General features: G+C 44.8%; 7 protein-coding genes and 1 long non-coding RNA gene across 13 annotated transcripts in view; 5 read left to right on the plus strand and 3 right to left on the minus strand.

Annotated features, from left to right (window-relative positions):
* The first annotated feature begins 10,218 nt into the window (after window positions 1–10,218).
* On the plus strand, window positions 10,219–28,030 carry nckap1l (NCK associated protein 1 like). Its single transcript, XM_049022848.1, has 31 exons — window positions 10,219–10,427; window positions 11,397–11,507; window positions 11,982–12,074; window positions 12,204–12,260; window positions 12,492–12,634; window positions 13,850–13,940; window positions 14,067–14,204; window positions 14,896–14,944; window positions 15,205–15,361; window positions 16,614–16,670; window positions 16,973–17,069; window positions 17,213–17,322; window positions 17,538–17,670; window positions 18,428–18,509; window positions 18,751–18,809; window positions 18,910–19,055; window positions 19,427–19,559; window positions 19,757–19,876; window positions 20,628–20,767; window positions 21,086–21,217; window positions 21,870–22,088; window positions 22,287–22,417; window positions 23,010–23,107; window positions 23,211–23,304; window positions 23,419–23,501; window positions 24,099–24,179; window positions 24,711–24,804; window positions 24,895–25,011; window positions 25,892–26,001; window positions 26,186–26,275; window positions 27,029–28,030. Exons 1-31 carry the CDS (start codon window positions 10,338–10,340, stop codon window positions 27,143–27,145), a joined length of 3,372 nt encoding a protein of 1,123 aa, XP_048878805.1. The 5' UTR covers window positions 10,219–10,337; the 3' UTR covers window positions 27,146–28,030.
* A 3,255-nt stretch (window positions 28,031–31,285) lies between these two features.
* On the plus strand, window positions 31,286–47,199 carry LOC125748185 (dual specificity calcium/calmodulin-dependent 3',5'-cyclic nucleotide phosphodiesterase 1B-like). Of its 2 annotated transcripts, none has more exons than XM_049024092.1 (14): window positions 31,286–31,499; window positions 33,864–33,977; window positions 34,789–34,974; window positions 35,108–35,174; window positions 35,279–35,395; window positions 36,172–36,312; window positions 37,092–37,192; window positions 38,879–39,004; window positions 41,219–41,320; window positions 41,414–41,534; window positions 43,633–43,714; window positions 43,956–44,073; window positions 44,750–44,886; window positions 45,334–47,199. In XM_049024092.1, the coding sequence occupies exons 1-14, from the start codon at window positions 31,447–31,449 to the stop codon at window positions 45,420–45,422; spliced, it is 1,554 nt and encodes a 517-aa protein (XP_048880049.1). In that variant the 5' UTR covers window positions 31,286–31,446; the 3' UTR covers window positions 45,423–47,199. The 2 variants fall into 2 exon arrangements, with proteins under 2 accessions (XP_048880049.1, XP_048880051.1); XM_049024094.1 differs by having other exon boundaries at window positions 31,287–31,499; window positions 34,792–34,974.
* Window positions 47,200–48,207: 1,008 nt separating this feature from the next.
* LOC125748188 (protein phosphatase 1 regulatory subunit 1A-like) lies at window positions 48,208–66,614 on the minus strand. The gene is made up of 7 exons (XM_049024097.1): window positions 66,172–66,614; window positions 57,422–57,482; window positions 53,071–53,108; window positions 52,714–52,777; window positions 52,157–52,366; window positions 50,525–50,635; window positions 48,208–49,789 (listed from the first exon to the last, which is right to left on the minus strand). Exons 1-7 carry the CDS (start codon window positions 66,250–66,252, stop codon window positions 49,725–49,727), a joined length of 630 nt encoding a protein of 209 aa, XP_048880054.1. The 5' UTR covers window positions 66,253–66,614; the 3' UTR covers window positions 48,208–49,724.
* Window positions 66,615–77,463: 10,849 nt separating this feature from the next.
* Window positions 77,464–80,045, minus strand: npffl (neuropeptide FF-amide peptide precursor like). 2 transcript variants are annotated; one of them, XM_049024099.1, is made up of 3 exons: window positions 79,772–80,045; window positions 78,445–78,566; window positions 77,464–78,082 (listed from the first exon to the last, which is right to left on the minus strand). In XM_049024099.1, the coding sequence occupies exons 1-3, from the start codon at window positions 79,919–79,921 to the stop codon at window positions 77,962–77,964; spliced, it is 393 nt and encodes a 130-aa protein (XP_048880056.1). In that variant the 5' UTR covers window positions 79,922–80,045; the 3' UTR covers window positions 77,464–77,961. The 2 variants fall into 2 exon arrangements, with proteins under 2 accessions (XP_048880056.1, XP_048880055.1); XM_049024098.1 differs by having other exon boundaries at window positions 79,682–80,045.
* A 3,638-nt stretch (window positions 80,046–83,683) lies between these two features.
* itga7 (integrin, alpha 7) lies at window positions 83,684–120,519 on the minus strand. Of its 3 annotated transcripts, XR_007399484.1 has the most exons (26): window positions 119,975–120,519; window positions 104,552–104,679; window positions 104,311–104,390; window positions 103,737–103,992; window positions 102,810–102,941; window positions 99,537–99,744; window positions 98,571–98,764; window positions 97,350–97,438; window positions 97,130–97,257; window positions 96,948–97,043; window positions 95,374–95,435; window positions 94,882–95,051; window positions 94,403–94,552; window positions 94,204–94,319; window positions 93,889–94,072; window positions 93,427–93,501; window positions 93,084–93,163; window positions 92,839–92,916; window positions 91,768–91,870; window positions 91,195–91,422; window positions 89,929–90,105; window positions 89,317–89,430; window positions 88,726–88,824; window positions 87,949–88,074; window positions 86,954–87,120; window positions 85,259–85,398 (listed from the first exon to the last, which is right to left on the minus strand). XR_007399484.1 is itself a non-coding variant. In XM_049024087.1 (25 exons), the coding sequence occupies exons 1-25, from the start codon at window positions 120,190–120,192 to the stop codon at window positions 85,243–85,245; spliced, it is 3,423 nt and encodes a 1,140-aa protein (XP_048880044.1). In that variant the 5' UTR covers window positions 120,193–120,519; the 3' UTR covers window positions 83,684–85,242. The 3 variants fall into 3 exon arrangements, 2 of the variants coding, with proteins under 2 accessions (XP_048880044.1, XP_048880043.1); XM_049024087.1 differs by lacking the exons at window positions 86,954–87,120; window positions 102,810–102,941 and adding an exon at window positions 102,233–102,340 and having other exon boundaries at window positions 83,684–85,398; XM_049024086.1 differs by lacking the exon at window positions 86,954–87,120 and having other exon boundaries at window positions 83,684–85,398; window positions 119,975–120,518.
* On the plus strand, window positions 100,229–101,504 carry LOC125748191 (uncharacterized). The gene is made up of 2 exons (XR_007399485.1): window positions 100,229–100,431; window positions 101,176–101,504. It is a non-coding gene; the product is annotated as an uncharacterized LOC125748191 (long non-coding RNA).
* Window positions 120,520–127,182: 6,663 nt separating the features above from the next.
* bloc1s1 (biogenesis of lysosomal organelles complex-1, subunit 1) lies at window positions 127,183–134,193 on the plus strand. 2 transcript variants are annotated; one of them, XM_049024102.1, is made up of 5 exons: window positions 127,183–127,394; window positions 128,376–128,448; window positions 130,788–130,920; window positions 133,732–133,802; window positions 133,932–134,193. In XM_049024102.1, the coding sequence occupies exons 1-5, from the start codon at window positions 127,334–127,336 to the stop codon at window positions 133,969–133,971; spliced, it is 378 nt and encodes a 125-aa protein (XP_048880059.1). In that variant the 5' UTR covers window positions 127,183–127,333; the 3' UTR covers window positions 133,972–134,193. The 2 variants fall into 2 exon arrangements, with proteins under 2 accessions (XP_048880059.1, XP_048880057.1); XM_049024100.1 differs by having other exon boundaries at window positions 127,188–127,394; window positions 133,732–134,193.
* Window positions 134,194–137,011: 2,818 nt separating this feature from the next.
* Window positions 137,012–142,401, plus strand: part of rdh5 (retinol dehydrogenase 5 (11-cis/9-cis)) — a 9,086-nt gene continuing 3,696 nt past the window's right edge. Inside the window, exons 1-2 of the mRNA XM_049024095.1 lie at window positions 137,012–137,129; window positions 141,486–141,822. Of these exons, the coding sequence (XP_048880052.1) occupies window positions 141,498–141,822 (325 nt within the window). The 5' untranslated portion in view covers window positions 137,012–137,129; window positions 141,486–141,497. The remainder of the gene's footprint in view (window positions 137,130–141,485; window positions 141,823–142,401) is intronic.

Genomic DNA, 142,401 nt, shown 5'->3' on the forward strand with positions numbered 1-142,401 from the left:
GGCATCTTCCCTTCCCAGGACTGTCACTGCCTTGACGAAAATGCTTCTTTACACTTCACACTGTGTTAATTAATCGACACTGGAGGCAGTGTGTGCTGCGGTGTGTTAGGATGCAGTGTTTCTTATCAGAAGGTTGCTGGTTCAGATCCTGCGGTCAGCAGAGTGATTTCATGGTTGGGCCCTTGAGCAAAACCCTTAACCCCCAATTGTTCCAGGGATTGACCCTAATTTTGCAAAACTTTGAAGCCTCAAGGTAGGAATAGTCCATTACAACTGGAAGGGGGGGGGGACAACTTTGCCTATCTTGAAAACTGTCTCTAAAACTGCAAATAACAGGTGTGTTAGCTATTATATAAGTGATTGTATTATCTTATATCCTTAAATGCAATTTCTGGAAATTCTGTTTTCAGGGGGGGTCCTAGTTTTGGACACCCCAGGCAGCTGCCTTTACTTGTCTTATGGTAAGTCTACCCCTGCTAGTAGCATTAGGTCTGGAGAATGGGAGGGAATAGAGAGATGGAGGGGGGGGGTAATTTATCTATTGACTCTTCAGTTCTAGATCACCAAGTTGCTCTTGGAATGGAATGAGAGGAGTTGGATCAGCCATGTTCAGAAAGCCAGACAGACAAAGAATAAAGGAAAAAAAACTCAAAAACTCAGACACACACACACACACACACACACACACACACACACACACACACATCTTCAGATCAGACATCCAAACGTGACACAGCTGGAGCAATGGCAGCGGGCACTTTGGACCAGCGCCAGAGGAACACAAACCAACAGCAGGTTACCTGGAACCGGCTTGGTGGAGCGGCGCTGCGCAGGAATGCAGGATGTAAGAGGAGCACAAGTGTTCACTGTTGAGGCTGGCCGGTGTGCTAGGAAGTCAGAGTCGAGCAAACGGGTGTTCGTCACGGAGCCATCACGAGCCAAGAGACCCTCCCCTGGGATTCCTCTGGCCCCTTCGACTCAGCCTCAGAGTCCATCCTTAAAAGCAGAGAGAGGGCAAAATCCACACCTAAGGTACCATTCAAAGTTTAAACATTCATGTGGGTGAATAAATTCGGGGGGTAACGACAAAATGTCACAGGTGCAAGCTTTGGGAAGGGGAACCCCAGGCTCTGAGCCTGCCTGCTGAAGATTTAATTAGCATGAGGGAACTTCCCCTGTAAGAAAAGGCTGAAATCCTTCAAGTTCATTAAGAAACTAAAGACCTGGAATGCAAAATATATTCACTATATCTCCTGCTCTGAGAAACTTCACAAGGGCCACTGGTGGAAGCAGATGAAGTTGAGGAAGTGCAGCCTAGGGCCTTGCGGGGGTAGGGCAGAGTAAGGGACAATAAACAAAGACCCCCCCCGAGCCCCCTCTAAAAGGGTCATATGCGAAAGCAAACACTTTTGAACTGGCCTTGCAGTGCTGACAGCCAGCTGGTTCCTATTTGAGGCGCCGTGTGAAACTGCTATCATTACCGGAATCCCGAACGCGGGGAAGAAGTTTTCCTCTCCTCCTCACTCCTCCTCTCCAGACAGAATCGGCATTATGCTTGAAAACCAGGGAAAAAAATAGGTTTGAAGTCTCCAACTCAGTAGATAAAAACATACTTTTGTTCCTGGAAATTCGTTGGTAGATATAATATAATATGATCCAGACGTTTTATTTGTGTAAGTAGACCAACCCTAACTATTATCATCAGGCAGGCTAACTTTTATAAATACGAACTGGGCTACTTAGAATATACTTAGATAATTATTTTACCCCAGTCAAGCACCTTTCATAAATTATGATTAAATTTATTTTGATTTTACAGTGTGCCACAGCGAATTTGGCATCAGTAGCTTGGAATTTAATTGTAAATTGTTGCAGCAGCTATGAATGCCTCAGGCTTGCATTATAGTGGTTTATAAAAGCAATGCGGTACCCTTATTGCTCCCGAATGGCTTCTAGAGCAGATGCCAGACAGCCGTGCAAAAGGAGGGAACATGAGGAACAAATTGAGGCAGAAGAAAAGCGGTGGAACAGCCTTTCCCTGTCCTACAGGGACCGCGGTCTACGTTCCGGGTGCACTGATCACCCATTGTTGGACATAGGCTCCCGGAGGTTACTCTCTCCCAGTCCACCCCATCTCCATCAAAGAGTTTCCGTTCAGCCGCCTTTTCCTGTCTGAGATGGAGAACGGGGGGTGGGGGGTTGTGTTTGGCGAGGCAGGGAGGGGTCGTCCAGGCGTACGGGTGGAGGTTACTCAAAGGCCAAAGACTCAATAGGGAAATGCAGGGACAATGCTGCCGTTTATCCAGCCGGGAGAGAAAAGGGGGAACTGCAGCTACAGAGCCACGAAACCTGCGACGGGAACAAGGGCGGCACTGCAAGCTGCGGATCTGCAAGCTGCGGATGAGATCGGATATCTGTGCGGGCAAACACTGCAGCTTTAGCACCAAAGGACCATTGAGTCCTTCACGTATTCCATAATGGATACCAGATCTGCTGACCTCCATGCCTGCTGGAACCCACACTCGATATTCCGCTGTTTGGTTGTCCATATTGATCAAAATGGAGCAAGATGGTGCTGCCGGGAGTAAATCATAATGTCATTTATGCCACAATACTGCTGAATTCTCAAATCTGATTGGTCAGAAGGGTCTTGATGCGTTTTCTATAACTGCACATGTAGTGCAGCCATGACACCAGTATATTAATGCCTTGTTATAATGTTTCATTCTAGCTAACGTTACTTAAAATTCCAGATGTAGAACACAATTTAAAATGGAATCTTTAATCACATAGTGGAAGAAAGTAGGTTTACTAATCAATGCATTTCCGGCTTGTCAATGTGAAAATAATGTCTTTTGGTACAAACATGTGAGACTAGCGGGTTAATACACGCATTAAAATGCACATTACGCATTTTTAAATGCCTCCAGAGCTGTGTGGTTAAAAACACGCAATGCAAGTTTTTGTGCGTTAATTCTTACTTAAAATGGCCTAATGTCACGCAGAAGACAACTAGACCAAGCACATGAGTCAGGTAACATTGAAAAAATCATGAGATGCCATTATCTGTCAGTCCTGTCCAGTTAATCAGACTCTGGATTTTGACAAAAACAGCCAGCGACCATAGACTCGGTTTCAACTCTATATATCTGAGTCACAACTGACATGCATGTGGAAAACTTCATTAGAATCAGCGTGATTGCCTGTCCAGTGGCCACATAACGCAGTGACACACATGAATTCGGCATGTAGCGTCTGCCACACCAACAGCCGCTCTCCTAATGGCAGGAACCATGGCAATGAAATGTTTTGTTTGGAAACAATACAAGCCTTTGAAAAACTTTGAAAAACACGGCCTGAGGGAGATCTTATCAAAAGAGGGCAAAGAAAAAGAGAAAAAAGACTTCGCTTGCTTGTACTTCCTACTGCTATATTTAATGGCTTTTCATTTTTTGAATATTTACTTATTTCACTTAAGTGCTCCATTCATGCTCCATGTCACCAGGCCAGGGCGCTGTTTCCTGTTTCCTGAAGGGTATCTTCAGTGCCGCTGGGTGTCCTTTTGGGGACCTTTGAAGCCCATCGTGACATTTCTTGTCGTGTATCTGCTACAACCAGCCCTTAAGATTAAAGTGAGTGGCACCACAGCACTAATTGGGCCCAGGCTATCGGCTTTGTTGACTTGACTGGGCACAGATGTGGGGAAGCTGGAGAGCTGGTTGTGGCAGCATTCCTGTCGATGTCGCACGTAAAATGAACTATTATCGATATGTTTTTTTTCTTTTTTTTGGATGATCTCTGCAACTTGTGACTGGAATATTCTCGGTTCGACTCTCATACAGAGCTCTCCTAGAGTTAAAATTCACTGCAGTAAAACCTTTTTTCAATAAGAAGAGCTTTTTTATTATTTGATTGCTAAAACTAGAAAAGATAGATAATTTAGGGGTCTTTGCTTATAGATTCCATCCTAGGTGAATGACCAGTGATGTCCTTGACAAACAAATGTCCTCATTATGTGAAAGCAACCCAGCCTTTCTTCCTGGACCCCAAATCCATGCATATCCATGACCTCATAAATGGGGCTTTGCACGTTTTACCAACAGGCCAGTCACAGGGAAACTGCGCCACCTTGTGGTGCATTACTTGATAGGGCAATTTGCGCCGCTGTTGGAATCAGGCTTGATGCAGGTACATCTGCAGAACCTAAGATTTTTTTTCTAGGTGTCACTGAACTGGAACCTTATGGAATTGAACGTTACTGTAACTAAGAACTGGCAGTACGTTTCGTTGCTTATTCGAGTGTCGCCGCCATCTTTTAGCAGGGCTGCACCCCTAATTGGGAAGGAGGGTGGGGGCTGACCTGATGGCTGAGTGCAGCTATCGGTCTGGCTCAGTGTACACACGGGTCACACCTGCAGTGATGACGGGAGACGAGGCGCCTCTTTCTGTTCCGACGTCTTCGCACTCCAGCGCAGTCTATTAAATCTGTTGAACTGCAGCTTCTTTGTACTGTTGTCTCCTCGGGGGAAACGCAAAAAGGCAGGATGTTCTCCCACTTTCTCTGTCTCACACATGCACACAAACACCGAACGTATGTATCGCCGGAGCTGAGTCTACAATTAATGATCACACGCACAGTCACTTCATTACAGATGTAATACATCAGTATTGAGTGCTTAAGCACATATGGTAATTTTTTCCTATGTCATCCAAAAAGAAGCACACGGTTACTTTTAAAAGCCCCTGTCATACGTTCACCAGATGATGACGTTTGATCACAAATTACTCTACACTGACCTCCAGTGTTCACAACAGGTATTACAGTTTATACCAATCAAATGATCATCCATCCATCCATCCATCCATCCATCCAACAGTGATCTGGATCTCAGAAAGCACAAAATATGCAAAATATTGTACTATAATATATTATTATATTTTTATGCTTTAATATGACATCAAGAACATATAACTCTGTAGGTTAAGATTATTTGTTCATGTTGGCATGCAAATTATTTTACATTATCATTCTTGACAGCTTACAGTATAAATTATTGGAAGAATGTATTTCCAAATACATTTTTTATCACAGTAAATGTGATTGATTTTTTGCATTTGCAATAATGCAATAAAATTAAGTAAATATATTAAATTAAGAAAGAATATTAAAGAAAACAGTTACTGAAAGGAATTAATCGGGAGACGTTTAATGCTAGCTGGCAGGCATAGACACCATATGATGTACATCCTTGCAGTGTTACATTTGGGATGGCGGTTTTGCGGAACGTTTCTCAGTTTCTGATAAAACAGCTGATGCAGGGCCCCTTGAACACACCATCGGACTGTTTAGGTCTGTCACAAGATGCGAGACCTTTGGCAAACAAAAAAGGGAGTTATTGAACTGAACGGGAGCAGGGATACAAAGGAGACGGGAAGGGGTCAAAACAAGAGGGGGAGTGTGGGGAAGGGGACGTGCAGGCAGGAGGAGCGACGTCAGTGACCAGGTTGGGGCTGACAAACAAACGTGTAGTGAAATACAATGACTAACCAGGGGTAACAAGCAACAAGTGGGGCTCGTCAGGGTCAGGGAAGAGACAGGAGGGTCAGGCCGACATCACGGGCAGGACGTGACAAGGTCAGTATTATGTGGACCGCTCACAGATCTCCTGCGTGCATCACCATGCTGTGTTTCCATGGCAACGACAAAAGGCAAAGTCATCACTCCAAGGATAAAACAAGGAGGGACCGGACAGAAAAAGTGCAAATTGGACCACCTGTCTGCTAATCCTCCTGTCCAGCTGTGAACTTGGCAGCAATGAAATCTGTTTCTCATGCTGCCAGCCTGCAAGCAATTTTCATTCCTTTCATTGTTCCCCCGGCCCCGATTAAGTACTTCGTTAAAATATTAAAAAAGACATCCTTTGAAGATGCCAAGGCTGCATACAACAACGAAGGTGCTGGCAGCAAATGGATTTGCTAAATTAATTACCCGAATTACTGGACTTTTGTTCTATTAAATAATATACGTATAATGCTTTTCTTAGAAAACATTTAACTTAGAATATCATATGAACATGCTAATATTGTTATATTATGGTATTATTAGCATTGCATACAAGTAGAAAACTTCACTTTTCTATTATTAACACTCAACATTTTGTTAACATTGTACTTAACCAACAAAAAAAATGATTGGCTTATCTCAGAGCAGGGGCATCTTAGATGTAAACCCTGATGGGACCCAAAACTTTATAGGGACTCCTAAATATGGAAAATTATTGGGGGGCACTGAATATGCATGAGGAACAGTCTCATGTGGGGGGGCCCACCCTGCGCTAGTGGAAACATGCATGGGGGTCAAAGGTGATATTTTGTCAGGGGGTCCCTGCCTCAGACTCCTGGTCAGTTAGTCAGGTATATAAGCGTCTCCCTTCCTTCCTTACCCCTGTTTAGTTTCCCTGGTCGTTTTCAGTCTTGTGCTCCCCTGACGTCCGCTCCAGCATCCATCATCCCACCATACGTGACACGTCTGTTAATTTATTATTTATTTTTATTTATTTTTAAATTTCTTCGCATTACGTTCACTCATCTGCACTTTCTGTGTGATCTTGTGCTTGCCTGCATTTTCCATACCTTGCATGCGCAGGAATTTCCCCTGGAATCAATGACGCTCACTGGGCACAAGCCTCTTCTAAACGACAGTGTAAGTGAATGAGGACTGTGGGGCTTTGGGTTTGAAAAAAATATTTATGTCAAAGTCCCTTGACATAGACTGTGCAGACGGGAACATTCAGTCCCCATCATTTTATTCTTCTTTCTCAGTTACATCATAGGCTGGCAGACACTGTCTGTTTCGGTCCTTCAAAGGCAGAGACTGGGGCAGAGAGACCTTTGAGGGCAAAACACTGCTGCTCTGCATTCTGCTGCCCCTCGCAATATATCCTCAGGCCTGTCTGCTACACAGCATGGAACACCAGCTTTAAACCAAGCCAGCTTGGGACAGTACAGCTGTCACAGATACTGTACCTCCCAAGCCGCAACTAGGCAGGGAACAAGATATAAGGAAGCAACCTTTCAGTAGAAATGTCAGTCAAGATACGTGCAGCAGGGATGGAGCACAGCCATGATCAGAGCAACTTGTGTCTAATTAATTTAACTAAAGTCATTATTCAGCTTGTGTTATGGACTTTGCGATAAATCCAAGGAGCCAGTTTGCACATCCAATGCTTGTTACTGAAAACGATACAGTATTTGCTAGTTTATTTGCTGCATGGCCAGGGGACCTTTATAGGGTGAGCCAAGATTCTAAAAAAAAGCAACAAACCTTGGTTAATTATTCCACCTAAAGCCCTCGCTGCTCCCGTTGGACTCATGAAAGACTCATCTGAACACGTCTCCCTAACAAGGAAACACGTGCATGTCAAAGCCGGCTTATGTGAAGATGGCCGGCATCCCACTTTCATCTGCTCATTAAAGAGTGAGTCAGAAATAACGTACCAAGCTGTTTAACGCTTCATACACCCCTGGATGGATTAAAGACTGGATCTTAGCAATTACAGTCTTTAATCACAGTCGGCCTACAATAGTAAAGTGCAGCCACATCCTTGCCGACATTCAAGAGCTGCAATCTCCAGTTACTCTGTGGCACACATGACTTTTCAAGTCTCATGCAGTGATAGATCTTCTTATAAAAGCAGGTTTAGTCCCAGAGGGAAGAAACTAGCGAGATTTCTCAGCTACATAAAAGGCCAATCACCACTTTATGAAGATGATGCTTATAGCTTATTGCCTACTCTCAGTTTTTCTTATGAGAAATCACCAGTTAGGGCAGGGGTGTCAAACTCCAGTCCTGGGGGGCCGGAGCCTGGCACATTTTTGGGGGGGTCCCCTGATTTAACACATCCGATTCAACTCCTTGCACCTCCTTATGCTAATTACCACACAGTTCTGAGCTGAATAATTTGAGGTGGAACACGGAAAAAACTAAGTTACACAGGGCTCCGGCCCCCCAGGACTGGAGATTGACTCCCCTGAGTCAGGGTTTTGTGAAAGTCTGGGCCTGATCTGAATAATACATGTTGTCAAGGAGTACCTGCTGAATTCCAAATCTTGAAGTGAGATTACTGTAAAATCTCAGCTGCATACTCTCCTGACTGCCACTGTCTCAATCTAAAATCTCATTTGTTTCACATACTGTATGACTTACTGATAGCTAAATTTCAAGACTCTTTTTTGCAGCTTTTGTCCCAAATGTTTTACGAGAAATAATTCAGACAGAAAAGATACTTTATTTATTTAAAAATTGCATACTCTGTTTTTCTCCTGTGACTTGTTCTGCATGTGAGACTGCTTAAAATCTCTGTGGTTTGAATATTGGTTCTGATGGAAACTTTTTTTTTCCCTACTGTTTGATGCCAGGGTGTGGCTTGCATCAGCATGAGCCCGCTGGGAATGAAGCATTGCGATGTAACTGGGGAGCATAACCACAGGAGAACTGGGAGCAGGCTTCAGTCCATTCCCAGTGTTCCATGCTTAATGTGTCATGCCACAGTAACGGAGAAGTTCCGGCGCAGCTGACTGGTACGTGTGGGAGGGAACAGGGGCAGCTCTGCAGACCTGGCAAACGTCGGCGTCACGTTTTGGTATCTTCAAGCCGGCAGTGCAAGCCAGCTCCTGCGCAGCTGGTGGAGCTGCCGTCGACCAGTTTCTGAGAAAGAAATCATTGCATCGTGACTCTGTTTTCAGCTACATGCAGTACGTGCCGCATTAACTGACACAGCCAGAGCGGGAAAATGGAGTATCCTCTCTTGACATATGCTTATAAAAATGGCCGCTTCAGAGCTACGTTAGCAAAACTGCACCATGACCCCATGCAGTGTCTGGCTCCGTGGGTTAGACCTCTACGTTTGTAGCCAGAAGGTTGCTGATGTCAGTACAATAGCCACATCTCTGCTGGGCCCCTCAGCTGAACCCCAAGTCTCCCGAAATACTCCATGGATGCTTCGTAAATCAGCTGATTCTGCGCTCAGACCCCAGGCATCACTCTCAAGTGTGAGCAAGATGGTTCATGGTTCTAATGCACCTGCAGATGGGCAAAAGGCATCGTTTCAGAAAATCAAGGACGGAGAGGATTCTGGGTATTCTGCATAAGCTGTGGTAGGCCTGTGCCTGTCTGTTCTCCCATCCCAGAGAGCATTCCCTGTCGGTCTTACTGTTTTATCAACCCTGGAATGAAGATGTGTCCAAGGTCCCAGAAACACTCTAAGTGGAAACTTATTAACCGGTCAGTTTAAGGCCCATTTCCCTGGTTTTCACCTAAATAAACATTAACGTTACATTTATAAAACTGTGAAACATAATTTCACTATACATCTCTGTTTATGTGAAATTTCGAAAATAATTAAAAGGCGGAAAAGAACCAAAGTTCTTCTCAGAATATTAGAGAGATATAGTCTAGATTTTCAGTGGTTTGCTATGCTGGGGATTGGGTGGACTAGGGTCACATGCGAGGGTGGAAGCTCGCCACAAACACATAAGTGTTTTCTTACAGAGAGAGGAGTTCCACACGCAAGCATGCTGACCCTGACACCTAGTGGAAAGGGGAGGTAATATGTGTGTGTTTTCACGCTCATCCTACCAGTGGAAACAATGACAATAGTGAAAGCTTCACTACTGGGGATGAATGCGAACTATTTTACAGAATCAGAATTTATAGCTTGCAGAATCCTCGTTTAAAGACTAGCGAGACAGAAAAGCCTGAGTTTGTATATAGTGTGGCGCGTGACAGTGGTATCAGGGAATATGAAACTGCAGCATGTTCAATGCCCAGAAGGACTCTTACAGTTGAGTTAAGGCGCATTTAGCTTTATTGAAACAAACATTTTCATGATCTTCCTCCTTCAAAGATGAAAAAGTTTGTGCAATAGAAGAATACTAAAAAGAGGAAGATACGCAGGAAAAGGCACACAGGAAGTGATGTCACAGTCGACACCCCAAGTCGTTATGCTGTGGTTTCCTGATCTCTTCATACTGCTTCACGTTGTCACTATGAGGGTGAAGCGGACTCAACACACGACACAGCTCCAGCAACACATGACCCGTGGCAAACCAGACACGAGAGTCACCAGACCTGGCTGCCACTCCTCTTCCCCTAAAAGACCCAGCCGCACCATGACTTCATATAGACTCCGCCCCCTGCGGCTAGGACCGCCCCTCACAGAAAAAAAAAAAAAACTAAATTGGGTGGGACCAGGCTGTGTTTGTCCGGGCCTGATCGGGGAGCAGGAGTGCGGCCATAAGTGGAAAGCGAAGTGGAGAAGTGGAGATAATCAGCTGTCATGGCCTACCAGCACAAACTGGCGGAGAAGCTGACCATCCTCAATGAGCGGGGCAGGGGGGTCCTCATCCGGATGAAACACATCAAGACGGTGAGATCGACCTCCGAGCCCAATGGTGTCACATTCTTCATGGAAGGGGAAGTAGCCCTTCTCAGCAAACTCTACTCACATGTAGGATATTTGTAACATGGTACAAACTATATCGAAGTGTTTAGACTGACTTTTGCAATTGACAGGAAATTAAGCAACAGGTGCGAAGGGAGAGTAGGTATTTCCTTAAAAGGGAAAGAGTTGATGCTGGTGGTGTAGTCTCAACACATATAGTCAAAGTCAACTTTATTGTCTTTATGCTCAATGCACAATGAAATGAGACGAAGGAGATGGAGTTGAGTGGACAGGCATTAATCTGTAGCTGAGGCTGTTCTCATAAATAGACAGAAGGTCTGTAGCTCGATCCGCTCTTCAGCACAGTCCCTGGCTCAAAAGCGGAAGTTTGCACAGGAAGTGAAGCTGCTAAGAGAGGCCATGGCGAAGACTGGTGCTGTTCCCGTACGTGGTGCTCTCTCTCTCTGCAACCGTCATTATAGGTCAAATTTATATCAAAGCTGAGCGTGAGATATAAATAAAATATGGCGTTTCTTGGAGAACAAAGACCTTAAATCATGTTGATGTCAAGCTGCTTTTCATGCTCTCCAGGGGGTAGCAGTTCTCATTATTTGTTGTTGATCAAAGTCAGGCTCTAATATCATCAGATGATTCCCCAGACTGCCAAGGCATCCCTTTGAAGATGATGCCTGCATTCTCAGATGGAGATTAATATTTAGGCTGCAGTAATCTGAGGTGTGAGAGGTGAGGTGTAGCGCATGCGACTCAGAAAATGCTTGATGATGTTGGATTAGCGGGCGCTTGCAGTACAGGAACAGGGCGCTCATGGCAAATAGCCAAGGCACCACAACACAGGCTTGGGGGGCATCCTCATGCTGCGGGGGCATCCTCGTCCTGCGGGGGCATCCTCGTCCTGCGGGGGCATTCTCATGCTTGTTTTCTCTGCTGTTACAGATTTGCACAGACCCCCAGCTCAGGCCCAGCTTCCTGTCAGAAAAGCCCATGGAGTCGGCCATCAAATACATTAACAAGAAATTCCCCAACCTTGACCCTAGGGGGAACGTTGTGAGTATTCCAGACTGTCTTTCACAAGGGTTCTGCTTCTCTTGTTCACGCTAGACTATGAAATGCTTTAGAAGAGCATTCTGGAAACCTCTACTATTGTTTTTCTGTACTGAAGCACCTCTTCACTTACCCTGAGCCCCTCATTGGTGCTGGGGTATGATCCCTGTCTCTAGTACAAGCGGTTCTGGGTTCAAATCCCAAGCAAATTCCAATGTAGTATAAGACTTAAGGGCTGTGGTGGCTTAATGGTTAGGGAAGTGTACTTGTAATTGTAAGATTGCAGGTTCAAACCCCTGACTAACAAGGCACCTCTGAGGTACCCTGAGCAAGGTGCTGCTCCCTGGGCGCTGAATTAGTTGTCCCCTGCTATGGATTAAATGCAGAAGATTAAATGCAGAGGACACATTTTGTTGTTGTGTGCTGTGGTGTGTCAACAATGACCACTGATCACTGAATTCTAATGATCTTTTTCAGCAAAATCTGTCCATCATCCAAAAGCAAAAAACAGATATCCTCATGCATCTGACTAGCTACTATCACTCCTTCATTGACGTGATGGAGTTCCGGGTAAGAAAGCTGCCTTGATAAGAAGTGATTGGCTGCTTTGCAGCTTATTGCGTTTGATTGGCATAGAAGATAAAGTCTTCCTCCGAATCCGTTATTTCTTGATGATAATGACCATCTGCTTTCTTTCAGGATCATGTCTATGAACTCCTGAACACCATAGATGCTTGTCAGTGCTTTTTCAACATCGTGAGTAATTAAAATAAGATTGGCACTGCATACTGCATACTGCATACTGGACACTGCATACTGCTGAAGAGAAAACAACGCAAACACTACAACCAATAGCTACTGAAATACTATAGTAGTAACTGAAAAATCCACTTAGCTAGTCAAAAACCCCAGATTTTTTTTTTGTCATTGATCAGGAAGGAGGTTTTTAAGAGAAATATTTTCACTTGTCTTTGTTTCATTCAACAGACAGTGAATTTTGGCTTCACCAAGAACTATCTGGACCTGATTGCGACGTACGCTTCTGTCATTCTGATGCTCTCGCGCATCGATGAAAAGAAGGTGCTCATCGGCATGTATAACTGTGCACACGAGATGTCAAATGGCACCAGGTAAACTAGAAACTGTGGCTGTTACACTGAGGAACATCTCGTCCTTTTTTGTTACTCCATAAGCTTTGTGCCTGTTTGGAGAAACAGCAGACCAGAAGGCAACGGTAACACTTCACTTTACGGGACGCAAATACTTAGTAATAACTCAGTTGCTACTGAAGTACAAATCATGAACAAATATAGTTGCTATTTGTGATGAGATGTGTGATGAGATTCATTAATGATGAACATTAAATCAGTAATTCACTTGTTATTCATTACTTGTTCCTTCAATAGTTCCTTCAGTAGCTCACAAAGGTTTACAGAATTAACAGATATAGTAACAAATATAGTTACTGCTTGAGGTAAAACGTCACGATTCATTAATGAGGAATTAACATGAGGTCAGTATGTAACTATGACTTATATTGTGGTTATTAATGCACAAGTAATAGTATAATACTATATTATTACTAGTAAAACTAACTCAAGACCGGCCTCACACAAATCCAGCAGTGAAAATGTACTATTTACATATACAAATTGGCCCTTGGAAATGTAAAATTATCTGTAAAATTAGGCAGCAGACCCAAGGGGACATTCTGTCAGGGGATCCTGAATTTCAGGCTATACCCCTAGGCCTACAAGTCTGTATTAACACATGCAATTTTGAAGTAATGTTAACAGCAGCAGTTTTCAGGAATAACTTGTAGGGATCAGTTTATAGTGAGAACAGTGTGTACCCTATTACAAAAACAACAGCCATAAAAATTCCAACTTTTCCCAGTGGGAATTACACATAACTGAAGAGGAGCCTGTCGACTGGCTTTAGTCTTAAAGCAGCGCCTTCAAGAAAGGCGTGGAGGCATTGAAAGTAACATTTTGGAGCCGTGCACAGTGTCACGTCCCCCTGCCCTCCTGCCAAAGAGGGAAAACTCTCTCTGCAGACACGTGTGCCCAGCAAACACACAGGCAAGATTAATTTGAGGAGTCTCTCCAATTCTGTCCTGTTCCAGAGGTGATGAATTCAGTGATGTTTAGCTGCTGTAAGCTCAGAAGAACGAATATCTTTCTGCAGCTTTACGGACTGGCACGACTGTTTTAGATATGCCTACACGGCGATTTGAAGAGTGACGTTTGGGAAGGTGCAGTGCTGGAAATGTCAAACAGGCTGGGGGGGAGGGGTGGGCTCTGTCAGGCCCTGCTGTGACACGCAAAGCTGTGATGTTCCTGCAGTGACCCCTCGTATCCGAGGCTGGGCCAGATGATCCTGGAGTACGACCATCCCTGGAAGAAGCTGATGGAAGAGTTTGGGCCGCACACCAAGGTGAGGGAAATGGAGACGACTCTCGCATCTTCTGAGACCCACAATTCCAGTGTGAAGGGTTCTGATGCCTCGCAGACAGCCAGTGACCGGCAGTGACAGCAGCCTTTCCTGTTTCTGCCGGCACAGGCGGTGACGGAGGCTGTGCTCTCGCTGCAGTTGGTGTATCCCCGCAGGAACCTAGCGGCTGATCAGTGGCGCATGGCTCAGCTCCTCAGCCTCCTGAGTGTGCCGGCCAACATGCTCACGCCAGTGAGCTGTGACACAGTGCGTAGTGCCCCCCCACTGCAGCCGCGTTTCTTTTGGACTGACCACGGCGACATTTGCTTGCAGAAACACAGCAAACCATCCATTCAGGATCCATCCATGCTGGGTTACTGTGGGATGGACTGGCCATCTGCCATACTGGGCATTTTCCCGCTGGACTGGCGAAATATATAATGGGAGATGGTCCCCCCTCCCCCCAGCCAGCGAAATCTATTGCTCAGCCACAGGACGTGGGGAACCCCAAAGTATTGGACGGATTTTTAACCTCAGTCCGGTCCCGCACAGGGCAATTGGCGGGGAACACCCTGGATGGGACACTAGGCCATTATAGAGTAAACACAACATACATGCACACACTCAGCGCAAGTTAGAGACACCAAGGGACCTACTGTAGCTGTAAACCGTAGCTGCAGCTGTAAATAAATAAATGAAACTAAACTACAATATTAAGTAGAAATTGAAAATAATACAGCACAGATATAGCAACAAAACAGCGAGATAAAATACATAATTCACATACCACCACGCCTACCACATTTTTACATTACTAATCCATATATTTACTCAAAACAGCCACATACATTTTCAGCTGTATAAATATGACTAACACACACTTGCTGCTTTCATTTGAAAACCTCCCACGTGCTGTTTGTGATGTTTTGTGTCATTTTAGTCTCGTTCCCCCTGTTAGATACCTTGTGAGTACTTGTCCATGGAGACGATGGAGCGCTGGATCATTAGTGAGTATTTCGGAGCAGCCTGGAGAGCGGCAGGCTACGTGTCAGTGCTCCTCTCTACCCCGTTTGTCACTCCCTCTGCTCTGTTTCCCTCAAGTAACTGGCAACGTCAGGTTAGCGTCACGCCCCAAGGACGCGAAAGTGTCCGCTGAACAGCTCGTACGTCCGTAACCTTGGCGATAGCGGCGCAAAGACACTGGGTCGGGCTGCGGCGTCACCAAGGGCCCCGATACCCCCTCTCACCTGGCCTTTCCGATCTCTAGTGGGATTCCTGCTCTGTCACAGCAGCTTGAGCACCAACCAGAGCTCCCAGGAACTGTGGAAGATGGCGCTGCGTAGTGGCCTGTACATCACGCTCATCAGGGACGAGATGCTCAACATCCACAAGGTCACGGAGGAGATTTTCGACGGCATCAAAGGGTGCGCTGCAGATTACAACACATTCAAATGCCTTCAGTTTATGAACAATGGCTACAATAGCTAGAAACAACACAGGCTTCTTCTTCTATTGTGCCTTTATTTGCCCATGACCCAAATAATGCTTTATATACAGCACTGTGAAAAACTCTTAGGCTACCAAAGAAAATGTTATTTTAAAGTTATTTACCCGGCTGGTAAGTGTATGTCTGCTCAGGGAAAAAAAAACACAATTTAGCATTAGATTATATGCAAAGGAATAGTACACATAGTAAAAGTAAAATAACAAGAATTTCTACCTTTTTTCTAAGTGTTGCTGATATTTTGGATGGCTTGAGCCAGTGTTTCCCAGCCCAATCCTCGGGATCCAACCGAAGGTCTACATTTTGCCTTCCTCCTAGCTCCCTGCCAGATAGTCCACAAAATGTGGACGGTCTCCGGGTCCCCAAGGACAAGATTGGGAAACACTGACTGGAACAAAACTGCTTCAGATCCAAACCACAGGCCCAAGGCTTAAGAAATCTGAGCAGCGAGCCCAGTGACCACCCCCCCACCAACTGATCAGTTTGTCAGAATCAGATATGAGAGGGCAAATGACAGCTAGGTTGATTAAATTTTGACCCCCCCCCTGCCCAAAGCTCTCCTCCAAACTTCTCCTCAGGGGCACCCCAGCCATTCCATGTATTATTAAATTTCACCAGCAGTTCACTCAATCAATTAACTTAATTAGTAAAAACACGATGAGGTATCGATTAGCCAAACATGCTAAGCTAGTGGCCAAGTCAACAAATACCTGGGTGTATTGGATGGTTCCTGCAAATCGTGGGGTAATTTTAGGGGAGGCACTGAAATGATTAAACAGACTTGACAGACATTATAGTTTTACATCAATAACAGGATCATTTAAATCTCATTTTCCATGACTGCCCTAGATTTTGTACAGTGCTGTATTTACTGGCTAGACCTCATGCTCCCTGCTTAAGATTTTGTGGTTGTATCTAACAGTTCCGCGTCCAATAGGGTATCATCATCTTCTACATTGGGACAGTTTTTATTGTTCATCTGTTTTAAAAGTAAAAGCACGAAAGCAGACTGTGATAGTAATTACGGGACAACGGTAGAAACGTCTCATATTTATCTTGGCTCACAGGAAGACGGGATGAATGTGAGATGCTGTCTGGCAGGTTAAAATGCAATAGCTCTTCTTCTGTCGGCATGATGATTTACTGAGCTGACCCTCATCTCTTGGTAACAGATACAACAAACGTATTGCTGACATCAAGGAATGCCGGGAGTATGCTATAACCAACTGGTGAGTGCATTAAACAGTCAATATGCGCGTCGACCATGATTTAGTGAGCCTTTCTGCTCGGCTAACAAAAGATAGAAAGGTGGTGTGTCGCTCTGTGTGTCAGTATGCCGTTCTTTGTGATCGGAAGGTCGTCAGTTTGAATCCCACATCAGCGGAATGATCTCTCCATTGGGCTCTTCAGCCAATTGCTCTGCGGTCTGTCTGGCCCTACATTTACAAATGTGCATCACTTTGCTTGAAAGTGTCGGATAAATCAAACGAAAGGTGACCGATGATGCGTTGTTGCTGTATTTGCGTGGCAGTGGAGCCTTTCACAAGGAGAAGAGGCATTTCTTGCGAACTGCAATAAAGGAGCTGACCAAAGTCCTGGAGGATGAGCCTGGCCTGCTGGGCCCCAAAGTGAGTTCTGGTGTCCATCGCCGCCTGGCAGCCAAGCCACCATCGGAAAGAGAGGGGAGGCGATTAAAGGAATGTAGTTGCAGTTGTAATAGCCCCTTCTGGCGTTGGCATTAATAATTCACACATTTTTTTTCAATACGAAGGCCCTGTATGTCTTTATGGCGTTGGCGTTCTCGCGGGACGAAGTGCTCTGGCTTATGCGGCACTCGGAGAATATCCCCAAGACCAAAACTCCTGAGGACTACGTGGACCCGTAAGTCAGGACCAGGCCCGTCCAAGGTTCTGTCCTTCAGTCCAGCACTTGGGGTCTATGATCCATCTGAACAAAGAAGCAGCAACTTGGTTCTGTGATAAATATGAATTATTCTCCTCAGCCTGGGAGGCAGCTGGCAAAGTCTGGGCTTTGCTGTTGCGATTCTGAGCTGAGCACCGTGCAAAACATGTGATCTCGGCCATCTTGTGTTGCAGCCAGTTGGCAGAACTGCTGTTCTATATGGAAAGACTGAAGACTCTCCTGATCCAGCACAACACCGTTCTGCAGCGTTACCACCTCCTGTACCTGGCACAGTTCGATGCGCTGGTACTGAATGACACGATACAGGTATCGCACGGGGACGCCGTTCACCGGCAGCTGTTCTCTAAACACGGTGAATCGTGTGGCAGAAGTGTTTCATGGCCAGAAGTTACACGTATGACTACTAAGTTTGGTCTGGACATCTTTTGACTCAAAATGTGCTGACAGTGATGAGCAGTAATCGGCTGCTAGAGAATTTGGGCCCCATGAAAGCATGTCATATTGGCCCCTTAACCCAGATAAATCCAATTATGTTCCTCAGGGGTCCTTGGAGTCACCCCAACTTTCCCCCCATTATAGAACCTCTGGTGATGAACGATATGAGGCTTGGAATCCCCTAGTTACTGGGATTACTGTTTGACCCAACTGGAAACATTGTTATCTCCCACCCCCAGGACCGTGGGGCTCGAATCCCTCCGCCACTCTTTGTGTGTGGAGTTCACATATTCTTCCCTGCGTTTCCTCCCGCAGTCCAAAGACATTTTTAGGCAGTCAGGTATTTTTAGCCTGCTATAGAGCGTGAGTGTTAATACTCTGTGATGAGTTGGGATGCCATTCACTATGTCCCCTGCCTTATGCTGCCTGGAATAGGTTTTGAGCCCCCATTCAATGGGTGGAAGATAGATGCAACCAATAAAACTAATGAGAAGTGAGTTATATTAGTTTCTGACAGTATGCGCTAATCCGCCATGTGCTCTTCAGGCAACACTGTTGACAGAGGGTGAAACTGGCCATGTCTACTTGTGTGACCTTCTAATGAGCACAGTTGTACTCCCATCTCTAGAATATGAACGTCTGTCCGGAAGAGGAGTCCATCCTGATGACGTCGTTTGTCTCGTCTCTGTCCGCACTATCAGTCAAACAAGGTAAGCAGATGCTTACTACTACTATTCAGTAGTTCTGAAGATGCTTGTGATTCTACTTGCCTATCTTGTTATTTTGCTTGCTAACTAACTGTGTTACTCAATGGTCCAAGAGTAGCAAACTTCCTTGGATTTGTATCCTCAACTTTTGGGTCATGGACAGTCTGCATGCTGCTCTTTTTTATTTGTTTATATGATAGCTATAATCCAGGTAGCCTTACGAATTCTCTGCATGCCTTCGCAGTGGAAAACGGTGAAGAGTTTGACTTGAGAGCCCTCAGGCTGGATTGGTTAAGGCTCCAGGTAAGGTTCTCCTGCAGGTAGGGTTCTTCAAGGGTTCTCAAACTCATTTTTATTTAGCTCCTTAGCACCCCCATTGTTCATCCATCACGCTGTGTCGCAGGCATATACCAGTGTGGCCAAGGCGCCACTGCAACTTAAAGACTTCCCAGACTTGGCCAAGATCATGAATATGATTGAGTTCCACACAAAGATGATGGACGGCATTGAGACACTCCTCCGGGAAACCTCAGACCTCTCCTTACTCTGGTCAGTCCTCGTTTCAGTCTGCGTTAGGGATGTGTAGCTCAAGACAAGACAAGGACAAGAGAACCTCTACTGTGCTCTGCAGTTATACAGATGGATATTTCACTAGAGCAGTTACGCTTAAGTATACACTTTAGGTAGGCATGTCCTTAACTCCTCCATTGCGTGGTTCAGAATTTCAACCTTTCCAGTTCACTAAAGATGTCAATCTTCAATCCACATACGGTACTTACACAACATTGGACTGTTCATACCCAAACCTAATTCCTGCATTGGGCAAGCAAACAATCGTGGTCAATGATGAGATTAAAAATCTAAGTGAACTTGAAACTTAACTGAGACACGGATTCATTTTATTTTTTTCCCTTTAACAGTTTCTACTCACAGGTTTATGAGAAGATGTTCGCTCAGGGTTGCGAAAAAGTATCAATGCAGCGATACCTCATCGCCTTTCCTGTAGTCTGCTCCCACTTCAGCCAGTGTACTCACCAGATGTGTCCAGAAGAGGTCAGTATTTAGCAACTGCCATAATAATATATTAGCTATATTATTAAATTAACCGCATTCATTTTTAGGGGAGTAAAAATATGAATTCAGTCTTAATACAAAGCATTGGTGGTTGTATATTATTGATGACGGCATGATGCATGCTGACGGTTATGGGGAACATCCACGCCGGAGAACATCTTTGTTGTGGCATCCAGGTGGTCGTCTTAGAGAGGAAGAGCCTGAACTTGTGCGCAGGGTTTCTGGAGAAAATCGCCAACCTGGCGGGCAACGTTATCCTGGAGATCTGCGCGGAGCAGTGCAACCTGGATGACCAGGTATGGCCTGTGTTTCATTTTTATTTTACGCAATTGCTTGCGGGGCCGGATCTAGCTTTTCAGGGGCCTAAGGCAACGCTTTACATGGGAAGCTCTCATGTTGATTTGAAATGCGGGTAATTCAGGGACACTTGGTAACTGCCTGCTCTCCTGACAGCTAGGCGGCCATCTTTCGGCCTGCATGTAAACATTTAAATTCGACGTATATGGTATGATTATTTTATAATCTTTTATTTTGTGTAATTATTTTTATTTATAAATAATATATATATATATATATATATATATATATATATATATATATATTTTTTTTTTTTTTTTTCTGAAATTTAATTTTATTTTTAATTTTTTTTTCATGATATTGTCTGGGCCCCCTTGTACTGATTGGTCCTTAGGCAACTGTCCAGTTTGCCGAAGCCGCAATTCAGCTCTGGTGGCTTAAAACAACTTTGCGATTCTCTTTTTTCATATTTATAATTCACATTTCCCAGCTCTCATGCCACATTATAAAAAAAATGCAGCACCCTTTTACACAGTGAAACTGCATGTTTAGGACAAGGTGGTGCCTTATTCTAGATAATTAATCAGCGAATTATAGAAAAAAATACTTAGAATACATAAACGCAAAAAAGACTTTAAATTGAAGTTAAATTAAAGAGATAGGAGAAGCTCCCATAGATTTAAATGCACGGGGCGTACGGTCAGTCACCGGCTGGTTCAAGCCATTTCCAACTCGTTTCCAACCCCTCAGCTGTTGCCGAAGCACTGCGCTCACACCATCAGCATGGCCCGCAACAAGAAGCAGAAGAAGCAGGCGCCCAAGAAGGCGGAGGTGCAGAGGGAGAAGCCAGGCATGGAGAGCCTGCGGAAGGACCGCGCCATCACCACCAAGTAGGCGGCGCTTCATCACCACGCAGGACCTATCCCACAATGCAATGGGAACTAAAATTTGCCAAATGGCAGTGGGGTGCCCCTTTCTCCCCCCGCATGGGCGGTCCTGCCTGATAGTAATTCATGTCCTGCTTCCTATAATAATGTAGATATTTAAATTACCAGGTTAAAAACAAATCTATATTTTCACCTGAAACTGATCCTCAAAATTAAACATTCAGACTGAAAGAATCAGTAGAATTTAGCATCTATCTGCACATCCTTATTACTGTTCAGTAAAATATAAAAGGTCTGAGTTCGCTCTCCCTCCTGCCCCAGCATGGACAAGCTCCACGTGGCTCTCACCGAGTTGTGCTCCACCTTCGGCTACTGGAACCACTTCACCGTATGGGGCCACGTGATCATCCCCGCCGAGTTCCTCATCTCCCAGCTCGAGATACGCCTCTCCAAGTAAGTCACCCCCGGAAGTCACGCCTCACTTTCCAGTGCCACTGCGGAGACGTTTACACAATCACTGCACCGTAGCTGGCTTCTCAACTGATCAATAAGTTCAAGCTATTTTAAATGTAGTGTAGTGAATTTTTACAAGCACATCCCAAAGGGCTTTATGGTGATCTACTCCTGGAAAAAATTAATGGACAACTCCTGGGAAATGGGATCCGCAAAAGTACATCCAGCAGTATTTTAAAAATGACTTAATCTTGGATGACAGTGCTTACCAAACTCTCACAAGTATAATGAATTTTATACAGCTGTATATTTTATTGATGGACTTCTGGTTTGGTGTTTCACTCCTGGGTTATGAATCTGTGTACTGTAGCCACCCGGCAGCATTCCCAAAAAGTGGTGAATATTATGGGATGGCGATTTTCCAAATCCTGCCTAAAACTCATTCTCAGTCTGACCCAGCTCTCTCATTTGCGGAGCACCGCAACCGAGAAGGACAGCTGCTTATTATCGCAGCCTCTAACCTTAAAACACAGCGGTGCTACGCGCCGTTCAGGTGTCTCCCCCTAGTGCCTGTACTTGGCATAGGCGCACGCTTCATTGACTTCTTTACGGGCTGCTGGCACGTAATGAACGAGCGCTACGCTGCCCCCAGGATCATTGTGCGAATGGCCAATTACAACAAGGCCACCCAGGAGATCGCCCGACCTTCTGATCTGCTGGCGGGCGTCAAAGCTTACACCAGCAGCCTGTACGTCGTGTCTAAGTACATGAACATCGACATCACCCGGCTGGTCAAGAACGTTCTGCTGCAGCAGACCCAGCCTCTGGACAGCCATGGAGAGCAGACCATTACCACCCTCTACACCAGCTGGTAGGTGCTTTTATGGATCTTAGACACTTGCTACAAATAATTGCTCCATACCACATACATGTGTATGACATCAAATTATCGAAGCCCAATACTCACTGTGAACAAATCTGGACTTATGTAGCTTCTACGTCATTGCTTATCTCATAAAGGTGTTCAGGCTAAATGGCTCAATTGACTCCCTGTGGCATATCTCAACAGGTATCTCGAAGGTCTTCTCCGGCAAGCCAGCAGTGCAGTGATTGTGCACTGCCCCTTCATGCACTGCTTCGTCAGCCAGCCCAACGAGAACGAGGCCAGCTTCAAAGCGGAGGAGTACTCCGACGTCTCTGGTGAAACATTTCGGGATTTCGTTGAACGCACCTCGTCAGTAACACCTTGTTAGGAACTTCTGACCCATCAGCTGTTTTTAATATTTATTTTCACATTAGCAGTTGCTAATCGCAGCCCCCACACATTTCCACACTTGCACTGCATCTTGTAAAGCGACACCCACAGGGAAGCGGTTGAATGTAACCAGAAGGCCACGTTATTTGCCAATAAGGGCCTTTTGAGAAACATAAACATTCTGAACAGGGAAAGTTCTGCATGCTGGCGAGATGATCTTCAAGCCCACACTGTCCCACACATGCACGTTTAGCTCCGCCTCCACTGTTGGTTTGACTTCCTTCCTCCCACATCCACCTGCCACCCACTTCTTACCTCTTGGCTACTGCCTTTCCTCCCAGTTTTTGAGTGTATCTCTCCATTTGGGTGTCTATCAGAGGCCAGGAAAGAATCTCCACTCCCCCACCTGTGGGGAACTTTGAGCCCGAACGGAAAAGTGATTCTCTTCCAGCTGGCAGGGCAGTCAGCTGTCAGTGTGATTCTGTGGGTCACAAAGTTCTGGTGAGGTCCTGACTTCCTTCCTGCCTTAACTCGCAGAGCTACAGGCCCTAGCAGGACTGATCGGTCCGTATGGGTTGAAATTCATGACCGAGAACCTAATGTGGCACATTACCTCGCAGGTCGCCGAGCTGAAGGTGAGCTTTTACTTGAGGATTGCTCTATATTGCAATATGATCTTCATTATACTGCTAAATATTTTTAGCTCTTTTCTAATTTCCTTTGGTTCTGGTCATTCAGAAGCTGGCAACTGAGAACATGGACATTTTAGTGCAGATGAGAGCAAACTTCGACAAGCCCGAGGTAATGGTCAACCTCCAGGACAAACTAAAAGGTACAGTGACTCCAGAGAATTGACTGTAAGAAAATAGCTTTGTGTACGCGAGGCGGGAGAGTGTAATCTCTGGACGCCTTCAGTGGTAACTCACAGTTCCTTTTCGCCCTCTAGCGTCTGAGAATGTTCTGAAGCGAATGACCATCATTGGCGTAATCCTGTCCTTCAGGACTATGACGCAGGCAACCCTTGGAGATGTAGGTACCTCTGTCGCATTAGCATCCTTTCCCGCGGCCTAACTGTTCACGTTCACGGTCGTGGCCCATCTGCATGTCACTGCTTTGTCCAGCAGGAAAATTCACGCACGACGGGACCCATTTCATGTCAGTGCATCTACTTTCCACTGCTAATAGGTTACAATTTATCACACCACTGACAGGTCAACAGCAGAAATGGTCCTGAATATTTATAATCGTGCCCAATGGGAAAAAACATTTTGTGTTACAAAAAATGATACAATTAATTAAGCTTGGTATAATCCAACTGACTATCCCTGAGAGTGTTATGGGAGAATCTGTCTACCCCAGGATGCACAAGGCATAAGGCAGGGGTGGACTTTATATTCTTTCTACTGTGTATTTTCCCGAAAGCTGCATTCCAATAGAGAAACTAAACTACAAAAAAGCAATAAAGCTAGTTGTTCAGAAAATGTATATTTCAAATTTCAGACAGAAATAATCCAATGAGCAGAAAAGATATTTAACTTGTTTTGTCTGAGCTCCTCAATAGAAGTGTGACACGTCAGTTAACCAATTAGGATAAAACAGTGAATGCATGATCATTTGTCTTTTCAGGTCTTGCATAAGCACTGTCCTTACCTCATGGGACCAATTGAATGTCTTCGGGATCTAATCTCCCCGGACACTGACATTAAGGTAGAGCATCGTCTTGGTAGATGCACCACTTCATCACCTCCAGAAGTAATCATCTGTGTAAAGGTGTTACTTCCCTGCTGATCACACTGCCGGATGACTCACCTTGCTGTCGACCATACTGACGAATCTGTAGAGGTTCTGATAGCTTGGCCCTCTGAGGCAACACAGCCTTTAAGAAGTGAGGCGATAAAGCATATGCAAGCACTGGTTCCTTTAAGAAAGTCGGCAGAAAGTTAATGAGGACTCCAGATGCATTTGCCCAAATTACTGTTCATTTGAACAACCGAGAAAGAATTCTCATTTTCTCCTGCAAGAAATCACCAAATTTGAGATCTTATCTCTTGGAGTCGGCGCACCTAAACCTCCAGGGCAGAGGGTAGAATTAATTGCCTGATGACGCATCCAGATCTTATCGGCAGCACACAATCACAAAAACAACGGAAAGATTCTGAACAGGAACCTGCCAGCGAATGTTTTCACACGGCCACTCTGACACATAGTTGCGGGTGTGCTTGACTGTGACCCCCAAAGGTGACCCTTAGCGTGTTCGAGCTGGCCTCATCGGCAGGACTAGCATGTGACATCGACCCTGCCCTCGTCACGGCCATCGCCAGCATGCGTGCAGGTAAAGGATTCCGGCTCGAGAGATTCGGGAGCCTTCCATTGATTGGTTCCCATCCCGATCTCTCCACCTCAATCCCTGTCTTCCCAACAGATGGCTCGTCTGTGGATGAGGAATACAAGCTCAGCTGCCTGCTTCTGGTGTACCTTGCCGTCTCTCTGCCCACGCTGGCTCTGGATGCCAACTCTTACTACAGCCGTGATTGTGGGGGTAACGCCCGATGCTCGTTCGCAGAGTGGAAAAATAACAGTGACATCATTGGCTTTTGTGCCCAAATTCTCTTAAACTGAAACAACTGAAACACTAGCATCTCTCAGACTTTTCTCGTGAGAAATGATCAAATCACAGCGAAGGCTTGTCATCAAAAATAAATCTCTGCTGGCTCATGGAGTTGCTTTGTTCGATCTGGACTCTCATCGACATCACGTGGCCTCTTCCATATGATTTCAACTGCCTCTAGACGGCCGTTGATCTTTGATCCTATCCTCAAATCTTTATCGCAGGATTACTGACATCTAAAATACTAAATCTACTTTAATAGTGAAATAATTGTGGTTAATCGTTTTTTTTTTTTCCCCAATAAATCAAAAGACAGCCGTGTGCAGTAAAAATGTTCCTGCGTGCTTTTCCGTCACAGTAAATGATGGAAAAACTGAAGAGTTTGGCAAAAATTAACTAGGCCACATGCAGCACTCACAGCATTGCATATGAGAATAAGATAGAATTTAATCACTCTATTCAATCGCTGGAAAAGCCAGACGTTAAACTGAAGAAAATGTTTACAAAATAAATTTGTTTACATATATTTAGGTTCTGACGTGCGTAGAAGAAGTTAGTGTTGGCTTCTGTCCTTCTGACGTAAGCTATTTGGCTCAGAGCCTAAGCAAAAGCTTTGGGATGTCAGAGAGCCAAAGGATGGCATTTCCCCTCGTGTTGCTTTTTCCATGCACTCAAGTCGGAAATTTCCAGAAGATAAGCGATGCGATGCAGTCGGCAGTGAGCCGAATGATTGCCGCCCTGTCTTTTACTCTTTGGCCTGTTCCCGTGTCCATTTCAGCTTCTGTTCTTCCCTCCTTTCCTTTCTTCACAGGGCACCATAACAACATCCACTGTCTTGCCACTGCCATAAACCAGTTGTCAGCGGCCATGTTTACCGTCCTGAACAAGAACATTGAGCAGCATCTGAAAGAATTCCTCCTGGTGCGTAACTTTCGCTTGAGGACGGCCAGAGACGTGTGGGCGCAGACGTCTAACATGATTAATGAATCTCTTGTTCTTTAAAAGTGACAATGCGGCCAACGCTGACTCAGTCTTTCCTTCTTCCTCCGCTCATTCCGCCTGCCGACATATTTCACGTCGCTTCGCCTGCCGGATGTCTCCGTAGGTGGCGTCGTCCACGTTGTTGCAGCTGGGCCAGAACGTGGAGAAAGTTGAGAGCAAAAACAGAGACGCTATATACCTACTTCTCCACATGGTGAATGACACTCAAACTTTCCTCTACTGCATCTTTTTGTTGTAAATGCATGCATAATGCAGCTTAAATATAGGATGGCTCGGTGATTCACTTGTTAGGAGTGTAGCCTCACACCTCATGGATTGAGGGTTGGAGGTACGCCCTGGGCTCGGAGTGTGTGGAGTTCTGATGTCCTTCCTGTGTTTGTCTGAGACTCCTCCCACCGTTGAAATAGGTAGTCAGATGTGATGGCATCTGTAAATTGCCTGTGGTGTATGTCTTGCCATGGACTGTAGTCCCCAGTCTTATGATTGCTGGGATCGGCTCTAGGTTTACGGCAACCATATACTAGGTTATGGGATGGATGGAATTTCAGAATCTGTAGGATCATTTTCTGTACTATACAGTAACATCTGGTCTTTCAATGTGCATTAACTTTATCTACATGTATTCATATTTAGCATTTTTCCAAAGTGCCATAGCAGTAAGGCAAATATCACATTTCAAAAGCAGTCAGGGTCGACTGACTGCGTATGTGCAGCTAGGCTGAGCTTGCGATAAATGCCCAGGTACAGGAGTGTAAGCAGCATAGGAGGTAGAGCTACGCAACAACTTCTAACAAAGCAAGAAGCTAAGAAGACTATTGAAGGAGCAACATTAAGAACATTCAGGAAGTAAAGAGAAGAATTAAGCTAGTAGAGGAATTCCCGGGACAGACGGGTCTTGAAGTGATTCTTGAACTTTATTAATCTGCTACTAAATGTGTGTCTCTAGATCGTGGAGGAGTCGCCCTTCCTGAGCCAGGACATGCTAGAGAGCTGCTTCCCGTATGTCCTGATGCGTAACGCCTACAGGGAGGTCTACAAAGCCTCTCTCCTCACACTGGGCTGACCGCCTACAGGGAGGTCTACAAAGCCTCTCTCCTCACACTGGGCTGACCCACGGTGTTCCCCGACTTAAACCGGTCACCGATTACAGGTTGTGTTTTATGTGCATTAAAAGCTACTTGACATTTGACTTGAAATGGCTTCTGATGAATATAATCTCTGCAAGAAAAATTCAGTGGAAGTGGTTCTGACCAGTTTGTGTCTGTGAAAATATCCTATTATCTCTGCAAATGCCTTTCAGCAAAACTCAGTTTGGAATTTGTGTAGCACTTTTAGAATGATGATGAACGTCTGACATTTGAAAATCCAAAACTTTCCCCAGATCAACACTGTGTGTATGTCTATATTATTTTTCAAATTGCTGGGGGAGGGGGTGGGTTAATAAGTGGCTTACGGATATGGAGGGGTGAAGGTAAAAAAAAAAAGATCTGTTATAAAACAACACTTACCTCCCAGGTCTTCTGTGAAGGTACTACTCTTCAGCTCAATAGGGCCATCCTCTCTTGACCCCCCCCCCCAGCCCCCCCCAGGCCGTTCAGCAGTGTTGGCACGCTGGGGAGGCTCATGGCGGCCAGACTCTCAGTGGGCCAAGCGTGTGACGTCCTCATTACACCGGGGCCCCCGGCACCAGAGGAAACTATGTGCCTTGGTGCGTGTTAGCGGCCTGAAATAGCAACTCACCCCCACCCCCTGGCATAACCCCACCCCCCTAGGGGGCGGTAACTAAGTGCTGTGATGCATGATAAACCCAGGCCAGTGGGGCATCGGCAAACCAGAGAATCGCGTCTGCAACTGGCTTTTTGTCCACAGCAGTATTCCTTTGACGCTTGCATCTTGTGATGTGCATGTTTCCATCTGAGTGCCAATAAAAATGTGTAGCAAAAATATACATTGTGGCTGTGTAGAGCCTTCATTTGTAGGAGGTCATAGATATATGAAGTGGGTAACAGACAGAGAAGAGACTCTTTAGCTTGTATTTACTGACAGAACATATACAATATACATATACTTATTTGTTTTTTTAGAATGCCATAAAATGGTGAAATGGGTTAGAAGGAAGACTAGCTGAGACTGACTGACGAGACACATGCTTCCTTACACTCTACCAGGGTGGTTAGCTTTTAAAGAGCCTAGTTTGAGGTTTCGAGGGAGGATTAGATAGATAGATAGATAGATAGATAGATAGATAGATAGATAGATAGATAGATGACTCATAGATCGATAGACAGATAGATAGATAGATAGATAGATAGATAGATAGATAGATAGATAGATAGATGACTGATAGATAGTTCAGCTTTATTACTTTAAGCCCTGCAAATAATAATATTCAAATTCCACCAACTATGGCATCAACATGACACAGTAAATCTAAAAACAAATCGTCTTGACTTAAGACAAGTAGGCTGGACTTTTTTCTTCTTGCAACCTAATAAGAAGTGTGAAAAAAAATAACGTTAAAAACAACTCAGAAATCTGCACAAATTCACCAGAGGGGGCTGCAGGCAGGGGCCTTTCTGCAGACACATTGATGACGACCGACTTTCCTTGAACATAACATGAGCCACAGCACCAAACATTACCTGGCTGGGAGAAAGACAAAAGACACTTCAGGTACAGTAGAGCCAAACATCAGGCTGTTCCCATTTCATAAAGGGAGTCCTGTGTTGAAAATCCTTTAAAAAAATGCTCAACTTGACATGTTGTTTGGTACATTGCAGAATTTCTTTTATAAATGGACATACCGTGGTCTAAGTGAATTACGTAGGCTTGTGGAAAACAAAGCTAATAAAAAAACCCCCACAAAATAAGGCCATCCTGCTTTCGGATTTACCATAGCTAAGGTCAAATCTGTCAAATAAATATGTAGAAAGTGTGACCCTCTTGGACTCAGCTGGTCATGGAAAGACTAGAAACCCTCCGTCGATCTTATGGAGAGGGAGACAGTAGGGACAGCGGTGGACTCGGAAAATGCACCCTGAGCACAAACGCTACAACCGCGTTATAAGAGGCCATCACACAATCATGTCTGCATCATGAATCATGCATCCAGTCCGACGGGTCAAAGTACAACCAAGTCATCCCACGGTTGTGGTACCTGAGAGTCATTGTGAGATCACATGCTGACCAAGTTCACAGGCAAGTTACCGTTTCTGTGCTGCTTAGACTGAATCAGAGCTGCGGTTTTTGTTTCATGCTTACACCTGCCGGAAGCGCTCAGTCACTGATTGGCTAAAACAATTTCTCACCAGTTGCTTCATTGGTTCCAAGTGGTTTTGAGTGTTTACTGATTAATAGCCCAAGGTAATCACACCCATAACAGGTCTGAGAGCCTAACTGCCACCATCGCTACCTGCAGAGGCGCAGGCATCGAAAAACAACTCCATCTCTAAGAACTATATGGAAAATATCACACATAATATGTCCTTAATTTGAACTTTTTCCGAAGTTTCATACCTGCCACATCTGATGAACTCCCAGTGACATTTACAATTTTCCCCTCTTCAGAGTCCCAACCCAGAAATTATGTTCTCATAGACAGCGATGACCCAGTTTCACATTCTGCGTACCCATGCAATCTTTGAGAAGGGATCTCACAGGGAGACACAGGGAAATTTGTAACTGATTTGCTCGCTAAGTATGATTGAACCATTTCTGCTTCCTCACTGGGTAGTAGGTGGCACCGCAGTTCAAAACATGGACTAAAGCGTGTTGACTTGATGGCCAGGTGGGTTCCAGATGTTGAACAATAAACAAATGCACTTAACCCGAATTTGTCCAGGAACACATCCAGATGTATAAACGGTTCAAATTGTAAACTTCATGGGTTAAAACCTTGCTAAGTGTAGATATTTCACTGGAGTACAAAATAATTAGATACTTATGTATAAATGTAGCCACTTCTGTATCTGCCCAAGGTAATACCGTGCAAGTTAATGGCGATCTTAATATAAGTGCCCTTTGATCAGGGTTACCAACTTTGGTCAGCTGGCTGTCGTGACATTTTTAATTCGAGACGAGTCTGCATACGCATTTACATGCATGTAAGGGTTTTATTACCTTGTAAATAGTCTGTAGGGTTTGCAAACTACCCCTTCGCTTTTGATGTAGCTAATTTTAGGTTTAAAATGAAATAATATAGATTTGCCGTAAGTTGTCTCGAGTTTTAACGCATGAGTGTCACGCCAGACACGTGAGAGCTGACAACCCTGACGTTATTGGACAGCACGCGATGCACTCCTAAATCGTATGCTTCCCAGATAAACTTGCCGATCAACAACCTCTTAGAGGAAAAACGTTCACAGTAAAGAGGTACATTGATCACTTAAATATTACATTTCAAAATGACGTGATATCAATGCCATGGCAAAGGCTAAAAGTAATAATATGGTGAGAATGTTATTTTTTGCCCAGTCACACACTGACAGCAACTGGAACATCAATTTTCTTTCCTTCAAGCCTGATGGAAAGGATGTTAAAGAGTATTTTTAAAATAACAGCCCATGATTGAAGCGATGTCATATGCCCGACAAGCAGGGGAAGTGTCTAAGAGCAAGGGAGCATGAGAACTGCTGCGTTCAGGAGAGCGAGCGGTAGGCTGATCTCAGTGGAGATGCAGAAAACGGCATTAGAGTAGCGAAATGCTTTTTAGATCGAACTTAGAGAAACGGCAAAACCACATAATGTCAGGATATTACTTGGAACTTTTTGTCAAACACGATCTCAAACAGCATTAAAATTGACCACCAAACGAACTTCCCTATGTATTAAATGGACAGGTAGCATTAAAACACGACACTAAAACCCGAAATTAATTATTAATATCAAGCATATAAAAGTTTACATTTATAAGTATTAGATTTAAGTCTATGTTAACCTATTGATAGTAGGCAATTCTAGGAAACCAAAATAGGATCTTGTTTGCTTCCCTTTCTACTCCCAGACGTTTATAAGGCTGTTGCCCCCTGCTTGCTTATGTGTGGAAAAAAATACTACACCCATGTTTTCAGTGCACGTCGGTTCTAATAGGGACAAACATATCGTCAACGTGACGGGCCTGCCGCCCACTTCAGACTCTCTCACAGCCCAGGTCTGAGACCCGCAAGGCGCCCGGGCCAATAAGAGGCGAGTCGGTCCCCTGGAGGGGGAGTGGGAGGCTGCTTCGTTCTGCTAGTGCGTATCGGGGCTTGACGAGCCTTGTCATATCGTGAGAGAGCGCCTTCCTCTCCGTCTCTCCATCTCTCTCCATCACCCGATCGCATTCTTGAGCTGTGAGACACAAGGGGGGTGGGTGGGGGGCACCAGATGGCTGAGCTTCTGCGGGTCCGAAAGAAGCATCTCCAAACCCCGGTCAGCAGGTAAAGTCACGTCGGGGGGTCATGCAGGAGATTCACGTAAGGAAAGTTTGCTCCGTTTTTTTGTGCTTTTGCAAGCAATCCTCATGCAGTTATGTTAACATTATTTTAAATTGTGATGTGAAACTTTCACGTTATGTAAGTTATAGGAAATAACTTAGCGGAACCCAGATCATTAAACTTATGTAGAAAAATATGTTTTTAAAGCACTTCTTTACTTATACTTATACCACATTACAAGATATTGCAGTTATTTAAATCATTATAATGTAATATTTAGGAACATATTAAAAGCTAATATGAAAAATAAGTAACTAATTAAATTTAATCAGTAACCTAATTAAAATAACTGATATGTTTTTAAATAATGCTAATTCGTTGACAACTATTTTTTATACAGGAGAGTTCATTTCCCATTATAAAACAAACCGTACTTCTTACAAACATTGTGCTGCATCGCTAAGTGGAGATTTAAGTGAAGAACAAATGTAAAGTGTATTTTGTAAAATAACCGCTTGAAGTGGCTTTCTCATGAAATCTGTTTCGATCAGGTTTAGTCTAGTTCAAATCAGGTTGCAGATGATGCGGTTTTCGTTTTAAGTGAACACGTATTTCAGGCAACAGAGAACCGTCTGCTGTAGCATTAGATTACATAAACGATTATTCAGACTCCGATTACCGTCCAAGATAATTGAGAAAATTCCAGCAGCAAACTCTGTCTTAACGTGGTACTTAAATCAAAAGTTTCTTTCCCGTGTTATGCATCTCCCAGGCCGAAATGCATGCGAGGAAACGTAAGTTAAATGGTTATTAACAACAGCTGCCTGGGTCCTGTGCATGCCATTGCTGTGACACACGTGCAATGCGCTCTGAGACATTTACAGACTGCAAGGCAATCGCTTGGATTACGGTCCGGCTCTTGACAGCACAGCTCACGGGCAAAGTGACAGCTACTATTTGAAAGCAGGGGGCCGCCAAAATTACAAAGCAGACTGATGGCGGTTAAAGTTTATGTTTCCCTGAAAGGTGAAGCATAAACACTGCGCACACGGCCCGCTAATGAGGGCACATCTGTGTATGTTAAACTGGACTGCTTTACATCTGCGCGTATAAGTATAGAGCTGATCTGGGTCTTCACATGCCGACAGTATGTCGGCCAGGTTTGCAGATGTGGCTGGCTGTCACTGTGCGGTTTTCCTGTGCGCGGACGTAGAGCAGAAACAAATCCGCAGTACCAATAGCTTTCAGGTCTCTTGTGGTGCATCTGTTGTACCCTAAAGGTACACAGAGTTGGAGTTTCTCACTTTTACACAACTGTAATGTAAGAACTGTATACATTGCAAACTACTGTACATATTTATGTCAAATTTTAATGTAATTTAGTGTTACGGTGTCAGCTAAAACTAAAGGGATCAGTTTGGATCTGCATGGTTAATGAAGCGATGGTTTTTAAATATTTGTTGGTAGCACTTCATTTGAGTAGTCCGCCTACAGAGGGTGTACAGAGTAATTGTAACATTTCAGCATATTAGCCGAGATACAACAATCAGTGTAACAAAGGTTGAATCAGTAGCAAATTCTTTGAAGCTATTCTAAGATTATGCAGGTTTGATCATGAATCGTTACATATACTCTGTATACTATGTATCCGTCTACAGACACAGCCAAACAGCTGAATTGTTGAATCTCAACTAAGTTGTTGAAATGTTACTCTGTAGCTGGATTATTCAAATAAAGTGTTGCCTATTGTTTTTTTTTTTGTTTTTTTTTTTAAACTGGCTATTTTAAACAAACACTTCAGCATCATGCTTAGTGCATTTGTCCGCAGCAGATTTAGGAGCATATTTAGGAACACATATTTTTTCGGGTTTCTGTTTGCCTGTATGTTTTCTTTTAATCGCGTGGTTTATTGTCTTCACCCATCAGGAGACATGGTGTTTAGGACTAAATCATCCACAAGCCACCTCTCTCCCAATGGCTCTATAAGAAAAGTCATTGAGTCTCTTTCATTATGCTCACTGTGCAGCAAATTGTTCCCTTGTGTTACCAAAGTGTTCTCAGGTCCACAGTGGAAAACGAAAGGGCTTTCATCTCCGTAACTGGCTGACAGCCAGCCTGCTTTTGGTCATTTCGGTGTTATTAAACAGTGTTGGACTGCACTTCCTGCGAAGCTCTGATATCTGAGTGCATACGCAGCCGAAGACTGCGACAGTGGGTCACCGCAGCGTACATTGCGGGTTGGCCGTGGAAACGAGTCGCCACGGTGACACCGTGACTGTAACTGTCAGAGCAGATCGTCCCGTGTCAGGTGACAGTGGAAGCGATCTTGATGTATAACGCAGCGTGGCAACTTCTCCTTGTCTGTAGGTTAAGGTGCATGCTGAAACAGCTCAATGAGAGCGATGTGGACTTCGAAGACCTGAAAAAAAACTTAGAATACACTGCATCCCTGCTTGAAGCGGTTTACATCGACGAAACAAGGTAAGCCTTCTGACTGCTGCAATCTCCAATATGTCCAGCTAAAGAATGAGGGCGAAAAATAAACAATGAAAACAAACAGTTCTCCTTGAAGGAAAACATGCTGCTTGCTTTCTGTCTGTCCAACCAGCCGTCATCTAACCATGTGTTCAGTACAGGGGTGGAACCTGTCCCAAGCAGCACAGGTAAAAGGCTGGGGGCAGCCTGGATGGGATGCCAGCCCTTTACAGGGCACGTGGGCACTAAGGGCAATTTAGAGATGCTGGCTCACCTGCCTGGAAACCCACACAGCTCAGGGAAGACATGCAAATGCCCAGAAAGTGGGGATGGGGTCTAAACCCTCAACCCCAGAGGCACGAAGCAGGAGTGCTGCCCCTTCAGCCCCACCATGGGTCGTGTTGCTTTCTAACACTCAGCAGCTGAAAGGGTCTCATTTTCCCAACAGCATTTTATGACTCAGCGTCAATTCATTATTTTGACCACCGACTCCTAAAATTCTAGTAAAATATGCTTTGTTATTGCATTAAAAAAAATCAATATTGTTTTTGTGTACATGGAAAAAGACAAAACAAATCCACAGCTCAATCAGATACTGTTATTCTTGACAACAAACAATCCAGTTTGAAATTTTCCAGTGAGTTCTTTCTCCCAGAAGAAAAATAGTTTCTATATTTGTGTAGTATTCATTCCGATATATATATATATGGTTTTGGAATAAGTCAGCTTTGGTGCTGCCCCACGTACTTGCGGCCCCAGCCCCCGTAATTCCCCCGTAGCGTTTGACCTTCCATGGACCTTTGTCACCCTGCCCCAGCAGACAGGCTCTTGACCTTAAGGATGACCTGCAGCAGCTTCGCTCCGACGCTGTGCCCTCGGAGGTGCGGGACTGGCTGGCCTCCACCTTTACACAGAGGCCACAGCGCCCTGCGCGACGCTCCAGTGAAAAGCTCCGGTTTCGCAGCATCGTCCACGCAGTGCAGGCTGGGATATTTGTTGAGAGGTGAGTATTATTGGTGCCGTGAGAAGATCAGATATTTGTTGTTTTTTTTTTTTTTTTACCGTCGACCTTTATTTCAGTAGCTAGTGAGGTTACTATTAATAAATGCTACATATTAATGATTTTTCTTTGAAAGGATGTTTCAGAAGGCCTACACCACAGCTCTACCGAACCAGCCGTCAGGAGTGATTCACCGTCTCCGGGTGAGAAAGACCCATGGAGATTTTGAGGAATGTGCACAGATGTTTCCTGGGACAGCCGAAGAAAAGCAGCTCATGCTCAACGATCCCTGTGTTTCCGTTTCCAGGACATCAACAGGTGGAGTTTCAATGTATTTGCGCTGAATTCGGCGAGTGAAGGACATTCGCTGCAAACCTTGTTCATGGAGCTGATCACAAGATATGAGCTCGGTAGCCGGTTTAAGGTTGGGTCTCATCTGTCATTAACCGCACACACACACTCACAGAGAGCCTAACTCACACGTTCTCTGCCTTCGCATGCTCACGGGACCTATGAGGTTCTACTTGATAAACGCCTCACCTTAATATAATTACTGCTACTGTTTCAAGCCACACAACCGCCTGCAGGTTGCAGTCATATCAGTGGCACATTCAACTAAATAAATGTGACATACACAACTCTTACATGCTCCTACGATAATCACGCTACTATGGGAAGTCCCCTGACATGTGCCTTTGGGGGTCATTTTGACCCCAGGATGGGCGTGAGAGTTAAGTCTATTGGGATTTCTAAACCGTCCATACTGCATGTGAGTGTATGTCCGTGGATATGTCGGCATCCTGTCTAGGCATTTCCTAGGAGACTGTTCATACAGTAGCTTATCAAAATCTAGGGGACTTAATAATACGTTGCAGGGAAACAGAAACTAGAAACAAAGGGGACCACGAAGGGTCAAACAAAACAAATAACAATTAAAACTAAACACTAGGGCTGGGAATTATGACGCAGGAGAGGGCTGTCATCGCTAAACATAGGACTCATACACTAGGAATTGGATGGCCAGTGACACCTGCTGGCCAAACCGGGACTACAGACAGAACAGGACAGGACAGGGACCGGGCCTGACAATATCTTGTGCTTTAATGCATTGTCTCCAGGCTGACACTGCGACCCTGTGGAAGATGCATGGATGGATGGATATAAGTCACTTGTCGGCTAACCAGTGCTCTCCATCTGCAGATCCCCATTTCATACATGCTGTCTTTCTTGTCCGCACTGGAGAAGGGATACAGCAAACATGGCAACCCATACCACAGCCACACCCATGCTGCTGATGTCACCCAGACGCTTCACTGCCTGCTGCTCCGCACGGGACTCGTGGTACCATCATAAACCGTGTGACCTTAGGCATGATGGAGGGAACTGTCCTTGCTGTAGCACTACTGAGTACATCATCCGCTATAAATAGACTAACGACATAATAGCGTACAGGATTCTGCTGATTATGCTAAGTCTCTCCATGAGCAATAACCAGTGTTATACCACTGGCACAATAGCCAGTGTTGTACAGACAGTCCCCAGGTTACGAATGAGATCTGTTCCCTAAGTCTGTCTTTAAGTCGAATTTGTAAGTCAGAAAAATAATATAGCATAATAATAATAGTAGTACTAATAATAATTCTTATTATACAGTAATAATACACGGTACTGTACTGTACCTCAAACTGACAATCCACTAAAGCCATGCAATATTTTAGGGCAGTTAATTTCTAAGTACGACTTGTCTGTAACTTGGACATTCTTAACCTGGGCACTGATTGAATTTAAAATATACACTTAATACACCTCGTATTTCAATGACAATATTTTTTATGATACGGTAGTTACAGTTTTGAGCTGTTTGCATTGCAATTTACACTGTTACATTATTTATGTTGCATTAACCCTAACAAACAGTGATGTAGGATATAGACCACAGTGTATCACATGTTAGAATAAATGTTACATTAGTTAAAAGTCTCCCTTTGCAGAAATGATGTAATCCTTTCTATGTAGCTATGTAATGGTCCTTGTGGCCCTGACCAGGATAAATACGCGGATGGATGGAGCATTAATGATGCACGCCTCATTTCAGCATCTCCCTTCTTCTCCCTCTTCAGCACTGGCTGTCTGAGCTGGAGGTCCTCGCATCCCTGTTTGCTGCTGCGATCCATGACTATGAGCACACAGGGACCACAAACAGCTTTCACATACACACGCGGTAAGGAAAGCCCACACATCAAAGCGGCTTAATCCCGTCATTAAGGGCTGTCTGCTAAAAACGATCAGCTTCCTCTCTGCCATAAAGACCTGGACCCGGGTCTTAGGCAGCGGCAGGACGGATGACTGTGAGGCAAACAAACCTTCATTATCAGCGAGCTTCATGAGGATGGATCACCACACATCACCAAAACAAATTACCTCAATTCGAGAGGCTTAATTAAAATTCTTAAAAGCAATTTATACAATTAACAGTTGAACAAATGCTTTTGTTTGAGAGTTACAGTAGGACATTTTGTTTAGGCTTAAGACCACATACATTCGAATCGTTTACTGCCCTGTTTTGATGCCCTTCTGCCTACATTACTCAGGATATCAAGAAATGGCTTGTCCTGCACATCACAGTTAAAATAACATGTCAGACACAGCAGCCGCTTGCTAATACTGGGCAAATACACAAAAGTTTGAAACAGACTAAACAAAACGTATCCTGGCATGCCTATTTTTAGCCTATTTGCCCCCTTAGGAACCAGAGTGCTGTCACTTGGAATGTTTTCTCAATTATATTGTGAGAATGAAAACAGACAGGCAATCTCCATGGACCTCAATATCCTATAAGGTGAGAGGGGGGCCTACTTACATTAGTAAGTGGTAGTATGGAATATGGAAATGTTTCAAACCTACATTAATGATTCCACAAATGTATGTTCCACATTAATAAAAACTGGGCCATGGATACCAGGCTCTCAAGGCAGATGATTATTTAATTGTTAATTAGGTTAGTTTGCTTTGACATTTAGCTGTCTTGCAAAACACACCCCGGGATTAAATTTAGCTCAAAGACTGTTATGTAGAGAGCGGTCAAAATGAGAGCGATTCAAATGCAAACAACATGTGGAAAAAGCATCAGCAAGTGTTATTAGAGCTTGTTTTCCGTATTAACACTTTCCAATAAATGAAAAAATGACAAATTGATAAATCAATCAGCTAACAGCAGAGTAGCAAGAGGAGCCTTCAGGCATTTGTCCCTGGGCAGAATTTACCAAAACAACGAAGGTTAGAAAATGAAACCTGAAATTATGGATTTATATTCTGTATACTTATTAAAACCTTATATTGCATGAGGAGATGGGAAATGGCTGATTATTAAAAATTCATTACACTGTTTTTTGACATATATTGCACATTGTAAATGACACAGAGTTTAAGATAAAATTCAACACCCAGATATTGACTTGGGAGAAATAGTTAAGTAGAGAAACCCATACATAGTTTTAATGATAAAATTTCATAACCGTATGAAGATTACTGTAAGAAACTAATATCTAATAAAAGCACTCACTCGATAAAGTGATAATTGCTGTGAAGAATGGAAATGCAGTGTTACCTCTGTCCTGAACGGGCTCATGGAAGTTTTACTTACACAAAAATGTTTTGTGGGTTATCTCCCTGAACCAATCAGATTGGAAAGGAGGTGGGTCCATCCAATCGGATGTCTTAGTTCAGCCTCCTCTAGTCGCTTGGACCCACCTCCTCTCTAATCTGATTGGTTATCTCTCTGAACCAATAATTCTTCCTTCTGCCCTTAGAATATTTTTGTCCCAAGAGATGCTACCTATACCTGAGGTAGAGAAGCTCATCGAAGCTGAGCTGTCTGACACGTGTCTCTCTCTCTTTGATTGTGAAGGTCTGACTTTGCGCTGATCTACAACGACCGCTCGGTGCAGGAGAGCCACCACGTCAGCGCTGCCTTTCGTCTGCTGCAGGACGAGAGCATGAACATTTTCACCAATCTATCGCGTGAGGAATGGATGTAAGAATGACAAAGGGCGACAGCCTTAGAGTTAAATCCCAAGGCTGCATAGCCTGAATTTTCTCACTAATTACAATTAACTGTTGGTTAGGAAGAATTACAATCTGACTCAGCTTTATTCACCAAAGGGTGCTGGAGCTCACAAGGAATTTGCTTCCGGCTGCTTGAGACTCTCCAGTACAATAAATGACACTATATAAACAATAAATGACACTATACAAGAAATTAAATTTGAATTATACACACATGGGTAACCCACTGTACAATGTATAAGGTGCGAGGTTGAGTGCAAACAGAGTGTAAAGGGGGGAAACTGACAGAAGGCAGGTGACACAGCTTAGCTGTTTATGAGGGTAATGGCCTGAGGGAGGAAGCTGCTCCTGTGTCTGGTAGGTTTTGAGTTCTGTAGCACCTGCCAAAGGGGAGGAGCTGGAAAAGATGGTGTCCAGGGTGTGATGGATCTGCAATGATTTTCTCTGCCCGTTTCCTAGTCCTTGAGTAGTATAAGTCCTGGATGGAGGGCAGGGGGACACCGGTGATTTTTTCCGCTACCCTCACTGTTCACTGCAGGAAGAATTACTAGACATAAGCAATAATACCGCAGCAACTACAGTAATAAGCAATAGCATTAACCAGTCAAAGGAAATGTTGTTTAACTGATATCCATGTTGGTGTAATACTATGATATTATGCCTGTCAATGTGTGTTAGCTTAGCCATTTCAGAACCTCCCCTAAAGTCACCCCAGTCTTAAACCCATGTGTTTGTTTTACTTGATGTGACTGATCAATATCTCACTGACTTTGTTTAATTAATTAATTAAGGGAACTGGTGATGAAATTTTAAGGAATAGATGAAATGGTTGGTGAGCCTCTAAGGAGAGCAGTGTTCATCTAGCCATCCAACAAGGCATCGTTAATTTTTGGAGAACAGAACAAGTTCTTGTTAGTTATTATTGTTGCTCCTAATTTGCATATGTCCTAATATTAAATTGTGTTTTTTTCTGTTTTGAGCAAATACAAACTTTCTGTCCAGATAAACAGCATTAAACATTCCCTTTCAATGTCTGAGACCTTTGCACAGTGCACATTGGTTATTAACTTGGTCAATAAGGACCAAGTAGTTAGCATTACAAATCTTCATCATTTGAGATTAAAGAAACAATGCCACATGAATTTATAGAGTGATTATTTTTTTCACACATGACCCCATAAATGACAGACCCTTTTTAGAGATATATGCAGAGTATATTAACTGAAGAGTTACTAGAGGCGACTTGTACAGAGGATGGCAAGACTGTCAGTCATAAGCAGTGATCATTATGCTATGGAACCCAAAGTTCGGTGGATTCATCCTGCATTGTCTATTACTATGTGGTTAAACCAGGGGCAGAGTAACGCATTTGTGGGGCCCTAGACTGACTTGGGTAGTGCCCCCCCCGTTGGAACTGAAAGAGAAAGAAAACAGAATTAAAAACAACGAAACATCAGTAATATTCTAATCAAAGCGTGGGGTGCCAGCGGTAAAAGTTACTGCTCAGGTAGGGGGTGGGAATGGTATCAGTAAAAATATGAGGGGGGGGGGGGGTGTCACACCAGAGGATCGATCGGCCAAATTTAAAAAGTTTAACTGTTTCCTCTTTTGCTGTGGCTCTAGTCTGTAGCCTATCACAGCCTACGGCTTATAGCCCCGAGGCTAAGGTTAGTCTTGAATTTTTGCATTGGTCTCCACATCTGCTCACAATTTGTCTACCACTCTAGCAGGACAGCATCAAAGACATGGGAGATGTTTGCACCATTTTCTTCTTCTGTTAGGCTACTTCGTGCCAGTTCACTTGTTCGCTGGTCCATTACAGCCAGGACGAGCAACTTTGCCTATCCTGAAAACTGTCACTAAAAATGCAAATAACAGACAGATTGTTAAAATTTTAATTATCCTATTTATGTTATAACCGTAAATGTATCTTCTGAAAATTCTGTCTTCATCGGGCCCCTAGTTTTTGGCGGTCCCATGCACTACCTTATCTAAGAAATTAAATCCAATGGGAATTAATAAGACAACCAATTGGAAGACACTTAAACCAATTAATGACTGACCATTAATGGTAATCCATCATCGACAGTTCCATTGTTTATTATGACCGATAATTTATTTGGTGAGGTTTTCCAGTGCAAGAGTACTAGCGTATGTATTTTACGATTGCATCTTGTAACAGGGAACTGCGAGCCTTAGTGATAGAGATGGTCTTGGCCACAGACATGTCCTACCACCTCCAGCAGGTCAAAGCCTTGAAAGCCTGCCTACAGCAGCCAGAAGGGTAAGTCCACACTCCACATTGCTTCTGTGAGGGACTTTATCACAGGTTTCAGTAGACAGAAGACAGCTTGGTATTGCATGTGTTCCTTTGCAGGATCGAGAAGCCAAAAGTACTTTCCCTGCTGCTACACACTGCTGACATCAGCCACCCAACGAAACCCTGGGCTCTGCACTCACGCTGGACCAAGGCGCTCATGGAGGAGTTCTTCAGACAGGTATGAACTACCTCCTTAAGGAGACCCAATCCACGTTAAATCTTTCCCACTGAAGTGATCTTACACTTTAGGCATGCGGGATGAAATTTTCCAATATAAAAGCTAACAGATTTCTCTGTAAAAATATCCACTTTCAGTCCCGCAGAGTGCCTAGGGTGATTAAACCACAGAAAATGGACATCAAACACAGCCACAGATTCAAGACTACTGATGTACTGAATGCATTAAAAAATTTCTTACAACAATACGGTCTGCAACTCGCTATCAAATATCACTTAAGTCATAACTTAAAAATTTCTGTGGATAATTGGTTAGTTCGACGATATCAATGCAATATGTAATTTATACTGATTATTTCGAAGGGGAAAAATTATACACTATTTACCTAGCAGGAAATAATGACTTATTTTACACTTTATTGAATGGTAAGGGACGCTGCATTTAGACAAAGAAAAACTTGACAGCCTAACGCCATTTGGATTCCCAGGGGGGTTAAGCTCATTCTGCATTTGTTCTGGGTAAATTATCTGTTTGTTTGACACTGATTACCTCTAGTCAGTCTTCATGCACTAAAAAGTCTTTCGGCTCATTTAGGGACCCATTTGATAGATTTTCATGCCGTAACCTGCGTAACCTTTCAGGCCCATTCACTGCTCACAACACACACTGGTAAAATGCTCTAAATTTCCCAACTGGCTCAAACTAAACAAAGTAAATTTAAGGCACAGTCTTAACTTGATCACTCTGCCCAAGTCCTACAGCGCTTGATTGAACTAATTATCACGCTAATTGAACTAATTTAGCTTTTCCCCTGAGCACTGAGGCTGTCAGTGGTTAAACTGAACTGGAAAACCTCCACGTACTGCAGTCCGCGAGGACAAGGCCTGACAGCCGCTGAGCCAGCGCTCCAGATGTATCTAATGAGAACCACGCCAGTTCTAACTAAGTGTTTAACTTGCTGGCGGCTCAGAACGTCATTCTGAAATCAAACCACAGTTGCACAGACGGAACATTGACGTTGCATCATTTTCCAGCTCCTTTCTCGGAGTGTTGCAAGTTGTTTTTCTGTCATTAGTTTTTTTTAATGAAAAGAATCAATTTTGTCCTAAGCTAAACAATATTAACGAGCCGTACTGTATGCTGAGTGGCAGATGTGCAGTTGGAAATTGTCAGCAGCCGAGTATCTGTGTCCCTATGCTGCATCTCCCGAAGGTGGTGGCGTCCAAAGGGATGCTTGGTTCTCACGTACTTTTGTGATTTGGGTCGACCGGCCCTGCTTTTGTTTCTGCCTGGAAGTGAAGTATCTGGCTTCAGTTTGTATTTTCTGAATTTCCAGTACATTGGCCTTTTTAATGGACGGCAAATGTCACCAAGAATACCGTCAAAACGGTTTAACTGAATAAACACATTAAATTATTTGCATCGACTGTGGTACAGAGCCTGTATTCACATTTACTCCTGCTAGATGTGTCCTTAAAAACAATATTTTAAATGTATAAATTAATATTTATAGTCTCACAGAACATTTACTGATTTGTGTCTTGCTATGGATGAGCTTATGCACCATGATTCTCCTCAAAGCAGCCGCACAACAAAGGAAAAAGTGCAAGTCGGCTCACCAGTTAGCTGCCTTATGCAGCCAATAGCGAACTTACAGAGAGAAGTCAGCTTCGCAAGACAATAAGTGGACGTTTTCCAATCGTTTTAAATGACACAGACAATAAATCAAGTTAATTCAAAGTTTATGAGACGCACAGCAGTATGGTAAACAGTGGCAGATGCAAACAATGAAATGAATTCCAATAATAACATCTCCGATTTGTAGATCACCAAACTTCCAAAAACCAAAAAGCATTTTCCTTTATAAATACACTGTAATATGTAATTGCTATAAGCATGTGGTGCATTTTGTTCACCAAAATGCAGCACTGCATGCAGTACACTGACTACTTGTGTTTTGCTTTCATCAGGTTAATTTAATGTTTCATGATTTTTCATGATTTGATGCATTGTTATGCTTAACTGCATTGCCTAGTGTATTCACAGACGTCGGCTTTCTGTAAAATTCCAAAAAAACAAACATATGATATTCTTCTAGGGCGACAAAGAGGAAGAGCTAGGCCTCCCCCTCTCCCCTTTATGCGATCGCAAGAACACATTAGTAGCTGAGTCCCAGATAGGTAAGGCACCTTCAAATTCATTATTCAATAACACTGATCAAATCTGTTTATTCTCTCTTTAATATCAATCGTATCAATTACGTTGGGACATTTCTCTCTACTGTAGAGCTACAGTAAACTGAGCTGAACAATGTATCTAATCCTCAGATTTTACACAAATATGAAATGTTGTTCACATGCCCGGGGCTGTTTTTAATAGCCATTTATGGTATGCATGCTATGGAATTTATGAATGTTCCAGGCTTCATTGACTTCATCGTTGATCCCACCTTCTCCCTGTTGACGGACATGGCAGAAAAGATAGTCATCCCTTTGGTTCAAGAGCATCCAGACCCACCAGACCCCTCCAAACGGCACAGGTGCTATGAGCGGGGGGTGGGATCCTGTGTACTGGCCTTCTATAACATGTGTGAACAAGAATGGCTAACACTTTACTTGACGGGTGTATTAATTAACCACTAACCAAGTCGTAGTTACATATTCATCTCACTTTATGCACCATTAATGAATCATGACACACCTTTTATCTGAAGTAGCAACTATATTTGTTCATGATTTGTACTTCAGTAGTAACTGAGTTACTAGTAAGTATTCATCAAGTAAGCGTTACTCATGAATCAATTGTCAAAACTTCATTTTGATTTCCTAAAAACCTGCTTTGGCTATTGACGATAGTCATAGGTTCTGCACATATGACGGACAAACAAGTTCTTCTCAGTCTACTGTGTTGCATACTTCCTGTTTTTGTAGTTTTTTTTGCACTTCTCTGTATGAGATTTCTGAGGTCACCCATCCACTAACACCAGCAACGATCTCATCCTCTTCCTCATAAGCCGAATCATGAAATCCATCCTTGTTCTTTAACCGCACATCAAGTACACATGCGATGTTAGCTTGGACCCTATCACAGTGCATGAAGCGGGGCGGACGAAAGATCGATGGACAGTTTTTATACTGGAACCGCTGCCACTTTGCGGCCCGTGTATAAATTGAGCTTAAATCATTTTTAAATGCTTCATTTTATGGTTGTTGCAGCTCCCTGTGGAGGGAGAGCTCGAGAGGCCTTGAGTGGAATGTCGCTCACGTCACGGCGGAGCTCGTCAGCTTCCGCTCCACGTGGAGTCGCCACTCCGAAGAAAACAAGATGAAGTGGAAGGAAAGAGCATGCAATGGTAGCTGTTCTTTTTTAAACTACGCGTTTTTAATACATTTTCCAGTCCATCCAGTCTGTTACCGGAGTGATCCAAACTCAATCCCAGTAGCACACAGTCGATAGTTAAAAAATGGATGATTAATACAGAATGAGCTGAAATGGTAGAAAAGGCAAATAGTATTTTTACGTTTGAAATGTAGTCACTGGGGATGGGACAGTGGAACAGGGGTTAGGGCTATTGCCTTGCACCTCTAGGAACATGGTTTGAAAGTATGTAGAGTTGGCATGTTCTCCCCGTGTTGTGCCCCCCCCCCCCCATGGTCCAAAAATACACTAAAGTGAATTGCAGTTACCAAATTAAGGAAAACTAGCTGTGGTTGGCCTTGACTTAATGACATGTTTCTTGTTGATCTTTTCCACCTTCCATCATTTTTTGGCTGATACCTCCCTTGATATCTTCTCTCAGGGCTGACAGATCAGAGTTCCATCGAGGAGCTGTCCTCAAGCACGGAGGACTCCACAGAAGAGCCCACCAAAGACATCCAGGAGCAATAACACTAAACGACAGGCAGCACCCACACGCGGAAGTCTGGCCAAATTACATGCATTTCGTCAAAGAAATACCGACCAAACTGCCTTTCCATCCTCAGGAACTGTCCAATGGGAGTGAACGCTTGGAATCTGTGAGTTCTGATAGGAGCATTTCCTTAATGTTATTTTTAACCCAAGCTGCCTCTTGAATGAAATCACAAACAGTTGCCATTATGATGTCAGTTACAGGAGATCTCTAACAACACTGCAACTCCTTACCAAATGGGAAAATACATGCTGGTCATGTTAGCTTTTCTAACACCTAAGAAAGTGTTTTTATACCAATGTTGCTATGTAGTTGAATCCATTATTCCATTATTACGCTAACATATACTCTCAATGACCATTTTATTACATACACCTGGGGTCACCAACATGGTGCCCGCGGGCACCTGGATGCCCCCAAGGACCACATGAATCGCCTGCGGACCTGTTCTAAAAATAGCACAACTCACCGGTGAGCAGCGTCTAAAATTTAATTTTATCCTGTCGCTGTTCTTCTTTAATCACGTTTGCATTTATAAAGATTTGAAAATGACAACATCTAAAAAAAGCATTTAAAACATGTTTATTATACATGAAGGTTAGATAAGTTTAGGAGGGCGTTTCAAACTGGCAGCCCTTCGTATGGCTCAGTACCCGCGAAGTAGCTCTCAGTTTCAAAAAGGTTGGTGACCCGATGACATACACCTCGCTAGATCTTGGTAGGACCCGTTCTTACCCTTATATGAAGGGTATATGGGTTATGTGTGCAGAGAAGCCAATCGGTTGTCCTGAGCTGTTATCTGTGCTCTTGTGTCCTTCCTGTTAGCTTTAACAAGGCTGGCCAATCCCATCTGACCACCCTCATTAACAAGGTGTTTTCAGACACAGAAATACCATCGACTGGACGCTTTCCTATCGCACCACTTTCTGTAAACTCCAGACACTGTAGTGTGCGTGAATCCCAAGAAGGTGGCTGTTACTGAGATGCTGGAACTACCACGCCTGGCACCAACCATTACAGCACATTCAGAATTACTTAGATCAGGCACCTTAGCTGCACAGTAATTGAACCTCCTGACTCTGAATGCTGTATGCATTCGGTTGTGGCGACATGATTGGCTGTTTGGAGCAGCAGGCTGTGTGCATTAGCAAGGCGGTGACCATTGAGTGTGTATATGATATTTTGTGGTTTTTTTATTTTATTTAAAAAGCCATCATGCAAATCCCTCAGGGACTCAGTTGCAGTTTTAGCAGCCAAAAAAATCCCCTGACTGGTAGCTGTACATGTGAATGTAAATTTTTTATTTATTTTTCACTTCATATGTTTTCTACTGAATATAAAATTTTGAAAAAAAAATGTATCATATTGTTTCTGTATTACAACATATTTCTAATAGAAAAAGTATTCCATAAATACTTTTATATACCTGCATTTACAACTCACTTTAGATTTTTCTACTTGTATAAAAACTTAGGCAAAAAATGTTTGGGGTTTTTCTGTAACCTGTGTCTGTTAAGATGCAGCTTGTCTAGATCCAGTCTATCGCACTGTGATCCTGACATGCAATGGTACTGAAATTACTCACGCTGAAATGAGTCATAGATTACTTTCCAATCAGCAGTAAGTAATTGCCGAGTCTTACAATCAAAAGATGAAATCATAAGTTGATATTGTTTAACTGCATATTCCTCTTTGGATCTCAATAACCTGGCTTCATTTAACCTGCATTTCAAAATAATAAAAAGTTATGCTGTTTTTTTTGCGTTTGCTGCAATTGAAAAACAAAACAAAAACATGTTTTTCCACATGTCACTTTGCAGCTGTACTACTGGCAGGGAAATTATGGTTAAATATTGCTGTGGTTCACTGAATGACTGGTTTATTGACAACAAACACCAACTATGTGCCTTTGAAAAGAAAACTGACCCTCACAGGAACCACGGGAAAGTTCATCTGTTCGTTATGCAGAATGAAAACAAATGCACATTGCTTAGGTAAAAAACACTATTCTTTACTATAATTACGTGGTATTTTCCATGATTTTTAAAAATGATTTTATTTGATGTGGATGATGCAGTTACCTAAATTAAGTGATTGTGCCATCAGATAAGAGATCACCCACTGCGTTAACATATAAATGTTCCATGACAGAAATACTGCAAAAAACCTCTTCATATTTTATACGATTCTTGTCCCTCGCGGTACATAGTGTTCTACCACTCAGGTGCAGGAGTTGCACAGTTGCACTGCCGAATGAAGACATTTCTATCACATGTCAGATACCAAAATAATACATAGCTGCAAAAGCTAGTGATCTGAAATGCTGTCGTATAACATGGCCTTATGTTCACTGCTCAGTGACTTACATTACACTTGACCATCAGAGCCAAAAATAGTAAAATATAAAAATCTCTATTGTTACCTATAATTGTCGTTTCCAGTACATTTTTTTTAAACTGTGCCATGTTTCTATCATGATCTTAATTGTTTAGCCAACTCTGTGAACCTATAGTCATGTTTACCTTATATTGTGTAATATAACTATATGACAGCTATATGCATATAAGGCAAATGAGATAAACGTGGGCAGTGTGTCCTAATTATTAAACGATGTATATACAACCATAGTCTAACCAAACCAGAAGCATTTTTTTTTTAAATTATAACACCAGGAATGAAAAGACACAAGCAAAACTCATCTGTGTGTATGTATACACTGTATATGTCATACAGTATATATACATAGTGGACAGAAGACATAGATTGTAAAATTTGAAAGAGTGTATTGTTACAAACATTACTGTATCGACTTTCACCTGTGCATTCACAGAACACTGTACAGTTACGGAATTATTTCACAATGGCTGTAGTGGGTTGGGGCATTCCCACCAGTGCGGTATCGCCGGGCTACAGCCAGGTAAACACAGTCCTTCTCGACATGCTCATGCATGGGGGGGACGGGTATTCAAAAGACCAAAAGACACTGGTAAGGAATGAGGGATGGGGATATCGGTGAGGAGGAGTGAGAGGAGGAGTGAAAGGAAGAGAGAGGGCAGATCCAGCGATCGTCCCTCTACTCAGGATTCAGGTTCCGGTTTTACAGAGTCCCTTGCTTAGGACAAAAGTGACAAACAGGTTCTATGGTGAGTGTCGATCCACTGTTACGCGCACATTTTCAGGCTGCTTTGCGTGTAAGCTAACCGGCAGCACTGCTAACATATATGACGTGACTCGGCTATCTAAAAGCAATCAGAGGGTTTCACTCTTTTGTCTATTCAGGTCTAACCTACATCAAGCGGTCTACAATCTGAAATGTGGTCACACGGCACCTCTGAGAAACTGTTTTAAGAAACTGGGGCATGTTTTTTTTTCCGGCAAGGTTGTGGGTAAACCTCACTGCACACGGAACAACAAAAACTAACCTAAAAAAACTCACCCAAAGAGCAAAAAAGTAAACCTAACTACCTTGCCTTATCCTGGACTATTTCACTAAGACTCATTTAAGCGTTAAGAAGAAAGTTTTATTAAATTAACTCGCCATCTTTTTCACTGGTTCAGCATGTTAAAGACGGGGTTGGAAATTAAACTTACCCGCTCACCTAAGGCAAGTCGTTAAGATGAAGGAAGAGAACAATAACTGAACACAAGCCTGCTAGCTAGTAAAAAATTGCATGTTGGACTACATTTTTTTTTTACCGAAGAAGGCCAGTTGGCTAGTAGCAAAAATTCCTATGTTCTACCCCTGGTTCTAGAATATTACCAAAAACACAAGATACTGTGATATTGCTTTGAAATGGAATGTCGTTGAAGGTTAAAAAAAAAGCAATGAAGCGCCGACAGCAAAACGGATAAATTGATAAAATTTCAGTTCTCCAGTTTCACAGAGGAGCGCTAAACACAGGAAGCTGTGTTCTTACGCTCCCGCACTGTCAAAAAGAACTCGCCCAGTCTGCGTGAAGACCCCCCAGGAACAAGACAGCCGTGCGCTTCCCGCACGGCATTCGTTTTTCATCAAAGTTTTACCACTATAACATTTTGTGCGATGTTTGTGCATAAGATAAAGGAATGAAAAAAAAATGTGAATATTAAAAGGAAAATACAAAGGCTGTTTAAAACAGAGGAACAACAGATGAGATGAATGAGTGAAGGCCAAATCGTTAAGCTGCTGTCCCTCTCGCCCATAAAGTCACAGAAGTTGGGAGCTTTAGTGTCTTTTCATTTGATGCGGTGGGTAAGACGTCGTTTCCACCATTCTCCATCTGGCCGAGCCGAAGGCCACTTTATATCTCTTCCTCCAGGGCGTCCTTCTTGTCCTCCTTTGCCAGTGGACTCACTTTCATCTCGCCTGTGCAAAAAGAGCGAAGTGTTTTTTTTTTTTAAGAGACGGGAAGAAGTGCTTCTTCCGCCCTTCACTTTAGGGCGCTCTCCTCAGAAGGGGCTGAACAGCAGGAGGCTCTTACTTCTCAATGGAACTTTTGAAAGACGTTATATGAAATCAGAGAGGGAAGTGTTTCCTAAGACTTCAGTGCCTTCAACTGTTTCACACCCAGAAATTCAATTAAATACTGTAGGTGCCAGAAGTGTTGATTAATTTAACAAGACTGACAGGAATGTATATATTGAAGAAATTATGGGGAACATTGTAACCCACTGATATAGGGTGCATGAAATTGGTTCTAATCATTATGCAAATTATACAAAATCCAAGTCACACAGATTTTTAGTATAGATGGGGAAATACAAATTCTTCATGGATGGTATTTTTGGTCTAGAGCAGCGTTTCCCAACCCGGTCCTCCTGGGAGGGAGCAAGAAATGTGCATTGTTCAGTGGGGAGTGGAGCAAAAATGTGGACTGCCTGGGAGTCCCTGAGGACCTGCTTGGGAAAAACTGCACTGGAGTGTTATGCTGGTTTTGTTATACAATTTGCGATCTCACAGGACAGTTTGATTTCTATAGAAACATTTTTTTTTTTTTTTCGATATGATTTGTTTCTGTGTGTATGATTCCATTGATAACAGCATATTTCTTTGCTAGCATTTTAAAACAGGAGCTATTCCCAGCTGACGGGTAAATTTCACCTGCTGGCTTAAGATGTGCTGGTGTTTCCTTGGCTACGGGAGTGAGAATGTCCTCCTTCAAGAGGTCTTCAGTGCCACCAGATGCTTCTAACAGGCTTTCTCTAGAAAATTCTTCAAAGGACATGGACAAAAATGTCACTCGGTACAGTATATGACCCACCATTAAACCTTAAAGCAGTGTTTCTCAACCCAGTCCTCGGGGACCCCCAGAAAATCGACAACACAGAATTCCTGGTTCTGGTGTGTCGGGAGCTGGGAGGGAGCAAAAATGTGAACTGTCTTGGGGGGCCCTGAGGACTGGGTTCAGAAACACTGCCTTAAAGTACCACCAGAGCTACTGCAATTACGCCAATCAATACATAAGACATGAGTCCTCAAATGATTGTACGTCATTACTTTTTGTGTCTGCGGAACTATTGTATTAGGTTCTCTAGCAACACCAATTGTGGAGAAAAATGCCCTTTTCTTAGAATGCATTTTCCTATAAATAGGGCAAACGCAGTTACAATGCAGAGGAAAGGCTGAGCTGAACAATAATTGCATGCAATATTTTCAGGGCACATCGAAAGGTACAATGCATGCATTTTTGGGAATCGTACGTCATATTTCTTGGAATCCATTTCAGAGCTCGGCAAGGTGAGCCAAAATTGCTATTTAACTTTGAATAATCAGAAGACTTATTCATAAAGAATTTGAAACCCTCATGCAGGAAGCAAGACTTGTCATGACTTAACCAAATGAACACACACTTGAATACAGATATGTGTGATTTGTATAATTTTAATTCATTGTACAAAGTAAAGGGAAGGTAGGGAAGTAGAAGCTATTTCTGAGCTAGTGTAAAAATATCAGCGTACGGAAAACAGATACGCAATGTCTTTTCCCTGGAGTACAGTTCATCCTGGGAAAGGCTGGCTTACTCTCGTTTGCAGTACAACCCAACATCTGGCACCTGGCACCATGCTGGTCATAACTACTGATCCCTCCGATCTTTGTCTAAACACTTCACTTCGTTAATAATGAGAAGTCGTTCTCTTGAGTGTGTTTGCATGTTGTCCCCATGCCGTCGTGGGGTTTCCTCCGGGTACTCCGGTTTCCCCCCACAGTCCAAAGACATGCTGAAGCTAATTGGAGTTACTGAATTGCCCGTAGGTGTGCATGTGTGAGTGTGCCCTGTGATGGGCTGGCCCCCCCATCCTGGGTTGTTCCCTGCCTCGTGCCCATTGCTTCCTGGATACGCTCCGGACCCCCCCGCGACCCAGTAAGATAAGCGGGTTGGAAAATGGTCAAGATTGCGGTCAGCAGTCTCTTTCCTTCCCTCTTCCTATGGCAAAATCAAATCCACTCTCCCACTCCTCGCCATCCTATTTGCTCACCCGGCATCCTACGACGTTGCACAAGGCATTACAGGAGCTTGAGTTTGCGCTATGCTATTACGCTAAGTCATCCTTCAGATCCTCCATCACTATGACCCTGGTAAGGAATCGATTTCCCCCCAATCCCATTCCGTGAACTGCTCGCCCGGGCATGAGCTGAAACGCTGCCAAAAACGCATAAAGTACTGCCATCCATTCCCCCCTACACTGACATATTGTTTGGAAAGTGCATCCCCCTCCCCCAGCACACCCTAACCTTCCATTTGGCAGCGCAGCTTCTCGAAGGCCTCTGCAGTGGCCTTGTCTTCTGCGTTCCACCCTCCCTCGTCCTCCGGGAGCTCGTCCCCGGCCGTCGCGTTGTCTGGGCTCGGCCGGTCTGACAGGCAGCTCTCGGAGGAGCACTCTTCCCCAGCGGCCCCCCCGTGCTGCTGACGGTATAGGTGGTGCTCCACCAGGAACTGTAGCTCTGCACAGTGGGGCACAACAGTAAGGAGACTGGAAGCATAATAATGACATCTGCACAGCTAGTTTGCTCAAATGCCTTTCCCTGTAATCTCCTTATTAATTCCAGTTTAACACTGGTCACATGATGCTTAGTCTATGTCAGCAGTTCTCAGTAGCTGTCAGGGTAGCTAGGAGCTACTTTGGAAAATAGACACATTTGCTGTTTTACTAGTCTATTCAGATGCCTGGGGCTTTCACCCATCAGTACATGGAGAGTGAGCCAAGTGACTGCCACAATCGAGGAGTAGCTGACCTGGCACCTGACCAGTCAACCGTGAATTCCTGTCACTGGGGCAGGCGGGAGGCTACCTTTCATAGTTGGTGTGCCGCGAGCCCCCTTCCGTCTCTGCCGGGGGGAGTTTAGCAGCGCTGCCTAGGGAAACAGGCCAGATATTAGGCAGCTCCACAGAAAGCCTCAAAATGAGGTTCTGGACACGTCAACACATGCATTATGTACCACAGTGCAGCCGGAAAGGACATTCGATTCCTATTGTGATTAATCTGTGTGGGGAAAACGGGAGTGTGTTTCACTGCATATGAGCAATTTAATGTTTGCGAAATAGAACTCTGTAGATAAAGGGTCACCTTCTTCTCCCTGGCTAATACCTGCACAGATCAGCTAATGGCTAATAGCTAAGCAGTTAGAAGATGAGTGCGGGATATCACCTTGTACAGCTGATTGGGAAGTCGGTCTTCATCAATTTCTGTAAAACAGCATCAAATTATAGTCAATATGGAACGCAAACATTAGTGATAAAGAGGTTCACAGCTTATTTTGTAGTCTTTGCGCAGTTTTCTGGGTCGTATCTGCAACAGCAATAAAAAAATTAGCATGGCAATTAAAATTGGCTGCAGGGTCTGTGTATTTTATTTATAAGAACATGCACAGCTCCAAATCGGAGAGTAGGCAAGCAAATGTACTGCACAGCAAAGCAAGGTGAAGTGCTGACCAGCACGCTTTAGTGCTACTCCGGAACCTGCTGTCAGCAGCTGAAGCAGCAGGCGTAGATAAAATATCACATACGAGCACAAACTAAATAAAATGCGACAACATTCCGAAGGCAAAGTAGAGAAATTATCCACCACAACAAGCAGATTCAACCAAGTTTTGAGCTAGCTTAACACATGCCTATCTCAGGGCCTTTCAACTTTTTTCTAGGACACCGCCTAGTTGCCTGGCAACTACTCATCCCGAGACACCAGGAAAACTGCGTGTATATAAAAACAACTAAATATGTATTACATGCCAGGGTGTTTTTTTCCATCTTTAATCTACAACAAAAGCCACAGATGAAAAGAGAAGATATCTGGGTCTATTAAGCTGAATCAGCTCTCTTTGTGTCTGATCCTAGTAGAGGATATTATTTCATTTCTTTTATTTAGTTCGGAAGGTCTTGTAGAAAATTATGGTTTTAGCTTTTGCAGGCTTCCTAACAGTACAAAAACATTTGTTTAGGTGAACTGGCTTCTTTAAAACTGCAGATAGTGTGTGATCATGTGTCTGGTTGTTTGTGTGTGAGCCCTGTGCTGGACTGGCGTCAAATGCGGGTGTTCCCCGGCTAGAGCCATACGTTTCCTGGGAAAAACCCCAGGCTCACTGTCAACCTCTACTGTAATTGCTGGAAGGTAGGAGGAGGAACTGAATCTGCTTTTAACTGATCTGACAAAACGTGCACCCCCGTCATTTTAAGGCAAGCGAACAGAATTTCACTGGACCCTGTCACTCCACATGGAGAACATCCAAGTTTTGTTTATTTATGTTTCTAAATCTTTAATCTTTGCAGTCTGGAGATCTTAAAGGCAACCGGGGAGTAATTCTTAGATGTGTTTTCTGCCTTCCATATTGGTTCTGGCAAACTGATGTTCTCAGCGCTTAGTTACTCTAATGAATCCCAGAAGTACAACCCAAGAGTTCATCCCAGTCAATGTGGAGCTGTTGCCAAACTCGAGTGCGGCTGTCGTGTAGCAAATCCGATCGGCGTGCATCTGCAAATAATGTCCACCCACGTTCCTCCCACCTAATTTCTTTGTGATTCATTTCTTTACCATCCATTTCCGGGCATGTACTCCCATCATCCTTTGCGACATCACATATCACGCATTAGCACGTTAATCCATTTGGAAAACAAAAAATGGAAACAGAAATTGGGATTACTGCAGTTATAATAGCTGTTTATGTTTGCACTTAAGCATCCACCATCCTGGTGCAATTTTGTATTTACGTAACGCTGCTCTAGATGTCTTCGGCTTTGGATGATGTAATAATGTGATGATTTCGAAAACAACAAGAAATTGTTACGAGAACATTAATGTCTAAAAAATAAGATGCTGACATTTTGAAATATTTCTGTAATTATCCCTATAAATTCAATTGAACAGCCCATATACAGCATAATATATTATATAGAGCTCATTAATATCGGCACTTATGTTTGACACATACTATAATTGGTTGCATTCAGTCTGGCACCTTTCCTGCAGATAACAGGACGAGTGTGGTTTGCTGTGGACTCTATGTTTCTTTCCAGCCACCGTATTTGGGGATAATGGCCACAATAGATGATCTCCCTCCAGAGCGGTGAACGATGGTGCTGCCAGCTCAACGGCTGTGCCTCCATCATCAGTGGCGGGAGGGAATTGTAGGCCCCCCCCCGAGTGAAACTGAAGTATCACCCGTTGGCTGGACCCGCCGTACCTTGACTGTCACAGCCAAGAAATGGAGCATTTTTGGCGTCAAGAAATGCCACCCAAATGGATGGTTTGTTCGGGGAGCTCGGTGTGACATGCGTCAGACAGAGAGGGGTGGAGAGCAAGCGCAACTGAGAGTGAACCTCAGTCTGGCAGCAAGGGAGCTCAGATAAAAACACACGGGCCAGGCTGGAAGCTGCATGCAGAGTCCCAGCACTCCTCCTCCTGACTCTTATCCCACTCCACCCATCCTCTTCTCTCCTTTTCATGCCCCATCCAGCATATACTTGGTCCTCTCCTTCCTCGCTATTAAATAATCTGGCTCCATTTTTTGCTGTCTTTCCCAAGTCTCCCCCATATCTGTATTTCTCTCTATCTTTCTCTGATCTTATTACAATGAATAATAATAATTCCAGACTGATGGTAACTGCGGATTTGTTACCCTGCATGAACATCGCTGATGAAGAATCAGATTGTCACATACTCGTAACAAACACATTTTTGCTTCTTTTTTTTTTACCATCTTTGTTGGGACAGGAATTAATGGTTCATTTTCTAAATTTAATTCCTCCCATCACTTTCTAAGATTCACTATAATTAAAACATTACGCAACATTTGTAATCCTTTCTGTTTTTTTTTCCACACTCTCTATTTCCTCACACCAATTCCTCACGATTTAAATAAAATCTATATCTAAGCCACACTCCGGAAGGTAAGTCGCTATAAATATCCAGCTGTCCTCGTTGGGTACTTGTGGCTGATACTTTAGCTTATTTACAAAAAAAAAAAAAAAAACAGAGCACAGCCAAAAATGGTAAAATGGAAAGAGGGGGCGGCAGTTTCACTCCTTAATGACTCATCATTCTAATCATCAAGTCTTAAGAGACTCCATCATTTGGAAGATGGGGGACTGCGGGGAAAAGGGAAGGATGAACTGGAAGAGCAGAAACGCGGTTAGTGGCGGCATCTGCGGATCTATTGTCCTCTGGCGTTAAAAGATGCTGAACAGCCCTCCTTGATAAAAACGCTCAGGAGGACCAAAGGAGACCCACCATGGAGAAAAGAAAACAAACTGGTGTGCTGAGGTCGGGTGAAACATTGAAATGTACTGTCTGAATCTGCTTTGCTGTTTTACCTCCGTGCTTAAGCCGGGATCACCTTGCCACCAACCTTGATTTGTTTGCTGGTCAATGATCAAGGATTTTTATTTGTCATTCGGCAAGTGGTTCACACGAGTACAAAGAAAGGTACCAGTTAATGGCCAAACCAGTCCATTAGAAACGCTTGGTGTGCTGGTTTTTCAAAAGTCAATTTCTTTGCTAACGTAATTAGAAGTTTTATTAAAGAAAAGGGGAGAAGCTATAAGAGCTATAAGATGTGCTCTTGATGGATATGAGAACCACCTAAGGCATCTAAACTGACTAATAACCAGCGAATCAAACTACTGTGTTGGCTGAACTTGAAGGGAGCAAGTTCATGCCTTAAGAGTAGTTCCATTTTTCTATCAATCTGTCTTTTTTTGATTATTTCAACCTCATCTCCTAATCCTTCAGTTTTCAAGCAGGAGCTATTCAAATCGTTAAAACCCTTAAAGTGTTATGGGTGTTCCTGATGAAAGAGTGTTTGTGTTTCAGTATTAAGAGGCTTCTGATGGTTAATTCGAGGTGCTGCCCTGATGAATACGGACGAAAGTGCTCTGTGATTCCATTGTCTGCTTCCCGTTTTACCACGGTCATTTCACGCATCACTGTTTGATTCTTGTAACACGCAAATGTAAAAATAGGAAAAGTGCTAAATCTCCATATAATGCAGATTTTTACTCCTGGACCACTTTCTGATTATGTATTTTTTTCATTCCATTACAAGGTTTGTGTTTAGCTCCAACAGAGAAGTCAGTCTAACGTATGTAAGAAGTCATTTTACTTACACAAAAATGTTCTGAGAACAGAAATAAAAATGATTGGTTCAGAGAGATAACCAATCAGATTGTAGAGGAGGTGGGCCTAAGCAACTAGAGGAGGCAGGACCAAGACATCTGATTGGTTGGTTCCGCCTCCTCTAGTTGCTTCGTCCTACCTCATCTACAATCTGATTGGTTATCTCTCTCAGCCAAACATTTTTAGGTCTGCCCTCAGAACATTTTTGTGCAAGTAAAACTCCCATGAGCCAAGACGTCGGTCTAAGTGGCCCTAGATGGCCAGAGCAGACAAATAGGGAGAGGAGCAAAAGAGTACCTTTGCATGTTGGTATGAATGCTCTGCACTGTAAATAACCAATTTAATACTAAATTCACTGGACTTCAACAGAACTGTGGCAAAGAGGTAATACCTGGGGAAGATTGGTCACTGGATGCTACCAGGGTGGCAGGTGTAGGCCTTCGTCTCCTGATCTGCATGGGGAAAGGGGGAGCGATCAGCTTTTCATGCAATACAGCTTATCATCATCCATCCACTCACCTCCCAACTGCTTATGCCAGGGAACTCAAACTCCAGTCCTGGGGGGCCGGAGCCCTGTGTAGCTTAGTTCTTTCCCCATTCCACTATAAATGATTCAGCTCAAGAGCTGTATGGTAATTAGCACATGGAGTTCAATCTGGTGTGTTAGAGTAAACTAAAATCTGTGCAGGACTCTGGCCCCCCAGGACTGGAGGTTGAGACCCCTGGCTTATGCAGTACAGCGTTCTGCACATCAGTATGTAGTGAACCACACTTGCACCATCAAGTCAGCAATATGTTAAAGAATTAGCACAAACAGTATACAATAAGAACTGCAAAAGTTGCAAGATAGACTGTGAATAAATATGCTCGACTGTTGAACAAGCAGGGTCAACTGATGAACAAACTATTACTGTCCAAGGGATTTTAAACATGGGGTATATTCACAACCAAATCTTCAGTCTTCTTAAGAATATATGTTTTAATGGCTCATATTAAACATAAAATAATTTATATAATATTAATCATCATCAGTTCCAAGGTTCTACTATTCTGTAGCGCCGGAGAGCATTAGCATATCCCAGCATGCTTGTGGGCAATTGTAAATAGTCCCTGTCTGTGTACTGTAAGGAGCCCTTGTTGTACTGTTGTTGCCCGTGAATGTATTTCCCGATTGTGCCGTGTCGGTTTGCCTGTATCTTGTGTGATCCTCGCAAGGCTTGTATAAATGAACCACCATGTGTGAACTTGACTGTTTGGGGTCTGACTTCCCCGTGTTTCCCTGTCATAGGCGATTTGTTGCTCGTTGGGCACCTATGTTAGTTCTGTTAAAGACTGAATAGAAGATCCTGGTTTCCCCCCACAACCCCCATTTGCCTCTATTGCAGTGCTCCAGTTTATACTGTATATATATACACAACGGAAGCCTACAGCTTATTAATTAAACACTGGTTTTGGATCGGTACACGGTGTTGTTAAAAGCAGCACTATTCCGGAATTTTGAAATACTGGTGATGAAATTCGACGAGCGGGGGGATCAAAATGCCTTATTACCGTAATACCGCCCAAGCCTTGACTAATAATTTTAAAACTGTTGATAAAAGTTTACCCATTTTGCTACGCTCCTTGTATTTGTGATTGTTGCAATACATCTGCCCTGTCCTGGTTTGGGGGGGAGTATCACTGCTGTATGCATGCACCGACCGAGGCCGTCCGCATCCACAGCCAAATGTAGTAGGAACACAAGCTGCCGCGCCCACGACAGTCCGCAGTCCAAAAGCGTGACTCCCCGAGGCGGACGCCTGGAGAATCGGAGGCGGTGGGCGAGCCAAGGTCTGCCCTGTTTTAGAAATTATACCTGGAAAAAATATTAATCTAACTTTACTCATTTTAAACAGATACATGTGTCCATCAGCAAAGCAATAAGGGGCATTGAAGCGAACACATTGCGGAATTACAGCTCAAGGTGTACAGTAACAAAGGCGAGGAGGGGTGCGAGGAGCATCGCGAGCGCGCCATGCGTGTCTCTGCTCACAGCCTCGTGCTAATTCCCCAGTTAGAATGAGCGACACGATCCCTGATTACTTTTCTGCCTCGAGGCGTCAGAGCGAGCATTAATGCAGAGCAGTAAGTAAGAATTTCATTATTAAAACGTGGGAAATTTAGTTGTACGTATGTACATACGTGTACTATTGTTTTGATCGATCCTGTCACCTTTCTCCACATCCAGCGCGCCCCACAGGAGGCAGAAAGTATGGAATAATATAGCAGTCTTTAGTTATTTTTTGTGATTTTCACGGTAACAGCATTAACAGCACAATCAATATATTTTATGGCATGAAAGAGGGAATAACAATGGCTGGGAATTCATTCATGCTTTGTTAATGCAATTTTCTTATCATGTACAATTTTGGTAAGTGAAGAGCGCTTCAGTCATACGTATTTGCATTATATAGAGATTTAACACATTTTTTCTATTTGCACGTTGAATGAATGAAACAGTTATACAAGACTGTGAAAGCTGGAAGCCGATTTCAGCTGAGTGACCTCAACCACTGGAGAGCAGAATAATTTAATCATCAGAACCATTTTAATACTACAACATAAACACTGTGGGTGCAGACTTCGAACTGCCACTTTACATAGACTGGCATGGAGAATTGACTAATTTATGGGCTTTGATGTTGACCAGTTTGCACCTTTCGTTTAGCAAGCAAGCCCAGACTCTCTTTTTCAATAATGTTGTGCAAGCAGTTCACCTTGGACCCTCTGATGTCTTTTTTCTCCCTATTTGGGAGTTTTTGGTTCCTGTCCTCTATTGTCATCTGACTACCCTTATGACATTTCTTTGTCTTCCCTTTTCCCTGTGTTTGTATTCTGTCTTAATGATGCTGTGATGTATCACAACACATCTGTGTAAAGCACCTTGGGGCGACTCTTGTGGAAGGTGTTATACAAAAAAATAATTGAATTGAATTGAATTGAATTGAACTGAACTGAACTGAACTGAACTGAATCGAATCGAATTGAACTGAATTGAATTGAATTGAATTGAACTGAATTGAATTGAACTGAATTGACCTGAATTGAATTGAATTGAATTGAATAGAAAATGAAGGACAAGGAAGAGTGAAAGTTTTAGGTGTAAGACAGATCAGCATGACCAATATCCCCTGAGCTGTGGAATGGCCCCTCCCCCTCCTCCCCCAGGTTAATGAAAACAGTAGCCTCATTATTCTGTTTAGTTGTCTGAGCAGCTGATTTCATCTAAAGAGAATTGCACTTTGTATGGTTTTCCCATCTTATGCCAAGTTACATATTACCCTGGAAAGTGTAAGTCACTGTGCAGGGGTGGAGCTAGACATTTTGGGGCCCATGAAAGCCCATCATATTTCGCCCCCAACCCAGACCAATTCAGTTATGTTCCAAATTTTTTAGGGCCCCTATTGCTCGGGGCCCATGAAATCATCCTGCTCCCCCCCCCTTTATGACACCCCTGTCTTACATGCTGTCTGAAACACCTTTAGCTAACACTGCAGTATTTTACAGTAACGGAAAATGGATTTTAATCCTCAGCTGTATTTGCTAGTACAGAGTGAAACTGGAAAATATCATTGAATCCACAGTCAGACCTTCTAAAATGGGAGGCTCCAAGCAGTAATTTCAAAATGCAACACTGAAGGTGCTAATTGCATAGTTCTGTAGAAGGGATTTTTACCATTTAGCTCAATGAGACTAACAATGGGAGTGAACAGTGTTTTTTTTTTTCTTCAGCGACAGAGCAGTAGAGAGATGGAAACGGCGAATGCATTCTCATTTGTTCAGCTGATATTGGCCTTATTCAGGTGTGTACGTGTTTCTCATATGCACTGTTTACCGTTGGCAGAGACTCGAGAAAATTTATAGAAGGAGGTGACATTTTTTTGGGGAGAATATCTTCCAAAATTTCAATAAGCTATATGTCTCTGTCACTTAATCAATCATTTGAATGATCATGTGATCACTAAGACAACAAAACAAAAATCTGAAAGATGCTTTTATTATTATTTACTTATTTATCCCCCCCAGATTGTTTATCTTAATGGACCAAAACGTCATTGCTCATTTTCACCCTGTTGGTTTGGACTTTAGAGTGGTCAGTGGGATTAGCATGTGAATCAGCGAGAACCTCCAGCAGGGACATGAGTACAAATGTGTTTGTGTCTGAATGTGTCCAAACTACAGAATGTACAAGTTAAAATGCAGAGCAGGGAGATGGTGAAGAGCCAAGCCAAGGCTTCTCTAGCCTGTCCAGACGACAGCTTCAACCTGGCTTCCAATCACACCTTGTAGCATTAGCATTCATGGGCATGGATGTGTTTTGGAAGCCTTAGTGAACATTCCGGGCTTCTCAGGCTCGGCTTGCCAATCAAATTGTTACGAGCAAGCGTGAGCCCCTGCCTTTCCCAAAGATCCCACAACTGAAGCTCCTCTTCGGTGTTCCACCTTTTAATATTCACTATGCCGTTTAAGCAACGAAGACGATCTTTTGCCTCTTACGCGCCGGGCGAACGCACCAATCCGAATTCTGATTCCTGTAGTACGAAAAGGAAAAAGCAAGTGGCCTACAAGCTAGTATTTAAGTAAAGTCCCGGGTAGTTTGTGGAACTGCGAGGGACTTTGAGTCTGTGCACATCTGGAGAGCCAGCGGGACGCTTTGTGCGAGATTTGTCCCCTGATAACATTCAAAGGCTCACGCTGTTGTTTCTGAAACCCGTGCAAATCCCCGGGGAAGCATCACCACCTTCCATTACTCCCACAACTACCAACGGCGTCGTAACTGAACGCACGATTTGAATCAGGAACAGAATCCCTGTGACGCCAGCAGCCACAGACACGCCAATCATGCATGCATCCCGCATCCATTTAATTAGAATCAGAATCTGGTTTATTTGTCTAAATATGTACACGCATAAGGGGAATTTGGCTCCGGTTTTTAGTGGCTCTCATATCACACAGCAGATACATAAACACTCAATGCAAGACAAAACAATGGTGACATACAATTCTGTTGTTGAATCTGCCCACGATGTGGATGTGTTTTCGATAAATTTATCAGAAGTGCAGTAGTGCATGTCAATGTAAAGACTGCGGGAACAAATGCAGTATAGACAAAACAATACAATAAGTCAATGAGAAATAATGCTCATCATTAGTCATCGTAGTAAGAGCTCTGCACAGTACAACACAGTCACCACTGATCCACAGTTGATCAGCTAGCTGATCAGTACAGGTATGTTAATTGTGTGTCAATTGCCATTTGCTACTTGCTTAACCGATGGCACTTAAACGAGCGATTAAATGGGTGAGCTCACAACCTTCGGTAATCTTTTTAAAAAGTTAAAAAGATGCTTGCGGCGTATCATCCAACTCATTTGGACGAAAGCATCTGCCAAATAATTAAATGTAAACGTAAAAGCTGTGAAATCGCCATCCCGTCAGTCGGGGTGACTGCAGGTTTTTTTACGGCACGTTCCAGCTGCTCCCTTTGGCGTAGAGGTAGCTGTTTGATTGGACCCCAACATGCCCAGTCCGATGTTGAGCAAGATTCTAACCAGACATTCGACGCGTCAGTGGACACCCTGCGATATGTGGGATGCTGTTTTTTTGTCCATGAAATCATTTTTTTTTTTTTTTTATTAAACTTTGTTGCTTCGATCTTCTCCATTTATGGAGCTTCTCCGTTTCGCCTCCAGAACTCATGGCACCTCCAGCCTCATGCGTAAGTCGGACACCCACTTTGCCGATTGCATGAATCTTGCAGTACTTTTTCAGAGACTATTTTAAGCTCTATTCTCATGTGTGCACGGTGATTTATTTTTCTGGTTGAAGTTTCTGACCAGAAAGATTCCTGTCAAAAAGAACGCAGGGATAAAAATGGCATAGAACTTAGCAGCACTCGGGTATTACTTCAGTGGTTTGTACGAATCCAGGAAACGATCGAAAATGTTGCCCTTTATGCTTCAATGGTTAGGATTCATGGTTTCTCACCCTGGTAGCCCAGGTTCAACTACCGTATGGGAATGTATGTATAAAGCAGTTGACTCCCCACATGCAGGTGACAGAGAAACCCTGAGCCTTATGTGTTTAATCTGAGAGGCACAGTCTGATGTAGGTACAGTTGCAGACAGCTTTCCATTTCCGAAGCCCTGCGGCGGGGAGATGGGATGATCTGCTGGAAGCTGAGTCCCCCCAGAGCGGGAGGCCGCCACCAGCAGCCAAACCAGTGATTGTCACTGGCTGGTGCTGAACCCTGGCCAGACTGCTGTTCGGCTGTTGTGTGCTCATGAATATTCATATGAGGGCAGGTCTTCATACACATATTTCATCTCGTTATGTTTACTGATGCCATTTAATGTGTTATTTTATGCTGCTCTGTGAACAGAAATGCTTTTTTTCCCCTCAAGTGTAGCAGTTCCTAGGCCTTCAGGCATCGGAACACTTTTCCATGGAAACATATAAAATATGCATGCGAAAAAAAAATATTTTTTTAAGTCACTAAACAGGAGAGTATGTTTTTTTTATATATATATATATATTTCTGGGCAAAGCGCTTCTTTGTATGGTGTTTCTGGTGAAAAAAATCCGCCGTGTAACAAAGGGGGTGCGTCAGAGAAGTCGGGGGGACGTTGACTGTTATCCCCCCCCCCCTCGTCGCCGCCCACCCCACCACGTTTTCTGATGGGGACATCAGTGGCATTTCAGAACAAGGCGAGGCACACTCAGGAGGCCGTGACAGACAGCATCGCAGATCCTTTTCATTACCCGGGAGCCGTGTGCGGTTGGGAAGCGCACGTCTCCATAGTGATACTCCGTGGGGGTGGGGTGGGAGTACTGATATACCCTTCCTCCTCTTCAGGTGTCAGCGGCCCTCTGTGAAGTGCACATTATACTCAGCTGATAAGGTGATGGTTATGTACGTACTGTTATAAAAATGGACACTGGAGATAAATAGTAATGCAATTTGGTTTTCAAGGGTGGCTCAGTGGATAGCGCTGCTGATTCAAGAATGGAGTTTGAATACTCCTTCCGCTCTGTGTCTGTGAGTTTGCATTTCCTCCCCATCATATGGGTTTCCTCCTTTAGTCTAACGACAACCAGTTAGCATAACTGGTGCCTCTAAATTGCTGTGAATGCGTGTATGTGCCCTGTGAGCGACTGCTATCCTGTTGCTTTTTATCCTGTGCTGATTGGGGTGGGACCCTATCACCCCCAACCTGCCACAACCATGAACAAGATAAATGTTTAATGATTCAGGGACCAATTGGGATTTCTATAGCTCTCCAGAAGATCCGTTCCTATAGTCCCTTAACCGTCTCTCCCCCGACTGTTTCCTCCAAGTACCATTTTTATTTGATGATTCGCAGTCTGCCCTACATGCCTAAGAGATGTCAGAGGGCTCAGTGGGGGGTTTCTTTTTCCGTCAGAGACAATCCAGGCTCTGATTCCTCACTCATAACGTCACGCACAGCCGCCCGCGCACACGTGGGAAGAACGTACCTCGCCGAACTGCTACCTCTTGCTGCCGGTTCAAACACACTCCTTCTTTTACTGCCTACGTGGCTGTACCTCCCGTCCTACATCAAACCGCTTCCACCGCGTGTGCCTCTGTAAAGTTGGCCCTCAGTCTAAATGTGACAGCTAACCAGTGCAGTGACCGCCTCGGGCGGCTGACCTGCTCCGCGTCCTACTTTGCTCACCAGCACCAAAGATTCGTCCTCTTTATGGCTGTAGCTAAGGTGAGGGATGTGGGGCGACTGAAGTAAGAATAGCCAGCCGTCGTGGAGACTCGAGCAGAAAAACACAGGAGGGTCTCTTGTAACAGGTTGCCGTTTCCATCCCCGAGAAGGTGACCGTTATCAAAATTAGGATCTGCCTGGTTGAGACATTTGGCTTTCCCATTACTTACTATCATCTCATCTTGAAAATAATCTGTTTTCAGCCTCAACCTTTTTGTCATCTCCACCCGTCTGTCTCCCTGTCTCTCGTCATCCTTCTCTCTCGTAGAATAATATCTTTTTGAAGTCAAATTAGGCGAACCGCTTGACAACGAGACACGACGCTCCTAGATTCCGTTTATTGGAGGAGGGGGAGCAGAAGCAGGGAAAAACCATTTGTTTAGCTCAGCTGAAAATAATTCACTAATTAATCTCCAGTGTTAATTTCATGGTCTTTAAATTCCTCATAAACTCTCTCTGGGGAAAGAAACCCAAATACAGCCGCATTTTCCCTAAATCAATCCACAGTAAGAAGCAAAGGAGACCCAGTGGTTAACAGCTCAGAATCCCTCCCTTATTCCACAAAAATCAGGTACCGAAAACATTAAAACCGTGTCTCCAACACACGTCCTCTCTGTTTCATTTACCGCAGATGTATTTTATGCGATTAAAATTGATGCACTGCATGCCTAAAATAACTTCAGCAGGCCATACGCACACAAAATGCTGAACCCTGCAACATCTATATTTATCAGTCCCAGTTTGCCTGTCCATATTTTTTTGCCCATGTAAGACTTTAAAGGATTCACACCCCACGCTGACCCTCCGCCTCCCCACAGACTCCATGTCCCTCGTATTCTGCCTGCATAACAGTAACAGCATCTGGCCCCCCTGTCACGGACCACCACGTTCCCCCCCCCCCCCCCCAACCCGTGCCCCGTCCCCTGGGGGCCGTCTCCCCGGTATTGTGTCCGCGTGAGCATGTGCGCAGCCCGTACGCCTGCCCGGCCCTCCGCACGCGGTCTCCCACCAGCGATGACGCCTCCGATTCACGGCGCACGGAGGCTGAGAAGCGGAGGCTCGGCTCTTGCGTCTGGGACGTTTGCTTGCGTCTGCCGTGTGTCATTTTTATCCTCTAGATGTATGAGTCCACAAACGCAGGTGCATCGGCCATGGTAACAACCTGCGTGTCGCGTACCACTGCGTAAACGGCAGCACTGCAGCCGCGGTGCCACTGGAACAATGAGCGCGCAGTGCAGAGACACACGAGGCGACGGAGCAGTGTCTCTCTTCATTAGCTAAAGTAGCTGAATACTCTATTCTACTCCCAAGCCATGCAGTAACCCCCCCCCCCCCCCCACCAACTTCCTGGCTGCTCTCCGCTCACCTGCTCAGCTGCTTCAGGATCCAGGTGGGTGTCCAGCAAAGGCACCGTGAACTGGATCTTACGCGGACTGCCGGTCTCCATGTTGACAACAACACTGGCTGGCGGGGGGGGGGGGGGAGGTGGAGGTGGTAAAAGAATAAGCAGGAGGGGGAGTGGAGGGGCTGGAAAGGGGGTGAGGGGTGAGAGAGGGGGCAGGAAGGGGATTTTCAGAAGGTGGTGAAGGAGAAAGGAGTGGAATGGATGGAGGGGGGTCCACAGCTGCTGTCCTGAAGATGCGTATCTTCTCCTCTTCTTCTCTTGTCTTCTTTCTCCTTTGTATTCCTCTGTTTTAGCCTTGCTCGTCCTTTCCTGCACTGCCGTTCCGAGTCTAATGCAGCGGCAAGGACATTTTCCCTCAGTACCCCCCCAATCGCTCCCTCTGTATCTCTCTCTCACTTTGTCTCTCTCTCTCTCTCTCTCGCTTTCCCTCCCTCCCTATTGGCTGCCAGTGTTTTAAAGGGAAAAAAAACGGATTTAACTCTTCAGACCGGCAGCCCTGAACAGCTCTGAGAATTAATCCACCTGCAGAAACTGAGCGACCCCAACACTCACCACACTCGTTTTGTTAGACATCCTGCCAGCTGGGAAAGCCGGTGATATATAACGTATTCCTGTAATAAGCAGCTGGTCTGTCTTTCCAGGAGACTGATTTATTTATATATAATTAAGATCACCTTTGAAAAACCCATCATGTTGAGTGGGAAAAAACTCTACATCCCGTCTCAAGTGAAATACATGAAAAACCAAAATTTTAAAGCCTGTCTTTTACAAGCCTGACTGAAATTTTTAGCTGAGCAAAACTCATTGGTGAAAAGGTCGCCGCATGAATTATGGTAGTCGGCCATATTTGATGTGAGGTGTTTTAAAAACGAAGGTGATGCAAACCCACAGAGATATTTAAGGCCTCTCTGTGACGTATACAGATAATATACAGTAAAAACTCATTCCAGAGCAGGGATTCGATTGAGGCAGTATAACGAATCTGGGAGTCGAGCATTGGATAATGTTTCCTCCCTTAACGTGGTGATTTATAGCAACTAACTTTAGATCTGTACACAGAAGTTTGTTCCTCAATAAAGACGGACAGTTTAGTAGATTGGAAAAATACTACAGTATGAGGGAGCCGATATACAAAAAGCATGATCTGAGTAAGCGATCGAACAGGAAGGTTTTTCTTTTTTGCTTCTGACAATCTGGACATGACAAGGGCCACCAGAATGGTGGATATAGTGCATTTCCGTTTGGGTGGGATGTGTGAGTCGATGGAACTGGCAACCCACCCCACTATGGACCACATTGATCGTTGTTGCATTGGGAAATCCCAGTAGGCCCCCCCAAATCAGATGTAGGAAATCTGACTCGGGCTCTTTGCAGGGCAGTGGTGGTGGTGGGGGGGGGGGGGGGTGTTGAAATCGACTGCCTCTTTTGCACGCCTCCATGCCCTGTGAATAAATCTGGTTGTCTTTGTGGAACTGGGGGCCACAGGTGACTCATCAGGGTGTAACAGCCACTAAAAGCTTGGATGGGACTAACCTGTCCGTCTCATTTAAACACAGTGAGGGAACCTGAGACCGCAGACAGGGGTCACACTGGTCGCCTGTCGGGTGGTGCTGCCGTGTCTAAGGGGTCCGATTTCATTGCCTGCCAGGAGGAAGCTACTGGGGGGAGAAGGGTAGCTGGTGGGGGCTTTAGCTGGGTGAGCGAGAGAGAGAGAAAGTTAAAATGACTCACCTCGGGTGTAGTGGGTTTGTTAGAGACCAGTAAGGAAGGTCAGTGAGAAATGTGTGTGTGTATCTGTGTGTCCGTGTGTGTGTATCTGTGTCTATGCGTGTGTGTCTGTGTGTGTGTCTATGCGTGTGTGTCTGTGTGTGAATCATCAGCAGTTATTGCATGCCAGATGAGGTGTATATCTCCATACGCTGGCAGTTCCTGACCACTTCTAGGTCTCCCGGCGCTCTGTTGAGATTCACATACCTGTAAGCGCAGTACCTTCTCACAATTGGTCATGAACGCTCTTTTGGTTTCGGTAGATGAGCTGCACAAATTTTTATTACACAAGCTCTGTACAACTGTGCTGTGCTGCATATATCACTTAGCAGAGTGGGGGTTCCAATCTTACCTATATGCTGTGTGTGTGTCTGTGGGGTTGCATATGGGGGGATTTTATAAAAAATCTTTATAAACTAACTTTTGCTTGGTTACTTATAGGTAAGGTTGGGGCTGAATATGGGTTAAAGTTGTTGGGTTTAGGGTTCTTCCTTATTTAATAGATGCCATTCATGCAGTCGCTCTATTGAACAACTGTGGCCTTCGGTCCAGAGCTGATGTCATCAGATGGTGCCCAACCTTCACCGGGTGTTTTGACCCTTAACTGCAACACCCTCCAGTTGGCGTGTCTGCAGTGGTGGCCAGATCACTGCCCATCAGCTCCAGGCCTCCAGCCCTCCTCCTCCCTTTTATGCCGAAGCCAACAAGGGACTCTATCTGCTGTCTCCCCAATCCTGTGCACAGCTGTTTTCCGGTCATTCCCTGATATACCCAGTGCAGTAAACATTGTCCACACAGACTGTGCCGGGAACCCTCTGCTCCCAACTTTGACAGGAAACAGCCATGTTTGCCACCCTTTCTCTCTGCACTCCTGGACGAGACCCAGGTACTTCAAGCTCTTCCTCTCACAGGCCTCTGCCTTCTTCCCATGGAACAGTCAATACCACAAGGATGAGCTTCCTCACCTTCTCTGACCAGATGACGATATCCGGCCACAGTGACGTTCTGACGATAGAGGGGGGGAAATTCAATTCCCTTCTCAGGTCTGCTCTCATCTCCCACCTTTGCACCTTCTGGAGGAAGTTGGCTCAGGTCCTCCTTGTAGTTCATGGCCGTTCTCCTGCCCGGATAAACTGCAAAGGTGTTACCTGCAGCCCGTGTGATTGTTGTGCCCTTTTCCTAGCTTGCGCCAAGATGTCTGCCAGAACAGTGAGCACCTTATTGTGCTGCCACCTGTACCTCTTCTGGGTGAGAGCCACCGCGGAACCCGGCCAGGATATGAGCAAGTGTGTCTTTCTTCCCACACAGTTTGCAAAAGTTGGTCCTCGTTCAGGCCTCACCTTGCTAAATGTGCAGGTGATGGGAGATTGTGCTACACTGACCGCGAGAGGAAGGATATGTAAGAGGAACAGCTCCAGTCTGCAGAGTTCAACCTGTGAGTCTCTCTTTTTTCCCTAGAAATGAATGGATAGTCCCCTCAAAAATATTAATACAAACGTGTGTATCTGTGTGTAGGTATGCGCGTGCATGTGTGTGTATGTGATTGTGTGTGTTTGCATGTTGCCTGGATTTTATTCTGTGATGTAAGGACATGGCTCTTAGACTATCTGGTGCCTCAAAATTGCCCATTAAATGTGGGTTTGCCTCGTGATGGACTGGCATCCCATCCAGGCCTCCTGAGATAGATTTTACCCCCCCACCCATCCCCAAGGATAAGCCGTTAGAATCATGGGTGATGTATCGATTGGGACAGGTAGACCGGGGATGTCTGATGCAGCTGCTGATCAGAGCTGTTTGAATGACAGGTTGAGCCCCCCCCCCCCCCCCCGCTCTGCCTTTGTTTGTGTGAATGGAGGGAGGTCTCACACCACCGCACCCTGTATTTATAATCTCAGAAGTGGGTGGCTAAGGACACAGAGCCACAGGTAACCTGCAGGATCAATGCTGCCTGAGGTTCAGCACCTTCGGCCGGATGCTTCAGCACCAGTAAAACGCCGAGCTGGGTAAACGGTAGATCAAAGCATCAGCTTTGTGGCTTATTGCAGGTGTCCATGCTGCTCTGCGTTTACTGCAGGGCTACCGAATGCAAATGCATGCTCACGTGTTTATGCATTGTTGTACGAACGTCTACTGTGAGGACCTTCCGGTATTGCCTCTTTCCAAACGTCTGGCAACTGGGCGCATTCGAGGACTCTCCGTCACCCCACGGACTCTCCAGGGACCACAATCCAGGCAGACCCCAGAATATAAGCTGGCGTGGCCTTTGTAAACACCCCCTCACCAGCCCCATCGCCGATCGGATTGAGGTGGCTCTAAGATTAGCCGTTAGCGCAAGGCCTCAGACTGACCGCAAGAAGGGATGCAGATCTGCTTTTCTGCAGCTGATAACATCGCCGAGTGGTTCTGCACAAATTGAGTGGGAATCGAATCGGGCACCTAATTCAACCGCGCCCGCTACAGAGATAAGATAAGAATCTTTATTGTCACTGCCTGTAGTGCAGTGAAATGTCATTTAGCGGCATTGCGACCACAGAAATGGAATATACAATATGCATATCCAATAAAGGACCATAATACAGAAGTACACTGGAATAGATGAATAGGCGTAAAATTTTACAATATACAAAATAATGAGAGAAGATTACACTGTTAAAATAGGGAGGGGGGTGAGACATCAGCAGCACGCTGCCGATTGGTTAAAACTGAGCAGATGGAAGCGGGTGCCATTAAACCAAAAGCGGGGATGCATTTATGGTCACGAGGCATGTAGGAAAGCGAGTATCCTCTTCACGCTACGATGCGAGTCGTGACGACAGCGGTGCATCGCACAACCGCTCAAGTGCCCGGTGCTCAACTCGTCCTCAGCGCTGAAAGTAACCAGGCGACAGCACGTGTGCGGCTCTATGCCCATTATCGGAAGGTCGCCAGGTTCAAACCCATAGTGAAGAGAGTATTGTCCCTGTTGCATCCTTGAGCGAGGCCCTTAACCCTAATTGCTCTCAGGAAACTGACTGTCCCTGATCCGCGCTTTGGAGAAAAGCGTCGGCTAAATGAATGTAAGGTTCAACCCTCTTTGTTTCAATGTTTTCCTACAGCCTCGTTGCCCATGCAGTGTAAGTGCTGCTCCATTCCGAGTGTCGTGTTTATAACTCATCCACTGGCACCCTTGTCCTTCCACATGGTCAGGAGCTACTAAAATGTATTAACTGGAACAAAATGTATCATGAATCCAGGGAATCCATGGTCCATGCCTCTGGGTGACGGAGGTGCATGACAAACCACGAAGAGGCAGATAATCAGTGTAAGCGGTACTCAAAATACCGTGAGAAAATTATAGGGATGTATTTGCATTTTTTGGGAGAGTGAAAGGGAATACCAGGTAGAAAAATCTATTTTTTTAAGATTCCAGCTAGGGTTTGGTAGTAATGGCTTATTTGGTCTTTCATTACCTTCATATTTACGGAGCTTGTGTTTCTATTCTAGGGACACGTGTTTATAGCTCTGATGGAGCTGCTGGGAAAGTAGCCTCTTTTTGGAGCGAGCGGCCAGCGAGCGATGTGCCGCCGTCGTGACTGAGCGAGGCGTGGAGGCGCCTTGAGCGAGGGGAAGGCGGCAAGGGGAAGTACTGCTGGCAGAGGGAATAAGGGCGGCAGTGGGAGGACGCCGCTTTTGGTTAGCGTGTGATGCTGACTCACAAACACATGAGCACATTCCTCAGCAACACGCGTGTGCATTTGCACATAATGACATGGGCCCTTGACGCACATACAGAACTGCGTATAAGTCAAAGAGGGATATTATTTGCCGACCATTAACTTTAGGCACACCTTTAACTTTAACTCCACACTCACTCATCACTAACCAGCCCCCTTCTCACACTCACTCATCACTAACCAGCCCCCTTCTCACACTCACTCATCACTAATCAGCCCCCTTCACACACTCACTCATCACTAACCAGCCCCCTTCTCACACTCACTCATCACTAATCAGCCCCCTTCACACACTCACTCATCACTAATCAGCCCCCTTCACACACTCACTCATCACTAACCAGCCCCCTTCACTCACTCATCACTAACCAGCCCCCTTCTCACACTCACTCATCACTAATCAGCCCCCTTCACACACTCACTCATCACTAATCAGCCCCCTTCACACACTCATCACTAACCAGCCCCCTTCTCACACTCACTCATCACTAATCAGCCCCCTTCACACACTCACTCATCACTAACCAGCCCCCTTCACTCACTCATCACTAACCAGCCCCCTTCACACACTCACTCATCACTAACCCGCCCCTTCACACACTCATCACTAACCAGCCCCCTTCACACACTCATCACTAACCAGCCCCCTTCACACACTCATCACTAACCAGCCCCCTTCACACACACACTCATCACTAACCAGCCCCCTTCACACACACACTCATCACTAACCAGCCCCCTTCACACACTCATCACTAACCAGTCCCCTTCACACACTCACTCATCACTAACCAGCCCCCTTCACACACTCATCACTAACCAGCCCCCTTCACACACTCACTCATCACTAACCAGCCCCTTTCACACACTCACTCATCACTAACCAGCCCCCTTCACACACTCATCACTAACCAGCTCCCTTCACACACTCATCACTAACCAGCCCCCATCACACACTCATCACTAACCAGCCACCTTCACATACTCACTCTTCACTAACCAGCCCCTTTCACACACTCATCACTAACCAGCCCCCATCACACACTCATCATTAACCAGCCCCCTTCACACACTCATCATTAACCAGCCCCCTTCACACACTCACTCATCACTAACCAACCCCCTTCACACACTCATCATTAACCAGCCCCTTCACACAGACATTCATTCACCCTCCTGTGTTCCCACACACAGCATTGCCTATGTACACATCCACAAAGTCACACTAACATACACACAGACCCACCTCCTGTGCCTTTTTTCCCCTGGGCTCATGAAATTCAGATGAGCTGCACACACATACATATCCAGCTGTGCTGATTAGAGGCCATAGCTGCATGGGGGGGGGAGACAACAATGCAAGGCCTCATCACCCCCCTCCTCCCAGAGCTCAGAGAAAACCAAAAAACCGAACATTACCTGTCATCCAAAGGAAGGCTTTTGCTGAAATCTTCACTCCATTGCATTTAAAAGTTAATTGCAGTTTCAGCCTCCAGAGTCGGGTCACAAAAAAAAAAAAAAAAAAAAAACACTGTCTGCCATTTTCTCCCATTTTCCCATAATTCAGTTCACCACCTGCTGTGCCTGTGGATGGGCCATATTAGGCATCAATGGGACATGAATGCTGTGGCTTCGAAATGCTTTCAAATTTAGCAAATTGTTCCAAAAAATCCCAGCAAAAAATTATAGCAGCAGGACACCCACCATTTTCATATTCAATGAACAGATTTCAGTTTGAAGGGAAGAAGAAAATGTAATGTGTAGGAATCACATTTTCATGATTCCTTGCTCCTGTTTTATCAGAATAAGTTAAATCCCACAAGGCACAGGATATGAGGTGGTACATCCAGGTCAGGACGTCGCTCCAGGTTAACCAAGGAAGGTTTAATTAGCACATTGTAACTGGTTGTTGTAGAATATAGCAAATGAAGAGGAGTATTTGCATGACACATAATATGGCATCCATGCATACCGCTTGATTAACTGCTTATCGTCTACAAGGTCACTGAGCTTCTAGACTAGGTAGGATGACCTTGAACAGGATGCCAGTCCTTGGCAGAGCAGACATAATTACGAGTTAACGTGTTCGGTATGTTGCGTGGCCTTTAAGGTTGCTCTTTGTTCAGTCATACCACTGTGCTCAGTTTCAGTTTACCAAACCTTCAGGGGGCTGCATGTACTATTTCCCGTCTTTTACAAACATGAGCATCCCCTGTTAGTGTAAAGAGACAGACAGAGGTGAACATGTACAGCAGTACCGGAAAGTTAGTGAACCCTTTATCATTTTTCCCTATTTCTGCATAAATACGATCTAACACAGAGGTATTCGAACTGTGGGGTGCACTGCCCTGGGAGGGGTGTGAAGGAATTGCAGGGGGGGGGGGGGGGGAAATAACGGAAGTTTGTGTGGGTTGCTTGACGTGGTAGAAGACGAAACTGCAACCTTTACAAATATAAAATATAGTCTGAACACATTATATGCCTGTACACATTATATGACAGTAACAAATTAAAATGATTCAATTATGTAATATATACAGAAATAGGGTCAGTGGGGGTGTATGTGTGTGGTGAGTGGGGGGGGGGGGAGTTTTAGGACAAATATATCAGCCCTAGAGGGCCCTGTCAAAAAAAGCTGGAATACCACTGATCTAGAACATGATCAGATTTTATCTAGTCTCACAACTAGATAAAGAGAATCTAGCTACAGGGGACACAAATATGTTATACTGCCGATGTTTGCGTGTGAAAGATTATGTGAAACTTTCCTCTCCATAACTCCTGTGACCCCCTTTTCTACAGCAATGACTCCAAATAAACATTTCTAGTAGCACTGTAGCCCCTCCACTGTTCCTCTGTAGCCCCTCCGCTGTTCCTCTGTAGCCCCTCTGCTGTTCCTCTGTAGCCCCTCCATTGTTCCTCTGTAGCCCCTCCACTGTTCCTCTGTAGCCCCTCCACTGTTCCTCTGTAGCCCCTCCACTGTTCCTCTGTAGCCCCTCTGCTGTTCCTCTGTAGCCCCTCCACTGTTCCTCTGTAGCCCCTCCACTGTTCCTCTGTAGCCCCTCCATTGTTCCTCTGTAGCCCCTCCATTGTTCCTCTGTAGCCCCTCCATTGTTCCTCTGTAGCCCCTCCACTGTTCCTCTGTAGCCCCTCCGCTGTTCCTCTGTAGCCCCTCTGCTGTTCCTCTGTAGCCCCTCCATTGTTCCTCTGTAGCCCCTCTGCTGTTCCTCTGTAGCCCCTCCACTGTTCCTCTGTAGCCCCTCTGCTGTTCCTCTGTAGCCCCTCCACTGTTCCTCTGTAGCCCCTCTGCTGTTCCTCTGTAGCCCCTCCACTGTTCCTCTGTAGCCCCTCCACTGTTCCTCTGTAGCCCCTCCACTGTTCCTCTGTAGCCCCTCCATTGTTCCTCTGTAGCCCCTCCACTGTTCCTCTGTAGCCCCTCCACTGTTCCTCTGTAGCCCCTCCATTGTTCCTCTGTAGCCCCTCCATTGTTCCTCTGTAGCCCCTCTGCTGTTCCTCTGTAGCCCCTCCACTGTTCCTCTGTAGCCCCTCCACTGTTCCTCTGTAGCCCCTCCATTGTTCCTCTGTAGCCCCTCCATTGTTCCTCTGTAGCCCCTCTGCTGTTCCTCTGTAGCCCCTCCACTGTTCCTCTGTAGCCCCTCCGCTGTTCCTCTGTAGCCCCTCTGCTGTTCCTCTGTAGCCCTTCCGCTGTTCCTCTGTAGCCCCTCCGCTGTTCCTCTGTAGCCCCTCTGCTGTTCCTCTGTAGCCCCGCCGCTGTTCCTCTGTAGTACCTCCTCTGTTCCTCTGTAGCCCCTTCGCTGTTCCTCTGTAGTACCTCCTCTGTTCCTCTGTAGCCCCTTCGCTGTTCCTCTGTAGTACCTCCTCTGTTCCTCTGTAGCCCCTTCTGCTGTTCCTCTGTAGCCCCTCAACTGTTCCTCTGTAGCCCCTCCGCTGTTCCTCTGTAGCCCCTCCGCTGTTCCTCTGTAGTACCTCCTCTGTTCCTCTACACCACTGTTCTTATGAAACTCATCATGCATGACAATGTCCACCAGTCTACCCAACGCAGAGTCCAAGTCAGGTTTGTTCTTCTCCATGTGACGACCTAATTGGCACCCTGTTATTGGCTGCCGGAACACAGAACGCTTGAAGAGGCATAATTGCATGCTGCTGTCTATTAATTAGTGGTACATCATTAGCATCCGGATCACAGAACGGGTGTGCCCCACCTCCCTCATGAGCAGCCCCCCAGCCCTCCCTGTGATGAGGTCGTCAACAGTCTCCTCGGCGGCGGCACCAGAATTCAAAGTCCTCTCGCGTGGACTGTAATTTTCTGTTTGTTTCCAGGGAGAAACTAATGTAAAGAAAACAACTCCATAAGTAATTGGGCATGCGGTATGAATGTGGTATTACCCTATTCTCCTTTTTAGGGCTCCTTACTGCAGCATGACGATTAAGTGAAACCCAGATATTGTGCTCGGATGGACTGAGTGTGGATAATTAGCACGATGGTGCATCAGGTCATTTTTCAATGCATATCTGTCCTCCACGAACGGCTGAGTCCCCTCTTGAGTGTAGGGGACTCTTGGCTGAGTCCCCTAATCCCCCCTTAAACGTTAATGCTCATGACACAGCGGGCGGGACAAGTTCACGCGGAGCTGTAGTTCTCCTTTAAGGACTTTCTCCGCACTTATTTTGCTACGCTGCTCTCTCCACATCCATTAGACACTCTTTACTATGAGTGCATGTGCGTTGCATTGTGTGACTGTGGCTGGCCTCAGAATAATTGCAGCGTTGGCATAACAACCGGCGGCAGGTCAATCACGGGAGAACGCCTCATCTGGTTCTCCTCAAACGGCCTCCGGACTTTCACCTGATGTTTTGTACATGCGTATTACCTTACATTGGCTAAGTCTGGTTTGGATTCCCAGAATCCCAAAGAGGTGGATTCACTGGCCACAAGGGGTCAGGCGTGAAGAGAAATCAGAGACTGCACTTGTGATCAGAAGGTCGCCAGTTGAAATCCAGAGCTTGGCAGAGCGATTCCCCTATTGGGCCCTTGAGCGAGGCCCTTAACCCCCTGAATGGCCCCAGGGACTGTCTGCCCCTGCTTTCTCAGTTGTGTGTAACTTTGGGTAGAAGTGTTTGCTAGATAAATGTGAAGTAGTGTGATGTAAATCAGAAAAACAGAGGAATCAAACCTCAGATCGAAAATTAAAATGGACTCTGAGCACAGATTGGTGGACTGCTGGATGCAGAGGCAAACTGGAGGCACAGAGATGTGACGCTATACTGGAGCTATAAATGCCTTCTGGGGCTCCATCACACCCTTGTATGCCTGCTGCCAACGCTATTCTGGGGCTAGAGGAACAGCAGAGAGTCGCCCAATTGTAGCCTCTCTCTGAACCCTATAATATTCAGTCCCTTTGTACAACAAAGCTATCAGTACAAGTCTACTATTAATCTGAGAGATGGGAAATGATACTTTTCTGACCCTCAGATGGAAACTCGGATCTTACAGAGGCTCAGATTTTGACAGCAGAAACAGAGACGGGTGTCGGAAAAAGGGGCAGAATAAACGCTAATTCAAAAGTGCGGTAAGTGAAGTAAAAATGTAACCAACGTGAATAACAAAGCACTGATCAAAGATGAAATTGACAGGTGTGAACATGAACGAGTCAAATGAGCAGATGTGCATGAAACAAAGAGGTGTGCAGACACATGAGTAAGAAGAAGAAGTTTCGAAGTTGCATTATGACACAGACACACACATATATATATATAAATTTATACATACGAACACACGTTACAGGGAGTGTTTCATAAGCAGACGTGATCGCTTCCCTTTGTGATGTCAGATGAGTCGTCAAAGACAAAGGAAGACCAGCTGTCTTGCGGAAGTATCTTTCTTGCTGGTTTACCAGTGAGGTACACAGGACAGGAATACACATTACAAGCTTCCATTGAACAAACACAGGAAGGAGTTTGTCAGTTATTGGATGCAATCAATAGCCTATTTACAGCAAATGCAGTATTATTCCATTCTTGACTTTTTTTTTTCCTGGTCTCATAGACCAGCTTATGAGTCAGTGGGTGTGGTTGCAGTAGAGCGCTGTCATTGGCCAGGGGGAAGGTGGGCGTGGCTTCAGGTGTGGCACTGAAATGTTTGGAGACAGAGGTCTGATCATTTTTAATGAATGTGTGGATGTTTTATTCATGGTGTTTGAATTCTTCCCGCTCCCCTGCAGTTGACTCTCAGCTCTCTTTCGCCTCCTCCCTACTTCTTGCCAAACCTCTGTGGCACAGCCATGCTCCATATCTCCCCCGGTGCCATCTCCCAGTCCTGAGAGTGCATTCGCCCGTAGGAACCCAGACCTCCTCTTGCACCACGCCCAAACCTGAGGGAGACGGAGGTGGTTTAAGAAAATGACGCGACTATATTATGTTAAAAATATATTTTCTTAATCTGGATAGAAATATTTAGCCATACGTGTTGCTGGGCTTTCAGCATGCATTACTCAGAGTACCCGGATGTGTCTTGACTTTCAGTTTTATAACGGACATGTACAGTATAGATATTGCATGTAGAATTCTTTTCAAAATTCATTTCTAAGAGAAACAATAATAAAACCAAGTGAAAAATATCAATGAGAGGATGGAATGTGAACAGAAGGAAGTCTAGCTTCTATTCGTGGTTCTGTTTCATTTCTTCATCGCTATCTGGATGCTAGTGATCCATGCTGACCGGCATGAGACTTACCTCTGTGGCTGGTAGAGGATCGAGGGGTTACGGTCACTCCTCTCGAACCCTTGGAAAAGCGAGCGCAGCACGGCTGTCAGGACGCGCTCGTCCAGTCCGTGTCTCCCATTATTGTCACTGTCCTGAAATTCAAACCAGGCGCTCTCACCTCTCCACATTCTAGAACCTTCTACCCAACAGATACTGTCCCCCCTACTGGTAGGATATTACCGTCACGCCCCAATTCTGTTCAATTTGATTTCCAGTGTGTAAAAGTGATGCTGAAGTGGTGTAGTTCACCTCTGCAGGGTACTGTTATTGACACACCTTGACCAGACACATAAAATGAAAGGAGACACTAACAAATGGACCAGTTTTCTTTTAGATGAAACCTATTTGTAGTTTGAAGACCAAACAGGCGCTAAAACGATATGAGCAAAGAGAAACCTGACCGAAAATGACCCAACTCATTTTTCACAAGACCTTGATCTCTACCCACAAGAAGCCAGATTTAGTGCTCAGCCTGACTGTCTGGAAGGCTGCCATAAGTCTTGGTTGAGGGGGGGGGCTGATATTTAGCAGTGCCAACCCCAGACCAAACCACCCAGTCAGACCAAAGGACTCTCATGAACTCTGCTCTGCCAGCGTTCCCTGGAGGCCCGCATTATGGCAGGGGCAGAGCCAGACTGGGTCTGCTGGAGGCCCCACTATCCTCCATGAAGCATTTTCAGCTTGGTTTATTTTTATACGGCACCCTTTTCACGAGCGCAGACATAAAAAATGTAAACATGACACAGTTTGAGAAGTCAGAGCGGTAAAAAAAAAAAATCAGGACAAATTAAAGAAAGACCTACATAAGCAATCCATCTTCCATAACCTTGTACTAAGTCCAGGGCTGAGGGGGATATAAAGCACAGGGTACACACACACACACACACACACACATAAACAAACTAATTACAATAGGCTAATTACCCTAATTGCTAATGAACTGTAGCACCCACATAGGTAAGATAAAGGTGTCTGCAAAATATATGTGACTAGTCATTTTAATATGTCACTTAATCTACAATGTGACCTCATTAGTGCTGTCAAAGTCTACTGCGGACGGTGAACCCACTTTGCTGCAATGTCTTACATTTGTTTAAATAATTGCAACCAAAGCAATTATAAGAATCTGAACTTTAAAGGCAGATGGATTTATAACCTAATTTAAATGGTAGTCCAATGTACTTCACTGTAGTGTAAACTAACTTACTGTGAAAATTGTAGCTTGAATTGTGGAGTCTGTTTGGATGATATTTTCGGAGAGGCTCTGGTGTAATCCCGGTACCAGGGCTGCACTCACCAGGGCCCCCGCGGGCGTCTCCGTCAGGCTGTCTCTCGGGTCACCGTGCCGGCCGTCGCTGGACTCCAGATGCCTGTCGTCCTGGAGCTCGTGTCCCACTCCACCCACGGCCAGGAAGCCCAGGAGGACGAACCACACGGCCGTCTCCATGACAGCAGGCTGCGAGTTTGGTCGCGGCTGCTTCTGCTGGCTCGCCTTGTGTTTCTGAGCTCTTCAGCCTTTCCGGGCCCGGTTCTGACTCCACAATGGTCCGTTCCCCGTGGTCTTCCTTATATACGCCCTACCCACACTCACATCTTTACAGCCTTTGGAGACAAAGCAGAAGGATGACTGGACAGTGTCTGTGTGTCTGTGTGTGTCTATTAGTGCTATTAGGGCTGAGGAAGCAGAAAATGGAGTAAATGAAGATTTTTTAAAAAATTAAATGACAAATAAGCCACTGGGGCCAGAGCATTACGTCTCTCTAAGGACTGCCAGTCACTTCAAGTATTACTAAATCAGTAAATCCTCAATAATGGGCTGCAGTTTACCATTTAGCATCCTATTCCTCAGATTACAGAAGCTTATAAAAACATTAACCCCTCACCTATCCAGTTTTCCTTCACAGACATACATATGTTTCTTGGACACGTGTTCTCGTTCCAGCTGCCAAACCCATGTTGGAAAGGTCAAAGGATCAAATCCCAGTAGAAACCCATGTTGTACCTTCAAGCTACTGAGACTTACTCCTGAACCTGACCTGCTCCGCAAATATTCACTAGTAGAAAGCGTGCGTGTTTGTCCAAAATGACATTCAAGCAAGGCAGATTACGTTACATTAGACTAGGCTGAGCTTCCAATGAATAACAAAGTGTAAGTTGCACCAGAGCAAGAGCTACTGAAGGAGAAGACAGAGTCTGATGACCGGAGATGGCTTGGTAGCTCATTCCATCATCAGGGAATCACACATTATAAATATCTTCTCTTGTGTTGGTTGGATCTCCGGGTGGCCTTGGCAATTTTTGTTTAGTTAATCTCCTATACTTCAGTGTGGTCAGCACCAGATTACTGTGTACAACCACCGGTGATGTTTCACTACTTCATCACCAAATACAGGGTAGAGATTAGTATCAGATAGGTAGTTAAATCAGTGGTTAATGTCTCGTAAGTGGAAGGATGCTGAATGGCACTGAATGGCCTTGCACCAGAATACCTTAGAGATCTACTGGCCTCTTTCAGGCCTCCTCGCCTGCTTCGATCTCAAATAGCAGGATATCTATTAGTACCTGGAATAGAAAGAACTACTGCAGTCTGCAGAGCTTTTTCTTAAAGGGCTCCATAGCTGCAATAAAGTCTTCCAGCTGATGTATGAGATTCAGGCTCACTCTCAATATTCAAGTGTAGATTGAAATCAGACTTGTTCAGGCTAGAGTTCAGACTCTAGTTTTAGCTCTAGCTAACTGCTCACTGCCAGTTAGACCTATAGTGTGAGGTGTAGAGCTGGGTGGGGACCGGTGCCATTGGCGGTGGATGAACTGACCAGTCAGTGCTGATGTTCAGGGACTCCCCATGTCTACGTTCCCACTTGCTTCTCCCTCCTACTTATGCTGCCACAGCCATATCTGCCGCAGCTTATATATCACACTCACCTGCAGTAGGTGTGTGCACTGCCTGTAGTCTCCCCTACTTTGGCTAACTGCACATTTTATTTCCCCTACCCCACCTGAAGTGTGCTGCCTTAGAGACCCCAAAATATCAGGATATTCTGGATATTCTGGCGGATTTCCAGCTTGCTCGCCCTTCTGCCTTTGTCGTCTCTCCTTCCTTCCCTGCTGCTGTACCACTGCTCATCCTGCCATCAGAAGCAGCACCAGCACCTGCCTGCCATCACCTGCCTGCGAGGATGGGCTCCCCCTTTGAGTCTGGTTAGGGTTAGGGCTTCCTCTGGTGCCCCCTGGAGGTTGGGCTCCCCCTTTGAGTCTGGTTTCTCCCAAGGTTTCTTCCTTCTGCGAGTTTTTCTTTACCACTGTCATCTCTGGCTTGCTCACTGGGGGCTTTGGGATCTTTGAGATAATGTAATGTTGTAAAAATGCGTTATACAAATAAAATTGAATTGAAAAATTTAGTTTTTTTAGAGTCCCTGCTGCCGTATCCAGCAGCCATGTACATAATGTGAATTTCAGCCAATTGTATGTTATATGGATGTTAAGACACTGAAAGTTTTACATTTGTGTCCAAATATTTTCTAATGTATTGTCTGCAACATATTTTTTATTTTTTTTGCTTTTTAGCATGTTAATTGCAGTCCTCCAAGAGACAATAACAATGTCTGATTTCTCTTTTGTTTTTGTTGTTAATTAAGCATCAGCTTGTGTGGTTCAGATTCACCTGTAACTGGCCTTTGTTCAGGCCATAAGTGTGGTGGTTTGTTTGCCCGAGGGAGTCCAGAAGTTTCACCACGGTCATCCTGAGTCTCACCGGGCACCCCGAGGTCCCGAGAGCGGGGATGTTCCACCAGATGTCTGGCAAACTACTTACTGGTGTTTTAGCATCAGTAATAGCCTTTGACTTTTGGACCATTACTTGCCATGGCAACGGAAGCAGGAGAGACGTTGAGTAAAAGTTTAAACTGCCTCAAGAGACCATGGGTGGGATGCGGATTCATTAGGCGGCATTTCTGTTGTTTTTCTGCTCTTTTGTGTATCGGGCCTCTTATTGGTTCCTCTTCAATGGCTGTGCGTTTGGTGGCCGCCATTGTTTTCCCAGCTGACCTGGCAGGTATTTAAGGGTGCCTCAGCCTCTGATATCCACCCATTGGGGCTGCGTGTAACAGTACAGTGCAGTTTGTAATAAAGGCGCTCATAGGTCAGCCCAGGATGACACGCCCTCTGTGGGGTCCTGACATTAACTGACCATCACTGAGGAAGCCAGTGCAGCCGAAAGTCTGACTCTTAAAAGACTTTATTTATAAAAACCTAAATGAGCTGTATACTATATAACATCGACAAATGAACCAATATACACAAACAGCAAAAAACTAGATAAGTATACTAGATATATACTTATTTCCTTTGATTTCATCTGATAGATTAGATTCAGGCAGCGATTGCATTGTATTTCATCCTAGAGCAAGAATATTTTCTGGAAATCTGACAAGTTAAGCTTGCCTGTTGTTGTTTTTTTCCTTCAAATGTTATTTTAAATGATTTACAGGCTGATTTAGTAGCGCCTCAGCCCTCGTCCACTTCAATAAAGTCATTAATCAGAAAGTCACCTCAGCTGGCATTTGAGATGTTAATCAGATGCTAATTAAAGCCTTTCCATGAAAATCTGTGGGAATGTAGCCCTCGAGGTGCAGGCTGGGGTAAACAGTGACCCAAATGCTGTTTAGAGGAAACCCATCCTGGATAAATATGTGTGATGTGGGCAGGTGGCAGCCTCAGGACCCGTCCCCCGAAGAAAATGAAGACACCAAAGGAAGTGGACTTAATGTAAACAGATTACACACTCAATTAAGTCTGGCTAAATTAATATTTGCCTCTTGGGCTTCAGAGATTTTACGTGGTAAGGTTGCTGAAGCCAGAGGGATTTCCGTGGAGATGAGATCGATCGCTGAAAAAGACTTTCAGATTGATAAAGCTGGACAAATACCAGCGTGAAAGTTGTGTAACGCGATATCAGATCGATACGAAGGATCGTTAAATGCATCGCAAATTAGAAAACGAGAAAGAGAGTAAGATAACGCATGTGGCCTAATTCTGGCGACCTAACAGTGATGATAATGATCTTCTAGGCAAAAACAAAAACCGCTTCTGTCTTAGTGACTTTTTCTCACTTTGTCCTTCAGCCAGAAGCCGCCCAGATCCCTCAAGCGCAGTAAAGAGGCCACACGTTTGTCTGCCTTCCCTCCCTTTTTCCGTAGGGCTCCGTGGCTTTCGTTTCATGTTTTATTTACAGTAGTGCACAAATACAGCCAGAAAATAAATAAACACGTGAGCATGACAAACAATCAGCATGTACAGTAAGGTTTGTCCATGCATTTAAACAAGATTGTCCAGCAATATTTATGCATGGACTTCAATGGCAGTTCGTCTCCATGACAACAGGTAACCACTTAATTGACTTACTCCCAGGGATTACAGCCACTTAAATCCAATGCTAATCCACATCCAATTACATTTCTCTCCTCACGTACAGCAGTCAAAACTGATGCCTATTTTTTTTGTTTGTTTTTTAAAAAATATACTTCCTTATATTTCATATTTAGGTTGCACTACCAAAAGGCACTTACAAAACAACTTAGCAATAAAACAGCAAAATACTACCATTGTTATATTTATTCTAATTATATTTCCAAAGGTATGTTACATGTTTTCATCCCCTGTCACTCTGAAAAGCATCTTCTTAGAAGCAGTGTTAGTTTTCAAATCTTGAACCCAAACACCTTACAAACGAAACACCCACCAGCCAGCTGCATTGTAAATGAACGCTAGAATGTTCTCTCAGTTCCTTCCCGTCCTGCTAAAATGTACAAATCCTCTGTTTGTCTCTCCTGCATGTTCACGCAAATCACAGTTCCGGTTAGATGTGACATTCGTATTCTGCCTCTGAGGTCCTGAGGTCTTCAGCTGCATCAAGGAACCTGATCTTGTGCCACCCAGATGTTGTACCTGACTGTCCCTCAGCATGGTCCAGGTTTATCTGTCCATCCCTCAAAATGCAGACCCAACAACATGGTCCAGCTGAGTTTTAGACCAAAGAGACGTGTATGACTTCATCGCAATCTAGTCAAATTGCTGGATTGGGCTGTAAGCTAGTCGAGTACAAAACAATGCAACAAACAATAAATAAAATCAAGCGAAATAGAAAATTACAGTGTTCTGTCCGATTTGTCTGAATTAAGGCAAGAACCAGCCCCAGCCTAGCTTCATCATGGCGACTTGGACAAACGGAGTGGGACTCTGTTGGTCAACGGGTTTTCATTGAAGACGGCTGCTCCGCTCTCAACGTTCAGGCAGACGTAGGTGTCCTTGGGTTCCTCGGGGAATGCAGGGCTAGCAGAAGTCAACTTTACGTCGTCGTTTTTTTCTTGGTAAGTGATTGAATGTGCGTGTTAGCATCAGTGCAAGTTGGGGGGGTGGGAAGGGCGGCTGGTTTGCTAGCTCCGTTGATGGGACCAGAAGGCTGCGGCGACGCTTCTTATGCAGGACGCAGGTCTCAGCGCATGCTCGTTTGGGCTGTTGTGCACTTACAGTTTTGAGTGTGGTTATATTAGTCTGCCATGATGAATACAGTGTGGTCATTGAAGAATGTTCTAGAACTCTTGGAACGTCGTCCAGAAGGTTCCGAGGGTACGTTAAGCTGCGTTGCTACAGTTGGTGTGTATGTGTGTGATAAGTTCTACAAGTGTTAGGTGTCTTCATCTGCAGCAACGGGGTCATTTGTGGACCCCTTAGAGTGTCCTGTGGGTCCGGAGCGACGTTCCAGTGCGTTCAGGACGCCCCATCGTTCCAGTGCGTGGCCCACTCCTTCTTCTGCAGTGTCCCCATCTTCTCATTCTGGAACTGCGAACGATCCTCGCGCGGAATCTTCACGGCATGGTACTGGGGCACGGAATCTTTGTACTGGGCCCGCCGGAAGAATCCGAGCTGTCCAGCGGAAGGAGAGGGAAATGTGGGATGAGGAGAGAGGAGATGGAAATCAGACGGTGACACTCACACACTGCGCACTCCACCAGCCGGATCACTGTCGCAAAGTCACGCTACATGAGTAAGCAGCAAATGTTATGTGGACGGCAGGTAGGTAACTGATTAAATCCTCACATTAAGTAAGGGTTGCTGGTTCAAGCCCCAGAATGTACTTGGTTTACATTTCCTCAGGAGGGTTCCCTGCTAACGTATAAGAACAATAGTTTTACATTCTACAGATCAGATATGGAGAACCGCTTCCAAGAAAGGTTGGTACCTGTAGGTATCCCTTTATCTCTTTAGGCCGGCTGACAGAAACCTGCAGCATTAGGTGACCCTAGATCCTACCCAGATGAAACAGAGCTACAGCAGAGTAGAAACTGGCACTAGTGGCTTAGATAAAAGCGACAACCATAACGTAGATGGGTATTGACCCCAGAAATTACATGGCATCCTAGTAAAATAGCATGCACTTCACCTTTAAAACAGCCTGGAAGAACTGATTTTTGGTCCGCAAAAGTCCGTGTTTTATTAGAATAGTTCAGTCAATATTTATGGACAGGCTGCTTCAAAGTGACCACATGCACACCGGTGACGTCACATCTGCCACACGGCACCTAGTCCAGGAAGTACGGAGCACAGGGCGGGGGGGCTACGGGAGGAAATCTGCCGCGATCCAGCGAGAACACGCGCTCTCCACACATAGAGAGCTGGGCGTAGGACTCAAAACCCCACCCTGGGAGGTGTGATGCTACAGCACCGCCCACCGAGCCGCCATCCTGCCTCCGCAGCATGCTAAATGGTCCCTGTCAAATGGTGTGGGGTCAGGTCAGGAACACTAGGCTATATCTGGAGGGTATAACCGCATACTGCGCAATACAGAAAACTAAAGTCACACCCACTGAAATAAATAAGTTTTATGATGGCAGTGTGATGTGTTTTAATACTGCAGCTTCACTGAGCTCATGCATTCGCTGCCATCACAATTAATTTTGGGGAGAAATTGTCGCTGGGTGTGAGTTTATACTCTTTATTTTCCCCAGCAAAATCCAATTCTGCGTAAGCATTTTGGAGAAATTACGAACGTGTGTGTTTGTATGCGAGGCTGAGTTATACGCTGTTACATACGGTGCGATTTAAAAAGCGAATTGAAAACTCAGCGGCTCCATAATAAAATGTGCAAGAAAACGCAAGCAGAGCGGTGCTTAGTATTGCGAAGCGTATTTCTGGGGTCATGGTGACCGATTTTAAGCGTTGTCGCACAAAAAAGCGTAACACACACACATCACAGAAACCAGAAAGTTCATTCTGGGATCCAATGGTTGGGATTACTTCGCTCGATTTGAGGGAAAATCATCAAGCGCTGGGGATGGTAGGATGTCTGGGACTAACAAAGCCTTTGGGACTTCTAACCAGGATGAACTTCCTTTCACAAGAGCGTAGCATCAACACACGATATAGCAAGACACTCCCACTCCTAATGGGGCCAGCGAAGGCTGGGAAGAGGCTGCTTTACCGCTTCGGGTGGGAGGGGGGGAGCGATGGGAGGGCGGGGCTGAATGGGGGGTGCTATTGAAGGTCGGTGGCCTGCTTATCTGCCTCTGAGGGCTGGACCCCCAGCTGGGCCCGGTAGTACTCTGCTTCGTAATGCCGGCGTCGCTCTGTGCGCCGGAAGAACCCACACTGGGGGGCCGGGGGGGGCGGGGGCGGACGGAGCAGTTAAACGTGGATGGGGAAGAAGAGGGGGGCAACATGTATATCGGAATGGGGAAGGAGACAGAAGGAAGAATGCATAAATGATGGAAAATGAAAGGATGAAAGTCAAGAGACAAGTAAAAGGAAGACAAGAGCAAGTACAAACACAGGAGGAAGAAGATGGTGAAGTGTGACATTTCTCTCTTTCCGACCACTAGCAATGCATGAGTGAATGAATGAATGAATGAATGAATGAATGACATTTACTGGCCATTTTGCAATTAAATTATATTCACATTTTTGCTACATTTTTTTGTTGCAAATCTATTGGGGAAAAAACAGATACTTAAGTAATCGTGCAGTTTTTGGTTCTGTAAACCCTGAACATGGATCCCACAGACATGGACATAAAATAAGGGGTAAGTTGGCGCTTAGAAGGAATTTCCCTTGACATGGTGCCTGCAGAGACAGAACATCTTGCGCTAGTTTCTGGCCAGTTATTAGAAACCAGCAGGACTGGTATCTGTTGGCTGCTTCACAGCTACAGTATAACTGTGTTATGCATGATCTGTATTACATATATGTCAGAGTTTGCCAAATAAACCAATGTAAATGTAATGTAATCAGTTCCAGGCCACGAACCATAGTTTCAATACTGGTTCGTCCTGAATGTGGATTTTCCTCTGCCCTACCCTGTTAAAACCCAATTTCTTGGTAACATTGCTTGATACTGGGTTGATGCACAGGAATGAATAAGGTGGCAGCGAACAGTCAACGTGATTAAAAGGGAAAAACTGAAGCTGTGAGGAACCGTACCTTCCACAGTATGCAAACTAGCAGAGCCAAGACGAGGATTCCAGCCAAGACGGCGATGAGGATGATCCACCATGGGACCCAGTACTGATCTGCGTGCCCGTGTTCTGGATAAACCAAGACCAGCACCTGCATTTGCACAGAGATGCGAAACACAGCAATCATATAGTCTGCATTTTTGGGTCTGAATTTTTTGGGTCGGGCTTCTACAGATGTGCACCAGGGCGCGGCTCCAGTTCTAATATGTAGGGTGGGGCACAGAATTCTCAGGGGGGGTCTGTGATTGGTTGGCATCTGCCCAACCTTGGGGTGAACCAAGCTTGGCCTGATTGGGTGAAGCAGGCCAACCAACATGGTGCCAGGCCTGATCTCTTTGGAGTTTTTGGAACCGTTCAAACTGAAATGAGACCCATGTTGTTTTGTTTTGGGGGGCTTCCAGGCAAACATGTCCTTCACCTCTGTGTGTGTGTGTGTGTGGGTGTGTGTGTGTGTGGGTGTGTGTGTGTGTGTGTGTGTGTGTGTGTGGGTGTGTGTGTGTGTGTGTGTGGGTTATGTTTATTTTACATCGTGAGGACCAAATGTACAATGTGATAGAAACCTGTTATTCTGACGTCGTGGGAACCATTTTTCACTCCCCACAAGGCAAAACTCAATTTTATAAAAATATGTGACTGCAATATGTTTGTGTGTGTGTGTGTGTGTATGTGTGTGTGTATGTGTGTGTGTGTATGTGTGTGTATGTGTGAGTGTGCGTGTGTGTGTGTGTGTGTGTCAGCACACCTGCGAGGCAGCATCCCTCAGCACCAGATGCTTGATGCTGGACTTGACGGTGATGTTGGCTCTCACTAGCAGCTCCAGAGCACTGACTGATGGAAACTCCTGTATGGTGGAGACAAAGAGGGAGGGAGAGAAAGACAGAGAGAGAAATATGCGAAAAAAGAGGGCAAGACGGAGATGGGGGAAAATTAGTCATCATGCTGAATTTTATGTCTTCTTGAGAGAAGTGTTGTAACATTATATAATTGTGATAATGATCATAATAATGGTCACTGAGATTTTATTTGTTACCAATTTATACAGACGGGTAAATACAATAGAAAATAAGATCTTTGCTCACAGTAATATCAGGATTTCGACCTTTTGAGCACAGCAGGTCCCTAAGCACTATTGCATGATGTGACAAAGCCGCCAAGAATGGATTCATGGCAGGAAACCTGCAGCTGTGCTCTTTCTACACATGAAAATGTTTTTTTTCTTTATGCCGTCCGCATTATTACCGCATCAAACGGCTCGGCAGGAGACTACCAGGGCCAGATGCATAGTGAATAACAAAATGAACCGTGCTGTGTGTGAAAGCAGGGTCAGCCTTACCTCCAGGAAAGTGCTGTTCCAGAGCCTGGCCTGGACCCTGAGCACCGCGCTCCCGGAGAGGCTGTGGAGTGGGCACTGGATCAGCAGGCACTGGGCTGAACCCAGAAGGCAGTCCTGGGGAAGGGACCAAAGTGCATGGCAGTTATCACCTCCTCCCTCATTCTCCAGCTCTTCCTCCCTCCATTCTTCTCCCTTATTCTTCTATGCTCTCCCTTCCCCTCCTTCTCTCTCCAGCTTTTTATCCCTCCATTCTTCTCCCCTTCTCATTCTTCGCCCCGACTCTTTTTTTCCGTCTCCCTATCCCTTCCTCCATCCTCATCCCCTTCTCATTCCTCTTCCCTCTTCCTTTCCCTCCCTCTTCTCCTGTTCCTCCTATCTTTATTCCTGTCCCATTCTTCCTCTTCTTTACCCTCCTTTTCCTCCTCTCTCCTTTTCCTATTCCTCCTCTCTCATACTCCTTTCCCATTCTTCCTCTCCTCCTCTCACCAACTCTTCCTCCATCTATCCCTCTTCCCATCCCATTCTTCCTCTCTTTTCTCTCTCCACCCCCTCTCTTTCCCTCCTTCTCCTCCTCTCTCCAGCTCTCCCTTCCTCCATCCTCCCCCCTCTCACCAGCTGCAGGGACCTCCTCCTCTCTGAGGCCGCCACCGCTGGCGTGGTCCTCCCCACGCTGCTTCTGCTCACAGTTTGCCTCTCCTCCTCCGGGTGGGAGCGCCTGGTCCTCCCCACGCTGCTTCTGCTCACAGTTTGCCTCTCCTCCTCCGGGTGGGAGCGCCTGGTCCTCCCCACCTGGTTCAACACCGTTTATGCTACAGTCATACTCTATAATAACACGCTGACCTTAATTCAGCTCCGCTATTAATACACTCAAATTTATCTACATTTACTTACCGATTCTTGTGTGTTGCCATGTATTGTTATCACTATTACACATATGCAGTTGTAGACCCTATTCAGTCACCCTGTTTTTTGTCTTAGCCCCCCCAGAAAATTATTTTTATAAATTACTTTCGCATCAAAACTAATTGAATGCAACATGAACGAAAAAAAATCAGATGTAACAATTATACCGGAATGTTTAAACTCAGCAAAACACAGACATTCAGGACACTCAGTGAGAAATGTAGACTGCAGAACACAATGCCGGGCCCAAAAGAAGACATTAACTGTGGCCGGAGCTTCGGCTATTTATTGATATTTCTGTGTTGGTTTGTTCTTTATAAAAATCAATACCAAGCCCTCATACACGGCAGCAAAGCAGCCCCCTGGTCTCGGATATGGATTTGCCATATGAAAGCCGGCCTGCTGCTCTTCCCTGGAATGATTGCTTAACCTGAATAGCTCCAGTAAATTACACAGCTGCTTTTATTAATAGCGTCATTTAAGAAAAAAAATATAGCATCCCCCCCCGCCCCCCCTTATCCACAGGGGATATGGTTCAGGACCCTCTGCAGGTGCCTGTAACCGCCATTAGTACCAAACCCTACATATGCCTCAAGTCCTCAAGAGTATTGATTTTTTTTTTTTTTTTTAAAAAAGAGTTACTTGAACACAAGAACTATCGCAACAGTCAGTCGGATAACCGAGACGGCTACTAAGTGCCGAATGGGTCAGTAGCATATATAGTGTGGATGTGCTGCATAAAGGGATAATTCATGTCCTGGCGTGAGATTTCGTCACACTACTCAGAATTGCGCTCAGTTTAAAACTTATGGACTGTTTATCTCTGGAATTTTCCATTTAATATTTTCGTACTGAGGTTGATTGCGGGAGACCGTGGACGAAGGGGGACCACTGTATAATTTAACCAAGTTAAGAGTATATTCTACAGTTCAGTGAGGAGCACAACTCTCAGCTATAGGTGATCTGAGACCTTACCGCAGACTCTGGGTCCTGGCTGTGCTGGTGATGGTGCTGGTCGTGTTTCGTATCGGGACTCAGACGCAGGGGGTCAAGAGAGGTGGGGCTGCAGCGGGTGTTGGGGTGCCCTTCGAAGTGAGCCCCTGTGGGATACAGCAGCCACTTCCCATTGGCCAGCTCATGAGGCCACATGATGTTGAGGAAGGCGGAGCCAAGCGTTTGCAGGGACTGGCCTGGGTTTGTTACCTAATTAAATTCATATGAAAAACGGCAGGATGGAGATGATTAGAGAGACCATAACAACAGCAAAACAACAACAACAATAATACTATTAATAATAATAATTATAATAACAAAGATATTTTTTGCATCTGCCCTTGTATCCAATAACCCTGCACCTGGAAGATGGATGGATGTGTTTATCTATTTTTCCACTAGGTCTGTGTGTTTCGCTGTTACAGTGAGACCTTCCCACGACCTTCCACGCTTAACAACCAGCAGACATAACCACCACCAGTGTGGTGCCACACTATAAAGGGGGAATGTTAGCCCCGCCCACACCTAGGGCCGTCCCGCTCTCTCCCATCTCACCGTGAACTCAAACTCCACGGGACTCCCAATGTCATCCAGTGTTTTCATGGCGCTCTCGCCCCTCACCGTCCCACTGAAGAACAGCTGGTGAGGACGGGCCAGCCTAGAAACATGTTAAAACATACGCTGGCAGCCAACACTTTTACCGGAAGCGTTATATTAACAGGCAGACAGGTGAGGATAACAATACAACACGAGTAAAGTACTTTGAAGGAGCCAGTTTAGGCACAATTACAGCACAGAATACCATTTTAGCACAAAATACATAATCTAAAGGAAATTGCAATATAACCTAAACTCACACCATTTGCATCTTCAAATAGACTGAAAATTTAATGGAGGGATTCCAGTTAAGTACCTTGATGAAACGTAAAACAAAAGAGTCTTACAGCTAACAATGTTAGCTCAGGCTACAAGTTCATACAGTATCAGTCAAAAGTCTGGACACACCAAGCTGCCCATAAAGGGCCGCGGTAACGCTGTATGACATGACTTGGCCTGCTGCCCGAAACCGATTAGAGGAGGGAGGAGTCTGAACAGAGAGTGAAGGAAAAACAGCTAACAAGTCCCTGCATATATGAGACCTCCTTCAGGACAGCTGGAAAAATACCCCGAAACATGAAACTGGGGTAGAGGAGGAAACAGGGGCATCAGTCTCAGGGGCAAGTGGGGGTTAAGGGCCAATGGCAGCATCACTCTTGGGGGGCAGCATCACTATTGTCATATTTTTTGTTAATTACCGTTTTTGGTCAGTGCATAGTTCCATATATGCTATTTTATAGTTTTGACGTCTTTATAGTTATTCTAAAATGCAGAGAATAGTACAAATAAACATTTCTATGGGTGTCCAAACAGACCCCAAAGTGTGTCCAAACTTTTAACTGGTACTGCATCTTTAATCAGTCAGTTCCCACTTTGCAATAAAAAGAGCCGATCCTATTGAAAAATAATGTAAATTCCAAGAAAAGACTCCACCCACTGGCCAACCTTGATCTTGACTCCACCCACTGACATGCTACCTTATCCAGAGTTTGATGGATTACAACGTCAAGCTACTTTGCAGACACTTACCCACTGACAGACAGGGGGAGCTCAATGACGACTTTCGCACGGGCCGTGATTAAGGCCACATCAGGCTGCTCACTTATTCTGTAAATGCCGACACAGTAAGAGAGAAAGAAACACACAAGCAAACATACAGGCCATTTGCAGCACTTCTTCAGATAAACAAACCACATAGTTAGGATGCCAGCACCCGGATTCAAAATAATGAGTTTTCTGAATTAATAACAGACTAATAAAAATGCAGGACTTACGTTGCTAGTAAGAGATCAACAGACAGGTCCGTGGTTTCTATGGTGATTCCAGATGTGCTTAATATTATGTAGAATTTTAGCTTGGGAAAAGAAAAATAAGAGCGAGAGAGGAAAGTATATTTCAGGAGATAATAATGTAAATCAATGCTGCATTTTAAAGTGATACATCATGAAAAATTGGAGATTCGGAGACTGTAATTGAAGTTGTTTTTCATATGTTATGTTTTATTTAGAGAAAGATATTCTTTAAAATTACAAATACTTGTTCAATGGTGTGTTTGAGTGAACTGTGTTTTTTGACCCAAACTCCAGTTTGACACAAAATGACATGTTCTGCCGTTACCTTGGCGTCTCTCTTCAGCGGATTCCCCAGCTCACATTCCGCATGAGAGCCGTTCTGATTGGCTTGGCAGACCACCTGTGGCGATTGGCCGAAACACTGTCAGCAAACCCTGTGCTTCAACACTGCAGTTGGTGTTGCGTGTAATATGAGCAGTGCAATATTAAAGTGCCATAGCACCGTGTGGCAGAAAAGACAAAATCAGGCAGATCTCAAAGGAATAACACTGAACTGGTGTTACTTTAAGATGTTTCACTGTCAAAAATCAGATGCTCCAGAAAAACGTATAAAAATGTACAAATTGGCCTGGTATTCGGAAGCTATACACTCTATATATGCAATAGTGACAGTCAGAAACACTGGAGGTAGCCAAGGAAATGGCACATTGTGAAAACACGTTTGTAACGGACCTCATAGCTGATTGTTGTGTGGTTACACCTGGGCTCCCTGTTTACACGTCTGTACCTGTTGGCCTCTGAAGCCGGAGTAGGACAGGGTGTCGGGGAGGGTCACCAGCAGCTGGGCGGCATGGGCGTCATCACCATCCTCCTCAGGTCGCCGGGGGTCGGAGGGCATGTTGGTGACAGAGACCTCCAAGGCTATGGACCGCTGGTCGGACAGAGAGAAGACCGGCATTCCATCCTCGTCCCTGTAACCGCGGAAATTAAACGGAAAACATGCATTTTATAACACAACAGAAAACGTGGAGAAGTGTGTCAGAGTTGTGGTCTCTAGAATGTTCCGAGGTATAAACGTAACACGACGCTATCTTCAACTCACAAGGGCAAAGGAGTGAAAAGGTCAGAGTTCCCCGGTCGAGTGCCGTAACGATAGCTCAGCTGCAAGTTGCTCTGACAAATTCGGTCATCTCCACATCCCTCCCGCAAGAAGTCGACCTGTAGACCACAAGGGGCAACGCTGAAGGGTGTTTCTTTCTCGCCAGACGGCCAGATACCCAGTCGCCGCTACCGTCACTGACCTCAGTGTACAGGGTGGGGGAGATGGACGGGCTCAGCACAGGAAACAGAGACGCCAGGTGTTTGGACCCGGCATGGCCGTGGTGACGGGGGGGCTTGATGCTGTGTGTGATCGCCAGGGAGATGGGACGCAGCTTGTCTCGAATATTCTCCTAGCATCACATCAGTTTGAGAGAAACAGCAATAGGGAAGAACAGAATTTATGCAATGTAGTTAGTTGCTGTTCTATTCCTGTAAGTTTTCTGGTTTTCATAGCTAGACACTAGCTGAAGGGTCGTGCTATGCATTTGTGAAAAGATACCAGTATTGGTTCTACCACAAGGAGGCGCCAAATCCAATTATTAAATTTAAACCTTAGCTACCTATGCAAATTCTCTGTCTATGAAATGTATGTGGCATATGACCATAAATGAACTGCATCAAATCATCCATAGCCAGACAGGAATCATTCTGGCTTAGGGCTGAGCCATCGGCTCCCTACCTGTAGCTGAAAGGTGGCTGCAATGCACGCCGGACGAGCCTGACCACGAAGCTCCACGTCTTCAGAGTGCAGGTACTCCTGCTCCGATCTGGTGTGGCCCAGGAAGCTGACGCGGTGCGGCAGGTTCAGCTTCCGCCGTTCGACGTCCGCCTCAAACTGAACTCTCAGGGCTGATTTGGAGGTCGGGCGTGGCACAGAGGACAGCAGCACAGTGAAGTAAAAACAAGATGGATTTAATCTATGAGTGACAGACAGCACAAGACTATTATACTAAGGTATAATTGTTCCACAGCTGACATCAACAGATATATCATTAGGCTTGGGAATGTGGTGATACAAGGATTTAATTAGTGAAACATTATCAGCCCCTCCTTATAAAGGTATATATATATCATGGGGAACGAAGAGAGTTGGCTTGGCCACATGTAGACTGGACTGCAAGAGCTTTGGGAAGGAAAGGTGAAGAGGAGAGGATCTAGCCGGGGCACTCACTGATGTGCGGAGAGTACGATGAAGGGTGGGCAGCGTAGACGAAGCAGGCCTTCACCTCAACGCTAGGGAAAAGGAAAGAAGATTAAAGCATTAGCATCCTTTCTACGGAAGACTCCAGGGATGGAGGTTTCGGTGCGTAAATCTTGGCAGTAAGCTACAGAAATCTTTAAGGCTGGTTTTTCATTCACCAGTGAGTCCGCCGCAGTGCCGGACTGTCCATCATCCTGAATGGTCTTTATTTCTAGCATCAACGAGCCGGGTACTATGACGCCAGGCCAGGGGTGGCCCTGTAGAGCAAAGCTGCTTTTTAAAATCACGCTTATGATGTGCAGAATGGATGTTATAAAAATAAATAAGAACTTTATTAAAACTAATATTGGGTGCAGGCTTGGTCACCATACCCTAAAAAAACATAGCTGCCTTAGAAAGAGTTCAGTGTTGGGTTACAAGAATGATTCCTGGTCTAGAGGAATGGTTTATGAGGAGAGGTTAGCTGAGCTGAATCTGTTCAGCATCGAGCAAAAGAGACTAAGGGGGGACATGATCCAGGTTTATAACATTCTATCAGGTCTGGATGCTGTTCAACCAAATAGTTACTCTCGTTAACTCGTGGCCATAGGTGGAAATTAGCAAGAGACCATTTTAAACTGGATTTGAGGAAGCACTTCTTTACACAACGTGTAGTTAGAGTATGGAATAGTCTTCCTGTTAGTGTAGCGCAAGCTAAAACCCTGGGTTTCTTTAAATCAGAACAGACTGTAACAACTGTGAGCCATTAGCTGAATTCTCTCCAAACAAACTTGATGGACCGAAGGGCCTCCTCTCTTTTGTAAATTTCTCATGTTCTTATGTTCTACCTGTGCACTATATACTTACAGTATATAAGACAGGGTTTTTATTGCTTTCAAAAATTCCATAAACTGAAATAAAATCCAGTACAGAAATGACATAAAAATCTTTGTTCCTCTCCTGCCATGCACTTGAACCACGGAAACCATCCAAATCACAACACTTTGTAAAAGCCAACAAAGGACTGCAACATTCCGGCCGTCCCTAGAAATACAATTGCTAAAACCTAAAGCAAAATATATCACAATTAAATAGATTTACATCTTTAAAATAAAAACTAATGAAACCACACCGAAAACTAAAACTAAACCAGATTTCAAATGAAAACAAACAATAATATAAAAATTGAATTAAAAAACCTAAATGATCATAATAGTGACGCCAAGACATACATGGAGCGTTGCCTTATAAATGCATTTCATGTTAGTTTGTAGCCATCTGGGAGTCTTTATAATCCTGTAGCAAGGAATCATATAAATGCCGGTATTTTCCGAAGGCCAATGAATAGTCGAAGTTATCTTGTGTCACTGAACGGAACCTCAGGGAACCCTCTATGTTATATAATAATTTTTGATAGTTGCACGGCCCCACACTCATATGTGGTGTCCGAAGCCGGCCCCCATCACGAAAATTACACTGCAATCCCCACGCTTGCCTGTGTGAAGTAAAAACCAGCCCTTAGACTGCATCCCTGTTAGTTTCCCTGACAGCAGTCCTTAACTCACCACACCCCATGGCGACCCTTGCAGTTCTGATTCTCCAGGTCAATGTTTTGGGGGCTGATCGAGACGTCCCGTCTGACGTGGATGACTGAGCGGGACCTGTAGGGAGCGTCGGCGTGTTCTTAACCATGCAGCCAGGATGTTTCGATGGACACTAAGGAATTCCTGTCCTTCTTGCCACTGACCTGTACAAAATGACTTGATCGTTGAGAGATCCCACCGCAAGGTCAGGGTAAGAATTATCATCAATGTCCAGGCCTCCAGAAAGAGAATAGCCAAAATGTTTCACCCCTACGTCAACTCCATCCAGCACCTGGGTATGTGGAAGTGAATATATATTCGTAAGTGCATGATAACTAAAGTTCAGTTGCATGAGTCTGCACAGTTTGACCTTCGGCCTCTTACCTGGGAAGGTTTAGTGTCGAGGCCAGAGGAGGAACCACGGTAAATATAGACTTTACCATCACCATCGAACGGAGCTCCAACCGCGAAGTCTGCAGAGAAGCACACAGGCATGACGAACAGCCAATATTCACAGTCATGGGATTTGACTAGAACTTGACCAAACCCAGTACAGCTTATATGCAATGCATCCACGCATTATGCAATATGGTTACATTATCTTGGAGAGATTACTACAAAGATTTACATAAATATTTACATAATTAAGACAGGAAATCTGTACATCGGTATGATCCAGGATAACTTGATCATTTCTGTTATATTTTCTCTGTCATTCTCTGGCTGTTGTATTCTCTGTCAGGCTTCATTTAGAGCCTTAATGGGGCAGCCGAAAGAAGAACCCCTCTATAATGCGATCCTGGGTTAAATATTCACAGTATAACATTAGCTGTCTGAGACCTGGACTATGGAAATTCTGTAGGGTAGGTTAGACGGCTGGTTTTCTTTCTCTCTAACATTGTGTAGCACCATCTAGTGTTGGTTCATTGTCTAGAGCACTGATTTTCAACCCCTGTGCCGGAGCTCACTAGTGCGCCGTGAGAGATTGTAAGGTGGACCGTGGGAAATGATCCAATTTTACTTAATAGGTCTAAAAAACTTTTTTGAAAATTAATTATTATTAGCAAATAATATGCCGTTGTTTAGTGTCTGTGCTGTAATAGTGATGTATTCTAAACAAAGAAAGCTATTTCAACGTTACTCCCATTTTCCATGACATATCTGTGTGAGCTGAGCTTTTCAAGCCTGACTCATAAAAACTAAAAACAGAGAGAGACTGAGAGCTGTTGAGGAAGAGCTTCGTGTGTCTGTCTGTCTGTCTGTCTGATATCAGCTTTGTGTTCATCCAAACAGGCTCAGAGTATAAATAAATCGAGAGACTATTTTCTCATTACTAGGCTACAAAGTGTCATTTTGTAGCATTTTTGGTTGATGGCGACTGTGGGATTTTTTCAGTGTAAAAAATGTGCTGTGACTTAAAAAAGGTTGAAATACACTGGTCTAGAGGACTGTAGGTGGAATTGAGTGAATGGTGATCTCGTATAAGTGTGTAATATCAATCGACAGAACCCTTATTTCCCACTGAACTGCATCTTAGACCATATGGCAATGTGGACTCAGTACGGCCCCTGGTAAGATGCCAGGCTGATGGTGCCCCAGACTCACCGCCGTAGCCGTCCTGATCCATGTCCCCCACTCCGCTAACGGTCAGGCCGAACATGGAGTCATGGGTACCATTGAGTCGGATGGGACGGGCTTCGTGCCAATGACCTGCCGGGTTGAGGTACACATACACAGCCCCGCCTATCTCTGCCTTGCGGTCAAAAAAGTTGGGAGCCCCAACTACGATATCTGTCCAACTGTCAAAGAAAGGGAGAGGGCAGCTGACAGAACACTAACGACTTAAACATAAATGCACAGCAAATGTTCTGGTTTCTTTTCAAACAAACAACAAGAATATCTGCAAAGATTAACCCTATTTTGGAAAGTTTGTACCCAGAGTCCAAAAAACCCCAGTCGAAGGTGTGCCAAGGTGATATAACATGCACATGGCAGTTATCTTACGACCTGTTACATCAGTAAAGGCACTGCATTACTGCCAACGATGTCTCAACGGGCCACACTTGGCCAGGCCATAGGAAATTCGAGAAGACTACTGCTGTATCATCAGAAGATGTAGTAACTCAAATTGATCTCTTCTATTGCTCATTTGTTGGCTCTAGTTTAGCCTAGAAAGCAGAAGGCCAGGTGCCTCCTAGACAATACCATGGGCCAACCCAGCATGCATACCGGATTGATACACTCAGACGCATGTTAAGGGACTTTAGAGTCACCAACACTACTGAATGGAATGTCTTTATCTCGTAGGAGGAGACCAAAGCACCTGGAGGAAGCTCAAAAGAGCACAGGAAGTCTTCATTTGCAAGTATGGGGAAAAGATTCAAACTCAAAACTAGGGTGTTCAAGGAATAAAAACTGCCCCCCCCCCCTCGGAGCCCCCGCTCCACTAACATTATATAACTTTACGTACTTTACGGTGCCCCCTGAATCTGTCGGAGTATCCATGCCCCATTGACACCTCTGGTCCCACCAATCCCACCTCTATAGTTAGTTCAGTTATGCCCCCCTCACCCATCACTGTTGAGGTCCGCTGTGGCCACGGAGTATCCGAAAGAGGAGGCCAGCTCCTCTCCCCATAGGATGTGCTGGGGCACCAGCCGGTACACGTTGTCCTTTCGGAGCAGGACCACGGCGCCCGTGTGGTTGGCACGAGGCGCGCCGGCCACAAAGGTCAGGTCCTCCCGGGCCATTAAACCCTTTGCAGAATCCACAGAAAATCCTGCACCAACACGCAGGGGGAAAAAAACAGGTTACCACTGGCAGACTGACCATGAGCCATCAGATAATGGAAAACTCTTACTGTCATAAGGCTTCAAACTCTGATTGGACAATCAATGTTACCATGTGACAAATTAGTTCCTGTGTCGTTCCTTTACTTCCCAAAGTCCCAGTAGTGGGGATACGCATTCATGGCTGTAACAGCCATGCTGTTTGTCTAATGACATACTAATGTAATTGCCTATAAAAGTCAATAACTTCAATAAAACATCACTCGTCTCACCTTGCTGCTGGATGCACTTTTATGCGAATTTTCGTGTCAGCTGGCAATAAGGAATCAATTATACTTTATTGAGCAGAAAACTGTTTATCTCTGAATGCGGAAAATAAAATTGCAACGGTTTCAAATGATTTGTGAAAGACACGGCTGTGCCGCCGTTTCATTTGTTCACGGTGAGGTTTGTTTTTGTAGTTAAATTGGCTAAATCACTAGGAACGACATCAGGAAGTTCTTGCGCGGTCCATTTAATTTTACTTTGCAAGTGATGTATCGGACGCTAGGTGGCAGTAAATACTGCTGGAAAAGGCGAGACGTCGCGTGACTCGATGTTATAACTCGCGCGTCCCCTGCGTGATTACCGCGTGATGCCGGTGGAGCGCGTGGCCGTGTGAGCCTGAAAGCATGCGGGTGAGTGAGCCGTGGCGACAGGTCATCAATGTGTTTAGTTCAACATAAGTAACCACAGCAGTCAATAAGAGGACGAACAGGTATAGTATTGGATAATGTTTTGTAAATAGGGAAGGGGGTGGTGGGGGTGAGGGGAGGGCTGATGACATTTTAGGGGCGGCAGGCATGCAGAAGACATTAGGGTGACAGACAGACAGACAAACGAGTACTTAGCGGTTTCAGGATTGCAGGCGTAGGGCACATTATCGTGAACCTAGCAAAATCGTGGGACAGGATGAGTGCTCTGGACCTCAACGTTTTTTAGCTATTTGCTGATGATGACACACAAGCTAGAAGTGATAGACAGTTTGCTTAAAAGGAAAACCTAATACCACCCTTACAACTTATTTAAATTAAGACTACTAAAGACTACTAAATTAAGACTTAAAATTCCGAAAGAAAAGTATAAAACGATACGGCGAGGCTGTTTGTTTTTAATCCCATTCAACGCAATAAATACGAAACTTAAAATGGGCGATATCTTAACGATGTATTTACGTAATCACCTATTTAACTCATTCTCAGATGCCCATATCAGCGTCATTTACAGGAAGACCAAGCTTTTCCCGTTCAGCATCATATTGGATATAAACTATCTTTCCTTACATCCATCCATCTTCCAACTATTTATTATATTAAACACAACATTTTCTTTCATTAACTGAGTGCCTGTGGGGGGGGGGTGCCGGGGGTGTGGCCCAGCAGACGGAGAGCTACCAGCTGGAAATGCCGCCTGTTCTGCAGACCGCGGGAGGGAGAGCCGACCCACAGATGGCGTGACATAAGAGAGGGCTACAGAAAAACTCACGCCGCCTCCTGGCCTCTTTATCCTCAGCGTGCCCAGAGGGGATGGTCAGCCAGCTCGACCCTAAATCAAACTGGAGGCTTGTTTTCTCTCTTTTATTTCCAATTCCTTTACACAATTGTTAGACTAAAGTGTGTTATGCCTTCCAGTGCCGCATGTCGCTGGACTCCTTTGGATGATCATGTTTGGAAATGTGCTCTTATAATAATAAATTGTCCAGGCTGACTTAGGGGGGTTACTGTTGGGCACTTTTCAGTGCCCTTTTTATGGGTACTACAGCAGGGGCTCAAATGGGATTCAAACATAAAACCTTAAGGTTCGAATTCTTCATCTCTAACTAATATTTAATTCCACTACCCACAGAAGTTTAATATGAAAGCACTTTCAGTGCTCTTGACTTTGCAGTCAATTCTGCTGGCCATCCGTAGTGATCATTCACCTCCGACAGACCCTGCATGACTGCACACGGACCCAGACACAGGCATGCAGACAGAGGTGCGACAGGACCCAACACCAACACAGGCTGCAGCTCTAATCTGCTGAGGTCTACACAGACTCCCTACTCCTCCCCAAGCAGAGAGAACCCTCCCTACCAGCGCCTTCTTCACTGACTGGACACCATGTCAGCATTCACAGGCAAATATGTCTACAGACTTTTAAGTGGATAAGCATTTATTTTGGTTATTAACCTTTAAAAGAACTGGGTAATGCTGAAATAATGTGCAGAGTATGTCCGAACATAAAGACAAATTAAGGTCAGGAATTTTCAATGGCTGCTCTCTGTTGAGGAGAAGTTGTACTGAAGTCCTACTACAGCTCTATAAGACTGCCACATACTTTCTAGACAACGACTACGTTTAGTGCGGGGGGTAGTTTGAGGTGTGGAGGGGGGGGGGGAGATACTCTACTGCTACAGACAAATTCCCAGTCAGACAACGGCTTCTTACGCCTACAAACCTAAGTAGCTATTCTGAGCTACATCCTCATAGACGGAGGGTCGGTAGAAAGGCTCCAGGGTTTTGTACACCAAGGCATCCTCCACGGGACTAGCCATAAACAAGAGTCCTGGGGCCCCAGGGGGAGAGAGGGAAGATGTGGGGGAGATTGGTGAGGGTGGAGAGGGGGAGAGAGAGAGGGAGGTGCAGGTGAGAAGCCTGCTTTGCATTTAGTGCATCGCGGTGGTCGGTGATGCTAACCACTGGTGAGCTGTAGAAGGAAGAGAAGGCAAACAGACGGAGCCCAGATCACTGTCAGACTGCCACAGATACGGATAAACTCCGATAAGAGGACATTGTGATTTTTTTATTTTTTGCTATTGTGATCATTTTACAAACAGGTATAAAAAATTTACATGTTCCAAATGTCTGACTCTGCTACAGAAATGTCAGTATGGTGATGCTGGGTAATCCGTCTATTTGGGAATGAAAGTACAGGTGTGGAATGGTGACGGAGCTGGGCCAGGCAGTAGGCCTTCTCATGCTTTCCCCGAGCCTGTCTCTGATGCCCCGGCAACAGGGATCAGGCCGGGTCGTACCCAGGTAACTGTGGTAGGGAACCGGGATCAGCCGAGCATCCTGCTTCTTCTCGTCCGCTACCTCATAGGGGCCGTCGTCGTAGAAACCCAGGTCGAGCAAGGTCTGATTCACAAGCTGAACTCGCAGCTCTCCTGGAACGTGGAAGGTTAAGGCACACACACACACACACGCCCACACATTCACACGTATCTGCATGCATTCGCATCTCTGTCTTTGTGGAAGGTTCTAGATGACTCGTTTTAATGCAGTAGGTGAAGCCCTTTATATAATGAAATTGAGGTAGATCATAACAGGTTTTTGGCTTTTGATGTTTTTAGCAAGCAGACAAAAACAGACGTATTTGTATGGACGTTGTCACAGTGTCTGTTTTATGGGGACTTTATGAGAGTTGGCTAAACTCATTTCTCCATAACATGTTCACATAACTCAGACACACACAGTGGAAAATGCACTTACACCGTAAAGATTCAAACTAAACAGCATGTCTACATATTGATCCAATAACTGAGTTTTTATTATTTTATCTTTTTAATATCCGTTGAAAAACAAAACACCATTTGGGAAATGAAGGGTCTTACTGCTTCCTTGCTGTTTGCATAAAAAGATTTTAGATTTTAATCATACTTAATCAGCTTCATGGCTCGGCAATTAATCTAATAGTTCTTTTTAATAACTAATGTCTACTTACTGAGACTTAAATCACATTAGCAATATTTCTACAGTGCCCAATAAGCAAAGGGTTTATTGGGATGTCACGACACAGCAAAATAATATACCAAGAATGCCGCATCCATAAATCAGCTCAATTTACAGTATGTTTTATAAATAGGCTGAATATGGGGGTATTCCGGTGAGCCCGTGTTAATTAAAGAAAAAGGAAGTTGTATAAATAAAACAAGGCTGGAGTTTGAGGGATTTAATCTCACCTTTCCAGTTGTATGTGCCTGGGGCCCCAAAGAGGACGAAGTTCTTGTCAGGGGTGAAACTGGCAGCCAGACCTTGCTGACAGAAGCCAAATTGCTCATGGCTTTGCGGCCTGCCCTCACAGAACTTCCACTCGCCCCCGTCCAGGTCGTCCCGCTCCGTCAGGTCCTCGCTCAGCATGTAGCAGCGCCCAATGGGGTCGCGAGTCTCTGAGGGCTGGTTGACTCGCTGACGGAGCTCGTACAGGTGGGCGCACGTCTGGGGCAGGGCATACAGTGGATCAGCCCACCAAATGAAGTTCACCGCCTTGAAGTGTCCAACACTGAAGCGGCCCATTACTGACAGGTTGAGATAATGCTACTAAAGTGTCTAGGGCACCATGAAATCAGGCCATGGATTTTTTTGCCAGAAGGTTGTTGGTTCACGACCCAGGCACAGCCCTCGAGCAACGTATTTAACCTGAATTGCTCCAGTAAAATTATCCTGCTGCACAAATGGATAAAAATTATGGGGACAACTTTCTCTCCACGTGTTTCTCTGCTTTATACGGGGAGGTCGGTTGCTGGACGTACTCACCACCACTTTCCCTCCAATCCCCTGGCTCTTCACAGTCACACCCAGCCACTGGTTGTCCTTGCTTTCTCGGTCAGGCCTCACTGCGGGAAGCATGACCACAGTTACACATTAAACAACAGATAAGCAGAAAAAGCGGGCTAGTGAAAATGGAAAGGTCACACTGCAGGGACATGCGGTCCGAATGTTCGTTTCCCATGTATGCCTGGGCCCCTTGGCACCTCCCCACCCCTTAACCGCTCACCGTCCCCATCAATGTCCACGCGCTTGCAGTCGTACTCTTCGGCCGTGATCGGGCAGCGATACAGAGCGCCGGGCCGGCTGTTCCTCAGGGAATTCAGACCCCGCGCACGCGGCGCCCCCACTAGGATCCTGCAAGGGACAGACACACACTGCATATTATGGTTGCAAATCTGCAGGTAGCGTTAGGATCAGAAGTGCCGGATCCAGAAAGAAATCAGTAAGGCTGTATCTGAACTTAGTGGGAGGGGTACGACACCACGATCATGTTGCAGTTGTGTTCTGATTGACTTCCACCTGAAGGTGCAAATTATTATTTATAATTTAACCCCGGGTCTGAGCATTAGGTTAAGCACCAAAGATATTTCAAAAGGATCAATCTCTGCTCCTTACTACGCGCTGACAACATGTTAAATATCACACCTGATGGTGCAGCCTTTGCTCTGATAGGGTGGCAGCCCTGATGTTCGTCCTGCTCTTCCTGCCCCTCATTATTTTTGGCAGACGCGGAAAAAGTTTTATTTTCAGTGCCACGGCGGCTGATATTTTGGGGCCGGGCACTGGCCCCTGCCTTATTTGGGCCAGGCCATTACATGGGCTATTTAAAAACCCACCGTTGAGCCACATTCCAGCTGGTGGCCGCTGGAACGGCGGGGGTGGGGGGGAGCAGCAAAGACGCACAGGAAGGGCTTTGAACCCAGTGCGAGACGGCCGCTTCCACAGCCACGAGCTGTCACTGCCCCAGACGTGACAAAGCTTTTGCTATCTCTGCACCTGCTATAAATGCTGCATGTGAGACACAGCAGGCGACCCAGAGCAGAAAAGGAGAGATTAGAAGAATTCTGCCGCTCACTGACATCGTGCCCTAGAATATGTGATTTTTGCGCCATTGCGTTTGTATGGGAGAGCTCTATAAAAGACACGATCTGGCATCATTGCAAGGAAGTGGGTTTGCATTTGCATTTATTTACTCATTCGAGATTCCAAAATCAATTCTCTATTGTCATCATACACAACAGCACAATGAGAGTGGGATAGCAGCTCCCCAGGCAGGGCAAATGAAATACTGGGGAAGGCGTTATAAATATATAACAATATGTACAGTGTAGGGGTGGCATGGTGGTGCAGTGGTTAGCACTGTTGTCTCACACCTCTGGGACCCGCGTTCTCCCGAGTCTCCGCCTGGGTCACATGTGTGTGGAGTTTGCATTTTCTCCCCATGTTGTTGTGGGGTTTCCTCCGGGTACTCCGGTTTCCCCCCACAGTCCAAAAACAGGCTGAGGCTAATTGGAGTTGCTAAATTGCCCATAGGTGTGCATGAATGGTGAATGTGAGTGAATGGTGTATGAGTGTGCCCTGCGATGGGCTGGCCCCCGTCCTGGGTGTTCCCTGCCTCGTGCCCATTGCTTCCGGGATAGGCTCCGGACCCCCGCTACCCAGTAGGATAAGCGGTTTGGAAAATGGATGGATGGATGGATGTACAGTGTATTCGATCATTATGTGCAAATTTAGCTGATGCTTTGTTCCAAAGCAGCGTACACCTGAAAAAGGAGGATTAGCCAGTCCCTGGAGCAGTGAGCAGGTAAGGAGTCAGGAATCCAACAATGAAGTCACTGACCCAGGGATTGTAACCGGTGACCTTCTGATCACGGTTACAGAGCCCTAACCTGCTGAGATACACAGTACCCCGCCGTGTTTTCTTCATGACAAATCAGCCCCCGGCCTTTCCACGTTCCGACCACTACGCTGAGGTACAGGTGAGGGAGGACTCGGGGGGGAGGGGTGAGACAGCTCTATGAGCCACCACCCCCCCCAGACCACCCCCGCCACTCGCCTCCTTCTGCTCGCTTCTCCTGTGAGGTAAATTTCACGCATCATTAAGATCCCAATGGGCCGAGATCTGATCTAGTGAGACTCCTTCATTCCGCCATGGTTAAACCTCCGAAGCAAAGAGTCCAGCGCTCAGCTGTATATTCATGTCCAAGGAGAGCATGATGGGATATGTGAAGAGAAGCATTCCAACAGGCCTGGGCACATGGCAAGAGAGCATCATTCCACGCCACCTTATTTAAACCTGACAGATGGTTACTGAAGGTAATAAAGTATTTGTGGTGTTGATACTCCAGACATTTAACCAGGTGTTTAATCTTAGGCATACACATAAAATGAAGTTTAAAAGTAATTTTCTAACAGTATTATTAAAATCTGCTTTAGTAAATAATTTAATACACATTTCATATTAATACCTAATATGAAGATCAGACCCATTCTGAGCTTGTGCCTTAATCATATAGTAATTACAGCCCCCAGGAGAGCAGGGCTCATTTAGGCATCGGCCTGGAGCAGCTGATGCTGGTGCAGATGCTGAAGATGGTTCTGGCCCCCAACAGTATAAGCGGGGGGGGGGGGGTGTCCTGTCTCCCAATATCCAGCCACAGTCATGCTGATTAAGGAAACGCACTCTGTCCAGAAACGTCTGGTCTGGGAACGGCGAGCAGGTCGGTGGGATGTAAGAGGCAAAGTGGCTGAAATGGTCATAAAGTCATAGAAAGGCCCTCAGCCTAGACTAGGTTGGCTTTCTGGACTTCTGTTGCATTTAGAAAAGGTGATTCGTACTGGTTTCCCAGCCCAAGTACATTTTTTTTTCTCTACAAAAATGATTCTGTTTCTGGCTGAGAACTGAATCACGTGCGTTTGAGAAAAGATGTTATGATGGCTGTGAAAAAGTGAGGGGCGGGGCCACCGGCAGTCACCTGACCCTCCGTATTTGCATGGACCGCCCCCTGCTCCCTCCTCCGGTGTGTTTCTGGGCTGATAACTTCACCGAGCCTGATGTGTTTTCTGCCCAGCGAATCGCTCCCTTGTGCTGCATTATACTGTGTTGTGAATTCTTTTCTTCCTGCCAAAACAGCTAAATTTTTACTCTTAAACCTAAAGTGCTTCATCCCCCCCACCATGGAAATAATCTGTCATACAGTTTTGTTCCCAGAGCTGCCAGACATCACATCCAATAATAACATTGTGTCAGATCCTGTACTTTAATAAACTCTTTTCCCCATACTCTGCTCTTCTCATAGCCAGAATCACTTAAGCCCAATATATTTATAGTTATTCCCTGCAAACAAACTCTAACTTCAAAAGAAAATAATTATATAGCACATAAATGAAAATCTGCGTTGTGAAATAGGAAACATACACAGAGGTTTCCACATAGATAATCGTCAAGGACGGCACATACACAGATCCTGTATGGTCTCTTCCATGCATCAAAACTGATCATCATTCATCTTGAAGTTGCAGAATTCGAACCCACAACCTTCTGATCTGAAGCACAGGTCCTATACCACTCACCATGCAGGGATATTTTTATGCATGATAAAGTGCCTGGAGCCTGTTCCTGATCCTCCCCTGCATCCTCTTTGTCTTTGTTTATGATCCCTTATTCAGTGCGGTTAGCTGCGCCCAGTGGGCCCCTCCTGCACGTTTTCTCGCCTGCATATCTGCACACCGAGTGCAAAAATGACAAGACGCTTCCGACCGTCCATGAGGAACTTGCGACGCCAGATGGAAGGGCGAGGAGTTTCCCAGGGTGGAGTGTGAGGGACTGGTGCAGGAAACACTCCTCAGGCCCCCTCACGTCTGCTGGGGGCCCAGCTCGGCTCCTGCAGGAGCTCACCCCCGCCCTTTCAGACCGCCACTCCCCAGCCTTCTTCTCACTCGGGACGTTAGCAGGTCACAAGGGTGATGTGAACATTAACTGACATGGGACTGAAGCTTTCCAAAGCATGTGTGCTTTTAAGATTTAATTGCTTCCTCACTGTACAAATGAGCCAGGCGTTTTGAACAGAAAACAAATCCCTTCCCAGAGCATATTAACAAACCCCACCTTCCAAAGTGACCAAAAACGCCAGCTGATCTCACCCTGGTTGCATGTGAGGTTTCTGGGATTCTCCTACCTGATTTCCCCACCTTTTTGGGGGGGGGAGGGGCTGTTCATTAATCCCTGATAGCTGCACTTCCCAGCCAGCAGACCTGATCTCCTTAGAGCCTCAGGACTGTATCAAACTGCAGCCTCATCGCTTTTTGGCTGCCGCTCCGTTCCCGGTGCCTCTGAGAATCTCCCGTGGTCTTAAATTACCAAGGCTAAGGCTCGCCACGGTGCTCGGATGCTGAGATAATGGGCTTATCATTTGTCTCTATATGGAGCACAACCGCCAAAAGCGAGATATATTCTGTCCTGCAGACAGACTTCCTGTTTCCTCAAAGACCGATGGAATTAAAACCAGCGTATCTTCAAAGACAACAGCATGGATGCTTGCAGAATTTTAAATCAGAAAAGTATTGAACTGCCAGCTTCGAGGGAAATTTAAAATCTCCCAGTGCTATTGATTGCAGGGACAGTAATGACGAGGGTGGTGGGGGGGGGGGGGGGTCTGCCATGGGGAGTGCGGAAAGTCTGTCCTGCCATGTGATATCCGACTGCAGTTTTCCTCCAGTATCCGTGGATAAGGTTTGGTGGTGCAGATGGAATTTCAGGATACGGTTGTCATTCTCAGTCACGTGCGAATCACTAATGGGATTGAGTGAGCCGCCAAAAATCAGGCTGCAGCCAGATTTTATGAAATGATGATACTTTATCAATCCCCACTGGGGAATTCACTCTTTTCCAACCCCATCTTGCTTTCCATGACACATAGACTCGCACATAGGCGAGAGCAAGCTTGGCAGAGATATATGTTATCACTGCAAACAAAAGCCATTAAAGTATGTTAGGATATTAACGCATAGATACACGCTGCTTATGAAATGTTCAATGAAAGTATCAGTAAGGTGTAGTGAGGACGTTCTGTAAAATTCTGCATTTGCTTAGAAGCATCTACCCAAAGCAACACACGGTTTAGAAAGCAGAGTCAGTCAGTCTCTGGTGCAGTCTGGGTGAAATGCTTCACTGCAGGGCCCAACAGTGAAATCACTCTGCCTACCATGGGATTTGAACCAGTGACCTTCCACTCCCAACATTGCTCCGCGTGCGTAGAGTTTGCATGTTCTCCCCATGTGTGCATAGCTTTCCTTCAAGTACTTGAGGTACCTCCTAAATATATGCAGTCGACAAGCTGGCATGTCTGCATTACCCACAGTGTGTGTATTCCCCGCCATGTGGCATATGGTGGGATGCTGGCTCACCATGACCCCGTAACTGATAAGCAACCATGGATGATGGATGAATGTAACCTGGTAGCCATGGTAACCAACACGCCTGCAAATGTTTGACTGCTGACACACTCGGATGGCTGTGGATTCCAAGGGCTCAAAAGATAAAAAGACGTTCCACATTCTCACACATGTAGCTGTAATAAACGAGGTTTGATTCACGTCCCTCCATTCATCTTCCAACCATTCCTCCGGCATGACAGGGGGGTTTAATATACAACAGTGGAAAAATGTTTTGTTGAAATTCAAGAAGTGACTATTGGCAGGAATATGGGCAATTTTGCCCTCCTGCTCCTTGTTTGTAGCCAGACAGCTGGTATAAATCACTTCTGCACCAGCGATCTGCCCCCATCTTTCTCTCTCGCGCTCATTCGATATGCTTTATGGTTCCAGAGCCGCTATAACGTTCCCGTCGTCCTTCCCATCTCTCCCTTCCATAAAAACTGTCACATCCAAACAGGTCTGTGGATGGTCAGTAGGCCATAGACACATTTTTGAGAGGTGCTACTAAAACAAGGCACATCTGTGGGGAAGCCAACAGTACAGTAAAGGGTCACATAAATGCACACATTGATAAAAAAAAAAAAAAGCTCTCATCTTCTTCATGGGTTGACCATAGTCATAAAAAAAGGCCCAAAACGCAGTATTTTTACTGCCTTTTTAAAATACCCTTTTCTAGTTTATTGGTTCAGGAGCAAGAACAGCTGAAATAGCTGTGTTGTGAGTCACTCAGACCTTTATACAATGTTCCTACTGGAATGTCCCACTGGGCCAGGCTTAGACATCCCATAGACAGACACGGAGCGACAGAAGCAGCTGTGCAGCATTCCCAACACGGAACGGCAGTCGGGAAGAGGATCCTAAGCGTTCCCGCACTGGCAGCAGCGCCGCTGAGCCATCGGCGGCCGTGAGGTCTATGCGATCATCACCGCGCCAAACGAACGGTGGGCCGACAGCCATGATGGGATGGGACCTGAGAGCACAGCTGCGGTTTGACCTCCGACCTCTGACCTGTGCCGGAGGAGGTAAACATAGTGTGTCATGGCAAATTGCTTGCAACCATCTTCATCTGTAGCCAAATTAGAGGCTAGGTGGGGTTATGGTTTTCATTTAAATTCATAGAGGAAGGTAAATTTCCGTTATTAAAATGACGTGTTTTCCAAAGGAGGAGGCAACCCTGAAACCTTCATTTGTGCATTTGAAGCATCTCTCCCACCTTCTGAGACCCCCCCCCCCCCCAACACTATAAAGTCATCCCCCCCAAACAGATGGTGTCACCTCCCCTGGGCTCCCCGGCTGAAGATGGGACTCAGCCGTGGGCATACGTGTCCCCACAGGGTCCCCCGGGGCCAAGCGCAGGGGTGGGCGCACGCCCCGTACAGCTGATCTGCTTTCATTTGTGCCCCTAATGAAGACCGATGTTTCATGGCGGCAAGATGCGATCAAACCACGCTGTACATCTGCGCCGAGATTATTCATGCCGCTCGCTTGCGCTCAGCCGTGTCTTACATACCCTACATCTATCATCCGTTTCCCGGCCGTTTATCCAGAATATGGTCACAGGACATTTTACAGATGGCAGTATAACTTGTACATTCACATTTATATATACTGCTCATTTTAATTTTTATGCATGTATACAAATCCCGCCACCCTGAGCAGGATAAGCAGTTTGCAGATGAATGGATATACATCCATGAATTGAATTGATATATAGCACTGTGCAAAAGTCTTAGTCAAATTTCAGGTATTCAAAAGCATTAGTGTTTACTGTTTGCACAATTATTATTATTATTATTATTATTATTATTATTATTATTATTATTATTATTATTATTATTATTATTGTTATTATTATTTCTGGGGGCGGCATGGTGGTGCAGTGGTTAGCACTGTCGCCTCACACCTCTGGGACCCGGGTTCGAGTCTCCGCCTGGGTCACACGTGTGCGGAGTTTGCATGTTCTCCCCGTGTCGTCGTGGGGTTTCCTCCGGGTACTCCGGTTTCCCCCCACAGTCCAAAAACATGCTGAGGCTAATTGGAGTTGCTGAATTGCCCGTAGGTGTGCATGTGTGAGTGAATGGTGTGTGAGTGTGCCCTGCGATGGGCTGGCCCCCCATCCTGGGTTGTTCCCTGCCTCGTGCCCATTGCTTCCGGGATAGGCTCCGGACCCCCCGCGACCCAATAGGATAAGCGGTTTGGAAAATGGATGGATGGATGGATTATTATTTCTATTGCTGGCATTTCTCCAGTATATATTGTACGTGTATTCTCTATATGCTAACCTTACATTTTTTTTTAGCAGAGGATTTAAACAGTCGGGTCACTCTGTCTCGAATCCACAAACATGCTCCTCATAACTGATGTGCGGAAATTGAAGCGATCAGCCCTCCAGTCCCTTCTGCCTTCCGGTCACATCCCTACCCAGTCCTCCCGCTCCATGTCGACAGTCAGCACCATCCAAAATCCAAAATCTCTGCCATCCATCCTCTCTGCAGGGCCCGGTCGTTCACTGCCATGTTTAGCTTCACATGTGGCCACTTGTGGTCCCCATCCTGTGTCAGTCACCTCTGTAATGCTCAAGGAATCCCCCTCCCGCGCCCAAGGGCCAATATTCCTTTCCTAATACCTTATGCTTTTATCTAAAGTGACATATAGTTTCTATCCATTTACACATCCAGATTTTTTTTTTACTGCAACAGTTAGGTTTAAGTTCTCAAGGGGACTTGAGCTGTCAACCTTCTGGTTCTGGAGCATATTACCTTGGCCCTTTTCCTACCCCATGCCTTCTCCTTTCGGTTCAAAAGGTTCCAGGTTCTATTTTCTTTCTGTACATTCTCATTCATTCCATTCCCTCTTTCCATTCCTATCGATTTCCCTGTTGACAACGACATAAATAACAAAAGTCATCAACCCAAGGGCATAACCGGTAAGTGCAGTAAATCTGCAGCGCTGCACCCCCAACTGGAGCCCCGCCCTCCAGTGTCACGCTGTAGCAGTGTGTCTCTACGAGAAACACAGCATGTTCATCCAAGGAACAGAATGAAATACGGACAAACAGCACCTCTACCTGTCTCCCCTGGGCAGAGTGGAGCCCAGTTTCAGTTAAGCGGAAAAGGTGAATTGGGTGCTGGACCTGGGGGGAGCCACAAGTCCTTGTCGGCGATATTACCGATGATGAATGTTACCCGTCCAAAGCCCACTCGTCACGACCGCCCCGCTCTGCTCATACCAGGGAGGCATTAAATTGTCTTTATCATAAGCACGATTTGTCACGTTTTATTAATCCAGCTGGTTGCCAAGATAGCTAGCAAACTCCAGATAAACCTAATCTCCAAATCCTGTGTAGAATCACAACACCTTTATGCCTTTCTGGGGTCTTTCTATCACACAATCTTTAATAATAAATAAAGCCAAACAGTTATGTCTTTTGTTTTAACGTTTGGTGCTATGCAAGGGTCCAAGTGGCAACAATGATCGTTAATAAATTTTAACTATGAACATAAACCTTAAGGTCACTGAAGCTCTTCAACCAGTGTGGAAGAAGAGGGAGGATTTTACATCTGGACTGAAGGAAGATAAGAAGAGATACTATGAAAAAGAAATACAGAAAGAAATTATAGGAATGGTATCATTCTCAGCTGCACTGGAGGTCTGTGCGTGTTTGAGCGTGATCGAATCTATAACCTTCTGTGTGCGCTCTGCGTGTGCACACGCACGGGATGGAGGAAGGCAGACCCAAGGGCCGAAGCGCGTACAAGAGGAACATGAACGAGGGAGAAAGAACGGAAATGATGGGAAGAGTTTCGCAAAAATGCACGCGAGATGAATTGGGAATCGGTTTAAGGGCTGAAAGCGGGCAGGTTCATTGTTATCACATAAAGCAGGACCACAAAGGGAATTTCAAGCTGCCATTCTGATGCAAATGAACTCTGGGGGTTTCGCAGTGCCCTCGGGATGTGTGAAGAGGTTCCGGTGCTTTTCTCACACTGATTGGGGACGTTGTTCTGGCAGAGAGGCCCTGCTAAGGGACTCCAGCAGATTCAGTTCTGTGCGATTAGGCCTGTCAGCCAAATCACAGGGGACTAAAGCCTGACAGGAACCCCGGAGACTTACAGAACTGTGTCATAGGCAGCGCGAGAGATGTGACAGAGCACCACACGGGCCTTTTAGAGTATTGTATGTCATAACTACAGAGTCACTTTCCATAATTGAGTTCTGTGTCATTTCATTCTATCACTATTCCATTACTGAGTTTTACTTATTCAAGGAGTAAAAAAAAATGTTTTTTTTTCCTCCGGCAATTTCTAATGTGTTTCAGCTTGGTTGCTTAGATAATTATATTGTTTAAATCCATATCCTCTTAAGTATATGAGAATAGGTGAGGCATCTGTAATCCAATCCCTTGAACCAGTAACCCTTTGGAGAGACCAGCTCCTAAATTATGCTCTTAAAGCAGTGAGTTTAAAAGGCAGGACGCGTAGATCGGACACCCGCATGACACTGACGTAAATCACGTCGGGTCGAGCCCAGCAGCGTGGCACATCCTGCGGCTTTCACGTTAATGGAGCAGGTTGTTATGGTAAGTGGCTTCTCTGTGGCTTTGCACTGATGGCCATTTCATCAAACTGAGCTCTGTTCACCCTCTCTGTCCGCTGTGCACCAGTTATACCATAAGTCGATATTTTTTGAGCCGTTCCAGCATGGCGGAGGCGTGGAAGGGAAATGAGAGGTACAAGTGACACGTAGTGCTGTGGATGTAAAAGAAAGAATTATTAAAAAATGCAAATGGATGTATTAGTTAATTATATAAATTATGCATTGGTGTTATTGGGTATTAGTTAATTGGTTGATCCTTGCCCCTGTATCTGATTGACAGAGACATGCCCTGGCCCTCTCTCGGGATAGTAAATCGGATGTATTACCTAATAAATTAATAAATTTATTTTCAGTGTCTTTTATGTTCTCGTGTTTATGGTGGCGATTTTCAGTCCTGTCCCTGGCACCCCCCCCCCCCCCCAGAATGTTTTCATTCCAGCTCACACTGCTTTCAACCTGCCACATTGATCATTAGTCTATTAAGGGCCATTTATAAGCCTGATTAAGGTAGGGATGGAATGAAAACATTCTGGCGGGGGGGGTGGGGGGCACCCGAAACAGGATTAAGAATCACTGGCTTACGGTCAGCAAACAATAAAAAAGAGAATCACTGCTTTACAACCCGGTCATGTGGGCGTCTTATTTCAGCAAATGCATGACAGGTAGGAATGGCCCTGCAGAGCCAGCCGGTGTGGGCTGACGTCCCGCAGTCGGGCCTGACTGCGCTCAAGCAAGATTATCACAGTGATGCTAATTTAAAGAAGCCCTTTGGAGTATCGTCAGACCCGGAGCTTCTCCTTTTTCACTGGCACTGAGGTAAGAATGAGGAGAGCGGAGACACCGAAGGGTTTTAAGGTCCCGCTGGAAGACCTGCTCCCGCCCTGGAGACAGTCTGAAATAGACGGCATTCCAGTCGAGGAGGCGCACCGGACCAAGATAGGTTCTAAGCACGGGTGTCTGAGCTACCCGATCCGCTCCCAGCAGGAACGGGGAGAGGAGTCGAAAGCCGTTTTAGGGTCCATCGAAACCAGGATCAAAACGTGATAAAGTTTGGATGATGTAAGGATTAGAGTGAGACAGAAATGTCAGAAATGTAACAAAAAAAGAAGCATTTCCTGTCGCCAAGCATCCATTTCCTGTCGCCAAGCATCCATTTCCTGCTAATCGCCATTTATTTGTCAGAGCTTTAAACCGCTAGTGCAAGCATTAATGCGATTAATCGCATTATTAATTGTGTAATTGCGTGCAAAGCCTTAACAACAAATAGATTGAACATACAAATTATGGAGCTTTAATAGTGCAAAGTAACATTTAGCTGCTGAAACCTTTTATTCTCCAAATAATTCATGTATACCCATCCATTTCCCATAACCTCATATCAAGCACAAGGTCAAAGAGAGGCTGAAGCCTATCTTAGGAAGCACAGGACACAGGAGAGGCTGTTCTCTCGCAGGCCACACATTCACTCACTATGGGCGATTTAGAGATTCCAGTTCCTCTAACTAGGTGCTGGAATGCAGGAGGAAACCGGAGAACCAAGAGGAAACCCTCATGAACACAGGAAGAACATGCAAACTCTACGCACACCGAGCTGGGAACTGACCCCACGATCCTGGGGGTGTGAGATCGCTCTTAACTAGAGTGAAGCTATGTTCTTCCACAGATGTTCTGAAGCATGACAGTTAAAATAACATAAATCCTGCCAGTAATGATGTCTGCATTGACTCATTGATCCCTCATTCAGCTGCAGTCATATCCGTCCGTGAAAAAAAATCAATCAGAGTGTTTATCTATGTAATGGGGTCTGTAGCATCAATAGTGAGACCAATAACCTTTGACCTACACTAAGAAGGGGAATGTTTACGTCAACAAAAAGTTTCTTTTGAGGGGCGCAGAATCTCAAAACAAATCATATGGCACACCTGACCTAAAGTACTCAAGATACATTACAATTACAGTTACTAACAATGTAAAATTTAATGAATAAATAATAAAAAGTAATATCTGTCCGTAAACAAGCACCACAGTACCACAGATCACTTCTCATGTATCTATCGTCATCAATTCCAGAGTCACAGTTAGCACACTGTAACTAAAGGCAAGGCCCACTTCTGAAATGGAGCCCAGTCTGGCATTAATGACAGATCTGCAGGATGTATGGACGGCAACCCTCAGTGTTCATTTACAGGGATGTGTGATCACTGCAGAAAGCCCGAATGCAGGGAATGTACGTCTGCCCCTTCTGGAAAGACTAATATCAATATGCCTTACCATCCAAAGTTTGGACACGCCAAGTCGCCCACACAGGAAAGTGATAGTGTTGCATCACATGACCTGGCCAGTTGACCTAAACATGGTAGAGGTGGTTTTGATGATGGAGTTTGACCGGAGAGTGAAGGAAAAGCGACCAGTTAGTGCACAGAATATATGTGGGACCTTCTTCAGGGCAGCTGGAAAAGCCTCCCAGGAGACTCCCTAATCAAACTAGCAAAGACAAGACAGTAGCCAGTACCAGCGGCAGTTGAGGTTAAGTATTTTGCCCATGGGCCCAATGGTGGCAATACCCTGCCAACCACGGGATGTGAACCAGCAACCTTCTGAGTCCCAACCCACAGACCTGCCCCTCCCAACAAATTTAATTTTTTGCGGGCTTTTCTGGTCAGTGCATAGTTCCATATATGTTATTTTATAGTTTTGATGTCTTCATAATTATTATAAAATGAAGGGAATAGTTCAAATAAACATTTCTATGGGTAGGTGTAACCAAACTTTTGACTGGTACTGTGCACTATCCTATTGTTACTTATATTGTTATCTATCTATCTATCTATTATTTATTTATTAATTATACTATTTTTCTTAGTTTTGGGCTTTCCCCCCTTTTTCAGCACAGTCAGGGTTTCATTACACACGTGTCCAGTGTTTGTTGTGTATGTGACAAATGAGACGAGAAACTTGAAACAATACATGACAAGGCGGGACAAACCGGTGCCCAGCAAACCAGCAGCACAACAGGTAAACTGCAAAGATGCTTTTCTGCGTTGGGGGGCTATTCCTGGCAATGCTTCACCGTTTACGGTATTGTGCCGTTTACCCTCGGACAGAGGCCGCCATGGTGACACGGGTCAGTCTCCCGAGGGAGGGGGAGGAGCTGCAGTGCGGTTCCGCCAAGCATCTGCTTGTCAGCCAGCTGGGCCCCTTTAAGTCGAGGAGCTGGGAGACGCCAGGGCTGGAGCTGCGGCATTGCCATGGAAACCCAAGGTTAGCCTATCACAGCGCAGGGCCGTCTGAAGAGTTGGTGCTAGTTTTCACGGCAAACATAGAGGACGTGAGAAGACGAAGACCCAAGAGTGCGGGTCCAAACGGAGTCAAAACATGGGGGGGGGTAGATTATGCACAGCACTAATGACACGCGTGACATCGAATCAGGCTCCCTGCTCCAGAGGACTGTGCGGGAATGACCCAGCCTTTCTTAATCTGTCATTCACGCTGGCAAGCTTGGCAGAGAAGGACGTGGCCTCTGCCAGCCATGGAGCCCCTACATGTCTGTCACCCCCCCAGAAACCCAAACTGCACTTTTACAAAGAAACAAAGATCCTTTTCCGTAGGATCCACAGATCCAATATCACCTCCCCATTAGAGGCCCAACCAGCCATAGCTACTTTTAGCAGTTTTTTTTTAAATAAAATCCTTGTGAAATGTGAAAAAGGACACTCATTGCAAATGTTTAATACTGTTAGCATTTCAAGTGATGTAATGGGTTTAGGTTACCTCACTGTGGTTTAGAGGGTGTTATTCCTGACTGGACCATAACTCACGACTTCTGTCACTGATACGGCCCCCCCGCCCTGAGTACCCGTCACCCCACCCCAACTGTCACTAATTTTAAAGAGCTTCCAGGTACAGATAATGAGCTACTGGCAGTGATCACTGCGCTGAAAACAGAGTAGGGAGGTCAGAGTAGGTCCCTACAATCCAACAGGTGGCGTCGGTGCTCAAGTCTCCAAAGCAGCATTTGACATTGACTGTCCCCCCTGATAAGACACATCTCTCATGGCTGTTATATGCCACCTGACAATAAACAGCAGCCGCGGTATTGATGGCTCGAGAAAGCCAGGCACTAACTGTCTACTACAGTGATTTCCTGTCCATGTGTATTTTATTTAAAAACCAGATACTTAAAAAATAATCTTAAAAAAATGTTCTGGAAAAAATTCAAGTCAAGTACCACTTGAATTAAGACACATCGCTCATTAACATAAGCAGAGGGGATTCTGGGGGTTTTGTGTGAATCTATAAAATCTCCAATAGCGACTGAAATGTCTTGCATAATTTATTGAGATCAGAAGCCCACTGGCAGTAAGAGGAATACGGTCACACCGGTGGTTATTTTCAGCTGGATGGTTAGGGTGTTTACCTTCAGCTTTAAGCAGCATCTCGTATTTTTAAACACACAGCACGCAGTGGCACGCGGCGGTCAAAGAAACAGGACGTAGATACCAAAAACATAACACTCGGCAATCAGCCCGTCAGTGGCATGACTGGATCAGTCATCTAGATAAATCGGTCACACATAACTTCACTTTCTGTAGTTTTTTAAATTTTTTTATTGTGATTTGTGGGAGGGTGACCTGAATCCAAATATTTACACGGGCATGGTGATTAAATTATCATACTTATTTAACTTATCTAACTTATATAATTATTTAGAAGTCTAATATTGAAGGCCATTTATGGCCCTGTCGGTGTGCATTTAATTGTAGATGCAGTCTGTTACAACACCTTAAATCTTACAGGGATGTGTGGTCACTGTAAATCATTCCCTGGATCTTGACATGTAAACCAGCAACGAATATTGGTCTTCCGGAGTTTAATAAACAATTTCGATGTCCATTCCCTGAACATAGGTAGGATTATTCAGACTGTCGTAACATCACCAGCTCATCACATCGTTTGGAATGTGAAGTATTTCAGAAAAGGAATCTTCAAATGTTAGTCATCCCTTCAGTGTGCTTGAAAGACAATAAAAGCAGATTAACATGCAATGTGTCCACAGCAAGAGCATGAGGCTCAGCAAAATGCAGGTAAATGCAGCCGCAGTATCCGACGGCCCGTTTGCCTCTACATGCGACATACAGGTTGACACTCGGCTCCTCGCAGCGTCTGCGATGGTTTGCTGTTATTCATTTCCATTTCCTTCCTAACGATTGTCAGTGTGGTGTCACTGCGTAAAATCCCGTAACGCACTCTCCATTATCAATGTGCTGTGTCAGCATTGCAGTAACCACCACCCCCCGCCCCCCACTCCCGCCCCCAGCCATGCTGTCAATTGTGACGATTAAATGAGTTTACAGGCCCGACTCCTATGCAGTCGAATCAGACGGATGAAGCCACATTAATGAACTGACCCTTGAAACTGACCCTTTGCTAATAACTGCTGGCACAATAAATTAACCCTCCCGGACTGTCCGACGAGCGGGACACTTTTGAGGGCGTCTGGCTAAAAGGTGACAGCCTGGCAATGAGGCGTCTGACACCACTCCTCTTTACGGTATTCTCACGTGAGTTCACACCCACACACACACACACACAGGCTCAGATGCACGTGTTGACTCACCAGCTGTGGGGTTCGGGGCTGATCTGCCGGTGAAGGGCTAAGGAGAACCCGAAGAAGCTTCCCTCCTCTCCTTCCTTGGTCAGCGTGTGCGTCGTGTCCAGATTGAAAGCGGACGCCGGTGCCTGGCTCACCAGCAGGGCAGCGAGCGGCAAAAGCCAACCGGCAAGGCATCCAGGTGAGGGAGAGGCTGTCCGCCTCCGTGTCCTGCGAGGTGACATTACAGAGCGAGAAACACGCCCCTCTACAGTCCCCTTTCTGCAGCTCGGTCACTATGGGGCGGTCCTTCCCGTGGATCTCGTGTCTGGGCAAACTGGAAAAGAGTACTACAGAGTCCTTTGGCAGGTTCTTTTCTCTCCTGAAGATGTTTATCTTATACCTGCCCCTTCTGTCCCTCTGCGTCTCAGTCCCTCGCTCCTTTCCTCTCTGCCGTTTGCTGCTGTCAGTCTAGGGAGCCTGAGAATAGGGAGCTGCGTGGGGTGTGCAGTTCTCTCGTCTCCTTGTCTATGTGACTGAGAGAAGCAGTGCCGTGAATAGCCTGCACTCCTCCCCCACGTCCCACACCCCTTTCTCTCTCTCTCTCTCTCTCTCTCTCTCTCTCTGTCTTTCACCCTCAGCTGACATCAACACCCAGGGGGCCGCTGCCAACATACCAAGCACCGTTGTCCAGATACTTGGAAGCATCTGAAAAGAAAAAATGCACAAAGGAGTGAATTGGAGAGAAACTTTTTGAGAAAGATGTAGAAGTCCGGGTCGACGTCTCCTAGCAAGCCAGGGTGCAGGTGAGGAACAATCCGGACAGAAAAGAATGGGAATAAATGAGGGCGGGGTAGGGAGGGGCTTCAATTGATGGCCTGGAATGAAGCTTCGCCTTGGTCAGACCTGGGATATGCATAGTGACCGATAAGCCTCTGGGAGTGACCAGCAAACCGCACTGAGGGTCAGATGTAAAAGGGAAAAGTCCTACGAAGAGCGTAGGGGGGGGGGGGGGTGAGCACATCCATCTGAGTCTGGAGGAAAACTCAGGTGACCAAAATCATCAGTCAGCAAATCAGCTCACCGGTCTATGTTCTAGATATAGATATGAATGTGTGTTTGTTGGCCCTGAGTAATTGGATAGAAGTCTTGCGGAGCTACAGCAGTAAATATATTGTTTTCCATCCCTTCTGAACTGCCAGCTTTGCTTGTGACATTTCGTTTTTGTCTTCCGTCGATCCTGTTCTCAGCTAATCCCCATGACCCTTCCTGTTGCTGGAGAGATGCCACTGTGGGTGGCCGGTGGTTTAGCCAAAGCTGAAAATGGAGTTCATTATATCCCATAATGCTTCATGCTCCAGCCAAAGTGGAGCCCCAAGTTTCAGAGGGCACAGACACACACACACACACACACAGGTTTGTAATTATATCTTTGTGGGGACTCTCCATTCATTTCTATGGCCGAAAACTCCAATCCAAACATGATGACCTTAACCCTCACCCAGCCCTAACCTTAACCATAAGTACCCAAACAATACATGAGACTTTTGGCATTTTTAGTTTTTTGATTGCATTCACGGATGTGAAAAATGCCCCCACAACAGCAAAATAACAGGTTTTCATTACATTGAAGGGAACCTAATCCACAGACAAACACACACACACACACACATACACACACACGTCGAGTAATCATATCTTTTTGGGGATCACTCATTAGTTTCTATGGGGAAAATACTAACGTTAACTATGACAACCTTAACCCCACCCCACCCAGCCCTAACCATAAGTAACCAAGCAAAATACAAGAGTTTGTGCATTTATAGTTTTTTCATAGCAGTCACTAATTTTTATAAAATAGAGTTTTCCCTTATGGGGACCAGGAAACCGGTCCCCATAAGGGAAAAAATGGATATTTATCATGTTATGGGGACATTGTGTCCCCATAAGGATGGGTATACCCGCTCACACACACACACACACACACATACACACACACATAAAGCGATGGCCTGAGGAAAGCTGAAGTACTGCTGCTCCAACTGCCCCAGCTGCTGTCTCATGCTCCTTCTACCCCAGCCCCCTCCCACACACACACACACCCACACGCACAGTTGTCCATCAATCCCCCCCATCGCTTCCCACCAGCACTCTCCACCTGCTTGTTGTCATCGCAGTGATGCATCATAGTGATTCTTCACTCTATTCCCCACTAACAGCCGTGGGTCACTGGGAGCCGTCCCCACGAAGCACGATCACAGGTCCTCAGTAGCCCCCTGTCTAAGCTGCCAAGACAAACCAAACTCCCCTCCATGCCTCCCCTTCTTGTGGACATACTGACGTATTTTGCAACCATGGAATAAATTCGCAAGAGTCTCCATATATTTACTGCTGCCCCGAGGAATGGTAGTATTTCGAAATGTTCACTTTTTTCAGGGAAGAATATCTATCAGAATGCTTGCTGATGTTATGAAATTCCATGGTTCGACATATGATTTTATTTTATGTAATCCTGATTTACCAAAGAGTCCTTCTAGAAGCACACATATAATTTTGAAGATGGGAATCATTTGAGATAGGCTAAATTAAGCATACCCGTGCTTTAATCTCTGAAGCAGTTAATTTGGTCTATGGTGCATGAAAGTTATTTACACTGCGTTAGGTCCTTAGGGAGAGCATGAGAAAGGACTTCACGGAATCATCCCATCTCTATGACTGTTTCCTGCTGAGCAACGCAGAACCAGTCGCCATGCACATGTGTAAATTACGAACATGTGGGAAAGAGGTGGGTTGGATGAAGGCGGCCCAGAAGTTGCTTATCAGAGGAGAATGATGTTCCAAATTAAACAAATCTACTGGAAATTCCGACATCAGCCAAAGGCAGACAAGCTTGGATTATTTCCAGCACATTTGGACACACCTTTTAAGAGATTGGTGTCCCAGAAGTGATCCAGAATGCACTCCCTGCCTTCTATAAATAACAAATCGCTTCTTCTCTGGCAGCTGTGTGGCTGATGTGAAATTCATGCAGGAAATAAGAACAGGGTCAGTGGAGGAAGATTTGCTTTGCATTGTGAACATTGCATAGGCCCCAGTAGTTGTGATGGTGCACTGTGCCAGTGGTTTGATAGCAGGGTGTAAAAAAAGCTTCAGTCTGAAGTGGCTGTACAGCACGAAGAGCAGTGTCCACTGGTGAGAGAGAACAAGGATGACAGTGAGAGAGAGATCGCTCCATCAGCTTTTACATGAAGTCTGTCAGTAATACAGTTTAGTCCATTATCTGTCATTTTCCACTCTCCACAAACAAACCTTTTGTGTTTCTTTCCTTCCACACTTCGGACTATTTCCTTGGCCCACGCTGGAATATTAGGGGGTGCTGAAAACACGACTGGCTTCCGCTCAGCAGAAGCTCTTCATCATCGCTAGTAAATTTGCACGATGCTGCAGGTCATGAGCCATCAACGGCAGACAGTAACTTGTGTAAAAACAAAGCACAAATAAACCATCAATCTGTAAATGCTGGCATGTTAAAGCGATTATATGGTTTTATAAAGTAACGGTTTAAGAGATTTTAATATGCTTTCCATAACGTTTTTTTTTATCAAAGCAAGAATGTATTGAAAGACGACATCAGCAAACTTTGATATCCTCCATTTTCATCCGTATGTAACTGAAACATTTGTATAAAGAATAATATTTAGTATTCATGAAACATTTCTGTCCAAAGCTGAAACAATGCACGTGTTTTACAGAACAAACAGCTGTGTGTCAAACAGAAGCCAAAAGCGCTGGAGAATAGCTTGGTCCTGAGCCCGGTACCAGATAGTTTCAGTGGTCTTACTCACAGCTTGGTCGCAGCTTTAGATTGCCTGGTTGCTGAATGGTCGGGGAATTTCACCACGAAATATAAAGCAACTTTGAAAATAACAAATGTTACATACACCTTTGTGTCCTCCCTATTATGCAAGATGTCTGATGGAACCAAAGAGGGAAAAGAACCTTGAAATATTGGAAGCACCTTAATGTCAGCTTGGGCAGGAAGCCCAGACCTCTTAAGAAAGCTCCTGGAGCTGGGACGGGGGGGGGGGGGGGGGGGGGGACAATGGAGCACTGGCTCGGGAGGACAGTGCCCCCCGGCAATGCCGATCAGGCCCTGCACCACCAGCTAGAATTCATTAGCAGTCAATGCACATATCAAGGAGAGAGCTTATTTTTAGCTGTGGCGCTTAACGTGGGGGGGGGGGGCATTTCTTTGCTACACCTCCTAAAACCTGCTATCATCAACCACACACACACACACACACACACACACACACACACACACGAGTTTGTAATTATATCTTTGTGGGGACTCTCCGTTCATTTCTGTGTGGAAAACTATAATCCAAATATGACGACCTTAACCCCTACCCAGCCCTAACCTTAACCATAAGTAACCAAACAAAAGTTTTTTGACTACATTCGCAGATCTTTGACCTGAAAAATAGTCCCCACAATATTAAAATAACAGGTTTTTATTACATTGTGGGGAACACACACACACACACATGCACACGCACGCAACTCTCCACCACTGTTATTGCCACAGTTCCACGTTTCAAGCTATATTTGACTTTTTGCTTGACAAATTATGTAATACAGAGCAAAACATCAAAACAAGATAATAATAAATTTGGATAAAACTAGGAATAAAATGGCAATAATAATAACAATGACTGCAAAATAGAAAAAAATAGAGAGGGCAGTATATCAGCAATTGAAAAATGATGTGCAGTGCCAGTGGGCTGATGCAGTGCGTCAGTGTTGGGAACCTCCCTTCAGAATACGCTCGGTCTGGGGATGATGCTTTTCCTCAGTCTCTCCGGTCTGGACTTCCTGGGCTTCAGTGTATGGCAGCATCTACCTGACTGCCGCAGTGAGAAGAGGCTGCTGTTGGGCTGGGATGGACCTTTCATTATTCTCAAAGCTACTCGTAAGTCCCTGCAGCACTGCCTGTGAGGGAAGTACAGCGCTATCAATGAATTGATTAATGGGTGGGTCACTCAAATCTGAGTTGCCCTTCCCCTCTGCCAACACGGCCTTTGTCTGCACTCCCCCCCTGGTCTTCTCCATCTCCCATGTATTTCTCCGGATCTTTAACCGTACATATATCCTCCTCACATAAATCTGATTCCTTAATGCTTCCTTGCCCAGGACTGGGATGTATTCCAGATTCCTGGGTCCTTTATTCATCCATTACCCAATCTCCTACACAGCTAGGTATTACTCCAGGATGGGAAGCGACAGCACTGCGCACTGCACACTGCCCACTGCGCAGCCTGCTACATTATCCAAACAATTTCTAAGTGCCACGACACACTATGTCCATTAGTCCATTATATTCTAATAACCAATTATTTGATTACAGTCCCCCCCCCCACCCCCTGCTCTCTATAGGTGAGAGGTGGCTACAGCAAGCAGCGCAACGACCAACAGATGTGCTGGGGCAGGACTTGAACCAGTAACCTTCTAAGCAGCCACACAGTACTACAATTATAACTTCACATGGAATAATTTTATCATATGGATCAGATATTTTCTCATGCATTTTTCAAGCACTTGAATATTTTTCATGAACAGTCTGAATAATAGGCTGCTATTTGGATTTCATTTGCAAAAAATATTCTTTTGTACCTTAAGTGCCTTATATATTTTTTTCCCAAATAATTTCCATACACTTTTTCCCGAAACTTTGTCTCCTTTGTTTTAAAAAAAAACACCTTTACATGCACCTCAATGACTGATTCTAATGTGTTCATTTTTAATCAATAGCTTACTTCCATAGTTAATATCTGGAGTTTTAAATTTTGATAGGCCCTAAGTGAACTTACAGGCATTTAAGGTATGGTAACCTGCGACTACATCTAAATAACATTTATAATTCGAGAAGAGTGGCTCAGTTCATAATAATGCAGACTGCGGTTATGTTACTTTCATATTTATAATTCATTCAGGAAGCTTGTTTAGAAAATTGGCCGTATTAGGAGGCTGGTTTGGTCACGGATAACACAAGGTCGTGGTGGCACTTATCGCAGTAAATTTTATAGGGAGCGGCAAAGGTGTGGGAAATAGGGGGAACAGGGAGGCAACTATTCCAATATCGACGACCCCCCTCCCCACACACACACACACACACTGTCCTTTCCAAAAGAAGAAATAACTTATTAAAAGTGTGTTCCTTGTCTTTTACAAACCCGCGCGTTACTGAAGTCAATTCGCACGCACATTCCTGTATCAGACTAAATCAGTAAATCATATGGATCAGTTATATTTTAGCTATGTTTAGTTGTGAAACTGTACCTCCCGCTCGAAATGTCAAACTCCTTCCGTCACCACCGGGAAGGGGGTTAAACCATTTGGGGACTGATAACATTTTGCAAAGCTTTCCACTGAGAATTTGAAAGCTGAATTTCTCACGTTACTGAATGGGGTTTGTTTGTGTTTGCAGCTTGATATTTTCTGGTTTGCAGGCTATCGGAAGCCATGAGTTAGAGGTTAAAACCGTGGGGTTAAATGCTGTGTATGAGGGATCGCAAACGGCCTAAAGAATCATCTAAACAACCTTTAGAAAAGAAAAGCTTGTTCATGTTACTTGTGTGGGTTGCTAAACCTAGAGGATTGCTTGTTTGTTTGTTTGTTTACAAATATTTTTACATATTTCAAAATACTTATCAGTCATGCAATTTGAAATATTAATGTTTCATGTAAATGATGCTTGTCAGTGTTTTTTTTTCACAAGCTCACACATTTCAATTCATAAAATGAACTGGGATCTGTAATGGCTAATGTTTTGTTGATTTGTTACTCCAAATTATATGTTCAAACAAACAAAAAAACGAATGTATAAATACCTTAATTAGAATTATATCCATGTTTTAAAAAACTGTATACACATGCCAATAGTTTAAAATTTACCGTTAAAACATCCCAAACCTACAAATACTTCATGTAAATAGGTTTTGCTGGAAACATAAGGTCTTGTCTGCTACCACTGATTAGCACCGTGATTGTCAGTCTTTAAACAGGTGTCATGTTTTCCAGCAAATGAAAATCGAAATCACAGTGTAATAAAAATATAAAATGATAGATGTAGGTATCATAATATTCATATCCATATGAAAAAAATAGGAACTCTAAATAGGAACTTCAAATGAGTTGTGTGAATCCAATACAGAAATTATGTGACTCCTTAAGTGGTGTAATTCATCGGGGATAGAGTGTTTACAGCGCTGCGTGAGACTGGGTTCATCTGAGAGGGCGCTGCAGTGCTTCTGTCGCGGCTTCTATTGTTAGCCGGCTAACTTAACATCTGCTGTGATTTAAGTGGAATTAAATGACAAAGGCAAAATGCTTTCTCGCTTACTAAAAGAACATCAAACCAAGCAAAACGAACGGAAAGAACTGCAAGGTAAACAGTTTTTACATATATCGTTTTTCTATACGAGGCCTAATATTGGTTGAAAGCCCGCCGCTTTCGTGAATACGGATACCGAAGCCAGTTGCTGAATTGTACGGGAATCCACTCGCAGAGCCGTTGTATAATAGCCAAACTGCGAGTCGTTTCCACATCCTTCGGCCCGCCTTCTTACTCCCGTTTTGTGTGATGATTGGTTGATGTGTTGTCAGCTCAGTTTTTTAGTGGTTAATAGGGCTGCCAGTCTTCAATCAGTTTTGTTGCAGGAAGTAACAAGCGCGGTTCCATACGTATATTTGTCTCCATATATATGTCTTTTCTTTACGTTTCATTCTGTTTTTCTTGCGTTTATAACTGTGAAACGTAATTACTCATCAGAGCATGTAATACATGAAAACATACGAACACAGAAAAGCCGTTTTCACTGTAGTAGCTGGTTAGCTGGATCGTTAGCGAGGTGTTTAAAAACACTAAAAAATACCTAGTGCTGTTGCTGTTTTACTGTTTCCAGCAATAAAATCGTTTTAAAACACAAAACATTTGTTTTTTGTTAATTTGTGAGCGCTAAACCATAAATCCATTATAGTGTTTTCCTTCTGGCTCACCGGTTATACAGTATTAAGTTAAAGCCAAATTACCAGTCTTCTGATTATCAATTCCTGATATCCTGATGAAATCAGATTCGTGTAAAAGAAGCACCTAGTATATGAGCACCTATTTGAACAGTGCAGTCAAAATAAATTGTCGCTGCAGATTTATAAATTTATAAGCAATATAAAACTTTTTTTAATAGGGCGTGAATGTAAAGAATTAAAAAGATCAACCTACCCTTTTCACAGCTTATGATCAAAGCTTGATTCAGTTAGGTGCCAAAGAACACTCTATTATCAAGTTGTGAATTTTAAAAACGTAATTTGAGTTCACTGCTGTTGCCCTCCACCCCACCCCACCCCACCCCCCTCGTTCCCAACACAGAGAGACGCAGACGAGATGCAATAGCAGCTGCCACCTGTTTGACCGAGGCGTTGGTGGACCACCTGAATGTTGGGTAAGGTAGCACACTGCACTGTGGTGGCCAGTCCCACATGGTTTACTGCAGAGTCTTTTCTCTGTGTGTGTTTTTTCTTTGACAAAAGCTTTATGTTGCTTTTTTTAACGTCTTCACCTGTGCCTCTTGGTGCCACATCAGACACATAGCAGGAGCAAATCCTGAAACAGCTGTCATTTGTCAAAAACTTGATGATAGTTTAATTGCACTAAACTATTACTGGAGTTTAAAACACATAGACCATCAGAAGGGCATGCATATGCCAGGAATAATGAATACTGGAGCTGCTGGTCAGTTTGCAGCACAAATATCACATTAGTTTAGTCCCTACAAATGTTCCAAAATCTTGTTTTTGTTGCCAAAGTGTGCTTGTATTTGTTTTACTGTTACGATCTAAAAAATGCGAAAAAAAGGTTCTTTGTGGGTGAAGTGGCCTTTCAGCTTGGGGCTGGTGGACTGAGTGATCTGCAAAAGGCTGAGTGATCTCTCATTGTAAATGAGAATACTGAACACATACTTGATAAATGTCAACAAAATATCATCTGCATAATTCTGGGAAGAGTGGCATAGCAGATGTAATTACTCACACTGTTTACACAAGGAGAATGCATAAGCCCCATTGAAATTGTGTAATGATGTAATACTGCATAGACATGGTGGGGGTGGGGTTAATATGACTTGCTATAACAGGGTCCTTGTCTCATAGTTACTGTATGTGTTCAATTTGAATATGTGACAGAATGTAATGTGCTGTCCCACTCCTGTGAGCGAGAATAAACACACTCAGCTGTAGGATGGAATCGGCATCCCAGATGACCTCACTCTGGGGCCTGGAACTGCATTTCATTTATATTTTGGATCTAGCTGATGGTCAAGCGTTGTAGCAGTAGGTCTGCTGAAATCCTGTAGTTTTTGGCCACGACTTGATCTCTGAAGTGGTTCGCAGACAGCTGGCGTCTGTGTTTCAGCAGTGTGTCAGGGTCCCTTCTAATATATGTTTGTCATCAGAAAACATTTCACCGACGAATGCTTATGTTAGCATTTTTATTATAAGGCTTTCTCTCTAGATCACCGTTCTGGGCATTTGGACAGTGTGCGTACACATAATTCACGCAGGTGTATTAAAACAGGTAATCAACACAAGCACGATCAGTAACATTCGTTTACATTTTATGTAGCAGATGCTTTTGTCTAAACTGACACACAGGTGAGAACTTTAGATGAAGGTCAGATGGTGCCGTTGGAGAAATTGGGGTTAGAGGCTTTGAACAAGGGTTCAACCATCTCTGCCAGTCATGGGATTTGAACCAGTGACCTTCTAATTACAGGCAGAAAGTCCTAACCTTTAAAGCCAAGCACCAACTACCCTGAACCTTTCTGCCCATCTGTCTTCCAGCCTCTCATCTAGAAGGAGGTTATTGGGGCAGTGCACAAGGACTGCACCATGTTGTCACATGGTCATGCCGTATGCTGTATAAGAAATGATCTTAATGCAAGATCTTTACGTGTTTCCACCAGCTCCTGTGTTGTGGGTCGTGTGTATGAAATGCTTTTTAAAACAGAAACAGTTATTGCTTATTGATAAGATGAAAAGTTACACAGTATCTAAAATCCAGAACTGGATCTCCCTACCCAGACGTTAGGGGCTGCTGACAATCATCCATCCATCAACTCATTTTCAGTAACTGCCCACGCAGGTATGGTCCTTGTGTAAATAGATCACAAGTGGTCAAATTGCATCAGAATGCGAACATTCTCACCTGCACTTCTGGAAATACCTTCTCAGTCTGTTAAAAGCAGCAAGATGCTCTTTTATAAATGACACTTTTGTTGACGGCTTTCTAAAAATACAGTTCGGCATGATTGTTTAAATGCCCTTGCCTCTCCGCCGCCCTTATTTCAGGACGACCTCACAGCTCCATTACTGGAAGCACTTTGTTGGCTTTATTGATCAGCTGTGTGGCCCGGCAGCGTGCTTAATGATGAGGTCATGTGATTAATACTTAATATCGATTATTTTAACGAGGATCTCACCCAAGATCCTGATCAGCAGTCTGGCTGGCAGTACTGTTGCTGTTTTAATGTCAGGGTTATTTTGACGCTCCTGCTCCAGGTGTATTAATAGCTGAATCACATGAGCCTTGGACTCCCCAGTCTGTGAAAGTTGACATTCTGGCAGGCACATCTGACATGGCTTCTGTCAGTCACGCTTTACGTTTGTGTGTTTGTGAGTGTGGTTTACCTTCTGGCTCCTTGAAACGCTTTACGGCTTCTCCGCCTTTGTAAACGTGTCCGCAGCTGTCGTCACTCGGCACATGTGCGCGTCTTTCCCGCCTCAGGGTGGCCCAGGCCTACGTCAACCAGCGGAAGCTGGACCATGAGGTGAAGACGCTGCAGGTGCAGGCCAGCCAGTTCGCTAAGCAGACGGCGCAGTGGATCAGCATGGTCGAGGGCTTCAACCAGGCCCTCAAGGTAGGCGGCGCCCCTACCGCCGGTCTGCGTCTCTCCACAGGGGCTGATTTTCCATAAGCTTCGGTTTCCAGGTCTTTAGTTTTTAAGTAAGTGCTTAAACATTTTAGTGTTTTTTTTCCCACCTGTAACCAGTTGTCAGTTTGTTGGGGTGGGGATGGTAAATAATTAGTTAAATTAACATACCAGTTCGGATGGCATGAAGCTTCTAGCCAGCTTAAGGCAGTGGAAGTTATTGCCATTATTATTATTATTATTATTATTATTATTATTATTATTAATAATAATAATAATAATAATAATAATAATAATAATAATTTGTGAACAATAATAATGATCTGCGATGGGCTGGCCCCCATCCTCAGTTGTTCCCTGCCTCGTGCCCATTGCTTCCGGGATAGGCTCCGGACCCCCCGCGACCCAGTAGGATAAGCGGGTTGGAAAATGGATGGATGGATGGATAATAATGATCAATTAATTTGTAAAACCCCATAGCCAAGATAAACCATTTAAGAAACGTGTGATTTCTTGCGGTATTTTCACTGTAGGTCATAAGCTATGACTAACACCAAGACTACTTGGATAAGCTTAAGCACCTGTGGCAGCAGCTTAATCGGTTAACGTGGGATTAGCTGCCTTGGATGATCCTGCTCTTTTTTTTTTTTTTTACCACAACGATCAGTTGACTGGAGCCGATGTGTAACAGGCGCTTCTTTGTTGGGCGTGTAGCTCATGCCGTTATGAAAGGGCTCGAGAGTGAGCAGGCTGCTGGTGATATAGTGGTGAGTAGTTCCTTGGAACCTTCATAGAAATGTGGCCACGCCCCTTTAGATCAAACGGGGGCAGAGTGCCGGTGAACCAGACTCTCCGGTGTCTCTGGGCCCCCACGGACCCTGACTCACAAGCCCCGCTTGGTTTTCTACACCCTGGGAGGCAGAGACCGCCCACTTGCCCTGGGTCTGGATGGTACCAGGGGAATTTCCTCACTCTGTTTCACTAGAACTGGAACCAAACCTAATATTCACATTCAGAAGGAATATAACACTCTATGTGCCATAAACGTGCGGTATTTTTATAACATATTTAAAATAGCTTTATATCAAGCAAGTAATCTGGAAAATCCCTCAAATTATATATATTTGTTATTTATGTGTGTTACATGTATATGTCAGGTTACATTGCAACTTCTACTTTAAATGTATTTTAAATGTGCATTGTCTGGTTTAATGCAGGCTGATTTAAGTCTAAATGTAAAGAAGGCTAGTTGTTTGCACATCAATTCTGTTCAGGGTCATGGGGGGGGTACTCCCTGGATGGGGTTCATCATAGCTTAACCAAATGGCAGCGGGTAGCATAGTGGTTGAAGCTATATACTCCAAATCCATCGGCCTACAAATCTTAAGGCTATCGATTTGGGTCCCAGCAGGCCTGCAGTTGTTGTCTAGCACATTGCTGTTTAAATCACGGTCCTCAAGGTCCGAGCTCCTGCTGATTTCCCAGCCCTCCTTTACCTGTGAGCCAGATGTGAAGCCTCCAGCCAATCAGAATCAGTAATTATTAAAGTAACTGCCTGGGAGAACTGAAAACAAGGGCTGGATTTGGAATTGAAGGCCAGATTTTAAGAGCCCTGGTCTAGACGGAGAACCTTAACCTGTATTGCTGCAGCGAGATATATAGGCCATGAATGTGAGCTGACAGGCTGAATTCTGCCGGTCGGTTTTGTACTCGTTGGGATATTAAAAAGCGGCATAGAGTCTGCCCTCCGGCGGCAGGTGACAGACCCCGCAGATTCCTCGGCGTAACCCCATCCTCGCCATCGCCTTTGTTGTGGCCATTTCCCGGCAGATGTGAGCCACACCGGACAGCACCTGTCACAGCTGCTTTTAAAAGCGCCTTCGCTGTTGAATGGGGTGGGGGGATGTGGGCACGGAGCGTGACTCTGAGTCATGGTGACACAGTAAAGGCTGAGGGATGGTTAGGCTGCCCACCAGCCTGCATGTCTCTGTCACTGACCATGAGCTCAGTTTGCTGTGCTGTATCAATTACTACAGACAAATGAATCACCGCGGTCTGAGCACATCGGATATTTTTATGATGTATTCTCAGCATTTACAGGCTTATTTTCGTACAAAAAGTATCCCATGGAAATTTAAGACCGTAAAGGAAATCTCTGAATGGCACCTGTGCACCTTACTGGTCTACAATGTGGAAACGTCTCTTTATCGCCCTCTAGTGTTCCATCCGCAGTATGGATACAGTGCAACTTTAACTTTTTTTTTTTGACGAACAGAGGAAGTCCAGTTGCAGTTACGTTCACAAGTACCCTGCTTTAGATGTCAACTAGCATCTCTGTGTAGTGGTGTGCAAAATGAGGCACCGGAGGCCACAGTGGATAGGATTGTCTTGCCTGGTTTAATCCAGTGGGAACTTCTACAACAATCTGTGGAATTCAGGATGAACCAGTTAGCGATGGGAAGTCTCCTGTAATCCCACCAGACTTTTTATCCCAGTTCTACCAGTAAGCGAATTTAATTCTATATGAATGTAGGGTTAGGCAGCCCTTTTCCTGAAGTGCAGGTACCCAGCAGGTTTTCCACCTTACCTGGTCTTTGATGAACCACACACCTGATCTCAGGCAGATAGTAACTCAGCAGGTATGATAGAAAACCTGCCGGATACTGGCACTCCAGGATCAGGTTTGCCTACCCCTGGATTAGAGTAATGGAGGGTGCATACCCTGAGAAGGGAAAATCCATTAGGCTTGTTGGTGGTGTCTGGATGCTAAACTTGCTTCTCTACATCTGTGTTGTACAGGAGATTGGAGACGTGGAGAACTGGGCGCGCAGCATCGAGATGGACATGCGCACCATCGCCACAGCATTAGAGTACGTGCACAAGGGACATCTACAGGCTGCCTCCTCTTAGCCCCGCCCAACTCTACTGATAGGCTGACACAGCGGGGGGCGTGGCCAGGGCCTTGGCTGACAGCTTGTGTTTGATTACTCTCTCTCCAGGATGTTGTGCCACTATGAACGCCTGTGCACTGGGACATGAATGGCCTTTTGGTTCTGTGGTAGGTTGTTGTGATGTAGGAGGGCTGCCAATAAGCTTACTCCTGTGTGGGAAAAACTAGCTGCCCCCCCATGCTATGATAACCCAGGCTTTAAGCCAGAATGGGGTTTTTCCATGGATGATCTGGGGAGGAGCTGAATGAATGTATGGACTATGTACCGTCCTTGAAAATAAAAAGCATTAAAGTTTTTGTAAGAAAAAAAAGTATTTTTTTCTAATAATTGCAATATACAGATTCTTAAAATAGCTGAACATAGTTATATTTTCTTAAAATCACTTTTGTTTTGTTTGCAATTTTGTACATTAAACTTTCTTTTTCTCCATGGGGGGGTAATATTTTTGCTATAGCACATTTCTTGGACATAGCTCCAAAAATATTAAAATGAAAATAATTTGTATGTTACAAAAATAAGTAATGGAAGGGCTCATCTCAATAGACCCAGTGGTACAATCCCCACCTTTTAAAAAATAAATAATAAACATATATTACGGTTTTTTTTAATTGCTCAAACACTATACAAAACACTCCTTTCTTAGAACAAAACTGCGAATTGCTGAAATTCATTTATTGAATCTATCACTCATTCGGAACAGCTTTAAATAATGTTAATTTAGTTGGACACAATTTGAAGATCACGAGTCACCCTTTATGGAAAATTCTGAAAACATTTTCATTCAGCAAAGTACACCGGTGGAGGTGATGGATAACAACGAGCAATTGCAGCCTATTCCAGGAAGCACAATGCGTAAGGCAGAGGACACCCAGTTTATTGATATTTCGGAAATCATATGTATATATTATTTACTTGCTTAACTTCTTGCGGCGATTCCGCGGACGGAAACCGAGAATCATTTGCCCTATAAAGCCCAATTAAAACCAACACTTCTTGACATTATCATGTTCCAAGTGTATTGCATGACTTTCTATCAAGTTATGACTTGTATTTTAAGGAACAATTTAAATATCCATTCCATAACAGTTGGATTTATTTAATAACAGGTCAAATGCTAGCTCAAGCACCAAAATTTATCACGTGATGTAAGTTGTTATGGGTGCTTAATGCTGCATGTTTACATGTGTATTTTGCACACGTGATGTAATAATAATTAGGGTTATAAAACTGCTCTGATAGCGTTGCTCTCCTGGAAAATCCCTATCTGGGTTGTACGTAACCATGAAAAGTAGATAGGATGTGAGATTTCGCGTTTTGGGTTTGCTCTAGTTTATTTTGATATTTTTACCTGGAAGACAAAGAGCTTTTGGAAAATACACGAGATGCTGAGTACTTTTTGTATCGCGCTTCACTGCCTTCATAGGCCTGTAGTAACGAGACCCATTCCCCTTCTGTCACATGTCTAGCAGCGTGAGGTTCTTAACTCTGATTCACATTGCAATTTTAACATTGAAGCCCACAGTCGTAATCCAACTATCTTAGTTGGTTTTATCTAAAAATAGAAATAACTACCGCGATAAATGTTTATTGTGCATGTTTACTTTAATTCAAGTTAAGATTTCCTACTTGCAACTAATTAAAGTCTAACGTACGTAGATTGCTGCCAACCATATACTTTATACTATGCATTGGAACTTTTAAAAGAACGCGGGAGTATTTTAAAAGGCCATTTCAGGACCAAGTTGCCTGTGTAACAGGTTGTTATTTTACTTTTAATTTATAATTATACAAGATTCTGTTTTCCTTTTTCTGTTTAACCTGATGGGTACAATATCCCTTAAACTTCCCATGATGCTCTTGTCCTGCATCGCCCCCCCCCCTCTGTCTTTTCCCCTTTATAAGTGTCCCGACCTCATTTCCTGTTCCCTTTGGTGTATTGCACACGCGGGAAGAGGTGAGGATCTAGTGGCAGGGTCCCCCGAGTTAATAAATCAATTGTATAATTATGCCCCGTATATTATATTTGATTTATCATAAGTAGGAGATAGAAAAAATGTCTATACATAAGTATATACATTGTTTTACTTTGTGCGGAGAGAGCGAGAGGGCCAGAACCTATTAAGTTTACCCCTTTCCCTATTGTTCCCTACAGATATGTTTTCATTTGTATTAGATTAACATTATTTTTTGTATCATTTCCCATTTATGTTCAGTGCACGTTTTTCCTGTGGCGCGCCGGCGGCCCTTTGGTGTATTGCACACGCGGGAAGAGAGAGAGCGAGAGGGCCAGATCATATGAAGTTTACCCCTTTCCCTATTGTTCCCAACAGATTCATTAAAAAATATCGGGAAAGACAACGGCGTCTGTAATATCCCTTCCTCCTGCACCCCCCACACACCTGAAAACACCATAAAACACAACGCAGAGTATAGGCAGGGACTGACCGGTTACACTTGCATGCAGGCACACTGAACTTGTATGGGGAACTTGTAGCGGTTGGATGGCTGTCTGTCTATAGCTGTTTGCCTGTACCGAGCTGTTTTATTAACCTCCATGCACATACACACAAGCTTGTTTGATTATGCATGTCTGCATGGTCTGGATTTACCCAATACTAATGAAAGCACAAAAAATACGACGATCGGCAGGCAGCCATCCCACCGCAAATTGACAGCTGACACCCGCAAAAGTTGCGCAATGTACCGGAAATCTGTCCTATGCATATTCAGCGGTGCTAAGAAGTTTTATCGCCGCAACCTCGCCACGAATTTTACCACCGCTCTCTAGCCCTGGTCAGCAAAAGTTGCCCCACCTTCCTCCGGTCGATAAAATGTATACGGTATTACCGTAATACCAGCCAAGCACTGACCAGCCCCGACCTCGGGATGCCCCTCATTTGCTCGCCTGAAATTAATATCCCAATGGTGGGATATCTGGGTAGGTGAGACCAAGAAATGCATGGGTTTTCAGCCATGCCAATATCTGGAAAATTGAAATGATTCCGAATGAATGAATACGTTTCATTTTTGACTCTGCACGCGACTCAGCCACTTGTTTTGGTTATCAAACTGCCCCTCCTTTACGCACGCAAGCGCACACTGCGGATTATAAATAACAGATTTGTCTTGCATAGCTATAGACAGTCAGACAGTGAGGCTGCAGAAACACATCTAGAGTCGGGGGAATCCTGAAGAAAGGGGAGATCAAGGTGGATTTCATCTGAAACAGTGAAGAAAAAGACAAAGGTATGTTTTTAAAATAATTGTCAAGGTTTAGACGGAAGTGTGCTGTTTAGTTGCCATGAGCAGGACTGCTGTTTTCAAATTTTCTTAGTTATTATTTTTCATTCCGTTTTTGTGTTTTCAGTTTAGATGCATATAATATTAGTTTTGTTTTCTGAAAATGGTTAGTTTCCGTTTTTTGTAAACTCAGTTTTAGCCTTCAGTCTTGCGGTGACAGCTCTAAGGTAGGTAGGATATATATATCAGTGTGAAACATTCAGGTTGCAAATTCATAAGTGTGACGTCACCTTTCAGACTCACGCGAGAAATCTTACGACAAAACCGTGTTATTCCATTATAAACTTAAAATTATCAGCACCAAAAACATTTGGATAGTTCGCAAGCCCTACAAACTATTTACAGGATAATAAAGCTGTTAGTTACATTTAAATGCATGTGCAGATTAGTCTAATTGAAAATTAAACGCCAGCCAGCTGACGGAAGTTGCCAGCCCTGCAAACAGCAGTTAGAAAGGCGGTATGTTTTGTGTTTTAAGCTAGACAACATAATTTTTTTTTTTGACAATTAGTGGTATTCGAAGGCTTCATATGCATGACTGTTGTTTAGAACAGCTGTGTGTGTGTGAGACCGGGAGAAGAGATGTGCATCTTCAGGAATCCCTGTTATTCTCAGTCCGGATGAGAGTAATCCACACACAGAGTTACTATCGTGTACTGTCAGCATGTCTGTACACGTCCCTTACTCAACAAAAAAGAAACACCGACTTGTAGCGCCGATCTTGTCTCATTCCTCCAAAAACAGGAGAAATTATAACCAGTGATGCTGCGCTGATTTTATTTGCCCGTAGTCGATTCATCAATTTATGAGGTTCCACATGTGATATGTCTGCAAAGACCAACAAGTATTACTGGTTCTAAATCATTAGGAAATAATATAGGCCTAATGCATATGAAAATATTACATTTATTTAACGTGCATTTTAATTATATTTTCGTTTTTGTCTTTCATTATATGCATATGTCTATATGTTAAATTGTTAACATGTTAAGGAAAATTTATATTCCTTTACCTATGCGATTTGTTACCGGAACCTGCTGGAATAGCACGAAGAATGGCGAAGAATTTCAGAAGAATAGTTTCCGTTATTGGTTTTGGGGAAAACTGAAATTCGTTCGGGTCCATCCGAGAAACCATAATCAATCCCTAGCACTCACTGGAAGAGATGCTGACTACTTTACTACCTTACTAACTTTTTGGACATTTCCTTGATTATCCCACGTTACTCACGTCTTCAGCAACGCGCCTTATTTATTCCATTTTATGGGCGATCGCTATAAAAACCCTGAGTACCGAGGAGCTGCTCAGTGCTGCCCCCTGTCTTCTCACTCGGACTCATGGCTGTTTCGCTATATCGATGACAGACATTTAACGACTGTCTTCACTTTCCAAAAAACACTCTTGTGCTTCTTATTCACGTTTTAGAAGTTACCAATGGGTACCAATAGAGTATACAATATAAAATAATGGTAGAATGACCCTTCAGTATTATCACGTTTGTAATTATGTTAACATGCACTGCATAACTGCGTAATCAATTCCTTGAAGAAGTCTAACCCTGTGATTGACTGCAAGTCATCCGTAAACATCTGTAAAAATTAACAGAGGTCAGTTCCTGTGAAAATGGAGATTTAGCAGACAGTTTTACCCAAAGCATCATGCAGATGAGGATCAGAAAGCAGTGTCCACCACCCCCCCCCCCCCCCCCGCCCCTCCCATGACTACAGCAGTTGGTTAATCAATGGCCCAGTGTTGATAAGATTATTCTGTCCGCCGTGAAATTGAACCTGCAACCTTCAGGCGAGGGTAACCCTTGGTCCCATTTCCTGCTATGCTGTGCAAAACGGGAGTCAGTGGGTCCTCACGAGTGTCTTCAGATAATTAGAGGACAGCATTAACTAATTGTTTATGTGTATTGTTTGCAGTTATTGACAAGTACTGAAGCCTTAGAACTTGTGTTTGCCATTCATGTTCATTTGTGTTTTTGCTCTCTCTATTTTTTAGTTTTAAGATAAGATAAGAAAAAACTTTATTTATCCCGAGGGAAATTCTTTTGTCCTTTACATGCTCAGTGCAACAATAGGAATAAAGGTAAGGTAAAGAAAAATAATAGTGCAGAATAACTATGAGTAATACTTTGTATTATAACTATATAAATACTCATAAATACTCATACTCTGTACAAAGTAAAAAAAAAAAAAAACTATAACTAAGCTATAACAAATATAATAAAATAACAGATTATTAGTGCACGTGGTAATGGAAAGTGTCTTAGTGTAGTGCCTCGAATAATTGAGATAGCAGCATGTGATGATGGGATAGAACAAACATTCAATACCAAACAGTTGTGTAATATTGCACAATCCAAATAAGGATTAATGACAGTTCTGAAAAAATCACCTACAGAATGAAGAAGAGTTATACAGTCTTATTGCCACAGGTAGAAAGGATTTCCTGTGTCGTTCGGTTCTGCATTTGGAGGCAATTAGTCTTTTGCTGTGGGAGCTCTGATGACCCATCATGGCAGCGTGCATGGGGTGGGAGGGGTTGTCCATGATTCTGAGAAGCTTTTTCAGCATTCTCCTCTCAGACGCCTCCGCCAGGTTCTCCAGTCTGACCCCCAGGATGTCTTTTATGTCTTCCGGGTATAGAAGATGGATGGATGGATGGATGTATGTATTGTGGGCATGTGAGGGGCAGAGCCCTGCACTCGATTGCATGCTTATAATTTTAGATGCTAGTAATAGGTTTTGGGACCCAAGAAGCTTATGGCTTTAGAACTAATGCTTTTGAATTTTCCTGGAAACAATGACCCTCTGTAACATTCCATCTAAGCCCCAGGGTTCTGTTGTGTTTCATAAGAGACTAATCCTAGCATATCTCACGGGCTTTCTTTAACGTTTGTCACCATCGGACCACTGCTGCCGTAACCATGGCTGCGTATAATGAGGACATTGATTAAGACATCGTATCTAATTTTACTGGATATTGCAAAGAACGTTTTTAGTGATTAGGGAAGATGAGCGGATTTTCCCACGAGAGTCAAAAGACAGAAACAATGTTGCAATTAACTTCTGTTGGAGAATATCTTCAGACATTCAGCCATTCTCAGAGTCGTTGTTGATGAATGGCGGAGATTTGTCAGCAGCTTCACGCGTCGAATTTAACCTGATTAAGAAAAGCGTCATGAACCAAAATAAGAGCTGTGAATGTTATACGGTATTATAAGGCAGAGTGGATGAGGGTGGCCCCACGGGGGGGGGGGGGGGGGGATGGGCAACAAAATAGGGGTTTTACACAAGACAAAAGTAAATGGTCCGCGGGCAAGCAGACGAAAGGTCATGGAAAATAAGACAAAGACCCCAAAGTGAGAGTAGAACGGGGCCTCGAAGCGTTAAAGACAACAATATAAAAACGCCACAGGCACAGCTCTGCCTGAGCAGGAAGTAATGCTGGGTAGTTATGTTTTGTAAGAGCAGTGTTAAGGCCGCAGCTGCTATGCTGTCTGCTGAGAATCCTCACAGATAATTATTCGTATCTTACAACAGTCCCCAATGTTTAAAACCTACTTATAATACCTACTAACTAAAAGATTCGATGGAAGTTTGGGTGTTTCTCTCATTCATTCTAGGTCAGCTGGATATATCTATCTTATCCTGGTCACCATTGGAGTCCATCCTAGACAAATTTACCCCAGTACAGAGCACTGAACACCCCCCATTAAGCACTTTACGACACCAATTCACTTAATCGTGTGTTTTCAGACTGGCAGTCCAAAGGAAACTCACCCAACACAGAGAGGACATGCATCCTTGCACACAGACAATGGATGCCATTCTAACTGCCAAAAATGGCGATGTAAAGTGACAGCGATACACGCAGAGCTTTCATTATGCTGCCCAGGGTCATGAACGCACAGCATATTCACTGAACCGAGGGCTCCATCGTGTGGTCATGTGTGGTATTGCGGCCTCATCCTGGGGACACCACTATATAGAAGAAAAGTACATATACAAAATTGTGGTTAATTGTCTTAGCAGAGCTCATGGAACACATCTGGAATATGTGTAGCTGACCCATTTAATTATAGTCTGAAGTACAATATTACATAAAAAAAACAAAAAATACTCTGGGGCAGTGGGAAAAAAATGGCCGACCTCGTGCTCTGATCCGTATGCCTGTCTGTCGGTCTGTCTGTGTTATGGACCCATCCCAGGCAGACAGAAATACAGTTTTTGTCCTGTCATAGCCACACTGTATACATTCCTGATATATGTTGACACATTATGAGTCGGGAAACAGCATCCGGACGGCATGGAGGACGCCTGGACGTTGGGGCTGGCAGCCGTCCTGGTCGCCTGGGTGGGGCTCTGGCTGTGGAGAGACCGCCTGCTGATCTCGGACGTCGAGCAGAGGCACGTCTTCGTCACCGGCTGCGACTCGGGCTTCGGGAGCCTGCTGTGCAAGCGGCTGGAGCGCCGCGGTTTCCGCGTGCTGGCCGGCTGCCTGACGGAGGCGGGGGCCCGCGAGCTGCGCCGGGCCACCGGGCCCAACCTCAGGACCTGCCTGCTGGACGTGACGGACAGCGAGTCGGTGCTGCGCGCGGCGGACTGGGCCAAGGGGGAGGTCGGGGACAAAGGTGAGGGGACAGCACAGGTATGACTAATGGGGCCAGTCTGTCCAGGCAAAATGACTCGGTCCAGTTTCCTGCTCATGACTCCTACAGCAGCCGTCCTACTAGGACTTGAACCACTAACATTTCGGTCAATGTCCTTCACCTCTGTCTCTGGCAGTAGATTTATATCAGCAAGAGATACGAATAAAATAATACAAGATAGCATAAAATACTACAAATGCCTGAGTGGTACTGTGTATATTTAAAATGATATAACATAAGGTTTTATCTTCTAATGACTAAATATATCTAAGGACCAAGTGTATTTTATAGTGTATTTTATAGCCCCCACCTCAGCCGGGGGCTGGTTAATGCATAGGCTAATTTAGCCTGTGGTCTAGGGCCCCTGCAAAATCAGTGCCCCCTCTGGGGAAAAATCGAATGATTAAACTTATTAAATCTAGCCGATCAAACCAGCAGGTAAGATAATCAGCCGCATCCCTCACCCACCCCCCCCCCTTTTATTTCTCCCTCACTGTTATTGCCTACAAACGATATCCCATAGTGTGTAGCACAGAAATATCCTGATTGACCCCACAAGCT

This window comes from Brienomyrus brachyistius, chromosome 8, assembly GCF_023856365.1.
Source record: "Brienomyrus brachyistius isolate T26 chromosome 8, BBRACH_0.4, whole genome shotgun sequence".
In the NCBI taxonomy this organism is placed as follows: domain Eukaryota; kingdom Metazoa; phylum Chordata; class Actinopteri; order Osteoglossiformes; family Mormyridae; genus Brienomyrus; species Brienomyrus brachyistius.

Bases quoted from the DNA above. Each gene is read 5' to 3' on its own strand.
- nckap1l (XM_049022848.1), top strand. From the start codon at position 10,338: ATGGCCTACCAGCACAAACTGGCGGAGAAGCTGACCATCCTCAATGAG. The intron at 12,075-12,203 runs GTAAGAAAGCTG...GCTTTCTTTCAG, and splicing joins TTGACGTGATGGAGTTCCGG to GATCATGTCTATGAACTCCT. The intron at 25,012-25,891 runs GTAACGCCCGAT...CTTTCTTCACAG, and splicing joins CTACAGCCGTGATTGTGGGG to GGCACCATAACAACATCCAC.
- LOC125748185 (XM_049024092.1), top strand. From the start codon at position 31,447: ATGGCTGAGCTTCTGCGGGTCCGAAAGAAGCATCTCCAAACCCCGGTC. The intron at 37,193-38,878 runs GTAAGGAAAGCC...TTGATTGTGAAG, and splicing joins AGCTTTCACATACACACGCG to GTCTGACTTTGCGCTGATCT. The intron at 39,005-41,218 runs GTAAGAATGACA...ATCTTGTAACAG, and splicing joins CTATCGCGTGAGGAATGGAT to GGAACTGCGAGCCTTAGTGA.
- LOC125748188 (XM_049024097.1), bottom strand. From the start codon at position 66,252: ATGGAGACCGGCAGTCCGCGTAAGATCCAGTTCACGGTGCCTTTGCTG. The intron at 50,636-52,156 runs GTTAGGGTGTGC...TGTCCTTTGAAG, and splicing joins GCTGCGCTGCCAAATGGAAG to AATTTTCTAGAGAAAGCCTG. The intron at 49,790-50,524 runs GTGAAATTTACC...CTTTTTGCACAG, and splicing joins AGCACATCTTAAGCCAGCAG to GCGAGATGAAAGTGAGTCCA.
- npffl (XM_049024098.1), bottom strand. From the start codon at position 79,921: ATGGAGACGGCCGTGTGGTTCGTCCTCCTGGGCTTCCTGGCCGTGGGT. The intron at 78,567-79,681 runs GTAAGTTAGTTT...TTTGAATTTCAG, and splicing joins TTCAAGCTACAATTTTCACA to GACAGTGACAATAATGGGAG. The intron at 78,083-78,444 runs GTAAGTCTCATG...CGTCTCCCTCAG, and splicing joins ATCCTCTACCAGCCACAGAG to GTTTGGGCGTGGTGCAAGAG.
- itga7 (XM_049024086.1), bottom strand. From the start codon at position 120,192: ATGTCACCTCGCAGGACACGGAGGCGGACAGCCTCTCCCTCACCTGGA. The intron at 102,942-103,736 runs GTGAGATTAAAT...TCCACGTTCCAG, and splicing joins AGGCACATACAACTGGAAAG to GAGAGCTGCGAGTTCAGCTT. The intron at 88,825-89,316 runs GTAAGGCTGACC...TCCACCATACAG, and splicing joins GGAACAGCACTTTCCTGGAG to GAGTTTCCATCAGTCAGTGC.
- bloc1s1 (XM_049024102.1), top strand. From the start codon at position 127,334: ATGCTTTCTCGCTTACTAAAAGAACATCAAACCAAGCAAAACGAACGG. The intron at 130,921-133,731 runs GTAGGCGGCGCC...TGTGTTGTACAG, and splicing joins GCTTCAACCAGGCCCTCAAG to GAGATTGGAGACGTGGAGAA. The intron at 133,803-133,931 runs GTACGTGCACAA...CTCTCTCTCCAG, and splicing joins ACCATCGCCACAGCATTAGA to GATGTTGTGCCACTATGAAC.